This window comes from Apodemus sylvaticus, chromosome 3, assembly GCF_947179515.1.
Source record: "Apodemus sylvaticus chromosome 3, mApoSyl1.1, whole genome shotgun sequence".
NCBI lineage: Eukaryota > Metazoa > Chordata > Mammalia > Rodentia > Muridae > Apodemus > Apodemus sylvaticus.
This window is the reverse complement of record NC_067474.1, coordinates 105,908,385-106,052,563: the sequence shown is the minus strand read 5'-3', so window position 1 is coordinate 106,052,563 and position 144,179 is coordinate 105,908,385.

Here is a 144,179-nt window from a genome sequence, read left to right as displayed (position 1 = left end):
CAGAAGGAAACACGCACGTGCTTGCTTTTCAACAAATGCCAAGAGTCTTAAAATGTATCATGCTTCAACAATGTTCTGGGACTTCCTCCTAACACCTTACACTTGAAAAATGCAAAATGTTTTGTTTAAAAAGACTCCATCACAGTACTTCCTATTAAAAACTTAAGTAAATGCATGTTGTAGTACATTCTGTAGTCGTGAAATACTTATGCAGACAATAATGTGAACAAAATAATTGTAATAGTGATAAATGTAAGACAGGATACTAAATTTTATATACACAAAGAACCCAATACCACCTTCAAGTGCATATTTAGCAAAGAGCAGAAGGGAAGCAAAGCACACTATTTAGTTTATCTTTAATTTATATAATTTTCCCTCATTTGTTCATACCTATATTTACAATTTTCTCTAGGAAGGATAAATTGCATATTAAAAGCAAAGAGCTAAGAAACAAGAAGAATAAAGAGCTTAGGAAAGATCAGGAGTCGATGGTAGCTGCCGTACAGGCCACACCAATGCTACTTTTCCACCTGAGTTAAAACAATGTGTATTCATGTGGCTGATAGCCAACACTGGATGGCGGACATCCACCTCTAAGTATAAAATCCACCTTGGCACCACTAAGATGGAAACCTTTCAGATGGGCCACGAAACGATGAATTAAAAGAAATAAAAATGTAAGCTTGAATATGTGCTGATGGGAACCGCATGCCTCCTAAACTCACGTGAATCTCGAATGCATTCAACGTCTTCAGGATAGTGTTAGGCTCAGTGAGTAGAAGTCTCATAGACACTGCTACTTGCTTTTTGAATTGCTAAGTTATAACTGCAAAATGGCCTACATCTTCTTTTTTCTTTTTGAAACTTTTTGTTTTATTCAGTTTTAAGTTTTATTTTTGTTATCTTATTTTGCCTGTATGTCTGTTTTCCCTACATTTATGTACAGGCACCATGTGCCCAAGAAGATCAGAAGAAGGTGGATCCCTAAGAAAACTGGAGTTACAAATTGTTGTAAATGACCATTTAGGTGCTGGGGCTATCAAACCTCGGTTCCCTGAAAAATAATTGGGTGCTCTTAACCACTGAGGCATCTCTCAATGTCCCCTCCTTTTTTCTTTTTAAAATTCCTCCGAAAACTGGGCACCTCACTTCCAGAAGATCCTGCTATACCACTCCTGGGCATATACCCAGAAGACTCCCCACCATGTAATAAGGATACATGTTCTACTATGTTCATAGCAGCCCTATTTATAATTGCCAGATGCTGGAAAGAACCCAGGTATCCCTCAACAGAAGAGTGGATGCAAAAAATGTGGTATATATACACAATGGAGTACTATTCAGCCATTAGAAACAATGAATTCATGAAATTCTTAGGCAAATGGATGGAGCTAGAGAATATCATACTAAGTGAGGTAACCCAGACTCAAAAGGTGAATCATGGTATGCACTCACTAATAAGTGGATATTAACCTAGAAAACTGGAATACCCAAAACATAATCCACACATCAAATGAGGTACAAGAAGAAAGGAGGAGTGGCCCCTGGTTCTGGAAAGACTCAGTGAAACAGTATTCAGCAAAACCAGAACGGGGAAGTGGGAAGGGGTGGGTGGGAGGACAGGGGAAGAGAAGGGGGCTTGCGGGACTTTCGGGGAGTGGGGGGGCTAGAAAAGGGGAAATCATTTGAAATGTAAATAAATTATATCGAATAAAAAAAAGAAAAGAAAAAAGAGGAAAAATAAATAAATAAATAAATAAATAATTATTTATTTTTATTTTAAAATTAATTTAATAAAATACATTTTTAAGTTATTATTATTATTATTATTATTTAGTGGTGGTGATGGTAGTGTGTGTGTGCCTGATGTGTATGTATAAAAATAGATAAATATGCTCTGTTGTATGTGTGGAAACTAACAACTGTCAGAAGTTAGTTTTCTCCTTCCACTGTGGATCAGGGATTGAATGCAGGACACCAGGTTTTTGCAGTTAGTGATTTTACCCACTGAGCCATCACACTGACCCACATTATATTCTTTTGATAGATAAAAATGTGTGGACTGAGATAGACTGAAAAATATGTCCAAACTTACAATAACTTTATAGGCTAGTGAAGTCCTCATTGTGTGTGCCACCAAAGCCAGAAGGTGCTTTGAGGGAGCCCAGCCCTCAGGTTCTGTGTAGCTGGCTGCTTTTAGGCAAATTTTCAACAAGAGTTGTGAGCAAAATCTCAGAGCAGAAAGACTTGTAGTATAATATTTTTATCTCAATATATTTGTGATAATTCTTTAAAAATCACATACAGACATAGATATCTTTTCAGCTTTCAGTTTGCTCTGGAACATAGAGTGAAGGCGATGCTGAGGAATATGGGACAACTGAATCAACTTAGATCATTAAAATGAAGCCAAGTCGCTGACATCAAGACAATTTAAAAAACATGCTTTAAGGGTATCTCAGGATTGGACACACCCCACCCTTCTCGGGCTGAAAGACACCAGCTTTTCACTCATGTAAAAGATTTTTTGAGAAGAAATCTTTTAGGTTCCTTCTCACACAAGCCACGGAGAAAGATGGTTCCTTGTCAGGTTCACATAGCCCCCTGCCATCCCCGGAAGCCATGGTCCAGAGAGGGGGAGGGACAGCTGCTACTCAAGCAGTAGACCTGGCAATTGACGCTTTACTTAAAATTAGCAGGCCTACAGAAAGTTGAGCCACAGATTTGCAGAGGCTTCAACTAGATATCTAAAGAAGGCCGGACACGTATTTGAGGATGCTCTACAAGCAACCAATGAAGGCTATGCATGATGTGGTAAAAATGAAGCCAGACTGACAGTGAAGACCTAAGGAATTTGCAGGTATATGGAGAACGTGTGAAGGACAGCTAAAAGCAGAGATGAGAGCCAGTTCAATAAAGGGCCACAACTAGTAAAGGTTATGGATGAGGATGAATGACCCTAAGTACTTGTGATGTCTCATCGTGCCACCACATCCCAAGATATGGGGCTTACACTTCCCATGCTGGTTTTGGATTTTGCTTTGGTCTTACCCCTATTCTCCCTCCCTATGTCTCCCTTTCTCCTTCTCAGAACTGGGAAGTTTCCTCTGTACCATAGTATAGTAGAAGTGTGACTTCTTTTGTTGACAGGTGTTTGCAGCAAAGAATTCCCTGGAGTTTCAGAGAGTACCTTGTATTTGGACTTTGGTTTAATACTGAAGCTGTTAAGACTACAGGTGATCTTAGAGATTGAGTATTCTGCATTGCATTGGGAGGCAAACAAATCTTTGGAGCCAGCTTTAAGGGGTATTTCAAAACAAGTTGACAGAAGGTAGAATTGTGTTAAACAATCCTGGTTGTCGACTCAATCAGTTTGAGAAGCACCCAGGATATTGGGAAATTTACTTCTGTGTGTATTCATGAAAGAAACAAACAAAAAAGGAAGTGAAAAATTGTATTAAGTTCAGTAGTAGGGCTGAGGAGATAGCTCTGTTGGTGTTTGAAGACTAGAATTCAGTCTCTAGAATCTACATAGAAAAGAACAAAAAGCGAAGTATAGTGATACATGCTCATAGCCCCAGTGTTGGGGAGATAGAGGCAGATAGATCCCAGCCAGTCTAATCTACTTGTCAACTTCTAGGTCAGCAAGAGACCCTATTTCCCCACGATAAAAAATAAACTAGTCACACAGAGACAGGAAATGAGGAAGACCATCTGAAGATAGAAATGCAGATGCAGGTAGTCACTACAAAATACAAATTACTTAATTTTGTTAATTCCATATTTGAATTCAAAGTTATCATATTTGCATTTTAAACTGGAAACATGTTATATAAAGATCAGTGATAATAGGAATGCTAATAATCTCCACATTTTAATGTTTTTATTCTTTCTTGGAGGACATTAAACAGTGACAAGTTGGCAGAGAGAAAGGGTACATGGAAAGCAATTTATACCTTTTACTTCTTAGTGGCTTTTTTGCTTGTTTGTTGTTTTGTAGTGGGGATTTTTTATACTATAAACTAAGGGTTTTGACATTTTTTAACAATTAATAACAAAAATATGCAGTTGATTTTGCCTTTCACTAGTACAGTAGGATTTTGAAATTTGGAGATAAAGCCACATGTTGAGAAAGAAAAACCATTTTGGAATGAACCCATATGAAGTGGGTGTTTATGGTTAAAACAAAACTACCCAGTACTGACTGATGCTCTGTGCTTTAGCAAAGAGAGCACCTAGATTCACAGTATCAAGAGTGTTTGTGTTCACAGTAGTCCACACGTTCGTGTTCTCAGTCATGCCTGCAGGGATCCACAATGCGCAAATAGCCTTGCAGACTTTGAATTCCAAAGCAAGTGCTTTATCATGGGAAAGGCCATTGAAATTCATACCCCGTCCTACCATGTGCAATCTAAGCCTGCAGTCCAATGTCTTTCCTGAGTTTAATTAATGAGTCTGCCTTCCTCTTCCATTAGCTTGGCCACTGATGAAGATATTAAGTAGATTCGTTATTGGACTGAACTCATGAAGATGAGTACCACTGATGTCATCTCAAGCTAATTTAGCCTAGAAGTCCTTTTAGACACAACACTCTGATAATCCAGGCAATTACTTAGCTAGGGTGTCTCTCCATTTGTTAAGCAGCATGTCATGCAAAAAGAAAAATCTTACCAAGTCAGGATAAATTATAACTGATGTCCCCCACAGTTACCACCCTTACTCTGCCTCTTAAGCCCAGCTGCCTTGTCTCAGAAGGAAATTACATCTGTTTGCTTGAGATCCAAGAGGAAACAAATGAATCTCAGTGGTCTGATTTGTTTGGGCCTTGATTATAATTAGAAAAATGAAGCTAGACAGAGGAGATAATTTACCTTTGGAGAAAAGATGGAGATTTGGAAAGAGAAGTCATCACTTCACTGCTGCCATTCCCTCGTTCTGTTCTGTCTCCATCCGGATTCTCCCCAGTCCATCTGATCTTACTATTTTTTTTTCATTTGTCCTTACTACAAATTCAAGCCTTTGCAACAGCACCCGAGATATGGGGACACTACTATCAGGATGGCTTGGATATTACCACCTTTCATGTGTATGAAAAATGTTCATTTTCTCAGCATCATGATACCATACACTTATAAAGAGATATAATGCATTCAACTCCATTTATGATAGTCACTATGATGTATTTTTATGGAAAAATATATTTCCACAAACTCAACTTACTAAAGCCTAATTCTTAAGTTCTCCCCTTGTGGTATAAGGAGCACAGGATGCAGCTTAGAGAGAAAATAGCAACAAAAATTAGTACGAACATCTGAAACCAAAAGTTTTCTTGAGGTTAAACCAGAACATCCAAATTTTTATAGTTCTAATAAACATTAGTAGATGGCTAGAGACATGGCTTGGCAGTTAATAGGTATTGGTGCTCTTCCAGTGGACCGTTGTTTAGTTCCCATCATTCAGTTTGGTGGCTCACAACCACTTGTAACTACAATTCCAAATAATCCAATGCCTACCTTTGGCCACCACCAGCATCAGCAGATACATAGTACACATGTACCTAGACACACAAAAATAAATAAAAAAAAACACAACCAGATTGACATATCAGGACTCTGATGGATTCTCTATATTAAAATTTCAGATAAGCTGGGTGTGGTGGCACAGGCACGTGAGGCAGAGGCAGGTAGATCTCTGTAAGTTCCAGGCTAGCCAAAGAACTACATAGTCAGCTACCTTCCAAAATTAAATAAATCAAATGCACAGTGTGCCTGAGCCATCTGTTGGCACACGGATGACAAGTGCAACAGTCCATCTTTACACGGCAGAGTTCTTCTACTCGTGAGCCTATAGCTTTGATGACTAATACTACCTCAATATCACCCTTTCATTCTAAAAATCTTTTGTTTCCTAGAGTCTTCTCTTCCCTCCAAACATTCTAAACAAACCTTACTGATACTGGAAGACTTGTCTGGGTGAAGGAGCAACTCTTAGTTACAAAACTGGCATCAAAAATAATCTGGACTCAGAGCTTGATAAAACTTCCTAGAATGTTTTATGTTTCCTTATCAGTCATAGATGATCTTGGGATTTGTAATAACAATTCTAGTAATTTTAGACCTGACAAACTCCTGAACAAGAATTTACAAAAGAATTGTTTCTATCCACCAAAGCTTTTACCATAATCATAGAGATAACATCTTCTCTGTAACCATTATGAATAAGCTAAGAATATAGAAGATTACAAAAAGAGAATTTACGAATACTTTTGGTTGTGGCTGAAGATGCAATTAAACATGTCAGCTCACCCATTTCCTATTCTCTAAAATTCTGAAACCTCAGCAGAACAGCATGGAGAACAGTACTTAAGCAGATCAATTGCTAGATGTGTGAAGCTTCTCTCCTTTCTAATATGCTGAGGCACTGGGGAATTTCCCATCAGGGAGACAGAGAAGTGTTTGTGTGACCTCATCTTCTAAATAAGGTTAAACATTTTATATTCATGCAAACGATTATAATTAATCATTAGAAACAGAAGATGGAGAGCTGGTGAGATGCCCCAGGGGTTAAGAGTGAGTACTGCTCTTCCAAGTTAAGTTCCTAACATCCTCGTTGGGTGGCTCATAGTGCCCTGTGCATACTGCGTTCATATGTGCATTCCTACATGCAAACACGCACATACAAATGATTAAGAATGAAATAAATCTGAAGAAGAGGAGGAGGAGGAAGAAGAGGAAGGAGAGGAGGAGGAAGTGGTGCTCGGAACAGCTTTGAAGGAGAGGAGGAACAGAAAGTAGCAGCAAGGGGCTGGAGAGAGAGCTCAGTTTGTAAAGTGTTGTCATGCAAGCATGAATACCTGAGTTCAATCCCCTGAACACACACTAAATAAAATTTGGTTGTTGTGAAATACACATTATACATGTGTTACACACAGAGGAACTGTGAGAGGTACTGGAGAGGTCCTAGAACCCTATGATAAATAATGTTCTTTCTACAGGCTAAATTGAAGGTGCAATAAACACTCCTAAGTTATTAATCATTAACCTTTGAAAAGAAAAAAGAAATCTAGGCTTTTTTTAACATTTGAAATATGTAAAATCTTCTAATGCCCTAACTTGGTATAATATAAAACAGATGTCTAAATATAGTAGCCAATGAAACATTATAAGGCTCACGTGTTCCATAAGCTTCCAACTTTAATGTCTTTGTGATTTATCTTTATTATTTTTCCTTAAGAGTCACCAATACTCCTAAATTATTTTAGAAGGCAGTATAGTTTTATACCAAAGACTGCTAAAATAAGGATGCAATGTGATTTAGACTAAAAATGTCCAGCAGAACATTTGAGATAATGGAAATGGTTTCCTAAAATAGTATGACTGTTGCCCTTCCTGCTTCTTACCAGTACACATAGGATGTGAATTTCATATTTTATCATTAGGTCAAATTGGGAACTCATCATGGGTCCAATGGTCAGAATAGATGCAGACCAAATCAGCCTTCATCATATCATGTTACCACTACTCTGCCATGTGCTGCCTAAGTTTTTTATTTACTAAGATTATCAAAAATCACAGTTTTGACTCAAATGTATCATGAACGTGTGTGTGTATGTGTGTGTATGTATGTGTGTGTGTGTGTGTGTGTGTGTGTGTGTGCATGTGCGTGAGAGCCTGCATGAGTAAGGGTGTGTATGGGTGTGTGGATGTGTGTTAAAAATTTCTATTTGCCCTGGTTTGCATTTTCACATATTGAGTGCTCTAGATGAATACCCATATGTTTATCCCTTGCCAAACAACCAAACACAAACCTATAACACATCATGAAACAATGTGTAATGTTGAACATATGTGCATAATTGCTAATCATCTAAAAAGAGGAAAATTTGGGAGACTTTCTCTCACTGATTCTAGGTAATATGTCCTAAAGAGGGACATAGTTATTTTGTGTGACAGTCTTCCAAAAGAACAGTGTCTCTAGGCATTTAACATTTTTCAGGGTCCTAATTCAGAGGCTTCAAGTGAAAGTATTACAATCTTATTGAAAAGAAACAAGTAAGATCTTTATTAATGAAATGCCTTGGCCCCTAAGTGCCAAGGAAAAGCTTGTGGATGATGAATCTGTTGTGTTTTAGTCTGTGCTGTTCTAGATGGCTCTTTGCCCCTTGGCTTTTCGTTTTCTTTCTTGCTTCTCCCTTCTCCTTATTTTTCATAGATAGCCCTTTAAATACTGTCTTTTCCCCACTAAAAATTACTTGCTTTGCTACAGTAGACATAGCCGAGCAGGAACGTAATTCTTGGTTGAATTTGTCATTGAGACATAACATTTTGGTCATTAGAAAGTAGCCTGAAACAATGAATTCCCTTCACATAAGCCATTGAACCACCATGGAAAGATAATGACTTCCTGTCACTTCTAACCTCTGTCTCACACAAACCCCCAACCTGGAGGCAGAGAGGGTTGAAGCTCATTAGCCATTCGCCCAGAGCCACCAGCACTGAGTTTCTCATCTCTTGGTGCCTAACATAAAGGATTGTGTGCCTCTCAGCCCTGGTGGTATTTTATTGGCAAACATGATAGAGTGCTAACCTAAGGGGCTTAAATTTTAAGAAACTGTACATTCTTGGTGTGATTAAAATGATCGTGTTGATAGGATTTTAAAAACTTTAATGTAATTGCATTTTTATTGAAACTGTTTCATCAACTTTTAGTGAGTACAATATCCAATTCAGTAAATCAAAAACAGACCTTTTCTTTTCTTCCTTCCTTTTTTTTTTCTCTTTTAATGTATTACTCTATCCTTAACCAGAAACTATGTTGAGGTAAGGAGATATTTTTTAAATGCCAGGCACAAAAATGTTTTCCTAATGTAACTAAAAGAACTATTCTTTTTTTGGTTTTCCATTTTCTAAGCTTGCTGAAAACTTTACGTTGTATTTCAAAGAGAATGTGAAAAAAAAAGTCTCTCAACCTGGCTTTACTGTCATTGCATTAGCTAGAGGCAGTCTTCTGTACATACACTTTCATGGGATTTGGTTAAGTTCTTAAGTTCATCATCATCATCATCTCCGATTGCTGTTCAGGATTCTATGGTTTCATTGTTTCATTTTAAGTGACTTTTTGTTTTTGTTTTTTTTTAATATGCAAGCTAGAAATAAAACTAAGCAAAGCAGCAAGGCAATATTTACAATAACTGCTTTTTCAATTTTGTGTCAAGCCAAGACATCATCATTGTTACTAGCTTCTGCTTCTTCTTTTTTGTTGTTGTTGAATTTGTTTGTTTATTTATTTATTTATTTATTTATTATTCATTCATTCACTTTACATGCATCCTACAGTCATCATCCCTCCTCTGCTCCCAGTCCCACACTTATAAATCGTTCCCCTCTGCCCCTACTACCTTTACCCTTCTACTCAGAGAAGGGGACACCCCCACCCCTGTGGGTACCACCCTACCCTGGGACATCAAGTTGCCATTGGCTAAACACATCCTTTCTCACTGAAATCCAACTAAGTATTCCAGTTACAGGAATGGGATCCAATGGCAGGCAACTGCATCAAAGACAGCCTTCACAATCGCTCAGGAACCCACCTGAAGACAAAGCTGCACATAAGGTACAAATACATAGAGGGCCCAGGCACAGCTCATTCGTGCTGTTTGGTTGGTGGTTCAGTTTCTGGGAGCCTCATGGGACCAGGTTAGTTGACTCTGTAGGTCTTCTTGTGGTGTCCTTGACCCTTCTAGCATGCTCAGTTCTATTCCCCCATTCATCCACAAGACCTCCCTAACACCACCTGATGTTTGGCTGTGGGTCTCTACACCTGTTTCCATCGGGGGCTGGAAGAGACCTCTCAGGAGGCAGTTTTGGAAGGCTCCTGTCTGCAGGTTTAGCAGTATCATTAGTAGTATGCAGAAATGGCTATCTTACATGGGATGTGTTTCAAGTGGGGCCTGTCATTGTCTAGTCATTCTCTCCATCTCTGCCTCATCTTTATCCCTGAGCATATTATAGGCAGAACAAATGTGGACTTGAAAGTTCTGTGGGTAGGTTGATGTTCCCAACCTTCCACTAGAAGTCCAAAGTGGTTACAGGAAGTGACCATATCGCCTACTGGCAGGAGTCTCATCTAGGGTCATCCCCTTAGATTCCCCAAAACCTCCCATATCCCAGGTCTCCAGTTACTCCCAAAGATAACTCCAATCAATTGCCATTCCCTCTCCCACACCCCCTCTCTTAACACCTGATTCCCATTCCCCTCCTGACAACATCTACCACCCAGTTCCCCCCCTCTATCCACCTCTGATGACTATTTGTTTTCCCTTCTGAGTGAGATTCACACATCCTCCCTTGGATTTCTTTGGATCTGTGAATTGTAGTATAGTTATCTTGTACTTTACAGCTAATATCCACTTAGAAGTGAATACACAGCATGTGTGTCCTTCTGGTTTGAATTGCTTCACTCAATATGATATTTTTTAGTTCCATCTATTTGTCTAGAAACTTCATGCTGTCTTTGTATTTAATAGTCAATTAGTATCACATTGTGTAAATGAGCCACATTTTCTTTATCCATTATTTGATTTAGGGACATCTAAGTTGCCTCCAGTTTCTGGCTATTATAAATAAAGCTGCTATGAACATAGTTGAACAACTGTCCTTGTGGTATATTGGGTCATCTTTTGGGCATATGCCCAGAAGTAATATGTCTGAGTCTTGGGGTAGGACTGTTTTCAATTTTCTGAGAGCCTGATAAACTGATTTCCATAGTGGTTGTACCAATTTGCATTTGTTCCCCTTACTCCACATCCTTACCAGAATATACTGTCACTTAAGATTTTGGTCTTAGCCATTCTGATGGGTGTAAAATGGAATCTCATAGCTACTTTAATCTGCATTTCCTTGATAACTAAGAACATTGAACATTTAAGTGTTTCTCAGCCATTAAATATTCCTCTGTTGAGATTTTCTGCTTAGCTCTGTACACATTTAAAAAATAGGTTATTTGGTTTGCTAGTGACTAATTTCTTGAGTTCTTTACATATTTTGGATATTAGTTCTTTGTTCAATGTAGGTTAGTGAAGAATCTTTTCCTATTGTGTAAGCTAACATATCCTATTGATGGTGTCCTTATCCTTGGAAAAGCTTTTCAGTTTCAAGAGGTCACATTTATTAATTATTGTAAAATATCAAGTGTCCATAGGTATTTTTGTATTTCTAGTTTTTCAATTAGATTCCATTATTCACCCTGTCTGTTTCTATACCAATACTATGTGTTTTTATCACTATTTGCTCTGTAGTATAATCTGAGATCATAGATGATACATCCAGAAATTTTTTATTGTACAAGATTGTTTTAGCTATCCTAGGGTTTTTTCCCATATAAAGTTGAGAATTGCTCCTTCAAGGTCTGTAAAGAATTGTGTTGGAATTTTGATGGGAATTGCATTGAATCTGTAGATTGCTTTTAGCAAGACAGTCATTTTTACTGTTAATCCTACTAATTCATGAACTTGAGAGATCTTTCCAACTTCTGATTTCTTTCTTCAGGACTTGAAGTTCTTATCATGCTGGTCTTTCACTTGCTTGGTTAGAATTACTACAACATATTTTATATTATTTGTGCCTATTGTAAAGAGCATTGTTTCCCTAACTTCTTTCTCAGCCCATTTATCATTTGTATACAGGAGGGCTACTGATTTCGTTGAGTTGATTTTGTAGCCAGCCATTTTGCCAAGGGGCTTTCTGTAGTGGGATACCTTTGCTCTGAGGATGCCATATTGCCCTACATCTTGTTTGTTCTTACACTGACCTTTAATCATCTTATTGTCCCTAGCTATTCCTGGTGTAGCAGTTATCAGGAATGTGAATCTAATCTAGATATTCTCCGGTAAAACAGGTCTCAAATGAGAAGACTTGGAGTGGATGTCCTTGGTAGAGCAGACCTGGGTATTCCTCAGGAGGTTGGCCTGGTTGAGGACAGTGGAGCAGTAGCCAGACATTGGAACTTGAGGAATGGAAAGCAGCTATCTCAGGGCAGCTGAGCATAGCCTGGGGGCCAGGCAATGGATGGGGTGGAAAGGATCTGGCTGGTAGAGTGGTGACCAGATACACTTCTAAAATATGTATTTCTTTGTAAAATATTTTTCTTAAAGGAGGGCAGATGAATTATTTACTAAATAGAATGATATATTTAGCCAAAAGGGTAAATATATATTTTGGAATCATTAACTAATTTATCTAAAGTAAGAATTTATCGATGATCCCCATAGAGTGCTCTATCTTAAGTATTGATTTATTTATGTATTGAAAATATTTTACCAGAAAAATAATTTCAATGACAAAATGTGATTATATGCAGATAATCTCTTAACCTCTCAGCTCGTTTTCCCACAAACATTGGTTGTTTCTAGGCTCTATATGTTTGAAATCACTCAATTTCAATTGAGTAAATGACAGAATATGATCAAAGTACCCTAATATAAATGTCTGTTTAATAGTCAAGAAGTAACTAATATTAGACTGCACCTGGGACTGAAATATAAAATTCCTCCTAAGTACTGGAGAGAAACATTTCTGCAAGTGGCAGACAATCTTCAGTTATCACATCTCCATCAACGTGAGCACTTGGGGAGTTGATGTTCTTTATACTAACTGACCGAAGTCAATATACACTCCAATTACAGCAGGATGAACCTGACAGTTCATATCATCTTCCTGAAGGCTGTCTGCCTCCTTGAGTATTAGGTACAGACAAGCTGCCAGAAGTTTATTCAAGCCTGGGTTGCTTTCTTGTTGTTCAGAGGAAACTGTGTTTCTCTGATAGCTAAGCAAAGATGCTGTGGACTTTCTTAAGTAGACTAATTTTCTTTTGAGTTCTATTTCCTGGCTGCTAGAAATCTGAAAATCAAGTCAGTAGCCTAATAATTTGATTGTGGTTTATTTAACCATTTTATTCTGGGTCATAATCCCTAACACAGTATACTGTACTAACACCACCACTTTAATTCCAAAATGCTTTCAGATATTTTTAGCTGTAAAAAGGACTTCAAGTTAAATTGGAGAATATTCTTATAATCCTATAACTAATAAAACATGTAGAGACTATGTTCAGAACTTAATGATTTGCTACCAGGTAAGCACCTGGCAATTTGTGGATTTTTTTCTTGGTGATATCTTAAGCATAAAACACACATGGAATTATTTGTAAAATAAAACCAGGCTATCTTCAGGTAGCAACAATGACTCATTTTGCACATGGTGTGATCTAAGTGTCTTCACATCCTCATGAAGATCCATACTGGCTAGAATTAGTGAAAGAAGGCTTCCTACGCTTTCCCTTTCTAAGTGTTTAACACTTACACATATCAATATAAAATGACATACTGCTCTTCACTGCTGAGGGTTGCTTTTGCATGTATTTGACTTAGGTTGTTTGGCAAGAAATAAATACATACTTACTTTTCTTAAAACCATTACATGATACACAAATCTGACCAATTAGAAAGCTTTCAATATTAGATAGACATGCATGTAAATGCAGAATTGAGAAAGAGAGAAAGAAAGAAAGAAAAAGAGAAAGAGACAGAGAAAGAGAAAGAGAGAGAGAGAGAGAGAGAGAGAGAGAGAGAGAGAGAGAGAGAGAGAGAGAGAATACCTGGTCCATAGATATTTCAGGTTAAACAAGTTTTGTTTTATTTAGAATTATTTACCAACATACAAAATGAAAGAACAGCTAGTAATGATCATATGGAAGACAAAGGTTTAGAAAAGTGTGGTAATCACTTCAGCAATCAGAAAGCTGACTCATTTAGGTCTGAAAAGACATTTCCTAAAGAGACATGAGTCTACTTTTATTTAAACTCATATTAATGAAAACTAAATTAAATTAGAACTTCAGATCCAGTGTCACATTGACATCCTTCTTTCTCTTTGTGTGTATAGGGCTGAATGTGGGTATGGAGCCCATGTATTTATGCGTAAACATAGAGGAAATATGAAAATATTGGGTATCTTCCTGTATCACATCATCTTTGTTTTTTTTTTTTTTGATATATTCTTTCTTTACATTTCAAGTGATTTGCCCTTTCCTGGATCCCCCTCCCCGAACGTCCCATAAGCCCTCTTCCCTCCCCCTGTTCCCCAATCTACCCTATTCCCACTTTCCTGTCCTGGTATTCCCAGACACTGCTGCACTGAGCTTTTCCAGGACTGGGGGCCACTCCTTCCTTCTTCTTGGACATCATTTGATATGTGCATTGTGTCTTCGGTATTCCAAGCTTCTAGGCTAATATCCATTGATCAGTGAGTGCATACCATGAGTGTTCTTTTGAGACTGGGTTAGGTTCTACAGTTCCATCCATTTATTTAAAATTTTCATGAATTCATTGTTTCTAATGGCTGAATAGTACTCCATTGTATATATATACCACATTTTCTGTATCCATTCCTCCATTGAGGGACATCTGGGTTCTTTCCAGCTTCTGGCTATTATAAATAGGGCTGCTATGAACATAGTGGAGCATGTATCTTTATTACATGCTGGGGAATTCTCTGGGTATATGCCTAGGAGTGGTATAGCAGGGTCCTCTGGAAATATCATTCCCAGTTTTTTGACGAACCGCCAGACTAACTTCCAGAGTGGTTGTACCAGCTTGCAACCCCACCAGCAGTGGAAGAGTGTTCCTCTTTCTCCACATCCTCGCTAGCACCTGTTTTCTCCTGAGTTTCTGATCTTGGCCATTCTGACTGGTGTGAGGTGAAATCTCAGGGTTGTTTTGATTTGTATTTCCCTGATGACTAAGGATGTTGAACATTTCATTAGGTGCTTCTCAGCCATTCGATATTCCTCGGGTGAAAATTCCTTGTTTAGCTCTGTACCCCATTACACTGAAACTAATAGAAAAGAAACTGGGGAAGACCCTTGAGGACATGAGCACAGAGGAAATTTTCTTCAGCAGAACACCAATAACTTATGCTCTAAGATCAAGAATTGACAAATGGGACATCATAAAACTACAAAGATTCTGTAAGGCAAAAGACATTGTCAAATGGTCAAAACAGCAACCAACAAATTGGGAAAAGATCTTTACCAATGCTACATCTGACAGAGGGCTTATATCCAAGATATACAAAGAACTCAAGAAGGTAGACTCCAGAGACCCATCTTTGTTTTAAGACAAGTTCTCTCACTGAGCCTGAAGTTTGTTATTTGGTCTAGGATATCTATCCAGAGAATTCATGAAATAAATGCAACACTGATGTTGCAAGCATGTGCAGCCATGCTTGGATCTTGTGATTTTGCTTTGGATTTGGTAACTGAGGATTTGAATCCAGGTTATCTTGCCTTCATAGCAAACCCTTTTACCAATGAGTAATCCACCCAGGCCTAAAGGAGCATATTTTAATTTTCAACCAACAAATGAGGACAGTGTCCATCTATATTGTAAAGACAACATTCATCATCTCAGAATGTTCTATTTGACAGCCCTGATATAGATCATGTTTCCACCATAAAGAAAATATCCATTTAAAAATGGAATATCACTTTAAGATACATTCGGATGCATGTCATGGACCTTATGCAAACTCACATAAATAATAGCACGTGTTTCCTTTTAAATATAAATCATGGAATGGATGGCACAACTCAGGACAGCCAGATCCAGCATGCCAGTTCCTTTTCTCAAGGACTCTTTGCTGTTCCCAATTCCGAGCTGGCTTCATGCTCAATATGGCTACTTTCACAAAAACAAACGAGCAGGCCAGAAATGGTGGTCCACACTGTGGTTTCAGTAATTATCAGGCAGAGGTAAGAGGACCATAGTGGATTTGAGGGCAACCTCATAAGTTCCAGGTCTGCCTGCGACACAGAATGAGATCCCATATAGGAGACAAAGAAATAACACATTAGTAAAAAGTATCTTTATTATTTCCCAGTTTCCTAGTCATGCACCCTAAATGCTAAGAGAAAAGAAGGACATCGTTCTGATCACTTCTGGGTCAATAAATTACATGCCTGAAAACTCCATGCATTCCTGCCCTGGCATCTCATTGACACAAGTAGAGACCCAGTGTCCTTTTTTGGAAGGATAGGCTTAGGCAGATAGTAGTCTCAATCAAGTTCTGTGCAAAGTGGTCAGACCAGCAAGCTTGAGGCCAACAGGAACCCAGCACTTCTGAACTTCCTAGACACGGAAGAAGCAGCTGACTAAAAACCAAATGTATCTATGAAAAATCAAAAGATAATTGGTGAAAAATAGGCAAGGATATAATAATAATGTGCAGTGTAGTGAGGTGAAATGTCTTAATTTATCCTACAATTTTTGTACATTTACTAGGATATCCTTTGAAATGTGACAATTTAGAAGTCTCCACTCCTACCCACCTGCTCCCAAAACAAGCAAGCATAAAAATAAACACCAGATACATCTCTATTTTTAAGTTATGTGTGGATCTGACATTTGAGTAGGTAGTAAAAAGTCAAGCAAGTGACAAGGGTTGTGCTACCACAGAAGATAATTAAAATATAATATTAAAAGACCTTCTATCTGGGTGGAGTGCAAAGAAAGAAATCAAATTAGCATATCTGACAAAACCTATCCCAAGACAGATCTGTTTTGCTTTGTTTTCTTCTGTTTTTGTTTTCTCTGTGTATAATCATTGTACACAATACTGTGTTGCCCAAAGCTATTTTCTAACAAGTACACATTGTACAGTGAACATGTTCCCTTCCTTTGTCTTCTCCCTACTGTTTCTTCCCCTTCCTCATCCAACCATCCCCTTGGTTTCTCTAGACAATTTCACTTCTATTTTCATATCGTATGTACAGATATGATTTTATGTGTCTATATAAAATTGAAAAACCACAAATGAGAAGAAGCATATTATATCTTCCTTTCTAATATTGTCATACTCTACTTAATACAACCATCTCCAGTTGCATCCATTTTCCTGCAAAGGACATAGCTTTATTCTTCTGGCTGAAAAAAATAACTCCAACATATACATACATTTTCTTTATCTAGTACTGTGATGCCTAGGTTGGCCCCATAAATCAGATACTGTGACTAGCACTGTAATAAACACAGATGTGTAAATATCTCTGCAATATATTGTTTTAAATATCCAAAAGTGATATAGCTGGACCATATAGCAGATCTTTTATTTTTGGGGAACATCTAAATTAGTTTTTATACTGGCTAGACCACTGTACCTTCCTACAACAGTATATAAAGATCCTATTTTATCCATATCCTTACTTTCCAGAATTTTTTCTTGTTTGCTTTCATGATGACTGATGTTGCAGGATATTTGAGAACATTGTAAACCCAGAGATTATATTGTCTACTGAAAAAAAGAAAACCTGGTTTAAATTGTGGTGTGGCTCAGCACTTAACACATATCTTTAATCCATCTGGCAGAAATACAAGTACATCCTTAGTACACACCTTTAATCAAAAACTGAAGGTACAGTTTGTTTGTAACACCCATGTTTGAAAGTGATGTCTAAGTGATAGAAAAGAGTAATGAGGCGGCGGCGGCGGCGGCGGTAGCAGTGGCTGCTCCAGCTGAAGGGCCATCAGCAGTGGAACCAAGGCGACACAGGGTCCAGTTAGGCCCTGCGCCCACGACCACTGACCTTCGCTGACCAGCCGGGTGGCAAGCAACTGCGGTTCTGCGGAGCCTTTCGCTGCACGGAAGCCACTTCAGAACTCGGCTGCCCGCCAGTCAGGAGAGACTCACCGCCATCTTGATCCCGGGCTCCAGAGATCGGTCAGACTGAGGTACACAAACATAATCCTAGGCCCAACACTGCAGGGGTCTGAGCCAGACGGGCGTTGGCCTGCACCCAGGCCCTGGGCTGTTCGAGTGGCCATCGGGGCGCCAACCCAGCCAGGAGTTTTTTTTTTTTGCCCCGGCCGGTGCACGCGCCGCCATTTTGCCTACAGGAGCCAGAGTGCTCGGGAGGGCAGAGACTGCTAACAAGCGTAGCCTGAGGCTAACAAAACGGGGGTCTAGGCCCCAAAAGGCACAGGACTGACCCCAAGAACTGGGCGGCTTGGTGGGCCATCTGTGTGTCAACCAGCCCAGGAGGTTATTAGCACAACAGACTCTCCCGGTGCTTTCGTGGAGCACGGACGCGCACGCCCGCCATCCGGGTCACCTGGCGGACCCAAATAACAGACATAGCCCTAGGGGAACTTTGCTCGGACCTTGGCCTCCCAGGCGTTTGCCTGGACTCAGGGCCCAGGCGACAAGGCTAACCTAGTGTGCGCCAGCCCGGTTGGGGAAATCGGCTGCCCAGCGGAGTGAGCGGAGCACAGGGGAGGTCACAGCAACATTCACCTTCGGAGCTCCCTGGGGGTGCACACGGGTTCCACCTGGTCCACAGACACAATCTGGGGCAAGGCCTCAGGCAGAAGCCCCCAGCTCAAATCTCTCCGCTTCAGATCAGCCTGGGTGGCCGCCACATCTCCAGGTCCCTCAAGAGGCTAGTGGGGGCTTCCGGGCGGCCAGCTGGGAAAAGTCGGTGTGCTCCGATAAATCCTGCGGGCCCCAGCGGGAGCCTTCAGGTGCCTGCTTTGGGATCTGAACAGCCTGGAAAACAGCACCCTGTCTATAGGCAGTGCAGAGTGTAAGCTGTGCACCAGAGGCCAACGGGGAAGGGGCAGCTTGCACTGGTGAGTCCAGCACTGACAAGACCAAGTAACACCAGTGAGAGCTAGATGGCAAAAGGCAAACGCAGAAACGTCACTAACAGAAATCAAGGCAATATGGCAACATCTGAACCAAATTCTCCTCTACCAGCAAGTCCTGGATACCCCATCACACCAGTAAAACAAGATTTGGATTTAAAATCACTGGTCATGATGCTGGTACAGGAACACATGAAGGTCATTGAGGAGAAAATGGATCAAAAGTTAGAAGCCCTTGCAAGGGAAACACAAAAATCATTGAAAGAAATCCAGGAGAATACAAAAGCCAACAAGGAGGAAATGCAAAAAACACTTAAAGAAATACAGGAGAACTTTGCTCAACAGGCTGAGGTCATGAAAGACGAAACACAAAAATCTCTTAAAGAAATACAGGAGAACTTTGGTCAACAGGCTGAGCTCATGAAAGAGGAAACACAAAAATCTCTTAAAGAATTACAGGAAAACACAAACATGCAAGTGAAGGAGCTAAGCAAAACCATCCAGGATCTAAAATCAGAAGTAGAAACAACTAAGAAAACTCAAAGGGAGACAACTTTGGAGATAGAAAGCCTTGGGAAGAAATCAGGGGACAGAGATGCAAATATCAACAACAGAATACAAGAGATAGAAGAAAGAATCTCAGATGCTGAAGATTCCATAGAAACCATGGACTCAACAGTTAAAGAAAATGCAAAGTGCAAAAAGCTTGTAACCCAAAATATCCAGGAAATCCAGGACACAATGAGAAGACCAAACCTAAGGATTATAGGCATAGATGAGAGTGAAGATTTACAACTTAAAGGGCCAGCAAATATCTTCAATAAAATTATGGAAGAAAACTTCCCTAACCTAAAGAGAGAGATGCCCATGAATATACAAGAAGCCTACAGAACTCCAAACAGACTGGACCAGAACAGAAATACTTCCCGTCACATAATAATCAAAACACCAAATGTTCTAAACAAAGAAAGAATACTAAAGGCAGTAAGAGAAAAAGGCCAAGTAACATATAAAGGAAGACCTATCAGAATCACAGCAGACTTTTCACCTGAGACTATGAAGGCTAGAAGGTCCTGGGCAGATCTCATGCAGACTCTAAGAGAACACAAATGCCAACCAAAACTACTATATCCAGCAAAACTCTCAATCACCATAGATGGAGAAACTAAGATATTTCACGACAAAACCAAGTTCACCCAATATCTATCCACAAACCCAGCCCTAAAAAGGATAATAGGAGGACAACACCAATACAAGGAGGGAAACTCCACCCTGAAAAAAGCAAGATAGTAACCTTTCATCAAACCCAAATAAGTTAAGCAATCAAATTTAAAAAATAACGTCAAAAATGATAGGAAGTAACAATCACTATTCCTTAATATCTCTTAACATCAATGGACTCAATGCCCCAATAAAAAGACACAGACTAACTGACTGGATACGTAAACAGGACCCTACATTTTGCTGCTTACAGGAAACACACCTAAGGGTCAAAGACAAACACTACCTTAGAGTAAAAGGCTGGAAGACAATTTTACAAGCAAATGGTCTCAGGAAACAAGCTGGAGTAGCCATTTTAATATCAGATAAAATTGACTTTCAACCCAAAGTCATCAAAAGAGACTCTGAGGGACACTTCTTGCTGGTCAAAGGAAAAATACAACAAGAAGAACTCTCAATCCTGAACATCTATGCTCCAAATGCAAGGGCACCCTCTTTCATAAAAGAAACTTTATTAAAACTCAAAGCACACATTGCACCTAACACAATAATTGTTGGTGACTTCAACACTGCACTTTCCTCAATGGACCGATCAGGAAAACAGAAACTAAACAAGGACACAATGAAACTAATTGAAGCTTTGGACCAATTAGATTTAACTGATATATATAGAACATTCTATCCTAAAACAAAAGAATATACCTTTTTTTCAGCACCTCATGGTACCTTCTCCAAAATCGACCATATAATTGGTCACAAGACAGACCTCAACAAATATAAAAAGATAGAACTAATCCCATGCCTCCTATCTGATCACTATGGAATAAAAGTGGTCTTCAATAGCAACAGAAACAACAGAAAACCCACAAACACGTGGAGATTGAACAATACTCTACTCAATGACACCTTGGTCAAGGAAGAAATAAAGAAAGAAATTAAAGACTTTTTAGAACACAATGAAAATGAAAACACAACATACCCAAATCTATGGGACACAATGAAAGCAGTGCTAAGAGGAAAACTCATAGCCCTGAGTGCCTCCAAAAAGAAAATGGAGAGAGCATACATTACCAACTTAATGACACACCTGAAAGCCCTAGAACAAAAAGAAGCTATTTCACCCAGGAGGAGTAGAAGGCAGGAAATCATCAAACTCAGGGCCGAAATCAATCAAGTAGAAACAAAGAGAACCATACAAAAAATCAACAAAACTAGGAGCTGGTTCTTTGAGAAAATCAACAAGATAGATAAACCCTTAGCCAGACTGACCAAAGGGCACAGAGAAAGTATCCAAATTAACAAACTTAGAAATGAAAAGGGAGACATAACAACGGAAACTGAGGAAATCCAAAAAATCATCAGATCCTACTACAAGAGCCTGTACTCAACACAACTGGAGAATCTGGAGGAAATGGACAATTTCCTTGACAGATACCAAATACCAAAATTAAATCAGGACCAACTAGACCATCTAAACAGTCCCATAAAGCCTAAAGAAATAGAAGGAGTCATAGAAAGTCTTCCAACCAAAAAAAGCACAGGACCAGATGGTTTCAGTGCAGAATTCTACCAGACCTTCAAAGAAGAGTTAACACCAATACTCTTCAAACTATTCCACAAAATAGAAACAGAAGGAACACTACCCAATTCCTTCTACGAAGCCACAATTACGCTGATACCAAAGCCACACAAAGATCCAACAAAGAAAGAGAACTTCAGACCAATTTCCCTTATGAACATCGATGCAAAAATACTCAACAAAATTCTTGCCAACCGAATCCAAGAACACATCAAAACGATCATCCACCATGATCAAGTAGGCTTTATCCCGGGAATGCAGGGTTGGTTCAATATACGGAAATCCATCAATACAATCCACTACATAAACAAACTCAAAGAACAAAATCATATGGTCATTTCATTGGATGCTGAAAAAGCATTTGACAAAATTCAGCATCCTTTCATGCTTAAAGTCTTGGAGAGAACAGGAATTCAAGGCCCATACCTAAACATAGTAAAAGCAATATACAGCAAACCGGTAGCCAGCATCAAACTAAACGGAGAGAAACTTGAAGCAATCCCACTGAAATCAGGGACCAGACAAGGCTGCCCCCTTTCTCCTTATCTTTTCAATATTGTACTTGAGGTACTAGCTCGGGCAATTCGACAACATAAGGAGGTCAAAGGGATACAAATTGGAAAGGAGGAAGTCAAACTATCATTATTTGCAGACGACATGATCGTCTACCTAAGTGACCCAAAGAACTCCACTAGAGAGCTCCTACAGCTGATAAACAACTTCAGCAAAGTGGCAGGTTACAAAATCAACTCAAGCAAATCAGTGGCCTTCCTATACTCAAAGGATAAGCAGGCTGAGAAAGAAATTAGGGAAATGACCCCCTTCACAATAGCCACAAACAGTATAAAGTATCTTGGGGTGACTCTTACCAAACATGCGAAAGATCTGTATGGCAAGAACTTCAAGACTCTGAAGAAGGAAATGGAAGAAGACCTCAAAAAATGGGAAAACCTCCCATGCTCATGGATCGGTAGAATCAATATAGTTAAAATGGCCATTTTGCCTAAAGCACTATACAGATTCAATGCAATACCCATCAAAATCCCAACTCAATTCTTCACAGAGTTAGAAAGAGCAATTATCAAATTCATCTGGAACAACAAAAAACCCAGGATAGCTAAAACTATTCTCAGCAACAAAAGAAAATCTGGGGGAATCAGTATCCCTGACCTCAAGCAATACTACAGAGCAATAGTGTTAAAAACTGCATGGTATTGGTACAGTGACAGGCAGGAGGATCAATGGAACAGGATTGAAGATCCAGAAATGAACCCACACACCTATGGCCACTTGATCCTCGACAAAGAGGCTGAAAACATCCAATGGAAAAAAGATAGCCTTTTCAACAAATGGTGCTGGTTCAACTGGAGGTCAGCATGCAGAAGAATGCGAATTGATCCATCCTTGTCTCCTTGTACTAAGCTCAAATCCAAATGGATCAAGGACCTCCACATAAAGCCAGACACTCTGAAGCTAATAGAAAAGAAACTGGGGAAGACCCTTGAGGACATCGGTACAGGGAGAAAGTTTCTGAACAGAACACCAATAGCGTATGCTCTAAGAGCAAGAATTGACAAATGGGACCTCATAAGGTTACAGAGTTTCTGTAAGGCAAAGGACACCGTCAAGAGGACAGATCGGCAACCAACAAATTGGGAAAAGATCTTCACCAATCCTACATCAGATAGAGGGCTAATATCCAATATATATAAAGAACTCAAGAAGTTAGACTCCAGAAAACCGAACAACCCTATTAAAAAATGGGGTACAGAGTTAAACAAAGAATTCTCACCTGAAGAACTTCGGATGGCGGAGAAGCATCTTAAAAAATGCTCCACTTCATTAGTCATTAGGGAAATGCAAATCAAAACAACCCTAAGATTTCATCTTACACCAGTCAGAATGGCTAAGATTAAAAATTCAGGAGACAGCAGGTGTTGGAGAGGGTGCGGAGAAAGAGGAACACTCCTCCACTGCTGGTGGGGTTGCAAATTGGTACAACCACTCTGGAAAGCAGTCTGGCGGTTCCTCCGAAAACTGGGCACCTCACTTCCAGAAGATCCTGCTATACCACTCCTGGGCATATACCCAGAGGATTCCCCACCATGTAATAAGGATACATGCTCTACTATGTTCATAGCAGCCCTATTTATAATTGCCAGATGCTGGAAAGAACCCAGGTATCCCTCAACAGAAGAGTGGATACAAAAAATGTGGTATATCTACACAATGGAGTACTATTCAGCCATTAGAAACAATGAATTCATGAAATTCTTAGGCAAATGGATGGAGCTAGAGAACATCATACTAAGTGAGGTAACCCAGACTCAAAAGGTGAATCATGGTATGCACTCACTAATAAGTGGTTATTAACCTAGAAAACTGGAATACCCAAAACATAATCCACACATCAAATGAGATACAAGAAGAAAGCAGGAGTGGTCCCTGGTTCTGGAAAGACTCAGTGAAACAGTATTTGGCAAAACCAGAACGGGGAACTGGGAAGGGGTGGGAGGGAGGACAGGGGAAGAGAAGGGGGCTTACGGGACTTTCGGGGAGTGGCGGGGGGGCAAGAAAAGGGGAAATCATTTGAAATGTAAATAAATTATATCAAATAAAAAAAAAGACAAAAAAAAAAAAAAAAAAAAGAATAAAAAAAAAAAAAAAAAAAAAAAAAGAAAAGAGTAATGAATCAGAAAAAGATTTGACAGAAAAGGATATACCCAACTCTCTTAAGAAGAAAAAGGAAACAGAAGCTATTAGAGAGCAGCACAGAGAAAGAGAGAAAAAGAAAATAAGCAGTTTTACCAAGAAGTTTTACAGAGACATGTTTAAGAGAGAAAGGGTTAGACATAGGTAAAGACAGAATGAGCCAAAGAATGAGAAGGAACCTAGAAGATTAGAACATATTGCCAAGTTAGTACTAGGCCAAGCAGAACAATTCAGTAAGAAACTGAGAGAAGCCAGATTGAATCAGTCAGCTTGGAGAGGAGATTGAACCAGAACAACTGGTTAAATTAGCCAGTCAGAGCTGAGAAAGAACTACAAAAGGTGAGCTTATTCAGCAGTAAGTTGCAGAGGCTGGAAACATTGTAGACCTAAAGAAAATTGTAGGGAGGCTAGAAACTTCCAGTAGTAGGCCCAGGTTAGCAATCTGAGGCTGTAATTATTTCAAGTGAATAAAACATATTTTTAAAGACTGACATTCTGACTAAGATGAGAGGGAGTCTTAATGCAGTTTTAATTTCCATTCCTCTGACAGTGAGATAAATATTTTCATATTTATTTGTATTTCATCTTTTGAGACTGAAATTCTATTTTGTTAATTAGCTAGCAAATTTTATTTCCCATTCTATAGTCTATTATCTTGACTAAGCTGCTTCCTTTGATATGCAAGTTTTTAATCCCTTATGATGACAATTGTTAATGGTTGGCCTTATTTACTCACTAAATGAAGTCCTATTCAAAAGGACTTGACAACACCTGTATCTTTGTCTAAAGTCAAATAGCTATATCTGTGTTGGTTCATATTTGGAGACTCTCTTCTGTTCCACTAATCTATGATCTGTTTTTATTACTATGCCCTTGCAGTGTAACTTGAAATCAGATATGACCATCCTTCTAGCATTGATCTTTTTGCTCAGGATTGATTTAGCTGTCCATGATATCATATACTTCAATAAATATTTTAAGATTCTGTTGCAAAGAGGATTTTTAATTTTGTGTTGAATTTGATTATCTATATGTTTTGTATGAATATGGAAGATGCACATGTGACAAGACATTCATGTGGAAACCAAAGATTATCTTGCAACAGTCAGTTCTCTCTTTCCACCTTAGCGTTCCAAAGACTGAGCTCAAGTGGTCATTTTTAGCAGCGATTATCTTCACCCATTGAGCTATCTTTTTTTTTGACAGATTAACTTTACTAATAATGAAGCCTCATCCTATAAGGTCCACTGCACCATCTTGCCGACTCCTGGTCTTTAATAATAATTCTTGTCTCTAAAGTTTAATTTGAAACTTCTAGTAATATGATATATGTATACATATATCATATGTGTGGGATTGTTAAAGTCAGTGACAGAACTAAAATTCAAACAGGCAGAATCCTAAAGTTCTCTTAGATCTCATCACCCAAATCAGTCCCTCAGAAACAAAACTTATTTGCTATTCAATTTCGAGTATGTATGAATGAACAAGACAACATGACTAGGGCATAGTACTAATGCTGATTGGAATAAACCATACAAACTTAAACTTTGTGGATGGATGGATGCATAAACTAAGAACTTAATCAGTCATTTAAATAGGGAGTTCCATGAACGAGAAGAGATGGGCAAGACAGAGAAGACAGGAGAACAGATTCAAAGTAAAATGGAAAAGGGGGATAACATTATATGTCTTTTTTTTTTATATATTTTTTATTTACATTTCAAATGATTTTCCCTTTTCTGGCTCCCCACTCCTCGAAAGTAACATAAGCCCCCTTCCCTCCTCCTATTCTCCCACCCACCCCTTCCCACTTCCCTGTTCTGGTTTTGCCTTATACTGCTACACTGAGTCTTTCCAGAACCAGGGGCCACTCCTCCGTTCTTCTTGTACCTCATTTGATGTGTGGATTATGTTTTGGGTATTCCAGTTTTCCAGGCTAATATCCACTTATTAGTGAGTGCATACCATGATTGATCTTTTGAGACTGGGTTACCTCACTTAGTATGATGTTCTCTAGCTCCATCCATTTGCCTAAGAATTTAATGAATTCATTGTTTCTAATGGCTGAATAGTACTCCATTGTGTATATATACCACATTTTTTGCATCCATTCTTCTGTTGAGGGATACCTGGATTCTTTCCAGCTTCTGGCTACTATAAATAGGGCTGATATGAACATAGTGGAGCATATATCCTTATTACATGCAGAATCCTCTGGGTATATGCCCAAGAGTTCTATAGCAGGATCTTTTGGAAGTGACATGCCCAGTTTTCTGAGGAACCGCCAGACTGATTTCCAGAGTGGTAGAACCAATTTGCAACCCCACCAGCAGTGGAGGAGTGTTCCTCTTTCTCCACATCCTCGCCAACACCTGTTGTCTCCTGAGTTTTTAATCTTAGCCATTCTAACTGGTGTAAGGTGAAATCTCAGGGTTGTTTTGATTTGCATTTCCCTGATGACTAATGAAGTTGAGCGTTTTTAAAGATGTTTCTCCACCATCCAAAGTTCTTCAGGTGAGAATTCTTTGTTTAACTCTGTACCCCATTTTTAATAGGGTTATTTGGTTTTCTGGGGCCTAACTTCTTGAGTTCTTTGTATATATGGGATATTAGCCCTCTATCTGATGTAGGGTTGGTGAAGCTCTTTTTCCAATTTTTTGATTGCTGATTTGTCCTTTTGATGGTGTCCTTTGCTTGACAGAAACTTAGTAATTTTATGAGGTCCCATTTGTCAATTCTTGATCTTAGAGTGTCTGGTTTAATGTGGAGGTCCTTGATCCATTTGGAGTTGAGCTTAGTACAAGGAGACAAGGATGGATCAATTCCCATTCTTCTGCATGCTGACCTCCAGTTGAACCAGCACCATTTGTTGAAAAGGCTATATTTTTTCCATTGGATGTTTTCAGCCCCTTTTTCAAGGATCAAGTGGCCATAGGTGTGTGGGTTCATTTCTGGATCTTCAATCCTGTTCCACTGATCTGCCTGCCTGTCACTGTACCAATACCAAGCAGTTTTTAACACTATTGCTCGGTAGTATTGCTTGAGGTCAGGGATATTGATTCCCCCAGAATTTCTTTTGTTGTTGAGAATAGTTTTAGCTATCCTGGGTTTTTTGTTAGTCCAGATGAATTTGAGAATTGCTCTTACTAACTCTATGAAGAATTGAGTTGGGAATTTGATGGATATTGCTTTGAATCTGTATATTGCATTTGGCAAAATGGCCATTTTAACTATATTAATCCTGCCGATACATGAGCATGGGAGGTTTTTTCATTTTTTGAGGTCTTCTATTTCCTTCTTCAGAGTCTTAAAGTTCTTGTTATAGAACATTTCACCCTAAAACAAAAGAATATATCTTTTTCTCAGCACCTCATGGTACCTTCTCCAAAATCGACCATATAATTGGTCACAAGACAGACCTCAACAAATATAAAAAGATCGAACTAATCCCATGCCTTCTATTGGATCACTTTGGAGTAAGAGTGGTCCTCAATAGCAACAAAAACAAGAGAAAGCCCACATACACATGGAGGCTGAACAATACTCTTCTCAATGACACCTTGGCCAAAGAAGAAATAAAGAAAGAAATCAGAGACTTTTTATAATTTAATGAAAATGAAGACATTAGAGGTCTTAGTGGGTGTCATGTATGATGGAAGCTTTAAACATTTATATATGAGGAGGATCTTAATTTTTCTCATATAAAAATAATTTAATTTGTTGTTGTACATGTATGAGTGTAGGCATAAATTTTTTTGTGATCTACTTTTAATAAGGGTTCAACCCCACCTCTAGCCCACCACCCAGCAGAGAGGAAAAAAAAGTTATTAGGATGTATGGTAAGTGTATTTATTCAGCGATAGTTTTTGGGGGGGCAAGCTCAATCATCTTTCATTCCCTTAGCAAACACCAAATATGACTCAGCAGCCATAGACCTGTCCTCTAGGCAGGCAGATACCACACAGCAGTTATAGTTCAGTCCTGAAGAAACCACTAGGCTTGCCAACCATCCTGAGGTGAGACCAAGGAAGTGGGAAGCTGCCACAGGAACCTCATGAGCAGTTCTTGAGCTATTTTCTCTCAATGGCTGCATTATCACAAGTTGAGCTTAACAACACTATGTAAGCTGAACCAATACATGAATGTCTTTAGTGAAAAATAGCAAGGCCTAGCAAACCAAACCAATGTTTAGTGCTTGTCTCCCATTGCCTGAGGGGTCATATTTATACTCATCCATCAAACATCCTTTCACATGTTTGCTATATCCAAATATCCTGTCATCTGTGTCTGTTTCAGGAAAACATCCTTTCCCATGTCTGTTTTAGCAAGACATCCTTTCACCTGTGTGCCCCAGCAAAACATCATTTGATATGACTTTCCAAAGAAACTAGAAATTTCCACGTCATATAGGACTTGTGCCTGTAAGTATATCTATTCACCATATTGTGTCTGTTGCCTGGAGAGGGCAAAAGAGGAAGTTAGACCTGCTGGAACTGGTTATATGCTGGTTAGAGGGAATTCCCTAGTCTTCAAGTAGATCCCTCAGTGCTTATAATTAATTAAACATCTCTCTGGCCGCAAAAGTAATTTAGTTTTAAAAATACATTCACATATACAAATTCTGATAACAGCTACCATACTCAATGACAGATGATCCACAGATACTATCCTAATTAGCTTGAATCATTACCTGTTCTTTGCAGAAGAATAAACTAGGCTCAAATGGGTCAGAGTTGAGCACAGTCACACACATCACAGCAATGAAGAGAGAAAACAAAAAGACAGATGTGTCCGTGCTCTGAACATGCCAAAGCTATGCTATCATGTAACACTATATGAGCCTTCATTATCTTACTGTAACTTCAAATTCATATTTAAAGGTAAACAATATAAGCACTCAGATTGGATTGAGAACTACACAGTTGTACTTTGAAACAGAAAATAAAATATAAATATACAATTAATACAATTAATAAATATTGAACATTTATGTTAAGGAAATGAATAAATTCCATATTTTATTTTTATAAATTAAAAAGCACTAACAGTGGCAGATATCACATGTTTGGTGATGTGGATTCCATTGATTCCTATATGGAATCTATGCCTGAAATTTTTTTCTCACTAGTAATCAAGAATATTTACATGGCTTCAGGTACATAAAATGGGTATATAAATCAAACAGATCCTTGGAATAAATCATAAAGAGGCACAAATGGAAGTGGCTGTGTACCATGCTCAATGTCCTGAGGATTTTTTGGTTTTGTTTTTATTTTTTTGTGTGTGTGTGCCCTCCACCTACAGATGGTAAAGCAGTCTCTGCTGTGCTTTTTTTCCTAAATTCTTTGTTTACATTCCAAATGCTTTCCCTTTTCCCACTTCCCCCAACCACATATGTCCCATAAGCCTTGTCTACACCCATTCTCCAATCACCTCCCTCCTTTTTCTTTGTCCTGGTACTCCCCTACAATGCTGGATCAAGCCTTTCCAAGATCAGGGCCCTCTCCTTATTTCTTCATGGGAGTCATTTGATATGCTACTTGTGTCTTGGGTATTCATATTTTCTGGGCTAGTTAATATCCACTTATCAGTGATTGCAATCCATGTATATTCTTTTGTGATTGGGTTACCTCACTTAAGATGATATTTGCCAGTTCCAACCATTTGCCTAAGAATTTCATGAATTCATTGTTTTTAATTGCTGAATAGTATTGCATTGTGTAAATATACTACATTTTCTATATCCATTCCTCCATTGAGAGATATCTGGGTTCTTTCCAGCTTCTGGATATTATAAATAAGGCTGCTCAGAGACAAGACCAACTAATGCCAGAAATAACAAGATGGCAAAGGGCAAACACAGGAACGCTACTAACAGAAATCTAGGCAATATGGCAGCGTCTGAACCAAACTCTCCAACATCAACAAGTCCTAGTTACACAAGCACACCAGAAAAACAAGATTTGGATTTAAAATCACTGTTCATGATGTTGCTAGAAGAACACAAAAAGAACATAAATTAATCTCTTAAAGAAATACAGGGGACCATGAATAAGCTAGAAACCTGTATAATGGAAATACAAAAATGACTTAAAGAAATTCAGGAGAATAAGGCTCAAGAGGTAGAAGCCAATAAAGAAGAAACACAAAAAAAAAAAAAAACTTAAAGAAATGCAGGAGAAAGTGAGTCAAACAGCAGAAGTCATGGAAGAGGAAACACAAAAATCTCTTAAAGAATTACGGGAAACCACAAACAAGAAAGTGAAGGAGCTAAGCAAAACCATCCAGGATCTAAAATCAGAAGTAGAAACAACTAAGAAATCACAAAGGGAGACAACTTTGGAGATAGAAAACCTTGAGAAGAAATCAGGGGCCATAGATACAAATATTAACAACAGAATACAAGAGATGAAAGAAAGAATCTAAGATGCCAAAGATACCATAGAAACCATTGACTCAACGGTCAAAGAAAATGCAAAGTGCAAAAAGCTTGTATCCCAGAACATCCAGGAAATCCAGGACACAATGAGAAGACCAAACCTAAGGATTATAGGTATAGATGAGAATGAAGATTTAGAGCTGAAAGGGCCAGCAAATATCTTCAACAAAATTATGTAAGAAAACTTTCCCAACTTAAAGAGAGAGATGCCCATGAATATACAAGAAGCCTACAGAACTCCAAACAGACTGGACCTGAGCAGAAATACCTCTCATCACATAATAATCAAAACCCCAAATGTACTAAACAAAGAAAGAATATTAAAGGCAGCAAGAGAAAAAGGCCAAGTAATATATAAAGGAAGACCTAGCAGAATCACACCAGACTTCTCACCAGAGACCATGAAAGCTAGAAGATCCAAGGCAGATCTCATACAGACTCTAAGAGAACACAAATGTCAGCCAAGACTACTATACCCAGCAAAACTCTCAATCACAATAGATGGAGAATCCAAGACATTCCATGACAAAACCAAATTTACACAATATCTTTCTACAAACCCAACTCTACAAAGAATAATAGGAGGAAAATTCCAATACAAGGAGGGCAATGACACCCTGGAAAAAGCAAGATACATACCTTCTTTCATCAAACCAAAAAGAAGATAAGCACTCAGATATAAAAATAACATCAAAAAGGACAAGAAGTAATAATCACTATTCCTTAATAGCTCTTAACGTCAGTAGACTCAACTCCCCAATAAAAAGACATAGACTAACAGACAGGATAAAGAAACAGGGTCCTACATTTTGCTGCATACATGAAACACACCTCAATGTCAAAGACAAAAACTACCTTAGAGTAAAAGGCTGGAAGACAATGTTGCAAGCCAATGGTCTCAGGAAACGATCCGGAGTAGCCATTCTAATATCAGATAAAATTGACTTTCAACCTAAAGTCATCAAAAGAGATACAGAAGGACACTTCTTGCTGGTCAAAGGAAAAATCCACCAAGAAGAACTTTCAATTCTGAACATCTATGCGCCAAATGCAAGGGCACCCTCATTCATAAAAAAAACTTTACTAAAGCTCAAAGCACAAATTACACCTAACACAATAATTGTGGGTGACATCAACATTCTACTCTCAATGGACCAATCAGAAAAACAGAAACTAAACAGGGACACAATAAAACCAATTGCAGATTTGGACCAATTGGACTTGACTAATATTTATAGAATATTTCACCCTAAAACAAAAGGATATACCCTTTTCTCAGCACCTCATGGTACATTCTCCAAAATCGACCATATAATTGGTCACAAGACATACCTCAACAAATATAAGAAGATCGAACTAATCCCATGCCTCCTATCAGATCACTATGGAGTAAGAGTGCTTTTCAATAGCAACAAAAACAACAGAAAGCCCACATACACATGGAGGCTGAACAATACTCTACTCCATGATACCTTGGCCAAAGAAAAAAGAAAGAAAGAAATCAGAGACTTTTTAGAATTTAATGAAAATGAAGGCACAACATACCCGAATCTTTGGGACACAATGAAAGCAGTGCTAAGAGGAAATCTCATAGCCCTGAGTGCCTCCAAAAAGAATATGGAGAGAGCATACACTAGCAGCTTAACGACACACCTGAAAGCCCTGGAACAAAAAGAAGCCAATTCACCCAGGAGGAGTAGAAGACAGGAAATCATCAAACTCAGGGCTGAAATCAATCAAGTGGAAACAAAGAGAACCATACAAAGAATCAATGAATCCAGGAGCTGGTTCTTTGAGAAAATCAACAAGATAGATAAACCCTTAGCCAGACTGACCAAAGGGCACAGAGAAAGTATCCAAATTAACAAAGTTAGAAACTGAGGAAATCCAAAAAATCATCAGATCCTACTACAAAAGCCTATACTCAACACAACTGGAGAATCTCAAGGAAATGGACAATTTCCTAGACAGACACCAAATACCAAAATTAAATCAGGACCAAATAGATCATCTAAACAGTCCCATAACCCCTAAAGAAATAGAAGGGGTCATAAAAAGTCTTCCAACCAAAAAAAGCACAGGACCACATGGTTTCAGTGTAGAATTCTATCAGACCTTCAAAGAAGACCTACCACCAATACTCTTCAAACTATTCCACAAAATAGAAACAGAAGGAACACTACCCAATTACTTCTATGAAGCCACAATTTCTCTGATATCAAAACCACACAAAAATCCAACAAAGAAAGAGAACTTCAGACCAATTTCCCTTATGAACATCGATGCAACATTACTCAATAAAATTCTTGCCAACTGAATTCAAGAACACATAAAAACGATCATCCACCATGATCAAGTAGGCTTTATCCCAGGGATGCAGGGTTGGTTCAATATAAGGAAATCCATCAATGCAATCCACTATATAAACAAACTCAAAGAAAAAAATCACATGGTCATTTCATTGGATGCTGAAAAATCATTTGACAAAATTCAGCATCCTTTCATGCTTAAAGTCGTGGAGAGAACAGGAATTCAAGGCCCATACCTAAACATAGTAATAAGCAATATACAGCAAACCGGTAGCCAGCATCAAACTAAATGGAGAGAAACTTGAAGCAATCCCACTAAAATCAGGGACTAGACAGGGCTGCCCCCTTTCTCCTTATCTTTTCAATATTGTACTTGAGGTACTAGCTTGGGCAATTAAGCAACATAAGGAGGTCAAAGGGATACAAATTGTAAAGGAAAAAGTCAAACTATCATTATTTGCAGATGATATGATAGTCTACCTAAGTGACCCAAAAAACTCCACTAGAGAACTCCTACAGCTGATAAACAACTTCAGCACAGTGGCAGGTTATAAAATCAACTCAAGCAAATCAGTAGCCTTCCTATACTCAAAGGGTAAGTAGGCTGAGAAAGAAATTAGGGAAATGACACCCTGTCTCCTCCCCCCCCCCCCCCCAACTAAGCTGGCTGGCAAGCTCCCAAACTCTTCCTATGGCTACCTCCGGCCTTTGTTCCTGTGAACAATAGGCTCCTCACCTTGACTATGGACTATCTACACTGCCCCCAAGCCGGTGTTTACCTGACTCGCCAGTCTGAAGGCAGGCGACCCGCTGAGACCTGGAGCCAGAGAATTCACAGGAACGCCTTTGAAGCGACTGACTTCTGGGGGGGGGGGTGGTCGATCCCCCAAAATACTATATAACTTGCCTTAAAAATTATTAAAATCGACCGGAGGCAGCAGCAGCAGCAGCAGCAGCGGCTGGTCCAGAGGAAGGGCCATCAGCAGTAGAACCAAGCGGACAGGGTCCAGGCAGACCCGGCGCCCACAACCACTGGCCATCGCTGGCCAGCCAGGCTGCAAGCAGCGGCGGATTTACGGTGCCTTTCACCACACAGAAGCCACATCAGAACTCTGCCTCCCGCCAGCCAGTTACCAGGGCTCCATATTGGTTCTCAGTCGCCAGAGAAATCAGACTGAGGTACGCAAATATAACCCGAGACCAACATCGCGGGGGTCTAAGCCCGACGGGCGTTGGCCTGCACCCAGGCCCTGGGCTGATCGGAGGTCCACCGGGGTGCAAACCCGGCCAGGAGGTTTTTTTCCTCCCGGGCCTGCGCGCGCACCACCACCATTTTGCCTAAGGGAAGCCAGGGAGACCTAGCAGGCAAAACCAAACCGGCTAACAGGCATAGCTCGAGGTGGACATAGCAGGGGTCTCAGACGATCAGGCCCCGGACTGCCCCCCAGGTCCTGGGCTGCTCGGCGGGCCATCTGTGTGCCAACCCAGCCAGGAGCTTGTTTGCCTGGGCCGGCGCGCACCGCCACCATTTGCCTACGGGAAGCCAGAGAGACCTAGCAGGCAAAACCAAACCAGCTAACAGGCATAGCCCAAGGCGGACATAGCAGGGGTCTCAGACGGTCAGACCCTGGACTGCCCCCAGGCCCAGGACTGCTAGGTGGGCCATCTGTGTGCCGACCCATCCAGGAGGTTGTTTATCGGGGCCGTTTGCGTACCACCGCCATTTTGCCTACGGGAAGCCAGAGAAACCTAGCAGGCAAAACCAAACCAGCTAACAGGCATAGCCCAAAGCGGACATAGCAGGGGTCTCAGACGGTCAGGCCCTGGACTGCCCCCAGGCCCTGGGCTGCTCGTTGGGCCATCTGTGTGCTGACCCAGCAAGGAGGTTGTTAGCCCAGCAGACTCTCCCAGCACTCTCAGGGAACTCGCGCATCCCACCATCCTAGCCACCTGACACACCCAATTAACACCCACAGCTGAGGGGAGCTTTGCACCAACATTGGCCTGCCAGGCTTTTGCCTAGACTCAGGGCCTGAGCAGCTAGGCTAGCCTTGTGTGCACCAACCCGGTTGGGAGTTCTGCTGCCCAGATCAGCCTGGGCGGCAGCACCACATATCCAAGTCCTGCAAGTGGCTAGCTGGGTTTCCGGGCGGCCAGCTGGGAGAAGTCAGTGTGCTCCAGTGAATCCAGCGGGCCCCAGCGGGAGCCTTCGGGTGCCTGCTTTGGGATCTGAACAGCCTGGGCAGCAGCACCCTGTCTACAAGCAGCGCAGGAGGTAAGCTGTGCACCAGAGGCCAACTGAGAAGGGGCAGCTTGCACTGGTGAGTCCAGCACTGACAAGAAAAACTAACACCAGTGAGAACTAGATGGCAAATGGCAAACGCAAGAACGTCACTAACAGAAATCAAGGCAATATGGCAACATCTGAACCCAATTCTCCTCTACCAACATGTCCTGGATACCCCATCACACCAGTAAAACAAGATTTGGATTTAAAATCACTGGTCATGATGCTGGTACAGGAACACATGAAGGACACACTTAAAGAAATTCAGGAGAAAATGGATCAAAAGTTAGAAGCCCTTGCAAGGGAAACACAAAAATCATTGAAAGAAATCCAGGAGAATACAAAAGCCAACAAGGAGGAAATGGAAAAAACACTTAAAGAAATACAGGAGAACTTTGATCAACAGGCTGAGGTCATGAAAGACGAAACACAAAAATCTCTTAAAGAAATACAGGAGAACTTTGGTCAACAGGCTGAGCTCATGAAAGAGGAAACACAAAAATCTCTTAAAGAATTACAGGAAAACACAAACATGCAAGTGAAGGAGCTAAGCAAAACCATCCAGGATCTAAAATCAGAAGTAGAAACAACTAAGAAAACTCAAAGGGAGACAACTTTGGAGATAGAAAGCCTTGGGAAGAAATCAGGGGACAGAGATACAAATATCAACAACAGAATACAAGAGATAGAAGAAAGAATCTCAGATGCTGAAGATTCCATAGAAACCATGGACTCAACAGTTAAAGAAAATGCAAAATGCAAAAAGCTTGTAACCCAAAATATCCAGGAAATCCAGGACACAATGAGAAGACCAAACCTAAGGATTATAGGCATAGATGAGAGTGAAGATTTACAACTTAAAGGGCCAGCAAATATCTTCAATAAAATTATGGATGAAAACTTCCCTAACCTAAAGAGAGAGATGCCCATGAATATACAAGAAGCCTACAGAACTCCAAACAGACTGGACCAGAACAGAAATACTTCCCGTCACATAATAATCAAAACACCAAATGTTCTAAACAAAGAAAGAATACTAAAGGCAGTAAGAGAAAAAGGCCAAGTAACATATAAAGGAAGACCTATCAGAATCACAGCAGACTTTTCACCTGAGACTATGAAGGCTAGAAGGTCCTGGGCAGATCTCATGCAGACTCTAAGAGAACACAAATGCCAACCAAAACTACTATATCCAGCAAAACTCTCAATCACCATAGATGGAGAAACTAAGATATTTCATGACAAAACCAAGTTTACCCAATATCTATCCACAAACCCGGCCCTAAAAAGGATAATAGGAGGACAACACCAATACAAGGAGGGAAACTTCACCCTGGAAAAAGCAAGATAGTAACCTTTCATCAAACCCAAAAGAAGTTAAGCATTCAAATTTAAAAAATAACGTCAAAAATGACAGGAAGTAACAATCACTATTCCTTAATATCTCTTAACATCAATGGACTTAATGCCCCAATAAAAAGACACAGACTAACTGAATGGATACGTAAACAGGACCCTACATTTTGCTGCTTACAGGAAACACACCTCAGGGTCAAAGACAAACACTACCTTAGAGTAAAAGGCTGGAAGACAATTTTACAAGCAAATGGTCTCAGGAAACAAGCTGGAGTAGCCATTTTAATATCAGATAAAATTGACTTTCAACCCAAAGTCATCAAAAGAGACCCTGAGGGACACTTCTTGCTGGTCAAAGGAAAAATACAAAAAGAAGAACTGTCAATCCTGAACATCTATGCCCCAAATGCAAGGGCACCCTCTTTCGTAAAAGAAACTTTATTAAAACTAAAAGCACACATTGCACCTAACACAATAATTGTGGGTGACTTCAACACTGCACTTTCCTCAATGGACCGATCAGGAAAACAGAAACTAAACAGGGACACAATGAAACTAATTGAAGCTTTGGACCAATTAGATTTAACAGATATATATAGTACATTCTATCCTAAAACAAAAGAATATACCTTTTTCTCAGCACCTCATGGTACCTTCTCCAAAATCGACCATATAATTGGTCACAAGACAGACCTCAACAAATATAAGAAGATCGAACTAATCCCATGCCTCCTATCTGATCACTATGGAGTAAAAGTGGTCTTCAATAGCAACAGAAACAACAGAAAACCCACATACACGTGGAAACTTAACAATACTCTACTCAATGATACCTTGGTCAAGGAAGAAATAAAGAAAGAAATTAAAGACTTTTTAGAACACAATGAAAATGAAAACACAACATACCCAAATCTATGGGACACAATGAAAGCAGTGCTAAGAGGAAAACTCATAGCCCTGAGTGCCTCCAAAAAGAAAATGGAGAGAGCATACATTACCAGCTTAATGACACACCTGAAAGCCCTAGAACAAAAAGAAGCTACTTCGCCCAGGAGGAGTAGAAGGCAGGAAATCATCAAACTCAGGGCCGAAATCAATCAAGTAGAAACAAAGAGAACCATAAAAAAAATCAACAAAACCAGGAGCTGGTTCTTTGAGAAAATCAACAAGATAGATAAACCCTTAGCCAGACTGACCAAAGGGCACAGAGAAAGTATCCAAATTAACAAACTTAGAAATGAAAAGGGAGATATAACAACGGAAACTGAGGAAATCCAAAAATTCATCAGATCCCACTACAAGAGCCTGTACTCAACACAACTTGAGAATCTGGAGGAAATGGACAATTTCCTTGACAGATACCAGATACCAAAATTAAATCAGGACCAACTAGACCATCTAAACAGTCCCATAATGCCTAAAGAAATAGAAGGAGTCATAGAAAGTCTTCCAACCAAAAAAAGCACAGGACCAGATGGCTTCAGTGCAGAATTCTCCCAGACCTTCAAAGAAGAGTTAACACCAATACTCTTCAAACTATTCCACAAAATAGAAACAGAAGGAACACTACCCAATTCCTTCTATGAAGCCACAATTACGCTGATACCAAAGCCACACAAAGATTCAACAAAGAAAGAGAACTTCAGACCAATTTCCCTTATGAACATCGATGCAAAAATACTCAATAAAATTCTTGCCAACCGAATCCAAGAACACATCAAAACGATCATCCACCATGATCAAGTAGGCTTTATCCCGGGAATGCAGGGTTGGTTCAATATACGGAAATCCATCAATACAATCCACTACATAAACAAACTCAAAGAACAAAACCACATGGTCATTTCATTGGATGCTGAAAAAGCATTTGACAAAATTCAGCATCCCTTCATGCTTAAAGTCTTGGAGAGAACAGGAATTCAAGGCCCATACCTAAACATAGTAAAAGCAATATAGAGCAAACCTGTAGCCAGCATCAAACTAAATGGAGAGAAACTTGAAGCAATCCCACTGAAATCAGGGACCAGACAAGGCTGCCCCCTTTCTCCTTATCTTTTCAATATTGTACTTGAGGTACTAGCTCGGGCAATTCGACAACATAAGGAGGTCAAAGGGATACAAATTGGAAAGGAAGAAGTCAAACTATCATTATTTGCAGACGACATGATCGTCTACCTAAGTGACCCAAAGAACTCCACTAGAGAGCTCCTACAGCTGATAAACAACTTCAGCAAAGTGGCAGGTTATAAAATCAACTCAAGCAAATCAGTGGCCTTCCTATACTCAAAGGATAAGCAGGCTGAGAAAGAAATTAGGGAAATGACCCCCTTCACAATAGCCTCAAACAGTATAAAGTATCTAGGGGTGACTCTTACCAAACATGTGAAAGATCTGTATGACAAGAACTTCAAGACTCTGAAGAAGGAAATGGAAGAAGACCTCAAAAAATGGGAAAACCTCCCATGCTCATGGATCGGTAGAATCAATATAGTTAAAATGGCCATTTTGCCTAAAGCACTATACAGATTCAATGCAATACCCATCAAAATCCCAACTCAATTCTTCACAGAGTTAGAAAGAGCAATTATCAAATTCATCTGGAACAACAAAAAACCCAGGATAGCTAAAACTATTCTCAGCAACAAAAGAAAATCTGGGGGAATCAGTATCCCTGACCTCAAGCAATACTACAGAGCAATAGTGTTAAAAACTGCATGGTATTGGTACAGTGACAGGCAGGAGGATCAATGGAACAGGATTGAAGATCCAGAAATGAACCCACACACCTATGGCCACTTGATCCTCGACAAAGAGGCTGAAAACATCCAATGGAAAAAAGATAGCCTTTTCAACAAGTGGTGCTCGTTCAACTGGAGGTCAGCATGCAGAAGAATGCGAATTGATCCATCCTTGTCTCCTTGTACTAAGCTCAAATCCAAATGGATCAAGGACCTCCACATAAAGCCAGACACTCTGAAGCTAATAGAAAAGAAACTGGGGAAGACCCTTGAGGACATCGGTACAGGGAGAAAGTTTCTGAACAGAACACCAATAGCGTATGCTCTAAGAGCAAGAATTGACAAATGGGACCTCATAAAATTACAAAGTTTCTGTAAGGCAAAGGACACCATCAAGAGGACAAATCGGCAACCAACAAATTGCGAAAAGATCTTCACCAATCCTACATCAGATAGAGGGCTAATATCCAATATATATAAAGAACTCAAGAAGTTAGACTCCAGAAAACCAAACAACCCTATTAAAAAATGGGGTACAGAGTTAAACAAAGAATTTTCACCTGAAGAACTTCGGATGGCGGAGAAGCATCTTAAAAAATGCTCAACTTCATTAGTCATTAGGGAAATGCAAATCAAAACAACCCTAAGATTTCATCTTACACCAGTCAGAATGGCTAAGATTAAAAATTCAGGAGACAGCAGGTGTTGGAGAGGGTGTGGAGAAAGAGGAACACTCCTCCACTGCTGGTGGGGTTGCAAATTGGTACAACCACTCTGGAAATCAGCCTGGCGGTTCCTCCGAAAACTGGACACCTCACTTCCAGAAGATCCTGCTATACCACTCCTGGGCATATACCCAGAAGACTCCCCACCATGTAATAAGGATACATGTTCTACTATGTTCATAGCAGCCCTATTTATAATTGCCAGATGTTGGAAAGAACCCAGGTATCCCTCAACAGAAGAGTGGATGCAAAAAATGTGGTATATCTACACAATGGAGTACTATTCAGCCATTAGAAACAACGAATTCATGAAATTCTTAGGCAAATGGATGGAGCTAGAGAATATCATACTCAGTGAGGTAACCCAGACTCAAAAGGTGAATCATGGTATGCACTCACTAATAAGTGGATATTAACCTAGAAAACTGGAATACCCAAAACATAATCCACACATCAAATGAGGTACAAGAAGAAAGGAGGAGTGGCCCCTGGTTCTGGAAAGACTCAGTGAAACAGTATTCAGCAAAACCAGAACGGGGAAGTGGGAAGGGGTGGGTGGGAGGACAGGGGAAGTGAAGGGGGCTTACGGGACTTTCGGGGAGTGGGGGGGCTAGAAAAGGGGAAATCATTTGAAATGTAAATAAATTATATCAAATAAAAAAATTTAAAAAAAAATATTAAAATCAGTCTTGACCGGAATTCCCGCCTTGACTCACATCTCTCTCCGCCTCCCTGTCCCTGTAACCTCAAAATTCTCTTAACAGGTAACCCGGTTCACATGTAGCTGCTGGCAGACTACAACACCCTTCACAATATCCACAAACAATATAAAGTACCTTGCGGTGACTCTTACCAAGCATGTGAAAGATCTGTATGACAAGAACTTCAAGGCTCTGAAGAAGGAAATAGAAGAAGACCTCAAAAAATGGAAAAACCTCCCATGCTCATGGATCAGCAGGATTAATATAGTTAAAATGGCCATTTTGCCAAATGCAATATACAGATTCAAAGCAATACCCATCAAATTCCCAACTCAATTCTTCATAGAGTTAGTAAGAGCAATTCTCAAATTCATCTGGACTAACAAAAAACCCAGGATAGCTAAAACTATTCTCAACAACAAAAGAAATTCTGGGGGAATCAGTATCCCTGACCTCAAGCAATACTACAGAGCAACAGTGTTAAAAACTGCTTGGTATTGGTACAGTGACAGGCAGGCAGATCAGTGGAACAGGATTGAAGATCCAGAAATCAACCCACACACCTATGGCCACTTGATCCTCAACAAAGGGGCTGAAAACATCCAATGGAAAAAATATAGCCTTTTCAACAAGTGGTGCTGGTTCAACTGGAGGTCAGCATGCAGAAGAATGGGAATTGATCCATCCTTGTCTCCTTGTACTAAGCTCAACTCCAAATGGATCAAGGACCTCCACATTAAGCCAGACACTCTGAAGCTAATAGATAAGAAACTGGGGAAGACCCTTGAGGACATCGGTACAGGGGGAAAGTTCCTGAACAGAACACCAATATCTTATGCTCTAAGATCAAGAATTGACAAATGGGACCTCATAAAATTACAAAGTTTCTGTAAAGCAAAGGACACCATCAAGAGGACAAATAGGCAACCAGCAAATTGGGAAAAGATCTTCACCAACCCTACATCAGATAGAGGGCTAATATCCAATATATACAAAGAACTCAAGAAGTTAGACCCCAGAAAACCAAACAACCCTATTAAAAAATGGGGTACAGAGTTAAACAAAGAATTCTCACCTGAAGAACTTTGGATGGGGAGAAACATCTTAAAAAATGCTCAACTTCATTAGTCATTAGGGACATGCAAATCAAAACAACCCTGAGATTTAAACTTACATCAGTCAGAATGGCTAAGATTAAAAACTCAGGAGACAGCAGGTGTTGGCAAGGATGTAGAGAAAGAGGAACACTCCTCCACTGATGGTGGGGTTGCAAATTGGTACAACCACTCTGGAAATCAGTCTGGCGGTTCCTCAGAAAACTGGGCATGTCACTTCCAAAAGATCCTGCAATACCACTCCTGGGCATATACCCAGAGGATTCTGCATGGAATAAGGATATATGCTCATCTATGTTCATAGCAGCCCTATTTATAATATCCAGAAGCTGGAAAGAACCCAGGTATCCCTCAGCAGAAGAATGGATGCAAAAAATGTAGTATATATACACAATGGAGTACTATTCAGCCATTAGAAACAATGAATTCATTAAATTCTTAGGCAAATGGATGGAGCTAGAGAACATCATACTAAGTGAGGTAACCCAGACTCAAAAGGTGAATCATGGTATGCACTCACTAATAAGTGGTTATTAACCTAGAAAACTGGAATACCCAAAACATAATCCACACATCAAATGAGGTACAAGAAAAACGGAGGAGTGGCCCCTGGTTCTGGAGAGACTCAGTGTAGCAGTATAAGGCAAAAACAGAACATGGAAGTGGGAAGGGGTGGGTGGGAGAATAGGAGGAGGGAAGGGGGCTTCTGTGACTTTCGGGGAGTGGGGGGCCAGAAAAGGCGAAATCATTTGAAATGTAAATAAAAATATATCGAATTAAAAAATAATAAAAATAAATAAATTAAATAAATAAATAAATAAATAAGGCTGCTATGAACATAGTGGCGCATGTTTCCTTATTGCAGCCCAGGGAGTCCTCTGGGTATATGCCAGGAGTGGTATAGCAGGGTCCTCCAGCAGTGTCAAGTTCAGTTTTCTGAGGAACTGCCAGACTGATTTCCATAGTGGTTGTACCATCTTGCAATCCTACCAGCAGTGGAGGAGTGTTCCTCTTTCTTCACATCCTCACCAACACCTGTTGTCTCCTGAGTTTTTAACCTTAGCCATTCTGACTGGTGTGAGGTAAAATTTCAGGGTTGTTTTGATTTGCATTTCCCTAATGACTAATGATGTTGAGCATTTCTTAAGGTGTTTCTCAGCCATTTCTTCAGGTGAAAATTCTTTGTGTAGATCTGTACCCCATTTTTAATAGGGTTATTTGGTTCCCTGGGGTCTATCTTCTTGAGTTCTTTGTATATATTGAATATTAGCCCTCTATCAGATGTAGGATTTCCAAGTTCGTTAGTTGCCATTTTGTCCTTTTGATGGTGTCCTTTGCCTTACAGAAACTTTGTAATTTTATGATGTCCCATTTGTCAATCCTTGATCTTAAAGCATAAACTATTAGTGTTCTGTTCAGGAACTTTTCCCCTGTGCCCATGTCCTCAAGGGTTTTCACCAGTTTCTTTATTATTAGTTTCAGTGTGTCTTGTTTTTCGTGGAGGTCCTTGATCCACTTGGAGTTGAGCTTAGTACAAGGAGATAAGAATTGATCAATCCGCAATGTTCTGCATGCTGACCTCCAGTTGAACCATCACCATTTGTTGAAAAGGCTATCTTTTTTCCACTGGATGTTTTCTACTTCTTTGTTGAAGATCAAGTGACCATAGGTGTGTGGATTCATTTCTGGGTCTTCAATTCTTTTCCATTGGTCCACTTCTCTGTTGCTGTGCCAATACCATGCAGGTTTTAACACTATTACATTTTTTTTAATTATTCTTTTATCATTTATTCACAGTCCAGTCATAATTCCCCTCCCAGTCTGTGCTCTAACTGTTCCTCATTCCATACTTCCTCCCCCATCTCCAAGAGGATGTCCACACTCGCTACCCCTCAGACCTCCTCACTCGGTGGAGTCTCAAGTCTCTCAAGGGTTAAGTGCATCTTCTCTCACTGAGGCCAGACCAGGCAGTCCTCTGCTGTCTATGTGTCAGGGGGTTCATATCATCTGGTGTATGCTGCCTTGTTGGTGGCTCAGTGTATGAGAGATGTGGGGGTCCAGACTGAGACAATTCATCTTCTTATGGGGTTGTTCTCTCACTCAGCTTCTTCCAGCTTTTCCCCCAAATTGAACCACAGTAGTTCTCAGCTTCTGTCCACTGGTTGGGTGTTTTTTCAGCTGCTTTCTGGGCCTCTCAGAGGGCAGCCATGCTAGGCTCCTGTCTGTACGCATCAATAATAGTGTCAGGCCTTGGAGCCTCTCCTTGAGCTGAATCTCTTTTTGTTTCTATCACTGGAATATCTTTCCCTCAGGCTTTTCTCCATTTTTGTCCTGTAGTTCTTTTATACAGAAACAATTCTGGGTCAGAGTTTTTCACTGTGGGATGGCAATCCCATCCCTCCACTTGATGTTCTGTTTTTCTCCTGGAGATGGACTCTATAAGTTCCCTCTCCCCAGTGTAGGGCAAATCATCTAAGGCCCCTCCCTTTGAGTCCTGAGAGTCTCTTACCTCCCAGGTCTCTGGTTCATTCTACAAGATTTCCTCACCTCGGCCTACCTCCCAAGGTTGCCTGCTTCCATTCTTTCTGCTGGACCTAAGAGTTTCATTCCTGCCCCTCCCCCAATACCTGATCATGGTCCCCTCTTTCCCTCCCTTTCTCCTCTCCAGTGTGAGTTTTATCCCCAGAACTGCATGAAACTCACTTTAGTGGTACACATGTTATAATATCAGCATCTCAGGAGGTGAAAATGAGAATGTCAGAAGTTGAAGGTCATCCCAGGTACATAATGAATTGCAGCTTATCCTCAGCTGCATAACACCCTGTCTTACAAAATAATAATAATAACAATTTAATTTAAAATGAAAAGAAATGCATTTCAAAATAATTCTTTGGATTTTTCCATTTATTAAAGATGAATGTAAATTTGCATACTGATGAAACATATGTTCTTTTATATTTTTACATAAATAATTAGGACTGGAGAGATGGCTCAGCTGTTGAAGGCTAGGCTCACAATCAAATATAAATAATTAAATCTTGGCTGAATATTTAATACCCAGGATCTAGAGCATCTTCAACATTTTTCAAGCTTGATTGATATTTTAATTCAGCAATGCTGACAATGCTGAGAACCTGAAAACACTTACACATAGATGTGCTGTGACAAAGTGACCAGAGAATGTAAAAAGTCATTTCAGAAATTATTGCAAATTCTGTCTTAATTCCAAGCCAGAATTTATTTAATGACTTACTATGCAGGCCAAGTTTTCAACTTAATAGCCCAACTTATCAGCTTAAGCAACAAGTTTCAAACTCAAAGTTTCTAACCTAATACAATCCAAACATGTGCTGATTTGGATCCTGATTGATGACAGGAAAGCAGATATTAAGTCTTCATTGTCTGTAATTAAACCTGTATGTTCTTTAAGAGTGTAACATTTTGTATATACAGTAAAAGGTGCAGCTCATAAGATAAAATACTCTCAGATATGAGCCAAGGTGATTCCGGCAAAATCTACTGGTAGTATATGCAGGACAGCATGAGCAGCGCAGTGAGTGTGTGTATTTAGAAGCTGCAGTACAGCTGAATGATGCTCAAAGGACACACATTACACATTTGACTTTTAATTATCTTTTCCTCATTGTCCATCCAGAAAACTTTCATAGTTGTTAAAAGTGTTATAACTCCCAACATATGTTCATCCAAGCAGTAGCATGGGTGATCACAATACATGGTTCAAGAAGTTGCACTTAGCAAGAATGGGTCAAGGGCCCATGAAGTTCTACTTATAGCTGAGGAAGCATGAGCATCTGATAGCTATTGGGGGATGGAAAGTTGGTTTTCTTTAGAGATACTGACCCTAAAAACTTGTCCATGTTACAGTCAATGGCCCACACCAATGTTTGTGTTAGTATGTAGTGTACAGACTAAATGAACTTGATGAATTAAAAAAGAAGTACAAGACTTGAAATTGGAAAGAAGTGAAAGAATATGAAAAGGGTCAATGAGATTTGATCAATATATATTGTATTCATATATCAATGTTTTAACAATGAAAAATAAAAACTAGGATGTTTAAGAATTCTACAATCCCTTCAAGAAAAAAAATGAAAGACATGAAAGTTTATATTTGTGATAAATTATCTATAGTGGGTCCTTTTCTACACAATCTGAGTTTCATCCAAATGTCTATAATAATTATAAAAATATTATAGAGGAATCAATTTGGGATTGGTGTTATTAGAATTCCTGAGGTAAAATATTGGGCCAGAAAAGATAAGAGAATGGCAAATTAAGGAATAGTCAGAGAAGTAAGCATATACTTAAGTCATATAAGCCAGTCTTCCCAATGAACAAATGTTTGTAGAAAGAGACTTGTAGACTGGGATATGGTGGAATTCTGAATCTGCCCCACATTACAGTCTACATCTGTGTACACATGTCCTACAGTATCCCATTTCTAAGAAAACAATTGAAATGAAGGAATGATACTAAGGCAAACCCCACTAGAATGGCATTCTATTGTATTTACTTCTGAACTGATAGTGCCCTGTAGATCTAAAACTATCACACAATATACATGTTTCCAAGGAATCTGAAAATAGAAAATGGAAAGGAAATCAGTTCAACCTAACATCAATTCTTCAGAAATCAAAAAATACAAAGTGCCCACAAGTGAATACCCCAGTGAAAAACCTAGCAGAGTAGTCTAAGTCTGATTTTAATTGCTTTTATTATTTCTTTGATTAAATAATTTTGTTTGCAAAAATACTTAAAAGATACTTACTAATATTTTATCACACATAATTCCAAAATGACTGGAATATGTTCATATTTGTAAATGGAACAGTATTGAGAAAACGTTAGTCAGCTGCTCTCTTATACTATACCAGATGGTGATTGCTCTTCCTTGCTTGCATTTGCTGTGGATGGTCAGGTATAGCTTGGTATGATATGATTGGGTGTATATTTCAGACTTTAAAGAACTATTTTAGGTGATTTCATATATGAGTGCAGTGTATTTACATCATATCCACCCCCATTTCCTACCTTCTTTCAGGCTCTTCCCTTACAATTTCCTCCCAACTTCATGTTTTCTTTTCTTTCCCTCATTTTTAGACAGTCTTACTATGTAGTCCAGGTTGCCCTCTAAATTCAAGTTGAGCTCTGAATCTTATTATATTAATCCTGTGAGTGCTGAGCATTTTCATATTAATTGTTACAGTTTTATATAACTGGCAATGGTGGAAGAAAATGGCTACCCTTCTTATATAAAAATTTGGAGTCAATTCAATAAGCGATCATTGTCAAAATTAAATGTTCCACTGTCATAGGCATTAAAAAAATACAAGCAGGGTATTTAGACAATCTAAAGAAAGGAACTAATGACATGGAGGTCAGAAATGTAAGGTTAGTTAGAAAAGAGGACATGATGAAATGTCTTTATGATTCTATTGACAACTAAACTCTTCAATTTTTGCCACTAATCTTATTTAAAACTCTTAATTCCCTTAGCCTCTTCAAGATCATAGTTTAATTTTCAAGGTATTTATTCAAGAGCATTCCCAAAATCAACTTTCTGTTAAGAGGAAATATGGCGTTAGAATCGTGAGATGCTGAGGTCAGTCTGAGCTCCTGTCCGAGACTTCCATGCATCAACTCCCTGCTTGGCAACATTCACCTAAGTGCTGCCTGATGATACCTCTCCAAGAGCTGAATTGAAATTTTATTAAAAGCTAAGTAAGCACAAATTTTTCTACTGTACCTTCATATATCTGAGATTTTTAAACACATGTATGTTCTTAATACTCAAAAATGAGAAAAGTTAAACTCAAGAATGTTAAGTGTGCCACATGGATGCACAAGGCATGGTATAAGTCTCACTCAACTTCCTTAAGAGTCAGTTTTACTCATAGATGCTGTGTATGTAAAAACAACTAAGCATAAATCATCCTTACTACCGGCAAGAATTTTGGTTTTGTTGTTTAAAGTTTATTGTATTTTAAAAACTAAAATTTACAAGTCAAATAAAACAAAGTAAAAAGAAATACAACTTCAAAGAAACATGGTAATCATTGGTTCTTTGGAGCTACTTCCCCAGAACCCTGAAACTAAGAAGTTGGTGTTCTACAACTGAGGTTTTTGTTATGGTTTTTGTTCAAAGCTTCAATAACCAGTGTGACACTCTTTAGGGAAGTGTCTTGCACTGGACAGATAATCAGTATGAACTGAGGCGATTTCACTGAATCTACCATTAGATATAACCGTAAATCTTGGAATGTTTAATTTGGCATATTAGATAACACATCACAAGATAAAAAAAAAAAGGGAGAAGAAAAACTGGGGAAAATGTTCTGTTAAATGACTTGGGAGTGTATTTTTGGGATAGGGTCTCACTATGTAGCTCAGGCTGTCATGGAACTCTATGCACACCAGGCTGTCCTCAAACTCATTGAGATCCTCCAGCCTCTGCCTCCCAAATGCTGGGATTAAATTCATGAGCCACCATGCCAAGCTTAAATAACTTCCTACCACAACTCAATTCTCTGTGGTACACTGAGTTCTCTTGTAAAGAGGCATTAGTATGAATTGATTTCTCAGTTCCTTGAAGAGTAAAAGCCAAATGTCTTAGCCTGTCATGCATTCTATACAGAATCCCAATACATCCAGAGCATCCACTTTATTACCCAGTTTTATGCCAAATTACACACACAGAGGAAAGGAAAGGGAAAGAGGAAGGGAGTGAGGGAGAGAGAGAAAGAGAGAGAGAGAGAGAGAGAGAGAGAGAGAGAGAGAGAGAGAGAGAGAGAGAGAGAAGATAGAGAGAGAGTTTTCTATCCACCTCTACAGTCTGTCTATTCTCTCTAACTTGAATCCCCCTTCCTGTGCCACCATCATTACATTGGGTATAATAATCCTTACAGTCTCCTCACCACCACCACCACCACCACCACCACCACCACCACCACCACCATCACCACCCCCGAGAAAGGCCACACTGATCTAGAGCCTGAAAATTCACACTTTTTTCTAATCAAATAAATACAGAATATGTCTTCCAGTGAAATTACTGTCTGTTTTACATATAAATCCTACTTTTCCTACTATAAACTCTTTGAGGGAAGACTATACATACATATATATGTATATATATACATATATATGTAAATATTATGGATGAACATTCTAAAGCACTTTGAAAAACCAGAACTCTCATTAATTTAACTCATTATACTTCTATACTTAAACGTATTTAACCCATGCGTAATCAGAAATACAGCAAGGCAGCCCATGCATCGATTTCCATGATCTCCCTTAACAACTGTTTCATTTAGTGGAGAAAGCAAGAAGGGAGGTCAGTGCCCTTTAATAAAATCTGCAAAGATTATATCTGCTCCAAGCCTGTACTGCTGGGCACGCACTGCCAACTTCCTTTTGGATTCTGTCAGCAAGCTTTCAACCATTTTAATTTAAATGAATCATCCAAAAAATCTATGGCATTTAATACACCCACTTCTCAGGGATATGAAATTCAGTTTTTCTTTATGTAATTTAGTTGATGGTGCCAGATAATGTCAGAAATGTTCTGGTTAATAGCTGTTTCAAGTTTCATGGAAATAACCAAACAAAAGTTGGATAAATTTATTTTTTACAGAACTGCCTGGTGGAAGTGCAGAACTGGACTCACAGGTAGCAGCTGAGGCCTTCTCCGTACTATCCCAGCTCACCAAAGACTATAGAGAACACCCTGAAGTGGCTTGTGTGATCACCACTATGGGAAAATATATATATTTGCAATTTTCCTGTTTACGCACAGCATAAAAATGTGCTTATTCTTGTTTCAAAAATGTTGAAGACTCTAGGTACACAAGATAAAATCAAAATAGAAACCACATCATCACATCAAAATGTAGAGATTAGCAACAGAAAAATCTGATTCAATGACATGAAAACTGAAAACCAATCAAATGCCGAAAAATCTCTTTCTGTTATTTAATGAAACATTATTTCTTGTATCTATTGGTGTAGGTAAAACAAATGGACGTGAATGTTCATGGTTTCGATGGCTTTTAAAAGTCTTTATGAAGCCCTTGAAAAGTCGAAGTACAAGAAACGTTAATTGTGTATCTTTTTTTTGTGGGTAAGGATATTTTTTTTATTTTATTTTATTTTTTTATTTACATTGCAAATGATTTCCCCTTTTCTGGGTCCCCACTCCCCACAAGTCCCATAAGCCCTCTTCCATCCCCCTATTCTTCCATCCACCCCTTCCTACTTCCCTGTTCTGGAATTCCCCTATACTCTTGCTCTGAGTCTTTCCAGAACCAGGGACCACTCCTCCATTCTTTTTGGACATCATTTAATTTGTGGATTATGTCCTGGGTATTCAAAGTTTCTAGGCTAATATCCACTTATCAGTGAGTACATACCATGATTGATCTTTTGAGACTGGGTTACCTCACTTAGTATGATGTTCTCCAGCTCCATCCATTTGTCTAAGAATTTCATGAATTCATTGTTTCTAATGGCTGAATAGTACTCCATTGTGTAAATATGCCACATTTTTTGTATCCATTCCTCCGTTGAAGGACATCTAGGTTCTTTCCAGCTTCTGGCTACTACAAATAGGGCTGCTATGAACATAGTGGAGCATGTGTCCTTATTGCATGCTGAAGAATCCTCTGGATATATGCCCAGTAGTGGTATAACAGGGTCCTCAGAAAGTGACATTCCCAGTTTTCTGAGGAACCGCCAGACTGATTTCCAGAGTGGTTGCACCATCTTGCAATCCCACCAGCAGTGGAGGAGTGTTCCTTTTTCTCCACATCCTCGCCAACACCTGCTGTCTCCTGAGTTTTTGACCTTAGCCATTCTGACTGGTGTGAGGTGAAATCTCAGGGTTGTTTTGATTTGCTTTTCCCTAATGATTAATGATGTTGAACATTTCTTAAGGTGTTTCTCAGCTCTCCGAAGTTCTTCATGTGAAAATTCTTTGTTTAGCTCCGTACCCCACTTTTTAATGGGGTTATTTGGATCTCTGGGTTCTACTTTCTTGAGTTCTTTGACTTTCAACCTAATGTCATCAAAAGAGACATGGAAGGTCACTACTTGCTGGTCAAAGGAAAAATCCAACAAGAAGAACTCTCAATCCTGAACATCTATGCCCCAAATACAAGGGCACCCCCATTCATAAAAGAAACTTTACTAAAGCTCAAAGTACACATTGCACCTAACACAATAATTGTGGGTGACTTCAACACTCTACTTTCACCAATGGACCAATCAGGAAAACAGAAACTAAACAGGGAGACAATGAAACTAATTGAAGCTTTGAACCAATTGGAGTTAACAGATATATATATATATATATATATATATATATATATATATATAACTTTTTATCCCAAAGCAAAGGAATATACCTTTTTCTCAGCACCTCATGGTACCTTCTCCAAAATAGATCATATAGTTGGTCACAAGACAGACCTCAACAAATATAAGAAGATTGAAATAATCCCATGCCTCCTATCAGATCACTATGGAGTAAAAGTGGTCTTTAGTAATAGTAAAAACAACAGAAAGCCCACATACACATGGAAACTGAATAATACTCTACTCAATGACACCTTGGTCAAGGAAGAAATAAAGAAAGAAATCAAAGATTTCTTAGAATTTAATGAAAATGAAGGCACAACATATACAAATCTATGGGACACATTGAAAGCAGTGCTAAGAGGAAAACTCATAGCTTTGAGTGCCTTTGCATTTCCCTAATGATTAATGATGTTGAACATTTCTTAAGGTGCTTCTCAACTCTCTGAAGTTCTTCATGTGAAAATTCTTTGTTTAGCTCTGTACCCCACTTTTTAATGGGGTTATTTGGATCTCTGGGTTCTACTTTCTTGAGTTCTATGTATATATTAGATATTAGCCCTCTGTCGGATTTAGGGTTGGTGAAGATTCTTTCCCAGGCTGTTGGTTGACGTTTTGTCCTTTTGACGGTATCCTTTGCCTTACAGAAACTTTGTAGTTTTATGAGGTCCCATTTGTCAATTCTTGATCTTAGAGCATAAGCTATTGGTGTTCTATTCAGGAACTTTTCCCCTGTGCCCATGTCCTCCAGGGTCTTCCCCAGTTTTTTTTTTTTCAATTAGTTTCAGTGTGTCAGGTTTTAAGTGGAGGTCCTTGATCCATTTGGAGTTGAGCTTGGTACAAGGAGATAAGAATGGATCGATGCGCATTCTTCTGCATGCTGACCTCCAATTGAACCAGCACCATTTGTTGAAAAGACCAACTAACACCAGTGAGAACTAGATGCCAAAAGGCAAATGCCGGAACATCACTAACAGAAATCAAGGCAATATGGCAACATCTGAACCCAATTCTCCTTTACCAGCATGTCCTGGATACCCCATCACACCAGTAAAACAAGATTTGGATTTAAAATCACTAGTCATGATGCTGGTACAGGAACACATGAAGGACATACTTAAAGAAATTCAGGAGAAAATGGATCAAAAGTTAGAAGCCCTTGCAAGGGAAACACAAAAATCATTGAAAGAAATCCAGAATACAAAAGCCAATAATGAGGAAAAGAAAATACAGGAGAACTTTGGTCAACAGGCTGAGGTCATGAAAGAGGAAACAAAAATCTCTTAAAGAATTACAGGAAAGCACAAACAATCAAGTGAAGGAGCTAAGCAAAACCATCCAGGATCTAAAATCAGAAGTAGAAACAACTAAGAAAACAAAGATTTCTTAGAATTAAATGAAAATGAAGGCACAACATACACAAATCTATGAGACACAATGAAAGCAGGGCTAAGAGGAAAACTCATAGCTTTGAGTGCCTTCAAAAAGAAATTCGAGAGAGCTTACACTAGAAGATTAACAGAACAACTGAAAACCCTGGAACAAGAAGAAGCTAATTCACCCAGGAGGAGGAGAAGACAGGAAATCATCAAACTCAGGGATGAAATCAATCAAGTAGAAACCAAGAGAACCATACAAAGAATCAACAAGACCAAAAGCTGGTTCTTTGAAAAAATCAACAAGATAGATAAACCCTTAGCCAGACTAACCAAAGGGCACAGAGAAAGTATCCAAATTAACAAAATTAGAAATGAAAACGGAGATATCAAAACAGAAACGGAGGAAATTCAAAAATCATCAGATCCTACTACAAAAACCTGTACTCAACACAACTGGAGAATCTGGAGGAAATGGACATTTTCTTCAAACTCTTCCACCAAATAGAAACAGAAGGAACACTACCCAACAATATAAAGTATCTTGTTGTGTATCTTTTTTAACTTCAAGAATCTTTTTATTTCAAGGAATTCTCTTGCTTTTTTTTCTTTTTTTTCATTTTTTTTAATTTTCTATATTCTTCGTTTACATTCCAAATGCTTTCCCCTTTCCTGCTTCCCTCCTCCCATAAGCCCTCTTCTCTCCACCCATTCTCCAATCGCCCCCCTCCCTTTTCCCTGTCCTGGTACTCCCCTACAATGCTGGATCAAGCCTTTCCAGGATCAGGGCACTCTCCTTCCTTATTCATGGGAATTATTTGATATGCTAATTGTATCTTCAGTATTCAGAGCTTCTGGGCTAATTAATATCTACTTATCAGTGATTGCATTCCATGTGTATTCTTTTGTGATTGGGTTACCTCACTTAGGATGATATTTTCCAGTTCTAATCATTTGCCTACAAATTTCATGAATTCATTGTTTTTAATTGCTGAGTAGTATTCCATTGTGTGAATATACCACATTTTTGGTATCCATTCCTCAACTGAGGGACATCTGTGTTCTTTCCAGCTTCTGGTTATAATAAATAAGGCTGCTACGAACATAGCGGAGCATGTGTCTTTATTGCATGCCTGGGAATCCACTGGGTATATGCCCAGGAGTGGTATAGCCGGGTCCTCCAGAAGTGTCATGCCCAGTTTTTTGAGGAATTGCCAGACTGATTTCCAGAGTGGTTGTACCATCTTGCAATCCCACCAGGAGTGCAGGAGTGTTCCTCTTTCTCAATATCCTCCCCAACACCTGCTGTTTCCTGAGTTTGTTTTTTTTTTTATTCGATATAATTTATTTACATTTCAAATGACTTCCCCTTTTCAAGCCCCCCCACTCCCCGAAAGTCCCGCAAGCCCCCTTCTCTTCCCCTGTCCTCCCACCCACCCCTTCCCACTTCCCCGTTCTGGTTTTGCTGAGTACTGTTTCACTGAGTCCTTCCAGAACCAGGGGCCACTCCTCCTTTCTTCTTGTACCTCATTTGATGTGTGGATTATGTTTTGGGTATTCCAGTTTTCTAGGTTAATATCCACTTAATAGTGAGTGCATACCATGATTCACCTTTTGAGTCTGGGTTACCTCACTTAGTATGATATTCTCTAGCTCCATCCATTTGCCTAAGAATTTCATGAATTCATTGTTTCTAATGGCTGAATAGTACTCCATTGTGTAGATATACCACATTTTTTTGCATCCACTCTTCTGTTGATGGATACCTGGGTTCTTTCCAGCATCTGGCAATTATAAATAGGGCTGCTATGAACATAGTAGAACATGTATCCTTATTACATGGTGGGGAGTCTTCTGGGTATATGCCCAGGAGTGGTATAGCAGGATCTTCTGGAAGTGAGGTGCCCAGTTTTCAGAGGAACCGCCAGACTGATTTCCAGAGTGGTTGTACCAATTTGCAACCCCACCAGCAGTGGAGGAGTGTTCCTCTACACCTATGGCCACTTGATCCTTGACAAAGAGGCTGAAAACATCCAATGGAAAAAAGATAGCCTTTTCAACAAATGGTGCTGGTTCAACTGGAGGTCAGCATGCAGAAGAATGCGAATTGATCCATCCTTGTCTCCTTGTACTAAGCTCAAATCCAAATGGATCAAGGACCTCCACATAAAGGCAGACACTCTGAAGCTAATAGAAAAGAAACTGGGGAAGACCCTTGAGGACATCGGTACAGGGAGAAAGTTTCTGAACAGAACACCAATAGCGTATGCTCTAAGAGCAAGAATTGACAAATGGGACCTCATAAAATTACAAAGTTTCTGTAAGGCAAAGGACACCATCAAGAGGACAAATCGGCAACCAACAAATTGCGAAAAGATCTTCACCAATCCTACATCAGATAGAGGGCTAATATCCAATATATATAAAGAACTCAAGAAGTTAGACTCCAGAAAACCAAACAACCCTATTAAAAAATGGGGTACAGAGTTAAACAAAGAATTCTCACCTGAAGAACTTCGGATGGCGGAGAAGCATCTTAAAAAATGCTCAACTTCATTAGTCATTAGGGAAATGCAAATCAAAACAACCCTAAGATTTCATCTTACACCAGTCAGAATGGCTAAGATTAAAAATTCAGGAGACAGCAGGTGTTGGAGAGGATGTGGAGAAAGAGGAACACTCCTCCACTGCTGGTGGGGTTGCAAATTGGTACAACCACTCTGGAAAGCAGTCTGGCGGTTCCTCCGAAAACTGGGCACCTCACTTCCAGAAGATCCTGCTATACCACTCCTGGGCATATACCCAGAGGATTCCCCACCATGTAATAAGGATACATGCTCTACTATGTTCATAGCAGCCCTATTTATAATTGCCAGATGCTGGAAAGAATCCAGGTATCCCTCAACAGAAGAGTGGATGCAAAAAATGTGGTATATCTACACAATGGAGTACTATTCAGCCGTTAGAAACAATGAATTCATGAAATTCTTAGGCAAATGGATGGAGCTAGAGAACATCATACTAAGTGAGGTAACCCAGACTCAAAAGGTGAATCATGGTATGCACTCACTAATAAGTGGATATTAACCTAGAAAACTGGAATACCCAAAACATAATCCACACATCAAATGAGATACAAGAAGAAAGGAGGAGTGGCCCCTGGTTCTGAAAAGACTCAGTGAAACAGTATTCGGCAAAACCAGAACGGGGAAGTGGGAAGGGGTGGGAGGGAGGACAGGGGAAGAGAAGGGGGCTTGCGGGACTTTCGGGGAGTGGGGGGGCTAGAAAAGGGGAAATCATTTGAAATGTAAATAAATTATATCGAATAAAAAAAAAAAAAAAGAATGGCTGCTCCTGGCTTGTTTCCTGAGATGATTTGCTTGTAAAATTGTCTTCCATCCTTTTACTCTAAGGTAGTGTTTATCTTTAACACTTAGGTGTGTTTCCTGTATGCAGCAAAATGTGGACTCCTATTTACATATCCAGTCTGTTAGTCTATGATTCTTATTGGGGAATTGAGTCCATTGATATTAAGAGATATTAAGGAATAGTGATTATTACTTCCTTTCATTTTTGATGTTATTTTTTATATTTGATTGGTTATCTTCTTTTGTGTATGATAAAAGAAGGTTACTATCTTGCTTTTGCCAGGGTGTAGTTTCCTTCCTTGTATTGGTGTTTTTCCTCTATTATCCTTTGTAGGGCTAGGTTTGTGGAAATATATTGTGTAAATTTGGTTTTGTCATGGAATATCTTGGTTTCTCCATCTATGGTGATTGAGAGTTTTGCTGGGTATAGTAGTTTTGGCTGACATTTGTGTTCTCTTAGAGTCTGCATGAGATCTGCCCAGGATCTTCTAGCTTTCATGGTCTCTGGTGAGAAGTCTGATGTAATTCTGAAAGGTCTGCCTTTATATGTTACTTGGCCTTTTTCTATTACTGCCTTTAATATTGTTTCTTTTTTTAGTACATTTGGGGTTTTGATTATTATGTGACAGGATGTATTTCTGTTCTGGTCCAATCTGTTTGGACTTCTGTAGGCTTCTTGTATATTCATGGGCATCTCTCTCTTTATGTTAGGGAAGTTTTCTTCCATAATGTTTTTGAAGATATTTGCTGGCCCTTTAAGTTGTAAATCTTCACTCTCATCTATGCCTATAATCCTTAGGTTTGGTCTTCTCATTGTGTGCTGGATTTCCTGGATGTTTTGGGTTGTGAGCTTTTTGCATTTTGCATTTTCTTTGACTGTTGAGTCAATGGTTTCTATGGAATCTTCAGCATCTGAGATTCTTTCTTCCATCTCTTGTATTCTGTTGTTTATATTTGCATCTATGGCCCCTGAATTCTTCCCAAGGTTTTCTATCTCCAAAGTTTTCTCCCTTTGAGATTTCTTAGTTGTTTCTACTTCTGTTTTTAGAACCTGGATGGTTTTGCTCAGCTCCTTCACTTTCTTGTTTGTGTTTTCCTGTAATTCTTTAAGAGATTTTTGTGCTTCCTCTTTCATGACCACTGCCTGTTGACCAAAGTTCTCCTGTATTTCTTTAAGTGATTTTTGCATTTCCTCCTTATTGGCTATCTTTTAACCCATATTCTCCTGAATTTCTTTAAATGATTTTTGTGTTTCCCTTGTAAGGGCTTCTAACTTTTGATCTGTTTTCTCCTGAATTTCTTTAAGATATTTATTTATGTCCTTCATGTGTTCCTCTAAGAGCATCTGCTCTGTCAGGGAGTGAAGATGGCAGCGGGGATCCCACAGGCACACTGCAGGGCATGCCGCAAGGCACAGTACCCATACCTGGCTGGCACACAGATGAACTGCCTATCTGCCCAGGTCCTGGGCCCAGGCGGCAGCCCGCAGCTCGGCCGTCTGCGTCCCCAAATATCTTAGACTCGGGATATCTCAGTGCCTAGGGTCACCCATCCTATCTTGCTTTTTTTTTTTTCTATAGGAAACAGTGTGAAGGCTTTTTTTGACATTTGAAGTCTGATAGGCCTGGATTAAGTTCTACCCAATTGTGCCTTTCAATATATCATGTGAACTTGGGCCAGTCATTTTGTGTCATCTGTGGCTAGCTCTCACTCAGAAAGTTTAAAACATTTGAGAAACACACATAAATAGTCTGCTGATGTTTGATCAACAGCAGACACCTTGGGAGACTTTTTCATAAAATGTGATCCTCACTTGCATAAAAAGTGCTTATTCTTAGAACTTCAAAGTTACCCTGCCCTTTGGAGAACTCAACACTGCTTGCTGAGGCACAGGGAGGCTAAATGATAACTAACTGCTCTTGACCAAGAATATGGCCCTCTTAAATACTATTTGAAAGCTCAGAAATATTCTATTTCTTGAAGCACAGAGAGTTTACATAAAATATAAGAGCATTTGTCTTATGCCATAAAAGAAAAAAACCACAAAGGCTGTGGATAGATAAATACTTTAATATTTGTGAAAATGCTTAGGTACCAAAATATTCTCGTCATGATTGATACAAATGTATGTTATTAGCCACAAAACATCCAGGAAAACAATAAAAGACAATTTACAAAGTACCAGATCAAGAAAATGAAAAAAATAAATGATTATGTTTAAATAAAACTTGAAATTAAAATGCAAGAATGGAGCTGGCTTAGTGGTCCCTGTGTTGCAAGCACTCAGGCAGTAAAGACCTAAGGATTGTGAGTTCACTACAAGGAACCCAGGACAACAGAAAAAAGGCTCCAGGAGCTGAAGGATGAGGGAGAGTAAGCAAAATGATGTCTTCTGGATGTACCGTAGCTAGTATGATCATAGGCATGCAGTCATATGACCACCTGTCTAAGTCATGAAGGCAGAGGAGCTAGTAGGAGAGAAAAGAGGGCCAGTGAGTGTTAAAAGGGAATTACAGGAAAGTCACAGGAATAAGAGGAGTGTAGCCACAGCTGAAATCCAAAAGGAGTACTCTTTAAGTATTCTTAGGGGACTTGTTTTATAGTTTAAAATAAGTCTCCCAGGACCCAACAGGGATGACATTAGCTGAAATACTCCACAAAGGGAGGGAGAACCTGTTGAGACCATATCCAGAGGTTAGTCATGGCACCCCAGTTGATGGATGGTGCCACCCACCCATCTCCAAAATTTCAACCCAGAATTGTTCCTGTCTAAAGGAAATATAGGGATAAAAGTGGATTTGAGACTGAGGGAAAGGCCATCCAGAGACTGCCTTACCTAGGGATCCATCCCACATGCTTACAGCAAACCCAGGCACTATTACAAATGCCAAGAAGTGCTTGCTGACAGGGCCTGACACAGCTGTCTCCTGAAAGGTTCTGCCAGATACTGACCTATACAGAAGTGGATGCCAAACATCAGATTGAGCACAGGTACCCCAATGAAGGAGTTAGGGGAAGGACTGAAGGAGCTGAAGGGGCCTTATCTAGCATCAATGGGAGGGGAGGCCCTTGGTGCTGTGAAGGCTTGATGCCCCAGTGTAGAGGAATGCTAGGGCAGTGAGGTAGGAATGGGTAGGTTGGTGGGAAAGCATCCTCATAGAAGCAGGGTAATGGGGGTGGTATAGGAAGCTTATGGAAGGGAAACTAGGAAAGGGGATAACATTGTAAATGTAAATAAATAAAATATCCAATTAAAAAAATTTTAAAAATTAAGCCTCCTTGTCTCCATCCCAAAAATGTAGTTGCAGTTCCTTCTGAATCTGGATAAATTGAATTGGAAGCCTAACCTGACTAATATAGATACTTCCAGAGCACTATTTTACAACTCAATGGTTTTCAACCTGAGAGTCATGACCACTCTGGAGGTTGGATGACTCTTTTATAGGATCATCTAAAACCATCTACATATCAGATATTTACATGATGGCTCATAATAGAAGCAAAATTACAATTACAAATTAGCAACAAAAATAATTTTATGGTTGGGGGTCAACAACATGAGGAACTCTTAAGGGGTTGCAGCACGAGGAAGGGTGAGAATCACTGGTAGCTGAAAGTGCTTGGTCTTTTTATCTTAGATTTAAGCAAAAATTGGATTTTATTGTTGTAGTTGAGTATGAATTTTTAATTTCCTGATTCTTCATTAGAAAGTATCATTTTGAAGGACCCTTATCTCCATCCATAGTTTTCCCTCGTTTTGAGATTTCTAAACTACTTCATCCTGCTATATCATCATTCATCAACAGACATCAGTATTTCTATTACACAAGAGTCAGTAAGATTTTTAGAAAAAGAAATCCGACCAGCTTATTTTTCTTCTCCAGTAAAAAGCTATTCAAAAGTATAAGTAAGCTTAGATACTTAGAACTTCAAATTCTAAATAAGCTGAATTAGTCTGAAACATGTTCAATATCAAAGTGCACTGTTGACATCTTCAGAAACAGAATACTTGCCTGTAATCAAGGGGTAGGCTGCCAAACTCTCTTTCTCTCTCTTTTTTTAGCACAGGCTTATGGAGTTATAATTATATACAACACAACTCACTCTTTGAAAGGTACAATGTTTTGACAAATTTGTGCACACACATATATATAAACACCTCCAAAATCAAGAATGAGAATATTTGTGTCAACCTGGGAAGACTCATTTCTTTCCATTCATCATCATCCCTCACTGGCCCACTCTCACACTACGAAAACAAATGCTTTTTGCTTTATTGCCTCTGTAAGTTTTCTTTTTCTAGAATGCAACAAAGTAGAATCACATAATATGTGTTACCCTGAATCTGAGTTTCTTCCCATGATGTCATGTTGCCTGAAGTAGCTGTTATACATTCCCCTTTATTTCTACAAATTTTCATTGTATGGGTATAAGATAATGGGTCTTTGTACTCATTGCTCCATGGCTATTAAGATTGTTTCTAAAATTGGAAAGGAAGAAGTCAGACTATCATTATTTGCAGATGATATGATAGTCTACCTAAGTGACCCAAAAAACTCCACTAGAGAACTCCTACAGCTGATAAACAACTTCAGCAAAGTGGCAGGTTATAAAATCAACTCAGGCAAATCAGTAGCCTTCCTATACTCAAAGGATGAGCAGGCTGAGAAAGAAATTAGGGAAATGACATCCTTCACAATAGCCACAAACAGTATAAAGTACCTTGGGGTGACTCTTACCAAACATGTGAAAGATCTGTATGACAAGAACTTCAAGACTCTGAAAAAGAAAATAGAAGAAAACCTCAAAAAATGGAAAAAACCTCCCATGCTCATGGATCGGCAGGATTAATATTGTTAAAATGGCCATTTTGCCAAAAGCAACATACAGATTCAAGGCAATACCCATCAAAATCCCAACTTAATTCTTCATAGAGTTAGAAAGAGCAATTCTCAAATTCATCTGGAATAACAAAAAACCCAGGATAGCTAAAACTATTCTCAACAACAAAAGAAATTCTGGGGGAATCAGTATCCCTGACCTCAAGCAATACTACCGAGCAATAGTCTTAAAAACTGCATGGCCTGAGGACCCGGTTATACCACTCCTGGGCATATATCCAGAGGATTGTTCAGCATGCAATAAGGACACATGCTCCACTATGTTCATAGCAGCCCTCTTTGTAGTAGCCAGAAGCTGGAAAGAACCCAGGTGTCCTTCAACGGAGGAATGGATACAAAAAATGTGGTATATTTACACAATGGAGTACTATTCAGTCATTAGAAACAATGAATTCATGAAATGCTTAGACAAATGGATGGAGCTGGAGAACATCATACTAAGTGAGGTAACCGAGTCTCAAAAGATTAATCATGGTATGCACTCACTAATAAGTGGATATTAGCCTAGAAACTTTGAATACCCAAGACATAATCCACATATTAAATGATGTCCAAAAAGAACGGAGAAGTGGCCCCTGGTTCTGGAAAGACTCAGTGTAGCAGTATAAGGCAAAACCAGAACAGGGAAGTGGGAAGGAGTGGGTGGGAGAATAGGGGGAGGGAAGGGGGCTTATGTGACTTTCAAGGAGTGGGGGGCCAGAAAAGGGGAAATCATTTGAAATGTAAATAAAAAATATATCGAATTAAAAAAAAACAATAAAAAAAGATTTTTTCCATTTTGGAATATTGTGACAAAACTTTCCATAAAAATTTGAGAACAGGCTGTTGTATGGACAAATTTGTGTTTATTTTAAAACTAAAAACCTAGAAATAAAGGTGGATCACATGATATGGGTGTTTCTCTTTCCTTAAAATTGCCATAGGATATATTCTTCCTTTTTAAAGTAACACTATCACCTTGCATTCTTTCCAACAACACAGGAAATGTCCAGTTTTACCAAAAACTTAACATCAACTATCATTATCAGCTACTTGTGTTCCATTCCACCAGATGTAGAGTATTATCTAAATATGGTTTTAATTTGTGTGTTCCTAATTAATATGTCAAGTATCTTTTTCTATGCTTGTTTATACTGGAGTAGCTTCTTCAATTAAATGCCAAATTGAAGGTTTGGTGTGTTTTAAGTTAAGATATATTACTATCACCATTTTTATTATTACACATTATAAATTCTTTATTCCAATATTTTACCAGATTTGGGTTGTGATTTTGTTGAATATTAAAAGGTACATCCCATTAATACTCACAAAATAGTTACATGGATCAAATTAGACAAAAATCATGTTCAGAGTTAAATTCTATAATAACTTTATCAGTCAAAGGTCAGTTTCTATAATGATTCCACCACCAGTTATTTTCTTTCCAAAACAGTATGCCACTCAGAAGTTAACTCTGATAGAATTCCTACATCTAAGTCAGTTCCACAAACAGCATGCCATTGTAGATTGGGTATGGAAGACCTCAAATGTACTCTACTCCAAAAGGAAGCACTTACTATGTGTTTGGGATAAAAGTAATCCAATTCTGTCATTCTCATGAGGTTATAACTTACAAGTTATATTTTATACATTGGTGCAAGCATCACTGCTTAGAATGAACACTTAGAACAACTTTTTTAAGCTTTTAAGTTCAGACTAATAAAATCATATTTGTAAGGTCAGTAGACATATCTAACTCGGTTTCTTTTTTCCAAGTTCACATTCATTTTTGGACCAATTTTTCTTTCTTAATTGGTACTTATTTTATTACATGTGTTTGAAAAATATTTTTTGCTTGCTAGTAGTATCTCCCCTAAATCAAGAATCACTAAGTATTCTGTCTCAAATATAGAAAACAACACATACCACAATCTTTACCTGTCATTCAGGGTTTCACTCAAAGTACATAGATGGAAGCAATTTATCAATGTATAAAAGTTGGAAAAATCAACAAGCTAGAATTGCAATTATACAACTACAAATTAAAAGGGAAAGTAAAAGATGCTTGAATCTAAACAAAGTAAGTAACTAAAAGAGCAGTTGGCTGTTAGGAATTTCAAGTTATGCTATGGACAGACAGACATGCAGGCAGGCAGACAGACAAATACATACTGACAAACACATATTAATCTTATTTTAATTAATTCATTTATTTTTACACTCCAAATTTTATTCCTCACCCCCCATGCCAGCACTCTACCCTCTTACTGTTCCATATCCCATACCTTCTCCCCACCCCATCTCCAAAAGGATGCCTCCACTCCCCACCCCCCACCCCACCCGACTCTAAACTCCCTGGGGCCTCCAGTCTCTTGAGCGTTAGGAGCATCATCTCTGATTGAACACGTATCAGACTGTCCTCTGCTGTATATGTGTTGGGGGCCTCATATCAGCTCTTTTATGCTGTCCATTTGGTGGTACAGTGTTTGAGAGATCTCAAGGGTCCAGATTAATTGAGACAAATGGTCTTCCTACAGCATCACCCTCCTCCTCAGCTTCTTTCAGCCTTTCCCTAATTCAACCACAGAGGTCAGCAGCTTCTGTCCATTGACTGGATGCAAATATCTGCATCTGACTCCTTCAGCTGTGGAAGTTGGGGTGGGAAGATGGGAACCTGATATGGTATTGGATAAGAGAAAAGGACTGAAGTCCTGAGGACCAGCAGAAAGAATGGCAACAGACAACCTCAGAAAGTGAGAGGTTGGGGGATCCTCTAGAATGCACCAGAGACCTGAGAGGTCAGAGACTCTCAGAACTCGAAGGGAAGGACCTTAGATGAAATGCCTAACAGTAGGAAAAGGGAATTTATAGAGCCCATCTCCATCAGGAAGACAGGGCATCAAATAAGGAAGGGGGTTGCCATTCCACAGTCAAAACTCTCACCCATAATTGTTGATGTCTGAAAGAACTACAGGGATGGAAATGGAGAGAAGCCTGAGGAGAATAAGGTCCAGCGACAAGCTCAAAGTGGAATCCAGATCAAAGGGAGGTCCCAAGGACTGACACTATTACTGAGGTTATGGAGTGCTCACAAAAAGGGCCTTAGCATGACCATACTCCGTAAGACACATAATAATTTTAATCCTTTCACACTTTCCATTTCCTGATGGTCAATGTCATGGGGAAAATCAGAAAAGAAGACCTAGTTGGAAAGACCAGATGTATTGATGCATTTTATATGACTGATACACCCAAGGACTTAGAACAAGAGGAAAAGGGCATGATCAGTAGCTGCACAAGACCACAAATCATCAAACATAAAGAGATTATAAATATACACTATGCATTGAAGGGTCATAACAGGAGATATTTAATTCTGATCATAAAATGATAACCATAAATACTCAGTTGTATAGTCAATGAATGACTTACATTTGGAGTCATGGTCACTCAATACAAAGAAATAAGACATATGTTCAAGTCTTCTTGTTTTATACCCAGCTAAAACATTATATCAAAATTTTTAAATTTAGAGACAAAAAGGAAGAAGGATGAAGAAAGATCAATTGCCTTGTTTTTACTTTGACATATCACTATGAAGTCCAGATGCTGTTTCCAATTTAAGCTACCTACTAAATGCTACACATTGCTGTCTTCTGAGGAACTTACATGCCATTTTCCACAGCGGCTGCACTAACTTATATTCTCAGAGCAAAGTATTCCTACCCAATCACCACCATCTCATCATAATCAGCATTTGTTGTCTTTATTTTCTTGATGATAGCCACTCTGGCTGGAATGTAATAAGCTCTCAATGCATTTTTAGTATGCATTTGCTTGATAGCTAAATGTGTTTTAAAATGATTCAGATATTTTGTATCCTTTGTATTTATGAAAGAGTAAGGTTTAGTGTCATTCTTCAATACAGAGAGATCTAGGATCCTCTCTTAGTTGGGGTTTCATTGGTTAAGAGACACCATAACCAAGGCAACTCAACTCTTATAAAGGCATACATTCCACTGAGGCTGGTTAACAGTTTCATAGGTTTAATGCATTATCATTATGGCAGGAAACATGGCAGAATGCAGGCATGGTGCTTCAGGAGGAGCTGAGAGTTGTACATCTTGACTCAAAGGCAGCAGGAAGAGGACTGTCTGCTGCAGGCAGTCAGGAAAAGACCATCTTCAGCACTGGTTGAGCCTAAGCATAGGAATACTCAAAGCCCACCTCCAAAGTAATATATGTCCTCTACCAAAGCCACACCTCCTCCAGTAAGGCCACACCTCCTAACAGTGCTACTCCCTATGACCAAGCATTCAAACACATAAATCTATGGAGGCCAAACCTATTCAAAACTCCACATATCCTAAGCAAAATTGTCTGAGGAAACTGCCTTTTGTCTAACAAAAGTCTTGGCACCTTTGCTATGACTACAGTTGCACAGGCTTATTTCTGTTTATGTGACTATTTTGCTATTATGACTCCATAGCATAGTTTGAAATTTGATATAGTAACAACTTCAATATTGCTTTTTTTTTCTTTTTGTTTATAATTATTCTCACTTTTAGCATTGTTTTCTTCTACCATATAAATATTAGAATTTTTAGCTAGCTACTAGTGGTTTGAAATTATGTGATAGTTGTGATGAATTTGTACATATCTTTTAATGATCTCAAGTTGTACACATTTTCCAGAAAAATTATATAATTTCATTCTTCAGGGCTAGAAAAACAAACTTCATTGTGTATACATACCACATTTTTATTACACAGCCATCTGTTGACAGAGATCTAGGGTAATGCTACAACTTGGCTATTATGAATAGCACCATAATAAATGTATGTGTAAGTATCACTATAGTATGTTCCCTCATGTAACTACAGGGACATATGAAGCTCTAATGCACCTATGTTCTCTGAAAGTTCTTTTTTTAGATTTTTGATAAACTGTATTGAATTCCTCAGTAGCTGGATTAACTTATGTTTCCCATTAACAGTATATTAGGGTTTTCATTCCCCAATATTTTCACCAGAGTTTGTTGTTATCTATTCTCTTTATAGTATGTATTCTGACTAAGATGGAATAGAATCTTAGTTTGGCTTTAATTTGCATTCCCCCGTAGCTAAGTATAGTGAATATTTTTTCATAGATTTCTTGGTCCTTTGTATTTAATCTTTTGAGAACAATTTATTCATTTTGTTGGCTGATTTATTATTCACATTGTTTGGTTTGGAGTATTTCATTTTATGGGTGTTTTATATGTAACAGATATTGGAGAGCAAATGTCAGACATATTGCTAGAAATGAATTTCTCCTGTACTGTGGGTTGTCTCTGTATTCAGTTAAATGTTTCTTTTGTAGTATGGAATTTTTATAAAAATTCATACAATTCCATGTGTCACTTCTTAGCATTATTTCCTGAGTTAACAGGGTCATTCTCCAAAAGCTATTTCATGTTTCTTGAAGCAGTTTGCCTGATTTTTTCTACAAGTTTCAGAGTTCCAGACCTTTTATTAAAGTCCATTTTTAATTAAACATTGTTTAAAATAAGATATATCTACCTGTATTCATTCTTCTACATGTAGATATGATTTTTTGTAGCATCATGGGGGTTTTTTTTGTATCCTCACCCAGTCAGCGTATTAGAGCAATAATTGTTTCACAAAATGACTCTAGCAGCAATTCTTCCCTTTCTATTTTGCAGAAGAGTTTGAAGAACATTGGTTTTAGATCCTCTCCATAGGGCTGAGAGTTTTAGTAGAATATTTGTCACTGCTATTAGATCATTGTACATTGATTATTCTTGGTTTAATTTCTTCTAGATTTTCTACTTTCTTAAAATATAGGTTATCAAGAATTTACTAATGATGCTGAAAAATTCTCTGATGTCTGTTACATTGTATTATCCTTTTCCATTCCTAATTTTCTTCATGGCCTTTATTATTCTTTTATTTGCATACACACACACCTGTTGCAGGAAATACTAAAAATGAACTGGCACATTCCCACACTTGAGCTGACAATTTTGCCCCAGCAGCCTGGCTGGCCATGCATTGGCAGGCAATGACTGACTCTCTGACTCAGAACTCCAAAATCTCTCCACCCAGCTCATTAAGTTCCCACTGGAAGGTCACTGCCATGCCAACCCTGTGCTTCAAATCCCCCATGGTCTTTGTGGTTCATCTCAGTCAAACCCATGCTTTGCAGCCGTACCTTTGTCTCTTGAACCTGGGCAAGCTGTGATGTGAAGGAAAACACAACACAAACTTAGTTCAGAAACAATGCTAACTCAACCGCTGGGTACAACAACTAAAATCCTAATGTGGTAAGCCTTATTAAATATAAATCCTCCGGTGGCTAATTCTGATGGATCCATCATTGAAACTGGGAGACTCTCTAGCTACATCTTGTCCTCTTGCTATCCCTGTCCAAAAGAACCTAATTCTCTCCTGCTTTCTCTCTTTCCCTCTTCAATCCAGAGGCCTACCTACTGGCCCAGTGATTGGCTCCTTTATACATTAGGGGATGGGTTCACAAGAAGTCACCTGATTATGATTCATTCCTTGTCCACAGTCCCTCCCAGGAGAGCAGAATTAACATCAATATACAAACAGCACCAGGCCCATTCACAACACACACCTTTATAAATACAACCTGCTAAGTCCATCTACTGTTTCTTATTTGTGTCCAGTGCTGACTTTACAATTGAACAGACTATCAGGGGACTTATTTCTAGAGAAGGTTAATTTCACTTTTCTGTATTTTTAAATCTAGGATGGAGTCTTGAGAAATTTTGGCCATGTTTGCAGGTCAACTGTTGATGTCATTATTTAGAACTTAATTAGAAACCATGTCATTGAAATTTCATGGGTACAACTTCTCTATCACAGATGGAAGACATTATGTCACAATAGGTGCTCTAGTCCTCTGGTTTTTAAATCCTACTGTTCCTTCTTCTACAATGTTCTCTGACGTTAGGTTTAAGAGCTTTTTTGCACATATATTAAGTGGGGCTAAGCATCCCATGATCAGTTGTTCTTTATATATCAATGAGTTATGACTTCCTGTAATGGTGTGTCTCCTACAGAAAGAAGTTTCTTCAAGTAGTAAGAGGATTGTGGCTGGAAATACACAGAGAATCTAATGTTTAAAATTGGGTTACTCTCCTGCTTTCCTAGAGGCCATACCACCACCAGAAGCCCCAGGTAAAACCTTTCTCCCTGTCTTCCAACTCCCCTAAAAACACACCCAACAGCCATAAACCTCACTCCATCCACTGGATTCCATATTCTGGCCCACAACTTCAGCAGAAGACTTCAGTTCTCTCTTAGGTCATGCCAGTTTGAGACACCAAGAGGCAATGTTGGCACCCAAAACCATAGATGCCATTCAGGAAAAAAAAATTAAAACAGCACAGAAACCCTACCAGACCTGAAGACTAGTTGGTCACCAGAACCCTATTACACTCAGGTCAGAAGACCAAAGAAGAAACAGAAACCAAGAGGTGAAAAATTAAAAAAATAAATCTCACCCATCTACAAAAGATAAACTTAGAAATCAGCAACTATGCCAATAATAACCTAATCCCAGATGACTAGAGGCCAGCATAATCATTCTAATATCTAACAAGATAGACTTTCAGCCATAATTAATTAAAATTAAAAAATTAAAATTAATCAAAAGAGATGAGGAAGGGCACTCCATACCCATCAAAGGAAAACTCCACCAAGAAGGCATCTCAATTCTGAACACCTATGCCCCAAATGCAAGAGCACCCATATTTATAAAAGAAACATTGCTAAAGCTTATATAACACATTGAACCCCTCACATTAACAGTGAGAGACTTCAACACCCAACTCTCACCAATGAATTGTGTATCCAAACAGAAGCTAAACAGAGATATAATGGAACTAGCAGACATTATGACTCAAATGGACCTCACAGATATCTAATACAGAACAATTCAACTAAACACAAAAAAACAAGCTTTCCTCTCAGCATCTCACTGAACCTTCTTCAAAGCAAGTCTCAACAGATACAAGAAAGCTGAAATATCCCCTGTATCTTATCAAACCACCACAGATTAAACCTGGACATCAACAACAACAAAAACAGTAGAAACCAGACAAACTCATGGAAACTGAACAACTCCATACTCAATGTGTCAAGGAAGAAATAGAAAGAAATTAAAGACTTCAGAGAATTCAATGAAAATGAATGCATCCCATACCCAAACTTATAAGGCACTCTGAAGCAGTGCTAAGAGGAAAGTTCATAGCATGAAAGGCCTTCATAAAGAATTTAGTGAGATCTCATAGTAGAAACTTAACAGTACACCTGAAAGCCTGAGAATAAAAAGAAACAAACATACCCAAGAGGAGTGGATTGCAGGAAATAATCAAACTCTGGGCTAAAATCAATATAATAGAAACAAGGAGAACAATACAAAGAATCAACAAACAAAGAGCTGATTCTTTGAAAAAATCAACAAGATACACAAACTCTTAGCCAGACTAACTAAAAGGCAGAGAGAGAGAATATACAAATAAACAAAATTAGAAGTAAAAAGTAGACATAACAAACGACACCAGGGAAATTCAAAGAAACATTACATTTTACTTCAAAAAACGTGTACTCCTAAACATTGAAAATCTAAATGAAATGGACAGCTTTCTCAATAGATACCACTTACCAAAGTTTAATTAAGATTAGGTAAAGAATTAAAACACCTAAGCAAATGGAAATAGTCATTAAACTTCTTTCATTCAAAAAAGTCCAGGGCCAGATGGTTCTAGCACAAAATTAAAGTCCAGGGCCAGATGGTTCTAGCACAAAATTCTACCAGATTTTCAAAGAACTGATGCCAATACTCTTCAAATTATACCACAAAATAGAAACAGAAGGAATACTGACAGTTTTCTTTATGAGATCACCATCACCCTGATACCTAGGGCACACAAAGACTCAACAAAGAAAGAATTTCAGATTAATTACCGTGCTGAATATTGCCATAAAAATATTCAATAAAGTACTCACAAACTGAATCCGAGAACACATCAAAAAGATCATCTACCATGATCAAATGAGCTTAATCCCAGAGATGCAGGGATGGTTCAACATATAAAAATAAGTCAATATAACCCACCATATAAACACACTGAAGGGGAAAAAAAGAACACGTGTTCATCCCATCAGATGATGAAAAAGTCTTTGTCAAAATTTTACACCACTTCTTTTTAAAAGTCTTGGAGAGATAAGGGGTGCAAAGGCCCATACCTAAACACGATAAAGCAATATACAGCAAGTCTATAGTCAACATCAAATTAAATTGTTAGAAACTTAAAAGTAATTCCATTAAAATCAGGCAAAAGACAAATGTGCCCATTCTCTCCATATCTACTCAATGTAGTACTTGAAGTTTTAGTAGAGCCATAAGACAACTAAAGTAAATCAAGAGGATATGAAGTGGAAAGCAAAAAGTCAAGGTATTGCTATGTATAGATGATATGATAATATACTTAAGTGAACCTAAAAATTCTACCAGGGAACTCCTAGAGCTGATAAATACCTTCAGCTAAGCAGCTGAATACAAAATAAACTAAAAAAAAAAAATCAGTAATCCTCCTATATACAAATGATAAATGAACTGAGAAAGAAATTAGGGAAACAACACTCTTCCCAATAGCCACAAATAATATAAAATATCTTGCGATAACCCTAAGCAAACTGAAGATCTGTATGACAAGAACTTCAATTCTCTGAAGAAAAAATGAAAAAGATATCAGGAGATGGAATGGTCTCCCATGCTTGTGAATCAGTAGGATTAACAGAGTAACAATGGCCATCTTATGAAAGCAATCAACAGATTCAATACAATTCCCATCAAAATTCCAATACAATTTTGTACAGCCCTTGAAAGAAAAATGGTCAACTTCATATTGAAAAAAAGAAAATTCCCAGGATAGCTAAAACATTCCTGTACAATAAAAAATCATCTGGAGGTATCACCATCCCTGATCTCAAGCTGTACTACAGAGCAATAATAATTTTAATCAGATCTTTGACCCAGAAGTAAATCCACACATTTATGGACACTTGATTTTTGACCGAGAAGCAAAAACACTACAGTGGGGGAAAAAAAAAAAAGAAAGCATCTTCAATAAATGGTACTGGTCTAACTGGATATCTGCATGTAGAAGAATGCAAATAGACTCATATTAGTCATCTGCAAAAATCTGAACTCCAAGTGGATCAAAGACTTCAGCATAAAACCAGAAACACTAAACCTGATAAAAAGAAATAGCAATAGCACAGGCACTCAGATCAATAATTAATAAATGAGACCTCATGAAACCAAAAAGCTTCTATAAGGCAAAGAATACTGTCAAAAGAACAAAATAGTAGCCTACAAAATAGAAAAATATCTTCACCAACCCCACATCCAACAAAGGAATAGATAAATCTTCCTGAAGACCCAGTTATACCACTTCTAGGCATATGTCCAAATGACACTCCATCCTACCTAAACAACACTTGTCCTACTATATGTTCATAGCAGCTTTATTTATAATAGCCTGAAACTAAAAACAACCTATATGTCTTGCAACCAATGAATTAATAAAGAAAATGTGGTACATTTACACAATGAAGTATTACTCAGCTATTAAAAACAATGACATCATGAAATTTGCAGGCAAATGGATGAAACTAGAAAACAACATCCTGAATGAGGTAATCCCAGAGTCAGAAAGACAAACATGATATGTGCTCACTTACAAGTGGATATTAGTCATAAAGTATAAGATAACCATGCTAAAAACCACAAACCCAAAGAAGATAAGTAACAAGGAGGGCTCAAGGGAGGATGCATGAATCTCACTGAGAAAGGGAAATAAAATATGCATCCTGGGTAGAAGGGGACATGGAGGAGACTGAACAGAGTGGGGTTGGGGAATGAGAAAAGGAGTGATTAGGTCAGGGAAAGACAAAGAAGAATGTACTGTGAGAAACTGAAATTGGGGAGAGGGGTTGTTTCTGGGACAAGTTAGAAACCAAGGTCAATGGAAACTGCCAGGAATTTATAAGGGTGATCCTAGCTAAGACTTCTAGCAATTGAAGGTGTGGAGCATCTCCTCTAACCAGGTGAGACTTCCAGCAGAGGGGTTGGAATACCATCCCAGCTACAAGACCTTCGACCTACAATTTGCCCTCCCTACAAGATGTATGCAGTGGAAAAATGAGCAGAAATTGAAGGAGTAGCTAACCAATGACTGATCCAGCTTCAAACCCATATCATGAGGAGGTTCTCATCCCTGACACTGCCCAGAGGGCCAGGAACTAGAAGCTGGTTAGCCCAGAGACCCAAAATAGAACCAAACCTGAATAGAAAAAAGTCAAGTCAATAAAATGATTCCTAATGATATTCTGCTATACTTCCAGAGAGGAGCCTAGTATAACAGTCATCAGAAAGGCTTCTGATGGAAACAGATACAGAGACCCATAGCCAAACATTTGGTAGAGCTTGGGGAATCCTATGGAAGAGATGGGGGAAGAATTATAGGAGCCAGAAGGATAAAAGACACCACACAAAAACCTACAGAATCAACCAATCTGAGCCCACAGGAGTTCATAGAGACTGAACCATCAACCAGGGAACCTAGGTATGGGGCTGACTTAGACCCTCTACATATATATTACATTTGTATAACTTGGTCTTCAAGTGGAATGCCTAGCATTGAGAGCAGGGGCTGTCTCTGACTCTGATGACTGCTTTGGGAGCCTTTCCTCCTACTGGGCTGCCTCATCTATCTTCAGTAGGAAAGGATGCATCTATTCTTACTTCAAGTTGATATGCTAGGGATGGTTGATATTCGTGGGAGTTCCCTCTTCAGAAAAGGAGAATATTGTTCTCTTTTCTGAAGAGAAATGGAAGGGGAGTGGATAAGAGAATGAGGGGGGAAGAGTGGGATGAGAGGAAGTTGGGGAAACTGAAGTCAGGATATAAGTTAACTAATTAACTAATAACACTGAGTTACTTGTTGGCCTGCAGATAGAAGTAATTATGTGTCTAGAAGACTAGAGTCATCTTTCCACAGTCCCAGGAGACAACAGTTAGAGCAGTAGGGCTGGATGCTGAAAAACCTAAAACTCTAGTCTATGGAAGGCTGAGCTCAGACAATTAAGCATCCAAGAGGAGGTGGTTCATTCAGAACTACTTTCAGAAGTTGACCTGTCTTCTGAGAATCACTTGGGAGATGGTAGTCCTGAGACTAAGGTTTGCGGGCATATCAAATTCTGCTTCTGTGCAGTATAGTGGTATAGAAACAGAACTTTGACCTCTGACCCTCCAGTAAAGTACTTGATATTCACAACTACATCTCTGTAGAAGCTTGAAGAATAACTAGTGAAATTGAATACAAATGTGTAGGTCTGCTTTTCTATATCTCAGTATTGTATCCTAGCCTTCAATTATTCCCAATGAGTTTAAAAAATAAACATCTAGAATGAGAGGTGAACAAACTGTAGTATCTTTGTATAGTATGAGAACCTTTCTAACCCAGAAACTGCAAGATTTAATGTGGCCAGCAGGGGCCTCTGGTATGCAAAGAAATCAGATTAAAATGACAGTGCAATTTATCAGGACCCATGGGAAACAGAAAAGGTAGTTCTTAAAAAGAAGGTGAGGCTTACCTTCTTTATCTCTTATAAATCAGAGACATTAAGAAAATAACTTAATAATGACTCTCAAAGTTCTTCAAGAGCAAGGATAAGCAATAGACAGAAGGAAATAATGACCAAGTCAAAAATCAGTGAAACAAACAAAAAGAATAATACAAAGAACAATTAAAATACAAAGAACAGATCTTTGAAAATTAAACAAAACTTGTAAAACTTCAGTAAAACTGATAAAAGAGAGAGAAGACCCAAACTCATGAAAAGGGTGAAAATGAAAGTTATAATATATAACAACAAAAGACAGAAGACCAGAAAGTAATGCTGTGAAAACTTACATACCATACTACTGGAAAATCTAGATGGAATTATAAGTTCCTGAATATGCATTATCAACCAAAATTATATCAAGTCTATTGACAAATTAAACTGATCCACAATAAACAATGATGAGAAGACAAAAATAGTTTCCCAAGAAAGAAATACTCAAGACCACATGGACTCAGTGCAAAAATCTCAGTGAAAATCTTCATCTCAAATATTCATAAAGTTGGTAGAGAATTGGAGGAACACAATCAGACTCCCTGTATGAAACTAGCTTTAAACTAACACCAAAATCTTTTAAAGAAAAAAAGACTATAAAGTGTTTTCCCTGATAAATGTAGTACAAATTTCCTCCATAAAATATTTGCAAATCAAATTCAAGAACACCTTAGGAAGATCACACACTGTGACTAAATTGGTTTCATTCCAGAGATGCTGGGAAGGCTCAACATAGGCAAACCAATGAGTGCAATACAGCAACATATAAATAGGACCAAGAGCAAAAATCGCATGCTCATCTCACCTGAACAGAAAAGATCTTTAACGAAGTTTAACAGCCCTCTAAGATAAAAGCCCTGTAGCAATAATGCTTTGAAGGAGCATACCCTCCTCTGTCTCTGAAGGCACATACCCAGCTCTGTCATCTGAAGCACATGCAACTTGTCTCTTCAGCTTAGGTCAGCTACACTCCACACTTGTTGCTGTTCTTCATGGTCATCTCAGGATACTGGCATCTCTAGAACACAGGGGTCTCTGTTGCAACTAGGCTGTACCTTCACTAACAGCCTCTCCTGGGCTCGTTTTAATCCTGCCACATGGTCCAAGCCTCAGCATCTCTCTATAACCCTGATACAGAGGCTACACCTTCACTGGTGGTCTTCCTTAGCTTCTAATAGTGCCAAGCCTAAGCTGCTCCTCTTCGTGCCCTCAAACAGACTTGGAGAGACTGATGCCAGGCAGTTCATTGCCAGCATACAATACAATTTGGAAAAAAGATTCCTGGTCTAATACAATCCCTGATCCACAAGAAGGTATAATAAGGTCAAATCTCAACTCATGGTACATGTCATTTCATCAAAGAAAATTTCATTCTAGAGATGGGCTACCTTTATTAGCTTAAGGGCCTAGGAAGTATTTTGGTCATACAGTATGGAGGTCATTTGGGCTACTAGCCATTTCTGGTCCTAGTTGTAGGAGCTCTGGATGTAAGAATCAATTAGATTACTAGCTACCTCTGGTCCTGGCTGTTGGGCCTAGCCCAACAGATAACATAGATCACCAAGTTGTTAATCATCTCTAATCCCCAGCTTTTTGTATGGAAGAACAGGTTTTTCATCTTTCTCATTGGATAGACAATCCTATGTGCTTAACATTCCTGGTTTCCCTGGATGTCTGTGGGTGCATGGACCTTTGTGCTCTCAAGGACAGATGTTTCCCACAACCTGGTACCAATTTCTGTCATTGTGAGGGGTTCTATTGCTCTAATAAAATACCTTGACCAAAAGCAACTTGGAGAAGAAGGACTTTATTTAACATTTAGCTTGTAGCATCAGCCAGGGAAGTCAAAACAGGAACTTTAGGACAAGAACAAATACAGAGGCCATAGAAAGTGCTGGTTACTTACTAGCCCACAGACTAATCTGGTGGGGGACATTTTTTTTCAAGTGAGGTTTTCTCCTCCCTAATGACTTATGTCAAGTTGGCATAAAAATAACCAGCACAAATTGGTTGTTTATTCTATTTTTGTTGGTAATAATAAGTCATGAGAAATGTCATCTCATATAATTGTGTAATTATATATCCTTGAGTTATTAAAGGAATCAGGTGAGATGAGTAGAGGAAAGTTCAATAAGATACAGAGCCCTATTTTTCAAAGAAAAGAGATGTCCAGAACATGAGCATAGTCTATCAACAGCACTATTCCCTCTTCTGAGTTTGTGAGAAACAGTAAACTAAGAAAAGAGAAATAAAGGACATGACATTATCTTCCTGTTGTGACTCTTACTGACAAGATGTCAGACAAAGTTTCTACTATAACAGAATATTTCAAGGAGGAAGGAAGCAGAAAATAAGAAGTCAAGAATGAATACTGGTGAGTGTGGGGGAAATGGAGAGAAAAGGAAAAGATTGTGGCCGGAACAGAATGAACTGGTTTGGGGCAGGTGGCTTAGAGTGCTCTCGTGGAATATCTCTTTCCAGAACTGATTTCAGAGTCTGAGCCATAACGCAATGGCAGAGTAGAAGTTGGTGTTAAAGCATCCTTAGTAAAGGAGAAAAACTGGAAGAAGCATGGATAGCCAAGATGTGGTTTGGGAAGGATGTCATAGGAGAGCTAAGCATAGACAGGAATGTGGGTTTTCTTCTAAGTACAATTTTGTGATTTTAGTCCTTTGCTCAGGCGTGATATGGTTGAATTTATTGCTTACAGTGACCTCCTGTCCTCTGAGTGAAAAGCTTAAGGAGTCAAAAGACAGAAAGGATTAAAGGGCAGAAAAGCACACTTCCCAAGTTCCATACTGTGGAGGTAGGAGCTGAGGGTGGCTTGCTCTGCTGTGCCTATAAATACAAAACCTAGCCATCTGAGGAGGGCTAAGGCAATTTATCCATAGTGTGATAGAGCATCAGCATCTCTTTGTATCTTGGCAAAGGAGTGGGGAAACCTTACCAGTAGAAAACAGGAACAGCTTTAGGTATGGGACTAACTTGGGGCTTCGGCCATGGAGAAATTGAAGGTGTGCAGATTAGGAAGAAGATAGCCTATGTGATGGGTTATGGGTATACATTAGCTTTCTCTAGATAGACATATATGAAAGAATAAAAATCACAGATCCTGAATCAAGTTCTGATTGCACAAAGCCAATTATTATAGAAGCCATGATTCAGCTTCCTGACTTGTTACTGGAGACAATCACCTGGTTTCTTTCCAGTCTAACATGGCAGGGAGGCTTCCTGTCTTATCTATTTATAAACAGTGTGACAGGCTTCTTGAGCAGGTTATTCCAGATCATGATCAGGGATCCAGCCATGTCTATTTGCAGATCCAGCCTCTCAGACAGGGTAGTTTATGAGGGAAAACATTGGATTCACACAGTTTGGCTGGATCTGTGAAGAGTCTGTACAGCACTTGTAAACAAATTGGATACAGATAGGTTAGTGGGTGAAAAAATAACCCAGAATGACCCTTTGTCTGGAGCCCAAACACCTGACCATGATGTAAATTAGTTCTAAAACCAAAGAAAATAGACACAGAGTGGGCACTTGCATCCAGAGCACAGATCAATAATTGGTTTTCTGAGAATAGGAAGCTAGTAAGCCTTTAACTGTCAGGCCACATGATTTGTTAAAACTCTTCAAACTTGCTGTTGAAACTTGAGGCTGTTCTGGACAAAGTATATATGACTACATTCTAGAAATCTTTATTCGTGGACTGTGAAGTTTCAATTTCGTATAGCATGCATTTGATTATATTAACCAAGCTTAAGACATAAAAGCCAAGCTTATTTAAACAGCAGAAGGGATTTGTCCTAAAATCTGTTGTATGCCTACCTGTGATGTAAATTGAGTCAGAGCTTGCAATTCCATAAGTCCAACATTATACAGTGCACACTACTCAGTTAAGTCTCCAAACATGAAGTATCCAAGTCTTATCTTACCCAGTGGGCTAGCCATATGACTTAAGCTTCAGAAACTGAGGTACACACATGCTTTCTTGTTGGCCAACTGGTGACATTTTTACTGAACTAACTATATTTGACTCTCATACAACACAGTACCTACCTCTATTTACCGGGCAAGTGACCAAATGACTTTTTCCTCAGGATCAAAAGTTGTATATATATATATATATATATGGTACTGGAGAAGGGCTCAGTGCTTAAGAGCAATGTCTGCCACTCACAACCAACCACTGGACTGAGCCGGGGACCCCAGTGGAAGAGTTAGGGGAGTACTGAAGGAACTGAAAGGCTTTGCAACCCCATAGGAAGATTAACAATATTAACCAACCACCTCCTGCCCCTGAGCTCCCAAAACACCAACCAAAGAGTACGCATGGAGGGACTCATGGCTCCTGCTACATAAGTAGCAGAGGATTGCTTTATCTGGCATCAATGGGAAGGATGCCCTTGGTCCTATAAAGGCTTGATACCCCGGTGAAGGGGGATGCTAGAGGTGTGAGGCAGAAGTGGATGGGTAGGTGCAAGAGAACATTTTTAGAGACAAATAGGAGGGAGATTGGGATGGGGGGTTTGCTGAGGAAAAACCGGGAAGGACAACATGTTAAGTAAATAAAATAATCACTAAAACAAAACAAACAAACAAAAGAAAAAAAACTCTACTCTTCCAGAGGTCCTGAGTTCAATTACCAGCAACTACATGGTGGCTCAGAGTTATCTGTACTGGAATCTGATACCCCCTCCCCTTCTAGCACACTGGTGTACATGCAGATAGAGCACTCATATATATAATAAATACATGATAAGTGGATGGATACACATACATACATACATACATACATACATACATACATAGAACTGTGTGTGTATATATGTAGTTGCTGTAGATCTTGAGTGAAATTACATATTGGCAAAGCATTGTATAAATTGTAATGTTCTCATCTCTACTCCTCACTGAGAGAACTACAGAGCTTGCTCTTTCTTTAAATTAGGCCACAGTTAAATGTTGTTCCTGATCATCCCATCTAAGGTAACCCTAGCAAGTCCTGTCAGCTGCCTAAGACATCTACTGTGTAGACTTTCCCTCACAATTTTCACATTTTGTCAAGATATAGATTTTATTATTACTATGCTAATAATAATGGACATTATTATTACTATTAATAATGGACATTATTATTCCTACTCCCATGTGAAAAAACAATATCATCATTAAGTCCACCATATCCACCATACCACAAAAACTTTTCTTTTATTTTTTTTTTTGTTTTATTTCTAAAAGAACATATTCAGAGAGTTTGCAAACACCAACAAAAACTAATTTGCACGAAAATCAAAAAGCCATAGAAAGACCTTCATCATCAAGGGAATGTCAGGCAGGGCTGTAGTAAGTGCCCTTGTGTGAAAGGTCCCTCACAAAGCACTTGTGGGAATCTTAATCGATGAGCATTGATGTTAAGAGACAGACCCCTTTGTTTAGTGAATTTGGGGTTTTGATTATTATATGCCAGGAGGACTTTCTGTTCTGGTCCAGTCTGTTTGGAGTTCTGAAGACTTCTTGTGTGTTCATGGGCATCTCTTTATCTAGATTACGGAAGTTTACTTCTACAATTTTGTTGAAGATATTTACTGGGCCCTTAAGATGTTAATCCTTGCTCTTGTCTATACCTATAATCCTTAGGTTTTATCTTCTCATTGTGTCCTGGAGTTCCTGGGTTACCAGCTTTATGCATTTTGCATTTTTTTTTTACTGTTGAGTCAATGTTTTCTATGATATCTTCAGCACCTGAGGTTCTTCCTTCTATCTCTTGTATTCTGTTGTTGATGCTTGCATCTATGACTCCTGAATTCTTTCCAAGGTTTTCTATCTTCAGAGATGTCTCCCTTTGTTATTTCTTTATTGTTTCTACTTCCACTTTTAGATGCTGGATGGTTTTCTTCAGTTCCTTCACTTGATTGTTTGTGTTTTCCTATAATTCTTTAAGGGATTTTTAAGTTTCTTCTTTAAGGGCTTCTGCCTGTTGACACATGATCTCCTGTATTATTTCTTCAAGGGATTTTTGTGTTTCCTCTTTAAAGGCTTTTACCTGCTGACCAGTGTTCTCCTGTATTTCTTTAAGGGAGTTATTTAAGTCTTTCTTGAAACCCTCTATCAGCATCATGAGATATGATTTTAAATCCAACTCTTGCTTTTCCGGTGTGTTGGGGTATCCAGGACTTGCTGTAGTGGGAGAATTGGGTTCTGATGTTGCCATGTGGCCTTGGTTTCCGTTGGTAGGGTTCTTGTGCTTGGCTTTTTGCCATCTGGTACTTTGGTATTGTTGTCTCTGACTGGAGTTTATTCCTCCTGTGGGCCTGTAAGCCTGTGACCTTACTCCTCTGAGCTCAAAAGTGAAAGTACTGCTGGGAAATCTCTCTCTCTCTCTCTCTCTCTCTCTCTCTCTCTCTCTCTCTCTCTCTCTCTCTCTCTCTCCTCTCAAGCTATGCACAGAAAGCTGTGGAGTCTCCTGGCTCCCTGGTGAAAATTCCACAAAAACTTTTACTTCATGATGTTCATAGAAGCCTTATTTGTAATAGCCAGAAGCTGGAAACAACCCAGATGTCCCTCAAATGAAGAATGAATACAGATAATGCATTTCATTTACACAATGGAATACTATTCAGCTATTAAAACTGAGGATGTCATGAATTTTGCAGTAAAATGGATGGAACTAGAAATATCTTCCTCAGTGAGGTAACCCAGACCAAAAAGGACATGCATGGTATAGACTTACTGATAAGTGGATATTAGATTAAAAGTATAGGATACCTAAAATACAACCCAGAGACCATAAGAAATAGAAAGGCCCAAGTGTGGATGCTTCAATCCCATTAGAAGGGGAAGAAAATAATCATGGGAGGCAGACAGAGGGAGGGACCTGGGTAGGAGATGGGAGGGGGAACATGGAAAGGGGAACAGGATTAGGTATGGGGGGGGGTAGGAGAGCAGCAAAGAGGGCCTGGAGAATGAATGGAAATATGCAGCCTGGGGAGGGGACTCTAGAAAGTAGTTAAGAACCAGGAGGTGAGAGACTTTCAGGATTCAGTAGGGAAGATCTTAGCCAAAATCCCCAAAATTGGGGAGAGGGAACTTACAGAGTCCATCTCCAGTAGATAGTCAGGGCCTCAAGAGAGGGGAGAGGGTTACTAAACCAGAGTCAGAATTTCTGACCCAGAATTGTTCCTGTCTAAAAGAACTATATAGACAAAAACGGAGAAGAGACATTGAAGGAAAGATGGTCCAATGATGAACCCCACTTGGGATTCATCGCATGGGGGAAGGGGGACACCAAGGCCTGACACTATTATTAATGTTCTGATGTGCTTACAGACAGGTGCCTAACATGGCTGTCCTCTGAGAGGCCCTACCAGCAGTTGACTGAGACAGACACAGGTACTTACACCCAACCACTGGAGTTGAATTAGGGGAAGGATCGAAGAAACTGAATGGGAGGGTAACCCCATAGAAGACCAGTAATCTCAACTAACCTGGACTCAGGGAGCTCCCAGAGACTAAGCCACCAACCAGGCCATACACAAGGTCTGGTATGAGACCCCAGCACATGTGTTGCAGAAGATTGCCTGGTCTGGCCTCAGAGGGAGAGGAGGCCCATAGTCAATCATTGAGAGACTTGAAGCCCCAAGGAAGGGAGAGGCCTGGTGGGTTGGGAGCAACCTCTTGGAGGCAAGGTAGAGGAGGAACTGTAGGAGGGGGGTATGGGAGAGCAATGGCTGGAATGTAAATATAATAATAATAGTAATAATAAAAGAAAATGGATTCTTTTCCAATACAATACATTCTGATCAGAGTTTTCCCTCCTTCTTAGTTCTCCAAGCAACCATTGACCTCCTCTCTCTGCTAGATCCAATTCCCCTTCATTTTCCTTCAGAGAGCAGGCATAAAAAATGTGAATATTCCTACCTATCAATGATATTCTGCTATACTTGCAGATAGGTACCTAGCATAATTGTCACCTGAGTGACTTCACCAGGCAGCTGATAGATATCAATGCAAAAATCCACAGCCAAACATTAGGAGAAACTTGGAGAATCCTATGGAAAAGGGAAAGAAAGAATTAAAGGAGCCAAACAGGTCAAGGACACTACAAGAACCAACTAACCTGTGCCCATAGGGACTCATAGAGACTGAACCATCAGAGAGCATGCGTGGGATAGATCTAAGTCCTCAGCATATGTAACAGCTGTGCAGCTGGGTTTTCATATAGGACTCCTGAAAACGGGAGATAGGGCTGTGTGTGACTCTGTAGGCACCTTTGGATCCCTTGCCCATAACTGGGCTGCTTTGTCTAGCCATGACAGGAGAAAATGCACTTAGTCCTACTGTAGCTTGATATGCCAAAGAGGGTTGATATCTATGAGAAGCCTCCCTTTTTCTGAGAAGAAAGGGAGGATAGGGAATGGGGGGGGGGTGAAAGGGAAGAACATGGAGGAGAGGAGGGAGGAAAAAAGAAATCAGGATGTAAAGTAAAATTTTAAAAAGTATCAATTTGAAAAACAATTCTGCATATCGAACATTCCCCATCTTTCTTTCTTTCTTTCTTTCTTTCTTTCTTTCTTTCTTTCTTTCTTTCTTTCTTTCTTTATTTATTTATTTATTGGGTTTTTTGAGACAGGTTTTCTCTGTGAAGCCCTGGCTATCCTGGAACTCACTCTGTAGACCAGGCTGGCCTCAAACTCAGAAATCCACCTGCCCCTGCCTCCCAAGTGCCGGGATTAAAGGCATGCGCCACCACCGTCCGGCCCTATCTTTATTAAAACTCTACACGTTAAGCTACCTTAATTATCAAACACAAAATGCGATAGTACCAGTGGTTATTTTGTTCCAGCTACTTCTATCTTAAATTTCTATGTGACATTTTAGTGTCTTCTGTGTTTTCTGATGCCTGCATGCTCCTGAGCTGGCTGGGGCAATTTGTGTTTTGAATGAGATGTATGTGATGCTCATGGGAGTTGCTCCTTTGGGTCTTACTATGTTTTATTCTTCCTACTGAGCATCAGGTTTATCCTGCATACATATGGGAACATAAGAGAGCTTAGTCCATTTGTATGACTTACTGGCTTTGCCAGTTTGGTTTCTTCTCACCTAGAAAAAGTATATGTTGTTTCTGGCAGCCCCATGGTGCAATCACATGTGTTAGAGAGTTTTGACATCACCCTTTGAACTGGAGGGAATTAGTGCCTCTAAGTTACGTATCCTCATGACCAAACACTCACACAATCTTATATTAAAAAACAGAAGGTTATAAATGAGCAGGAGAATAATACACATGGTTTAGAATGATTTATCCAAGGAGTGGCAGGAGGTCAAAGCTGGAGTGCTGATGATCAAATACTTGAGAAATAAACAAATGCTTGGAAGCAGATAGGATACCCAACAAAAGATCAGAATATACTAATGGCTTATTGACCAAACTAGGGCCCAGAAATAACACACCAACATCTACTCAATGAAGCTATGGGTACCATGGGGCACAAGAGGTCCATAACACTGAAATGGGGCACCAAAATTCTTGATGCAAAACACAGCTATCACTTGAAAGCAATTAGGAGAGCTTACTTTGACCCAAATATGTATGATCATGATCTAGGAACAAGTTGTACCAAATAACATATTCCAATGTGGAAGTTGTTACAAAATGAAATCCTCTACTGAAACATCTCTCAAATAAACTGGAGGGGATATCCAACAGGAAGGTAAAAAACAAAATAGGAAAAACTCTGTTACAGTTTCCAGATGCCACATGATGACATTCTTAACTTTTGGATTGGCAGAAGGTATTGGTTTGCTCGGAACACATTCCAGATTTTAATAACACATTAAAAAATAACACATTCCAATAGATCAGATACAATACAGAAGTAGGACAATGGATGTGTTTTAAGCAGACTAAAGGCAGCCCAATAAAACACACACACACAATGATTTTGTTTTTTTTAGACAGGGTTTTCTGTGTATCCCTGGCTAAACTAGACCTCACTCTGTTGATCATGCTAGCTTAACAGTCAGCAATCCTCCTGTTTCTGCCTCCTGAGTGCTGGGATTAAAGGTGTGACCACATGGCCTAGCTGGATCAAGATAATTTGTCTCTGGATCGTAATATTCCAGTTCTCCAGTCACAAATGCTTATCAATTAGCCTTGTAGTGTCTTTAGCAGATGTATAGATATATTATTTTGTTGTTTATGGAGGAAATGTTGTAAGGAAGAAAGGTTTTCTCCTTAGCTAGGCAGACTTCATAAGTATTAATTGCGAAACTTAGTTGACTTGGGGGTATTGTACTTGGAGATTCCTCCCGTAATCTCTGCTTCTATATGCTTACTCGTAATTCATCAAGCAATGAGCTCTGACCAGTAGCAGCCAAATTACAATGCTGTACCACGCTTCTAAGAATTATAAAGAAAACACTGCAACTTTTTAATTATTAATGAGCAAATTAATATTCATAATCCTGATACAAGAAACTAAAACATTGTTAGATTCTTTTGAAGTTATTTTCTCCTAAAATGATCTAATTAGATTACTCAAAAGTAGTCTTTTACAAGGCCTAAGTTTATCTTGATAGTGTCCTTAATACAGATTTGTGATACACACTAAAACTCAACAAAATGTTAGATATTTACCGTACAAAAATTTTAATGCATGTTTTCAGTGCGAGGTTCCACTTCTACAGAGTCTAATGAATAAATAAATTCTGTATTGACTTTGGCTCAAATGGCAAGGCTATGTGACCTGGGGAATAACCAAACGTTGGCAGAACAAAAGTGAAAAATCAATAGCGATTGATTATTTAAACTTGGAATTTCAGGGCACTCAGAGAGGATTTATTCTAAGCCAAGCCCCAGTAGGAACACTCTTTGAATCTATCTGATTTGTAAACTGTCTCCAATACTTCATCCTACACAGTTAATTTGCAATGAGACTTGCTGTTTCAACTGAGGGTACCTAATTTGATGAATTTTATATAGTTCATGGGATTTATTTTCATTGGTATGTACATCAGTGTCTACTCTGCTTCCACTAGTTTTATCTTTTGAGATCTAGTACTTTTCTTCTGATCTTTCACCATTGTACTTTTTTATCTTTTTTTTTTTTTAATTAGGAGCAGCTGGACTCCAGCAACTCTGTGGTGTTCTCATATTAGATGTGTGGGAAGGCGATTGTGCAGCTGATTTCAGCCATCTACTAAATTGGAAAGCAGTGAACTCAGCATTTTGTGTCTTGTACCTGATTTTGGAAAGGACATATAAAAAAATCACAACAATGCCAGAAACAGAATAGTTGGCAGACATTGGGGTGATTAAAGGGGTGATGGCACACTGGCACATTCTCTCCATGAAAGGATGCCTCTGTTTATAAGACCACACTTAGAACTTGGCAGGCTTTGGAAATCTGGTTAGACAGCCAAAGCTGGTAGGACTTTTGTTACCGAGGAGTGTCTTTTGCCAAGACATTGAGAATAATTAATAAGCTATCAAGTTTTTCAACATGTTATATACTGAATTTTTTAATAAATCAGAGAGACACCAAGAAAATTACCTTTATAAGAAGTCATTGTTGCCATAAACACCCAGAGGAACATCCACTCCCAGGCACTCCAACACACCCAGGATCATAGGATCAGAGGTGAGGAGGACTTAACATCTGTCCCAACACCAATGGGAGTAACTGGGACCAGCAGGACCCAGAGACTCAAGAACCCTGCCAGACCAGTGGCACAGGTACCTTTCAGTCTGGGCTGGTTTACCTTGGGCCTTAACTCTGCAGCCAGCCCCAGAGCATTCAGAGGAAGCTCCACTCCCAGGCACTCTAACATGCCTGGGATCACAGACTCACAGGAGCCCAGGAGCTTGGTCACACCAAGTTCCCAGGGCTCCAGGGGCAGCTTGACTCCCAGGAGCTCTGACACACCCAGGATCTCAGGATCACAGGATCTGGAATCACAACAGAGATAGCTGAACTCTGAGGAGTTCTGACACAACCAGGATCACAAAAAGGACAGTCTACAGTTACTTATAGGCAGGTCACATTAGAGATAATCAGATGGAGGGAGGCAAACAATAGAAACCAAGGTAACAAGGCATCATCAAAAACCAATTCTCCCACCATAGCAAATCCTGGATACACCATTACACCAGAAAAACAAGATTCAGATGCAAAATCACTTCTGATGATGATGATTGAAGATTTTAAGAAAGACATAAATAACTCCCTTAAAGAAATACAGAAAAACACAGGTAAACAGGTAGAAGCCCTTAAAGAAGAAATACAAAAGTCCCTTAAAGAATTATAAGAAGACACAATCAAACAAGTGAAGGAAATGAATAAAACCATCAAAGATAAAAATGGAACTAGAAACAATTTTAAAAAATCACAAAGGGAGACAACCCTGGAGTTGGAAAACCTAGGAAAAGTATCAGGAGCCATAGGTGCAAGCATCACTAACAGAAATCAACAGATAGAAGAGAAAATCTCAGGTGCTGAAGATGACACAGAAAACATTGACTCAACAGGCAAAGAAAAGGCAAAATGCAAAAAGCTCCTAACCCAAAACATCCAGGAAATCAGAGACACATTGAGAATACCAAGCCTAAGGATTATAAGTATTGAAGAGAGCAAAGGTTCCCAACTTAAAGGACCATAAATATCTTCAACAAAATTATAGAAGAAAATTTCCCTAACCTAAAAAAAGGAATGCCTGTGAACATATAAGAAGCCTACAGAACTCCAAATAGACTGGACCAGAACAGAAATTCCTCCTGTCACATAATAATCAAAATACCAAAAGTACTAAACAAAGAAAGAATATTAAAAGCAGTAAGGGGAAAGGGTCAAGTAACTTATAAAGGCAGACCTATAAGAATTACACCAGACTTCTCGCCAGAGAATATGAAAGCCAGAAGATCCTGAGCAGATGTCATACAGACCCTAAGAGAACATAAATATCAGCCCAGGCTACTATACCCAGCAAAACTCACAATTAACATAGATGGAGAAAATAACATATATATCATAACAAAACCAAATTTATACAATATCTTTCTACAAACCCAGCTCTACAGTGCATATTAGATGGAAAATACCAACACAAGCAATGAAACTACAGCCTAGATAAAGCAAGAAGGTAATCTTTCAACAAACCCAAGACAGACACACAAACATATTTCCACCACTAACAACAAAAATAACAAGAAATTCCTTAATATCTCTTAACATCAATGAACTCAATTCCCCAATAAAAAAGGCATATAAACTAACAGATTGGATACATAAACAGGATCCAACATTTTGCTGCATGCATGAAACGCACTTCAGTGACAAAGACAGACAATACCTCAGAGTAAAAGGTTGTAAATCAATTTTTCAAGCAATGGTCCCAAGAAACAAGCTGTAGTAGCCATTCTAATAACAAATAAAATTGATGTTCAACCAAAAGTTGTCTAAAAAGACAAGGAAGGGGATGTCATACTGGTAAAAGGAAAAATCTATCAAGATGATCTTTGAATTCTGAACATCTATGCTCCAAATGTAAGGGCACCTGCATTCATAAAAGAAATTTTGCTAAAGCTCAAGGCACACATCGCACCCCACGTAATAATAGTGGGAGACTTCAACACCCTCTCTCATCAATGGACATATCATGGAAACAGAAATTAATCAGAGACACAGTGAAACTAACAGAAGGAATTAACCCAAATGGATCTAACAGATATTTATAGAACACTTCATTCTAAAGCAAAAGAATATAACTTCTCAGCACCCCATGGTACCTTCTCCAAAATTAACATATAATTGGTCACAAAACAAGTCTCAACAGACACAAGAAGACTGAAATAATCCCATGCATCCTATCAAATCACCATGGTCTAAGGTTGGTCTTAAATTCCAACAAAACAACAGAAAATATACATACACAGGAAGCTGAACAACACTCTATTCAATGATAACTTGGTCAAGGAAGAAATGAAGAAATTAAAGACTTTTTAGAATTTAATGAAAATGAAGACACATCATACCAAAACTTATGGGACACAATGAAAGCAGTGCTAAGAGGAAAACTCACAGCACTAAATGCCTCCAAAAAGAAACATCCAGTGAAAAAAAGACAGCATGTAGAAAAATGCAAATTGATCCATTCTTATCTCCTTGTACAAAGCTCAAGTCCAAGTTGATCAAAGAGTTCCACATAAAACCAGATACACTGAAACTTATAGAGGAGAAAGTGGGGAAGAGCCTCAAACACATGGGTGCAGGGGGAAATTTCCTGGACAGAACACCAATGACTTATGCTCTAAGATCAAGAATAGACAAATGGAACCTCATAAAATTGCAAGGCTTCTATAAGGCAAAGGACACTGTCAATAGGACAAAACAGCAACCAACCAATTGGGAAACAATCTTTACCAATCCTACATCTGATAGAGGGCTACTATCCAATATATACAAAGCTCAAGAAATTAAACTCCAGAGAACCAAATAACCCTATCTAAAATGGGGCACAGAGCTAAAAAAAAAAAAAAAAAAAAAAAAAAAAAAAAAAAAAAGAATTCTCAACTGAGGAAAACCAGATAGCTGAGAAACATCTAAGAAGATATTCAACATCCTTAATCATCAGGGAAACACAAATCAAAACAACCTTAAGATTCCACCTCACACCAGTCAGAATGGCCAAGATCAAAAACTCAGAGGTCAGCAAATGCTGGAGAGGATGTGGAGAAAGAGGAACACTCCTCCATTGCTGGTGGGATTGCAAGCTGGTAAAACCACTCTGGAAATCAGTTTGGCGGTTCCTCAGAAAACTGGACATAGTACTAATTGAGGACTCAGCTATACCACTTCTGGGCATATGCCCAGAAGATGTTCCAACATGTAATAAGGACACAAGTTCCACTATGTTCATAGCAATCTTATTTATAATAGCCAGAAGCTGGGAAGAACCCAGATGTCCTTAAACAGAGGAATGGATGGAGAAAATGAAGTATATTTACACAATGAAGTATTATCCAGCTATTAAAAATGATGAATTCATGAAATTGTTAGGCAAATGGATGGAACTAGAAAATATCATGCTGTGTGGGGTAACCCAATCACAAAAGAACACATGTGGTATATACTCACTGATAAGTGGATATTAGCCCAAAAGCTCTGAATACCCAAGATACAATTCATAAACCACATGAAATTCAAGAAGAAGGAAGACCAATGTGTGGGTGCTTTGGTTTGTCTGAGAAGGGGAACAAAATACTCACAGGAGCAAATATGTAGATAAAGTGTAGAGCAGAGACTGATGGAAAGGCCATCCAGAGACTTCCCACCTGGGGATTCATCCCATATACAGTCACCAAACCCTGACACTATTGTGGATGCCAAGAAATGCTTGCTGAAAGGAGCTTGATTTGGCTGTCTCCTGAGAGGCCCTGCCAGAGCCTTACAGATACAGAGGCAGATGCTTGCAGCCAGCCACTGGACTGAGCGTGGGGTCCCCAATGGAGGAGTAAGACAAAGGACTGAAGGAGCTGAAAGGGTTTGCAATCTCATAGGAAGAACAACAATATCAACCAACCAGACCACCCAGTGTTCCCAGGGACTAAGACAGCAACCAAAGAGTACACATGGCTCTAGATGCATATGTAGCAGAGGATGGCCTTGTCAGGCATCAATGGGAGGAGAGGTCCTTGGTCTTATGAAGGCTCGATAGATGCCCCAGCATAGGGGAATCGAGGGTGGGGAGGTGGGAGTGGGGTGGGTAGAGGAACATTCTCATAGAAGCAGGGGGAGGGAGGATGGGATGGGGCTTTCCTGGAGGGGAAGAAACTGAGAAAGGGGATAACATTTGAAATGTAAATAAAGAATATATCCAATAAAAATAGATGCACAAAAAAACAAGCCATTGTCATCATGTCGTCATCATCACCACCACCACCACCACAATCTTGTGTTGGAGGGTGTAACAAGTGAGTGAAGGCACACATATGGCACTGTTTGTGTGTTGAGGTCAAAGGACAGCTTAATGCAGTTGGCTCAATTTCATGTGGGTTCTGGAGACTGAACTCAGGTCCTCAGGATTGTACTGCAAGTGCCCTTACACAGCAATCTCACCATCCCTTCAGACATCAATTCTAGAGACGTTTAGTTTATGATACCATTATGATACCCACAGTTGTAAATATTTTACCTTTAGCATAGATACTAAATGTTATATATAAAAAATTTAAAATTGAAAGTTCTCCCAATAAATTAGCTTTTTATAATTGTGTTTATGCTTTTATCTCAGAGAGAATCTGCTTAGGAATATTATTATGTGAATAACATGCAATTGTAAAGAAAGCAATCATTTTTATGGAATTTATTTAGTATATCTATTAAAAATGTTTTAACTAACTTATCCATAAGATATTTTGTTGGCTCAGTAGAGCCTAACAACCCAAATTAGATCAGCCTCATTTTAATTCCAAATATCCATGGTGAGGAAAGAGAGAACTAACTGGTAAATGGATATTAGCCCAAAGGTTCTGACATCTGTGTGTCCCCTTGAGATCACACATGCACCAAGACATGTAGTATGCACTGACACAAAAGCACTAAATAAGTGTTTTAAAATACAGTTTGTCAAGATAAATGGTAACTAAGGTGTGTACTGACTCTCTAAAAATATCTTATAAAAGAAAATAGCTCACAAACTAAAGAACAATTTATTCATAGATGATACTAGACATACAATTACTGTAAGGACGATAGGTCTATAGGGTCTTAGCGCTCTTCTTTATATGACCTTGTAAATTAATTATAAAAGTAAATTACAAACTGATTAATCACTTTAAAATAGCTTACTGAGGCAGGAAGATTATATTATTCTGTATATATAATTAACATTTAATAAATCTAGACTAATATTATAGGGAAAATAGATCTTAGAATGCAAACTTCTCTCCAGTACTTTTTGAGTATCTTACCCAGCATCCTTAATAAGGTAATTTACTTGCGTTTTCTCCAGTTATATTCTCTACTATCCCTTTCATAAGCTTTGTCTTTCTTGACCTCACTTTTCTGTAAGCCTGACTGTACTATTTCTTCTGTGTGAATTATTTCTGCCGCTTAAAAATTTCCAAAATGATGTTTCCAGTTTATGGCTATTGCAAATAAAGCTTTGTTCAACTTTATTCAAATTGAACAAGTGTCTTTGTGGGATGATGGAGCATCTTTTGGGTATATTCCCAGGATTAGTATAGCTGGGTACTGAGTTAGAAGTATTCCCAGGTTTTGGGGAAAAAAAAAACACCAAATTTACTTCCAAAGTGGTTGTACAAGTTTGCACTCCCACAAGCAATGAAGAAGTGTTCCCCTTGATCCACATCCTGGCCAGCATGGGCTGTCTCTTGAGTTTTTGATCTTAGCCATTCTGATGGGTGTAAGATGACACCCAGAGTTGTTTTGATTTGCATTTCCCTAATGACAAAGAATTTTGAACATTTTCTTAAGTGATTTGAGATTCTGCTATTGAAAATTCTCTGTTTAGTTCTGTATCCCATTTTTTAATTGGGTTATTTTGGGTTGTTGGTTTCTAACTTCTGGAGTTCTTTGTAAATTTTGGCTATCAGCTCTCTGATGTAGGGTTAATAAGATCCTTTCCCAATCTGCAAGCTGCCAATTTGTCCTATTGACAGTGCCCCTTGCCTCACAGAAGCGTTGCAGTTTCATGAGGTTCCATTTATCAATTGTTGATCTTAGAGCCTGAGCCACTGGAAAGCATCTCCTGTACCACCGTGTTCAATGGTATTTCCCACTTTCTGTTCTATCAGATTTAGTTTATCTGGTTTTATGTTGAGCTTTTTACTTAAAACAACAAATACTGATATAAATGTGCTATTACTGAAACAGCCATAATTCTCTACTTTATTAAAATAAAAAATATTGGATAATGCTAAGCCCAACTTACCAAATGAAAACAATTTTAAGACAAGTGTGAAGAAGTAAATTTTTGCTTTGCTGGGGAGCATTGATAGGAAAAGTAAAACAAACCTTAACCTGCTCACGTCTCCTGTGCATTACGCTGTTGGCATTTGTGTATTTTATCAAGCTCAGAGCCTTTAAGCAAGGAATAAATATGCTTAAAATAGTAAAACTCACAATTCTTGGAAAATATTCATTGTTTACCACTGTCTATGCATCTAGATAATTGCAATAAAGCCAAGTGATTTTTAAGATGTCCATAAATTATTCATCTTTTTAATATAACATTAAGTGGGCAAAGGCTAAATAAAACATTTGATTTTTTTCATTCATTAGGAATTTGTTAGGAGCCTGTTCATTCTATTGTTGTTGTTTGAAAGTAAATACACAGGGGCTGGAGAGCTGGCTCAGTGGTTAAGGGCACTTATTGCTTTTACAGAGGACCCAGGCTTGAGTCTCAGCACCCACATGACAGCTCACAATCATCCAGAACTCTGATTTCAAAGAATCCAAAGCCCTCTTCTGACCTCTGTGGACACGAGGCACAAACATGCTGCAAAGACATGCATGGAGACAAAACACCCAGGCACATAAAATAAAATAAATAAACCTTAAAAAGAAGTTTTAAAAAAAAAGAGAGAAAAGAAACCTAATTGCACGGACACACAGCGGGCTATGGAATGATTCTCATACTCATGGAGCTGAGAGTAAGACTGCTGAGACAGAGCAGGCCCGGGCTCACTGGCTTGTTCAGCCCTGTCTCGTACACATCCCTGGCAGCCTTTCTCTTTTCTAAGGGGCTGACCTGAGGAAGAGAGGAAGTTCAGGGAGAGACTGGGGGAGGGGAGGAAGGGGGAACTGTGGTCAGGAAATAATATAAGAAAGAAGAATTTTAAAAAGTTACTGATTTGAGCTGTATTTTTTTATTTGTCTTTTCTGAGTGGGTGGAGTCATTTTCACTTTTCATGAATTTCAGTTTTGAGCATCAAGCTTCTAATCAGTAATCTAACAGGGTTAGTGTTTTCCCAGAACCCAGTTCTTGGTGATTTTCACAGAATGAAGCTTCCTAACAAATGTTTGAAAATACAGTCTACTGAAGAGTTTCAAAAGGATAGTGATGCATTTACTGTTATTCATGTTGTCTGGTAGGCAGTGCCAAATTCTAGACGAAGTTTCCTTCAGAAATATTTAATCATGTATTTATGTATTCATTTGTATGTTTACATACAATCAAATAATAACTCTCTTTAGGTATTCTGAAACAGTACAAGATACTTATGTGTGGGCCTTGAATGCCCGATCTTGCCAAGACTTTTAACAGGAAGGGGTGTTGTATTTTGTCAAAGGCAGCTTCATCATCTAATAAGATAATTATTTGTTTTTTTCTTTGATTTATTTATGTAGTGGATTGCATTAATGGATTTCTGTATATTGAACCATCCCTGCATCCCTGGAATAAAGCCTAATTGATCATGGTGAATGATTGTTTTGATGTGTTCTTGGATTCAGATTGTGAGAAATTTATTGAGTATTTTTGCATCTATATTCATAAGGGAAATTGGTCTGAAGTTCTCTTTCTTTGTTGGGCCTTTGTGTACTTTAGGTATCAGTATAACTATGGCTTCATAGAACAAATTAGGTAGTGTTCCTTCTGTTTCTATTTTGTGGAACTGTTTGAAGATTATTGGTATTAGGTCTTCTTTGAAGATCTGATAGAATTATGCACTAAACCCATCTGGTCCTGGGATTTTTGGGGGAGAGGAGACTTTTAATGACTGCTTCTATTTCTTGAGGGGGTATAGGACTGTTTAGATGGTTTACCTGATCCTGATTTAACTTTGGTATTTGGTATCTGTCTAGAAAACTGTCCATTTCGTCCAGATTTTCCAGTTGTGTTGAATATAAGTTTTTGTAATAGGATCTGATGATTTTTTGATTCTCCTCAGTTTCTGTTGTTGTATCTCTCTTTTCATTTCTGATTTTGTTAATTTGGATACTATCTCTGTGCCCTCAGGTTTGGCTAAGGGTTTATATTGCTTATTTTCCCAAAGAACTAGCTCCTGGTTTTGTTAATTCTTTTGTAAATCTCTTTGTTTCTACTTGGTTGATTTCAGTCCTGAGTTTGACTATATTTCCTGCCATCTATTCTTCTTTGGTATATTTGCTTCTTTTTGTTCTAGAGCTTTCAGATGCTTAACTAGAGTTAAGCTGCTAGAGTATGCTCTCTCCAATTTCTTTTTGGAGGCACATGGAGCTATGAGTTTTTCTCTTAGCACTGCTTTCATTGTATCCCATAATTTGGAGTATGTTGTGCCTTCATTTTCATCAAATTCTAAAAAGTCTTTAATTTCTTTGTTCCTTCCCTGACTAAGTTATCATTGAGTAGAAAGTTGTTCAGCTTCCATGTGTATGTGGGCTTTCTGTTATTTTTCTTGTTACTGAAGACAAGCCTTAGTCCATGGTGATCTGATAGGATGCACTAGAAGTTTTCTTCCAAAACATTTAAGCATATATTTATGTATTCATTTGTATGTTTACATATAACCAAAGAATAACTCTCTTCAGGTATTCTGAAACAGTATGGGATACTTATGTGGCAACTCTGAATTCTAACTGAAAAGTGAATATAACTAAGAAAATGGCCTCAAGAATTTTGAAAAAAAAAATCTGATTTTGGAGAAGTGTATAAAATTTCCAAGAATATTTATAACTATAGTAATTAAAATTTGGAGTTTTCAGTTCTAAAAAATATAAAGATTAGCAAACAATAAGGACAAAATACAATAAAAAATATGCACAACTAAATAGGAAGTAAATGATGTACCTGATAAAAAGAAGTTTTGGGGACCTAGGCCTAGGACACATTAAGTGAAGACAGGAGAGTCACAAATGCAAAGCTTGCCTGGGATAGACAGAGTTCAAGGTCAGTTTGGGCCACTTAGCTAGACCATGTCTCAAAACAACAAACTGAAATGTCTGAGGGTATATGTCAGCACACATATACTCCTTTGTTTAATCTGTAGTATTTAAAAAATATTTTAGGAAACATTTTTTTAAAATCTTGCATACAGCCAATATACATAAGGTATATACATGAGTTATACTTGCTGAATCAAAATTTCAAACTCCATGAACGCATTTATTTCTAATAAAGATATTGATGTAGTATAACCTGAAGAATTTAAAAAAGAAAGTCAAGATGAAAGGAACTACAACCTAGAATTGGAGTATATTGTGTTGGACAGTTAATGGCATAAGATTTTTTTTTAATTCAACTCTATGAACAGCTTTAATACACAAGGTTTCTATTTATCTACTGGCTATTGTGTGTTGCTACAAGTTAATCTGACATAGTGCTATGGAATATAGAAGGATTTTCTTTTAAAATAAAGCTAATAAATAAATTTGAATAAATTCAAATTGTTCTTTTGAAGGACACATTATATATAAATTTTTAAAAATGTTTTAAAAATTGAAAATGGACTTATATCATTCTTTGGGGAAGCAGAAGGGTCTCACATTATTGTACTGATTTCTATAGTTACTTTGGTGCCTAGCCACTTCTTTAGAAAAATTATGCAGGAAGATGGATATTTTACTACAGCTTTGATAATAGGAAAGGCTGAAAAAAGAAAGGAAGAAAGGGAGGAAGGAAGCAATAAAGAGAGAGGAAGGAAGGAAGGAAGGAAGGAAGGAAGGAAGGAAGGAAGGAAGGAAGGAAGGAAGGAAGGAAGGAAGGAAGGAAAAAATAGAATCCAGATTAAACACTATATGGATAAGAGTGGTATACCTGGATCTTCAGGTAGATCTATTTCCAATTTTCTGAGGAACCACCAGATTGATTTCCAGAGTGGTTATACCAGTTTGCAATCTCACCAGCAATGGAGAAGTGTTCTTCTTTCTCCACATCCTCCCAGCCTGTGTTGTCACCTGAGATTTTGATCTTTGCCATTCTGACTAGTGTGAAGTGGAATCTCTTAAAAATTGCATTTCCTTGATGACTAAGGACTTTTTCTTTAGGTGCTTTTTGGCCACTCGAGATTCTTCTGTTGAGAATTCTCTGTTTAGCTCTGTACCCATTTTTTAATTGGGTTATTTGGGGTTTTTTGGTGGTTAGCTTCTCTTGGATATTAACCCTCTATTGAATGTAAGGTTAGTGAAGTTTTTTTCCCATTCAATAGATTGTCGATTTGTCCTATTGACAGTGTCCTTTGTCTTACAGAAGCTTTTCAGCTTCATAAGGTCTCATTAGTCAATTATTGATCTTAGAGCCTTAGCCATTGGTGTTCTGTTCAGGAAATTTCCCCCTGTGCCAATGAGTTTGAAGCTCTTTCCCACTTTCCCTTCTATTAGATTCAGTGTACCTGGTTTTACATGGAGGAACTTGGTCCACTTGGACTTGAGCTTTGTGCAAGGTGATAGATATGGATCTATTTTCATGAGAACAATCTATTTTCAATTTTTAAAAATTGAGGGAAAAAATCCAATCATTCCTAAAATTAAAACTAGCTACTCTACGTGCCGTTATAGCTATTAAATCAAACTATCCAAGAGAAAAAATATAAGCAATAATAAATTATTTCAAAAGCTCCAAATATTTCAAAGAATACAAATGACTGTAGACAATGGGAAATGATAGTCAGTCTGTTTGAAGAGGATTGACTTTTGTTAGTGGTGATGGTAGGTAAAGTGCTTCCCTTACCTGCTACTATTACTTCTTGAAGACATATTGTGTTATTGGTTGTCTTAACTTTAGTGGTAACACTCCTATTACATGTTACATGTAAATGGCTTATCAATGAAGTAGATAAAAAAAAGTAAAAAGCCGAACCTTGATATGATCACTAAGAGTGTTAATATGATCCAGAGGGTACTTTCCTCTTAGCTTTACTGACTACTTCACACTCCTGAAGACTGCTGTCCTGCCTAGCCAGCCACATCCTTATCAGATTCTAGTAACAGACTATCTAGAACTACAATACATAAACCATTTGTCCTCTCCAAGCACAAAATATGATAGCTTTCCAATAGGGGGAACTGTAAGCTGAAGTTCCCCCCCCCCCAAAAGCCACTCTTGGATGAATGTGACAAACTCACTGGCTCGTTAGAACTTGGAAAATTCAGAGGCTGAAGAGACAGCCTAGCAGGTAAGAGCACAGTCAAAACCAGGTCTCAGAAGACCTGGGTTTGAGTCCCAGCATCCACATGCCAGCTCACAACACTGTAATTCTCCATTTCCAGGGAATCTGATACCCTTTTCTGGCCTCCACGGGCATCATGCATACTAGTGGTGTACAAACATACATGCAGGCAAAACAATTAAAAATTTAAAGGTTCATTTTGAGGATAAAATATTCATTTTATACCCAAAAACCTTTCTGGGGTTGGACATTAGTAGTGCAAGCCTTAGAGACATCCCTACTTTTATGGGGATTTAGTATGGGATTCTGTCACATTTACTTCTGTAAACTTCTGATAGCTCCTATGTTTGAATCAAGTCATTTTTTAAAATTTACTTTGTATCCTGATTGCCTGTCTCCCCACCCCCGACCCTGTTCCTCCTCTCCTCCCAGTTCCACCCTTACAAACTCCTTCCCCCATTACCCCTTCCCCAAGAGGAAGCCCCCTTGGGTACGATCCCATCCTGGGACTTCCACTTGCTGTAAGCCTAAGGGTGTCCTCTCTGAAGCTCAACTAGGTAGGCCAGTTAGGGGAAAGGGATCCAATGGCAGGCAACTGAGTCAGAGACAGCCATTATTCTAATTGTTAGAGGACCTGCATGAAAAACAAGCTGCACATCTGCTACAAAATGTTGGGGACAGGGCTAGCTTCAGCCCCTGCATGTTCTTTAGTTGGTAATTCAGTTTAATGCAGACTTTGGAGACTCTTTTCAAAGTTTTAGAAATTTTCTTTTCTGTTTTCTATTCTAACCTTATGCTGGGCGTTTCTTAGGTTGTTATTGTTGAAGTAACAGAAGCCAAAAACAAGTAAATGAAGCTACCCAGTAAAAACACTAGTCAGAAAACTCAGATTAGTGCCCAGGCTGGGTGGTAAGTGACTTGTATAGCTTGCATATGGCCCTGGATTTGATTCCTGGCACGGCACTTTCCACACAAAAAGAGGAGAGCTCAGAACTCATTTGTCCTACTTGGATTACTCATGAAATATGAGTTTCCATATCAGCACATTCATTTCAAACACAGTAACGTATATTATAGGGCCACTGCACGCGATTTCTAAGAATTAAGTCAAGAGTATTAACTTATTAAACTAACATAAAATGCCAAATCATTAGAACATGATTTTCTGTCTCCAAAAACTGATATATTAATGTAAAATTAGACTTTGTAAAATCCACCATAGATCTTACGTTCAAGTGTTTGGAAAAACAGATAAAATAATTGCCTAGTGTTCCTTTTGATTGGCCATATGTGAGTTTTCCAAAGTCAAGCCCCCTTCATCCAAGGCACAGCCTTTTAAACAAGTTTAGATTATTGTGGAATTTGTTCCTTTTTTTACCAACTAATTTACTTCTATATTAAGACTGACATTATGAATCACAAGTTATTTTTATCAAATAAAAAATTAAATGATTGAATATCTCAACATTTCATGTTATAAATACAAAATGCATTTTTAAAGATAGATTCAACAGTGGTTTTTTTTTGTAGCTCTAAATGGCATTTTCTTTTTGATTTTTCAAAACAGGCAAAAAAAATTAAGTGGGGGTTTGTGTGGCACACAAGTGAACACAATTAAGGAGACCCTCATTGTTGTCTTCTGAATAGACTTGTCACATAGCGATTCACAGCTTTGTCTAGTGACAGTGGAATATCAAAAAGATACTGAATACTATAGCAAAAATCTATTGTGCCTCTGAGATCTAATCTTTGTCTGAATGTAATTGCCTTATTAAAAGATTTGCAAGCTTACTCTTTCTGTGATTCTAAAATAAGCCAAGACAAACCATGCTGCAAAATTACAACTGCAGTCTCGATGCTGTGACAGCGGCGTGTAAGTCAAACTGAAATGAAAACCCCACTGCACAGTTCCACAGCAATGCCATGGCTGCTTCTAGTCCTACAATTATCCATGGTGGTATTCTTCCCATGTACGTAGCTTAGCATGACTGAGGAACTGCTTATGTAAATATGAATATCTCATTTAGATTGTAATTTATGTTATGTGCCAGTGTTTGCTTCTTAGTACCTGTTCATTATAGGCAATAGATTCAGGATGAGTGCTTTGGTTGTCCCCACTCCCCTCACCCCCAAACACCTTGCTATTAGCCTTCCTAGTGTGGAAAACAGATTCATCATTCAGTAGGAGAAATCATATACATACTAATGCCAATATCTCTTACCGATTGTCAGCTTTGATAACTAGAGATGTTCTGCCACTACTGCTGTGTTTGCTCTCCACCAACACCTTTATTGAACATATTGCAATGTTTTACTCTTATAATTTTGTGAAAGGCAATGCTTTCCACTTCCCTTATTCCCTTGCTCATATGTAGCAGTAAGATATGGTGCCAGGAACTAATTCACTTCAGTTGGGAACTAAAGTTATTATTTCCAAGGGAGACACACCTAACACTCAATTTCATTTTCCCATAATTATCTTATCTAGGAAACAGTAACCAGTTCATTATAATTCCTCCAATGACAGTGCATTTGGGTAGAAGAAGACAATGGTTTGGGGTGATAAGTCCAGATGTGTTTTTTTTTTTCATTCTTTTTTTTTTATTCGATATAATTTATTTACATTTCAAATGATTTCCCCTTTTCTAGCCCCCCCCCACTCCCCGAAAGTCCCGTAAGCCCCCTTCTCTTCCCCTGTCCTCCCTCCCACCCCTTCCCAGTTCCCCGTTCTGGTTTTGCCAAATACTGTTTCACTGAGTCTTTCCAGAACCAGGGGCCACTCCTGCTTTCTTCTTGTATCTCATTTGATGTGTGGATTATGTTTTGGGTATTCCAGTTTTCTAGGTTAATAACCACTTATTAGTGAGTGCATACCATGATTCACCTTTTGAGTCTGGGTTACCTCACTTAGTATGATGTTCTCTAGCTCCATCCATTTGCCTAAGAATTTCATGAATTCATTGTTTCTAATGGCTGAATAGTACTCCATTGTGTAGATATACCACATTTTTTGTATCCACTCTTCTGTTGAGGGATACCTGGGTTCTTTCCAGCATCTGGCAATTATAAATAGGGCTGCTATGAACATAGTAGAGCATGTATCCTTATTACATGGTGGGGAATCCTCTGGGTATATGCCCAGGAGTGGTATAGCAGGATCTTCTGGAAGTGAGGTGCCCAGTTTTCGGAGGAACCGCCAGACTGCTTTCCAGAGTGGTTGTACTAATTTGCAACCCCACCAGCAGTGGAGGAGTGTTCCTCTTTCTCTGCACCCTCTCCAACAACTGCTGTCTCCTGAATTTTTAATCTTAGCCATTCTGACTGGTGTAAGATGAAATCTTAGGGTTGTTTTGATTTGCATTTCCCTAATGACTAATGAAGTTGAGCATTTTTTAAGATGCTTCTCCGCCATCCGAAGTTCTTCAGGTGAGAATTCTTTGTTTAACTCTGTACCCCATTTTTTAATAGGGTTGTTTGGTTTTCTGGAGTCTAACTTCTTGAGTTCTTTATATATATTGGATATTAGCCCTCTATCTGATGTAGGATTGGTGTGTTTTAACATGTGTAAGTTACATGATTTTTTTCTTCTTCCAAAACTGGTGAAACTGGACATCTATTAAGTATGTGTAAAATGTTGTGTATGCACATTAGACAAAGGTTTTCTTTAAGTACATTCTTTTCACTTCAGTAACATAGGAACACTCTGCTTGCATTATGTCCATTTGTCTATCAAAATGGAAGTGTAACTTTGGCCTATTCAGAAGCTATGACCTATTTCCATGACCACCATTAAACCTCAGCTTAATATCAAAAACTGTGTTTGAGAACACCATAAAAATACAAACATTTGATATGCCAATTGCATAAGATGGGGCTTGTTCAAACTGCTACCGAAATTCCAAGAATGAAAACTTGTTTCTAAACCGAAGCTTTTCCTCATAAAGCCCATTGTTGATTTTACTGTTACTCAACATTACAACTACATAATGGTCTTTAAAAGAACAATTTTACTCAAATTATAGGAGTTGGAATTAAGAAGACCATACACAGTTGCCAATAATTGGCTTGTCTGTGGCCTAACAGTTAGTATTTCTCCGAAGGCCATTTCCTGGTACTTTTTCCTTCTTTAGTCTATACTTTTTTTCCAAGTCTAGGATTTTTGTAGCTTACAGGGGAAGATAGGAGGTAACAAGAAACTAAATTGTATTAAGTTACATAGTGTATGTCTGTCCAGTTAGTGTCCTTGAACAACAATATAAATGCTGCCTCAAAATCCTGTTAGACCAAGACTATCAAGTGAAGACACAAAAGTTGAAGTGACACAAAAATTAATGAGATAAAATATTACAGCTCTAATTTTATACAATTCTAATGCAATCTTCTAACTTAGCAAGAAGAATGTAAGAAAAAGGAACATTCATTCTACCTTCCTCCATTTTCTCTACAGAGTGGTGCAGTCAAATGCATCGCTCAATGCTCTAAGGATTCAGATCAGGATGCACAGAGTTCTGATCATGAAAGAAGACAGTATTGATAATTACAGCAAGATGAAATGAGTGCTCAAGAAGTGTCTCATGAAAAACTACAATATATGGGTGATACATACCTTTCTCATAGTCTCCAGTATCTGTTTCCATGACAAAATATAATTGCTCAAGAAAGAGAAACTAGGGGAAGTGTGTAGTAGAGATAATGTAAACTACTTCACGTGACAGGTTGACTGTTCCTAGAGCCATCCCTTTGTAGTCAACAGATAACTGAAAATGCAAAATAATATTATTTCATCTTTACCTAATATTATATATATGTAAGTATATGTGTATATATTTTTGTATAAATATTTTCATAAATATTTATTTATATAATATAATGTTAAGTCTCACAACTTGATCTGACAATGTTTCCCACATGAGACATAGACTATCTAACAGAAACTCCAATACCAGTCACGAGAACCAGCCTTTAATGTTGTTGATGAAAATAGTCCAAGAAGCTTCCAAAATAGTACAGGCTGTTGCCATCACTCTTGGCTACAGCCCAAAGACTGGAGGTAAGTCTCTTGCTGAAGACTTAATACCCTGCAGACAAAGGACTTGAAAGATTCAAGCTGGATCTGACCTGAAAATAAGCTCCCTGAGATCTAGCTTTCATAATATTAGAAGATGATATGCAAGCTGCTAAGGGAAGGGAGAAATCAGTAATAGTCCTACTGAGCTCATTTTATGAACTATAACCATGGCCAGCATGGCAATATATCCCTAAAGGTGCCACAGTAGTGCCACTCACATCATGGCAGTAACCAACAGCTGTCTGATTGGATTTGAGGCCCAATAACAATGAGTGAAATCAGATCTGGTATTGAAACATAGCATGCTTCCTGAGTTGTGGAGGCCATATGTCTTAGAGGAAAACCAACTGCCAGCATTTGACTACCCCAGCATAATTCCTAAGTGCATTCTAATGCAGTAATGGACACAAGTTATGAAAGAATAGGTAAAGCTAATTGCTTTTGTTAGTTCTAATTCTGTCATACATTATCTTTGCTTTATCAGTGATTAAGTTCATAAAAATATATTCAATACTGAAAATATTATCTGAAGCCCCACAGACTCTGTTTCAAATTCCTGCTCTAACTGTATAGAAGTTTATTGGAAAAAAAAGTTGTATAGTTGTATAACCTTTGCAACAGGTTAACTATGTTACGTGCTGTTTTCATTTACTCAAAAGGTTTTTTTTTGTACTAAAGTTTTTTTTTTAATCAAAAAGAGTAAACACTAAACTTATCTTATGGTCACCTATAAATGTAGCTTTCACCCCTCATCACAAAAGCTTCTTGTTGCAACAAAGACCATTACAGAAAATCACAACTGGTTTAAGATCAACTAATTGTGGAGTGTTCAACCTCAATTGATACATCCACTACTATAGCTAATGATCAGGGGACATCACAGAAAAAAAGGTCAGAAAGTCTGTAAGATCCTGATAATCGGGAAGGCTGTCCTGTCTCCTAGAAGTGACAGGGAAAGTACATCCACACTACTTCGACAATATGGCTACATAACAAGACCTTGACAAGGACAACACCAATAGACATGCAATAGATGTGCCAAGAAGGAAGGGGGAAAACATCTCACAGGACCCTACCCATAAAGAATCCAGTACCAAATAATTAACCCTGACAAACACATCAGTAACAGTAAACAAACTCGGCAGCTTGTACTTACATATTTATGGATTTATATGTATGTGCAAATAATAACCAAAGAAAAAGAGGCCAAGGATTTAAAAGAGAGTTAGGGTTGGGGCATGAGAGAACTTAGAAGGAGGGGACATTAAGGTTTGAGGAAGGAAAAGAAATGGGGAAATTGTAGTTATTTTAAATTAATATATTTTTTAAAAAGAGAAAGCTGTAAAAATTTAAGCTTTGAAAATGCTAAATTTTCCATCTTGAGGATAAAGATGTTGAAATTGATCTTTTCTACAGTCTCTTCCATATTTAGAATTTCCTTTCGTAAACCTGGAGAATTGAAGTGTCAAGAACAGGGGAAAACAGCAAATGTTGCTTCTTAATCTTAAATGGTTAGTTATATTAAACATAAGATGGTTCCATGTCCTTTTCTCTTAAATGTGAAATATTTGAGGGCACTTTAGAGCTGGCACATAACGCTGGTTCTTAACTACTGAGAAGGAGAAAATCATTTCTTTTACTAAAGTATATGAGCCAAAATTAAAAAATACATTGTAAGTGATATAAATATTGTCATAAACCTATCAAGCTTTTAATATTTCAGAGGATGAGAACTGACAAGATAATTACACATGATTTTTATTTTAATCTCTTCAAAATGACACTGACATCTCTCCTTTTCTGGGCTCACTTCCTTTGGGCCTATTATACCTCCAGTGATTATTTTCTCCTCCCGTTTCTGAAATAAATTATTTTATCTTTAAGATTTTCAATATTTCTTCCTCGGCATGTTATATAGGTGCTATGCAAGCAAAATCAGCTCGGTGAAAGTTTTACTTGAAGGAAATTTTGGAAGAAGATAAGTGTGTCTTACAAATTACGTGAATAAAAGATCAGTGCAATCAATCCTAGACTCATTCTAAATTTTTCCATTTATTGACATTTCTCCTTTTTTCAGTATTAATCTTATGCAAAAAAGTTAGCCTAAATGTCCTTAGAATTTGTGTAGGAGACAATGTTGTGGAACGCTGTCCTGTGAGTGTTCTTATTCAAAGCACCTGTGACCACTCTCAAGGAACCCTAAATTCCAATAGTTTGACTTTCCCCCACAGAAAGGACAGGGAAGTTATTAAACCTTCATTTGAGATTCTGGCCACTTCTTCCCCTTTCCTGACACACATAATTCTGTTCCAGTGGCACACGGCCTCAGCCTCAAGGTCTAAGGGTTGGGATAGTCTTTGCAACATTTGCATTATTGTAAAAGCTGAGATGACTGTAGGTGCATTGTTGACAAATTCTAACTTACAGCTTATGTTAACACCCATCTAATAGTCAGTTGATTCATAACAAATGTACATTCTTTTAAAAATGGAAATATGTAAAACATTGCAATGCCTTTTTTAAAATGTGCTCCTCTTTGTAATCCTGGAGCATGCTTTTTTCATTGCTGCATGATGAGTCGAATTAACTTTGCCTTTGTTTTTCAGAAGAAAGACTGTTGAATTGAGTATTCACATGAGCTACAATACAAAGTAAGATACTTAGGGAAATGCTATCTCACTGTAAGCTTTTTCCAGATATCAAATATCCTCTGACAGACTTATAATGTATGTTGATGTTGCCATAAAAATCTAATAATTTTATGTTCTCAGAAATCAATTTGAATTAAATATGAACACCACTTACATGTTTCTTAATTAACCTGATGATACTTATAACAATATTTTTAATTTTATGGTATTTTAAATGAAAGCCAAATATATAGTGTACAGCTGAAATCACTTCTGCTATAGCTTTTCCTTTTAAATGTTTTATCATTTTCATTATAAAATTAACACATAATTATATCCCAAAATTGTAAGAAAGAGTAGTATAGAAATAAAATATACCCAGCATCCTTGCTTAAAAAAAAACAATCATAAATACCCTTTTGGCATTTTTCCTCCCAGTTTTTATTCCATAGATTTTTTAAAAATATATTACTTTAGAATTTTATGCATAAATATAGTGTTCTTTGATAAAGTCTACCACCTGCTTCCTCCCTCCATGTTCGCTCTGCCATTTCCCTTCCCAACTCTACACAGCTTTTTAACCCACCAAGTACACTCAGTACTGCCTGTATGAAGCAACTTGTCCTCAGATTTTTAAAAACTGCTTCTAACTATGTGCATAGCTATAAATCCTGACCTTAACACTCAGTGGCACACAAGGTTTTTCATTTCACTCTACACTATTCATAAATGTCAGTCTAAGGAAACATGAAAATTATGTGGACCTAGAAGAGTTAGACCATAATACCAAATAACTACATGTTAGCATGTGTCTACTAATATCTTTATCATTTTTTAATATACCCAATTATAAAAACTTTATCAACTTAGATGTGACTCTGATTATTAAAACGTATTTACCATCCTTGCTTTTTAGCCTTATAAATAAATAATGCTTCATTAAATAAATGTTAAATATTCAGTTTTTGGTGTATCTTGCTATATTATTAAGGGAAAGTTCCAGAATTGAACCAGTGAAATGTACATTGAGTAAGATTTAATATTTTTTTGAATTTTTACCAACTTATGCTTTTACTCAGAATATGTAGGAACATATTGATCAATATTCTATTTTTTTGGTTGTTTTGGTTTTGATTTTTCAGTTTTTTTTCTTCGGACAAAATTTCAATTTCAAGGTTCTTTTTTCAAGATTTTTTAAAAATTGTATGTGCGTTGGAGTGTTTTGCTTGCATGGATGTCTGTGTGAGGGTGTTGGGTTCCCTGGCACTGGAGTTATAGACAGTTGTGAGCTGCCTTGAGGGTGCTAGAAATTGAACCTAGGTCCTTTGGAACTGCAGAGAGTACTCCTAACTACTGAGCCATCTCTCCCATCCCCCAATCTCAATCTTTTCTTGGTACATTCTCACATTTTAATTATGTTCTCAGTATATCTATCGCTAATGCCATATTCTCTTTTTCACTTTTGAAGAATATATCTTTTGTAACTAACAGGGAAGAGAAAGAAACAATTCAAAGAACTCTCCAAAACTTATCAGATTTTCAGAATGTTAAAATGTAATTGCATTTATCTTATTTTCCTTTCGCTGTAGACACAGCCATAATTTTTCCCTGAAATGTTTGAGAGTAAGCTGCATAAATGATACTATTGTATTTCACAAAGTGAAAGACTATGCCTCATATTTCACACTGTTTGACAATTTGAAACCCCATTTATTCTGAAACTCTGCCAATTTAGTATATAAAAATAGCATCTTGTTTAAAAATCACATTTCTCTGTTAAAAAAATAAAGTATGCCTCTCCTTATATTAACTAATTATGTCTGATCTTTCTTACTCATGAATTGTGCTTGCCCATCATCAGCAGCCTTTACCTATGTATGTGCTCACTTTCCATGAAAGAGAAGCTAAAAAACACTTCTTAAAACAAGATCAAGCCCTTGCTCACTGTAACCTTATGACCAGCTCTAAGAGTAAAGATATAAGATAGTAGATAGATATGATTCATGTGTGCCTGTGTGTGTGTGTGTGTGTGTGTGTCTCACATACACTATAAAAAGTGTCCGTAAATAAAAGTTTATATATAAGATCTAATTAAAGAACAATGTGTAGACTCTTTTTTTTTTCTGAGTCAGGGTTTCTCTGTATAGCCCTGGCTGTCCTGGAACTCACTCTGTAGACCAGGCTGGCCTCGAACTCAGAAATCCACCTGCCTCTGCCTCCTGAGTGCTGGGATTAAAGTCATGCACCACCACTGTCCGGCTAATGTCTACACTCTTGGAGGGGGGACTGGGAAGGGGGACAACATTTGGAATGTAAATAAATAAAGCAACTAAAAGAAGAACAGAATCTCTGGCAAAAGACAGACAACTCAAAGGGCACTATTACCTCCTCCCCGTTTCTAGTCACCCTCCAGGTAAAAAGCTCTACAATTAAACCAGGTATATTAGTTACTTTTCTCATAACTCTGATCAAATACATGACAAAGAAAGCACGTTAGAAAGAAGGAGTTTCTTTTGGCTTACACTTTAAGCAGGGATAGAGTCTCTAAGAAAGTGGTGAAGGCTTGCTGGCAGAAGCATGAGGTGACCTGTCTTGCTTTCAGAGAAAATAAGAAGTAGATCTGGTCTATGAAAGCCTAGAGGACAGCGATGTTCCCCTCTTTAAAGTCACATAGCGGTCTAAACTAGCTCCATAGCACCACCCGCAAGGGACCAACTATTGAGACATTGCATATTCAAACCCAAACCCAAACACAGTGGCGCAAGCTTTCCACTGAAAGTGATTTGGAAAATATAAATAAAAGCTGGGCTTTCTTTATTATTTGTTTGAGTTTTGTGTTTTTCTGAGATCGATTATGTAGTCCTGACTGTACTGGAACATGCTCCTTAAACCAGACTGGTCTCCAACTCACAGAGATCCTCCTGCCTCTGCCTCTCAAGTCCTGGGATTGAAGATGTATGCCACCATGCCTGGCCTGGCTTGGCCTGGCCTACATGTTTTATAGTCAAGATAAAAAGTATGGTTCTCTTTACCAAAATAGAATCACTAAGATTTTTTTTTACAATATTTTCATTTTGCTCACAAATATTTCTAAAAATAAAGTTTGTGGTCAATGTTAACATTCCCAAGAGAGTCATTATGTAACATTCTGCTTAAGACTAGTCTCTTTTTTAATGTTCTTACATCATGAATACTAGTGGTGGCAACCATAATAGTCTCCTATGCACATAAATTTCTGCAGATAACTATTTTTTCATTTCTTCATCAAAATTGAAAGAAGATAAGTAAATATTATTGGCTGAAATACCTCAGCCCAATATTGATTCCCAAAAATGGCTGAAAACTAGATTCTACCTTCAATGGCCACATTTGTCTCTTTTGGGAGTTCTCTTCTAACAAAGCTAAGACATCCCCCAAATTAATTTCCACTGGATTCTGATATGCTAAAATCTCTCCATCATCTTCTTGCTTTATTTGGTTTCTACTCAGGTAGCACTTGAAATTCATCTTGTACACAAATCAATTTTAAGTTTTAGTTAAATATTTTTAAATTATCTTTTTTTTAATGGGTGTGTGTTCTAGTCTACATTGATATTGCTGTCGTAAGACACTGGCCAACACCATCTTTGGGATGACACAATTCATTTGGCTTACATCATCAAGTGAAATGAAGGCAGGAATGGAAACAGAGACCAAAGAGAATCATCCTTACTTTGCATCCGCTGGCTCATGCAATGACATTCCTTCTACAAGCCAGGACAACCTTCTAGGCATGGCACCAATAATATGGGTTGGACCTTCAGTATCAAGTAACAATTAAGAAATTTCCTACAGATATGGCCACAGGTCAACCCAATGGAGGCAATTTCTCAATTGAGGTCCCCTCTTCCCAAAAGTATCAAGTTGACAACTGTAGCTACTTATATAAAATATCTCTCCTTTGCATTTCCTAATACTATATATTTTTCATAGTTATATTGACCATTCGTTTACAATATTATATTATATTGTATTATATTGCATTATATTATTATTTTGTGAAGTTTTCTATATGCAGTTACAAGGAATTTTTTGTTTGTAGAGATGTTTATATGTTCTTTTTTATATACATTTAGTATATAATTGAAAAATGAAGTGGAAACATTTTCTTTTTTGATGTATTTTTATTTTATTTGATATATTTTCTAATATATCGAATATATTTTTAATATAAATTATCACATACACACATATATATAAAAGACCAACAAGGTGATTTTTTCTTTTTTTATTCGATATATTTTTTATTTACATTTCAAATGATTTCCCCTTTTATGGCCCCCCACTTCCCAAAAGTCACATAAGTCCCCTTCCCTCCCCCTGTTCTCCCACCCACTCCTTCCCACTTCGCTGTTCTGGTTTTGACTTATACTGCTACACTGAGTCTTTCCAGAACCAATGGCCACTTCTCGGTTCTTCTTGTACCTCATTTGATGTGTGGATTATGTTTTGGGTATTCCAGTTTTCCAGGCTAATATCCACTTATTAGTGAGTGCATACCATGATTGATCTTTGAAACTGGGTTACCTCACTTAGTATGATGTTCTCTAGCTCCATCCATTTGCCTAAGAATTTCATGAATTCATTTTTTCTAATGACTGAATAGTACTCCAATGTGTATATATACCACATTTTTTGCATCCATTCTTCTGTTGAGGGATACCTGGGTTCTTTCCAGTTTCTGGCTATTATAAATAGGGCTGCTATGAACATAGTGGTGCATATATCCTTATTACATGCTGGGGAATCCCCTGGGTATATGCCCAGGAGTGGTATAGCAGGATCTTCTGGAAGTGAGGTGCCCAGTTTTCGGAGGAACTGCCAGACTGATTTCCAGAGTGGTTGTACCAATTTGCAACCCCACCAGCAGTGGAGGAGTGTTCCTCTTTCTCCACACCCTCTCCAACACCTGCTGTCTCCTGAGTTTTTAATCTTAGCCATTCTGACTGGTGTAAGGTGAAATCTCAGGGTTGTTTTGATTTGCATTTCCCTAATGACTAATGAAGTTGAGCATTTTTTAAGATGTTTCTCAGCCATCCGAAGTTCTTCAAGTGAGAATTCTTTGTTTAACTCTGTACCCCATATAATAGGGTTATTTGGTTTTCTGGGGTCTAACTTCTTGAGTTCTTTGTATATATTGGATATTAGCCCTCTATCTGATGTAGGGCTGGTGAAGATCTTTTCCCAATTTGTTGGTTGCCGATTTGTCCTTTTGATGGTGTCCTTTGCTTTACGGAAACTTTGTAATTTTATGAGGCCCCATTTGTCAATTCTTGATCTTAGAGCATATGCTATTGGTGTTCTGTTCTGGAACTTTCCCCCTGTACCGATGTCCTCAAGGGTCTTCCCCAGTTTCTTTTCTATTACCTTCAGAGTGTCTGGCTTAATGTGGAAGTCCTTGATCCATTTGGAGTTGAGCTTAATACAAGGAGACAAGGATGGATCAATTCACATTCTTCTGCATGCTGACCTCCAGTTGAACCAGCACCATTCAACAAGGTGATTTTTATCTGAGACTTTTCATTTTAATTTTATGACTAATGATTTTTGCTGATTTATTCTTTTATGTTTATTTCTTTTATGTTTAGTAATGAAATAGTACTCAGCCATTAAAAAACAAGAACATCAATGAATTTTGCATGCAAATGGTTGGAACTAGAAAGTATCATCCTGAGTGAGGTAACTGTGGTGATTGAATAGGTTTGGCCCAAGGAGTGGAACTATTAGCAGATGTGGCTTTGTTAGAGAAAATGTGTCACTGTGGGCATGAACTTTAAGACCCTTGTCCTAGCTGTCTTGACGCCAATCTTCTCCTGCTTGTCTTCAGAACAAGATATAGAACTCTCAGTAACTCCAGCTCCATGCCTGCCTGGACACTGCCATGCCCCCACCTTGATGATAATGAACCTTTGAACCTGTAAGCCAGCCCCAATTAAATGTCCTTGTAAGACTTACCTTGGTCATAGTATCTGTTTGCAGCTGTAAAACCTTGAGACAGTATTCCAGACCCAAAAGAACTGCATGCTATGTATTCACTTATAAGTGGATATTAGCTGTAAAATATAGGATAATCATGCTATAATCAATTGATCCAAAGAAGCCAAATAACAAGAGAAGATGGTTGAATCTTTCTCAGAAGGGGAAATGAAATAGATATCAGGGGTCGGTGGAAGAAGGGAACAGGGTGGAAGAGTTGGTTTGAAGGGAAGGAGGTCAAAGGGGAGTGGGGCAATCCTATATGAAGAGATCAGGTGAGAGAGAAGGGAAATGGGGGGGAGAAGTGCCCAGAGTGTCTATGGGGGCAACTCTAGCTGAGAGACTCCTAGCAGGGGGAGATATGGATCCTACAGTAGCCAATTCCTGTAACCAGACAGGACTCTCAGTAGAGGGATAAGGACAACAACCCACACACAAACCTTTCAGCAAAAATGTGTCCTGCCTATAAGATCCAAAAGAACAAAAACAGAGCAGAGATTGAAGGAATGGCCAACCATTGACTGCCCCAAATTGAGACCGATCTCACTGCAAGAACCAATCCCTGACACTATTAATGATACTCTGTTATGCATTCAAACAGAAATCTAGCATAACTGTCCTCTGAGAAGATGCTCCCAGTAGTCAATAGAAGGAGATGCTGAGACTCACAGTCAAACATTAGATGAAGCTTAGTCTTAAGGAATAGTTGGGAGAAGGATTGAGAGACCCAAAGAGGACAGGGACTCCACAAGAAGACCAACAGTGTCAATTAACTAGAACCACTGGGGGATCCCAGAGATGGAATCACCAACCAAAGAGTGAGCACAGGCTGGACCTAGGTCCCTTGCACATATGTGAGCAGCTTGGTCTTCATGTGGATCCTCCAACAACTGGAGCAGGGGTTGTTCCTGAGCCTGTTGCCTGCCTCCATGTGGATCCATCGCTTTTAAATGAACTGCCTTGTCTAGCCTCAGATGGAGAAGATACACCTAGTCTTGCAGCCACTTGATGGGGGGGGGGCTGAGGGGGTGTTACTTGGGAGGGATGACACCTACAGGTAGAAGTTACTGGGCTACTGACTCTTTTGAGAAGAGGAAGGTGGAATCGTGGAGGACTTGCATGAAGTAGCACTGGGAGGAGAGGAAAAGCTGGTGTTGGGTTGTGAAGTGAATAAACAAATTTTTAAAAAAGAAAAATTGTATTTTAAAAAAAGAAAAAGATTCTCTTTCTCCCACATGGAGGACACCATGACACAATAAGAACAACCAGAAAAGCCTCCTTTCAGGTCAAAAGAAATGAAATGTCCACAGATGAAATTAAAGCATAACTCAAAAAAAAAAGATAGAGAAAGATGGAGGTAAGATGAGGTGAGTATCCTAACATATCTAGGATGTAGACTTAAGCAGAATGGAAGTCCCGCACTGCCTGGATCTTCATGTTCCACATCTCTGTCTCTGGGTCACGTGAGAATTCCATGTTGAGACTGAGCTATTAATTCCCAATTACACGTTTAGGAAAGAACTTCCAAAGCCACATTTGTACAGTTAGTCTGAAGTGCTGTCTAAATTAAATGTGTTTCTTGGATAAGGACACTGAAGTTATATTAGATGTCATCAGCAAGTAGCCTATTCACATTCTCATGATAGCTGGGCATGATGGCTCATGCCTGTAATCTCAGCACTTAGGAGAAGGGGGCTACCCTGGGTTGTGTAGTAAGTTCCAGGACAGGTCTTAGGGTAAGAACATGAGTCAAACAAACAAACGACAATAAAGAAAATTAAACATTTAACCTTTCAGTAATCACATGACTTGTGTCTGTCATGCCTACAAAGATGCCATGTCTCTGTTGTCCTTTTAGTTTCTCAATCAATAGGTTACACACAGTCAATTCTTCCATCTTTTTTATATGCATGACATACCACACATGGTCCAGTGCATTTACTTTATTTTAACAAGCTTCATAAGCCGAGTTGTTCTGTATTTAATTTCAGCTATCCATTGTATTTGTCCTTATGTTTTGATAGGGGGATTAGCATAGCCTGCCATCTGTTTTTGTAAATAAATCTTACTGTAGTGCAGCCACAGTCATTCATTTCCATGTTTATAGCTCTTTGAAATGCTGAGTCAAAGGAGAATCAGTAGAGACAGGCTACGTGGCAATCCAGAATTGTTTACTATATGGCACTTTAACAAAGTTTCCCTAACCCTTGTTCTGTAGAGAATTGAACGATGAGTAATCATTTGTTGCAAGTCAACTTCCCATCTATGGATCCATTCTTGGACTTTCTACTGTGTCTTATTCCTCTGAAAGTGTATCACTTTACTGGCATTATAGTGATATAATCACAGAAGCTTGAAAATAAGTTACTAAATCAAATGAGGTAATCTTGCCATGGTTTTCCTTTCTAATAAATCTTTTGTTAATTCCTGAAGAAATTCATATGATGTATTTTGAATGTATTTACTCCCCTTAGTATCTCCCAACCTTCTGATCCCTTCACACCAACTTTGACTTTCTTTCTTTCTCCTCCTCCTCCTCCTCCTGTTTCTCCTCCTCCTCCTCCCCCTCCTTCCCCTCCTCTTTCTCCTCTCCCTCCTCTTCCGTCTCCTTCTCCTCTACCTCTTCCTCCTTCCATCTTGTTTCCATTGTCAAGCTAGTTTTGACACCGGAGTTGGCTATAGTGTATGATCAGCCTGCCAGGGACCAACCCATTATTTAATGTGTGTGTGTGTGTGTGTGTGTGTGTACCAAATGCTAACAGCTCCTCAACTACTGTTTAGATTGTGAATTTAAATTTCCACCCTCCACTATGCTGGGAATTTGTCTGGATGGAAATTTTGCAGATCTTGTACAAGCTATCACAAACACTGTGAGTTTTCTGCCTTGTTGTGTCTGTAAAAGTTTCCTTGAAGTTATCCATTCTTCCTGTTACAATTTTCCATCCCTCTTCTACAAAGATCTCTGTGCTGTCCAGTGAGTCATGAAGGCCTGGTTTGAGCTAATGGGCTCTCTGGTATCATTTGTTCTCTGCACATTGAATGATTGGGGCTTGTCTTAATAACTTTGCTATGACTGAGAAATGCCAACATGACCAAGGCAACTCCTATAAAAGAAAGCTTCTGATGAGAGGCTGGCTTACAGTTTTAAAGGGTTAGTTCATAAGCATCATGACAGAAAGCAGACAGGCATGGTGCAGGAGCTCTAGGGGAGAGTTTTATATCCTGATCTGCAGGAAGCAGACAGATAAACACTGGACCTGGCATGGACATTGAAACCTCAGTGCTCATCCCCAATGACACACCTTATCCAACAAGGCCATACCTAACTTTTCCCAAACAGTTCCAATCTGATGGCTAACTATTCAAATATAAGGGCCTATGGAGGCAACTGTCATTTAAATCACCACATTAACTTATAAAGGAGAGAATTTAGTGAAAGCTTACAGTTTCAGAAGGTGAATTCACAAGCAACGTTATGTGGAGTATGGTAGCAGGCAGGTATATAATGCTGGGGCAGTATTTGAGAGATTACATCTGATCCACAAACAGGAGGCAGGAAGAACTGGAGTGACTGTGAACCCATAGTGGCCATTCTCTTCAAACTACCACAGAGGTCTTTCTGTTACTTTACCATGTACTGCAATGAGAAGTGTTTCTCTGATTAGGCTAAGGGATGGCCTGATCCCATCCATTGTTTTAGCCATTCTAAATATTTATCATTTTTATGTGAATTTTAGAATCAACTTGTCAGTGTCTCAAAACAGGTCTTAAGATTCTGACTGCTACAGTATTCAATCTCTGTTTAACTTATATAGAAGTGCCATTCAACACTAGCCCCTTAGTATATATTATTTATGACTTCTTTATTTCCTTCATTAATGATTCCTAAGTTGTCTGCATAGAAATCCTACACATATTTCACTAAATTGATTCTTAAGTATTCTGTGTTTTTGATACTTCCATAAATAGAATTGGCTTTCTTTTTTTTCTAAATCACTTACTTCAAATGCAGAAATGCAATTGACTTAGATGAGCATATACCTGCTCCCTTGTCCATTAATCCCACTGTTTCCTTTGTGGCTCATGTCCTCATTATCATTGTGTTGACATGTTCTCAGTTTCTGACAGTAGCACTGAAATCTTCATCTTTGGTTGTGGATTCATCCATTTTCCCCTTTGCTTCAATTTTGCCACATTTGACTATTATTAGATGTATACATATTTATGATTGCTGTGTCTTCTGGATTAACTCACCTTTTATCTTAAAATGTATGCTAATCACTGATAATTTAGTTTTACAATCTTCTTTCCTAATATTAATATAGCTATACCAGGATAACATAGTTATCGCATACTTTTTTTAAAGAAACTTAGATTTCTTCTTCTTCTTCTTCTTCTTCTTCTTCTTCTTCTTCTTCTTCTTCTTCTTCTTCTTCTTCTTCTCTTTGTCTGCCTGTCTGTCTATCTGTTTGTTTGTTTGTTTGTTTGTTTGTTTGTTTTCCAAGACAGGGTTTCTCTGTGTAGCCCTAGCTGTCCTGGAACTCACTCTATAGACCAGGCTGGCCTCAAACTCAGAAATCCGCCTGCCTCTGCCTCCCAAGTGCTGCAATTAAAGGCATCCACCACTACTGCCCTGCTATCAAATACTTTTATTTATGTAGTATATACTACCTTTTACTTTTATATAAGTAATATCCTTATAAAGAGTAACTGTTATTAATAGCATAAAATTAAATCTTATTTTTTATGCAATAATATCCATGCCTAATTTTTCTATCTTAGAATTAGTATCTATTTACCACTTTTCTTTCTAGGACTCTGTCACATTATCCAATTTTCCTCAGAAGTAAGACAAATTTACATTGTATGCTGCCCATGATGCATGATATATTACCAAAACCCTAAAATTTTTGATCTTCTTCAAAGAGTTTTCAGGTGTTTGCTTTGTCTTCATTCTGGCATAAAGTTAACGTAGTAAGCTGCAGACCCCAACATCTCCCTGTGAGAAGAGGAGGCAGCTTCACCATTCTCTCTCTCTCTCTCTCTCTCTCTCTCTCTCTCTCTCTCTCCCTCCCTCCCTCCCTCTCTCTGTGTGTGTGTGTGTGTGTGTGTTTCTGTTTGTCTATGTATGTGTCTGTGTGTCCCTCCCTCTCTGCCTTCCGATTTTTATATTGTCCTATTTAGAGTTCTCTTCATGCCTGTATCTAAGTCAGAAGCCAACTCAGAATGTGAAATCTTTGTGGCATTCTCGCTACTGTGGGCTCCTTTTTTAAAATTTCTCCTATGTCATTTAGCCCTTGCCATTTCTTTTCTTTTCTTCCTATTATTGAAAATAGATTCTTTTTCTCCCATAATATATCCTGAATACAGTTTCTCCACCCTCTACTCCTCCCAGTTTCTTCCCATCTCCCCTCTGGATCCACTCCCTTTCTGTATCTCATTTAAAAAGAACAGGCTTCTAAGAGATAATGCTAAGATATAATAAAACTATGGCATCAAAGTTGGACAGGACAAACCAACAGAAGTCTAAGAGCCTAAGAGAATCCCCAAAAGAACTACTCACTCACATACTCAGGAATCCCATAAAAACACTAGGTTTTGGAAGGCATAATATATACACTGAGGACTTAGTGCAGGCTTTGGCATAGTCTCTATGAGTTCCTATGAACTTTGCTTATATTGATTTAAAGGGTCTTGTTTCCTTGGTGTCCTCCACTAGTCCTTGCAGTTTCAAGCTACCATGATGGCCCCTTGTTCTCTGTCTGACACTCTAAAAAAATGGATCTATAGTTTTTACTTACATTATGGTTAATCGACACTACCCAGACTTGGCAGGCTTTAGCTAACAGGTCTGCATAGATGTAATTGTTAAAGAATCAAGTTTCTTTGGAGTTTTGTTGTCACTATTGTTTTTGTTTCCTCTTATAATTAAATTTCATATTCTTAAATATATGTGGATTTTTAATTTGATCTATAGTTTATAATATTACATGAAGTATGATTTTTCTAACACTGGATCCTTGGCACAAGAATTTAGTAATTGGTTAGAGCCCATTGAAATTTAAGGCACTATTTTCCAGAGTCTGTTTTGTAGGACACAGATAGTACTTTAAAGTAAATAATCCAGAGAACATATTGCCAAATATTTCCTACATGGTGCCGCCTAGATATTTGTAATTCCCTATATACAATGAAGGACATTCCAAATCCATAAGCAAATAAAACTATTAAACTTCAATACAGCATTTCATTGATTTAATAAATATTTGTTACATTGACATTTTAGTATTTTCCAAAAATACTTCAGTTCTCATTTTTGTTTTGTTTTTGACATTTTTGATCCTTCATAATCTAGTGTTTCATGCAACACTTGATGAAATGCTACATAAAAAATATGACCTACATATGGAATTTCATTTTTCTTTCTCTAGAACTTCACCTCAAAAAAAAAAAATCTCCGTTCCAGAAAACTGTGGTAGCACCGCTCTGAGAAGGTAAGTAAACACAGTGACAATCTTTGCAATTATCCTCTCATAACACCTAGCACTAATGTGAGATTGCTTCTATCTCTTCCTTCAACTGTACAGGTCATTCCCCAGAGTCTACCAAATCAGTAGGTCAGATCTTATAGGTTGAGAACTCACTGTCACAAATGATCCCCACTCTAAATACTAATCACAAGCCCTGGGTTGTTTTGCCTTCACTTTTTATCAACTAGTTCTGAATTATCATTCACAGGACCCCCCAACTTAGAATACCTTCATTTACTAGACTCTCTCACAGAACTGAGAGAAAAATTTTTATGTGTCACATTATTATGAAGGATACAGATGAGTATCTAGATAGAAAAGAAACATAGGACAAAGTATGGGAGGAGAGACAAAAACTGCTATGCCTTTTCCCAGTATACTACTCATTAAGAACTCCCTGTGTTCAAATACATGAAAGTCATCTATACCTTTCATTGGGGGGGGGGGGAAATGACTGATTATACTATTAGCTACTGGTGATTTATTTAACTTAAAATAAATTTTAAGTTATTAAAGCTTAACTTCTGTCTTACCTATGAACTAGAGCTGTATCCAATCATACAGTTGGTTTCCCCAGTAAACCAACTCATATCCAGAAGATATTTAAACTCCTGCCCCACCAAGAGTTGACTCACTAGAACAAAAGTATTCTTAGCACCCCTGTCTCTTAAGAAATAACAGGAAATTTATGACCCCTGAGCTGGGCCAGAAATTGGGGACAGAGATTAGTATATGTAATAGTTATTATTCCAAAGACCATAAATACATCTTATTTGTTTTCTACCTCCATGATTTAGTATAGAATGATTATATCAATCAATATAAGTCATCTCTAACCAGTAAATTTATATTTACTACTAACTTTACCATAAAAACCAATCCTTTTCATTGTTAACACTTAAACCACCATCATACAAAGCTCTAAGAAAGCCCATAAAAATGTTTTCCCACAAGTAAAGTACATATTGAGAGAGTATGCAGAATAGCAATGAGACCAGAACTACATGTAAAATGAGCAGTACTTCGTTTGTCTCTCTATGACTTTGAAATACCCTCTTAAAACATTTGTGCCTAAGTCAGTATCATTTCATCATATGCCACAACTTTGTGTCTAATCTCACAATTTGTGAGTAAAAATTTCAAGCAGAATTTGGCTGAACACTTGCTCTCCACATAACTCCAGTAAATGTTACTCAGGGGTAGTCAAAAAACGTGAATCCGCCTGTCATTTCAGAGCTTCTCTGCAAGAAGGCACTAGCCAGAGGCAAATTTTTCTTCATGGTATGTGAGAGGACCAAGAGTGAACTGCTACTTCTTTTAGAACCAAAGCCCAGAACCTTCCAGTACTCCTTTGGCCCTGTCCTATCATAGTTACTATCCAAGATGACAGACAAGGGGATATAAACTTCACATACCACAGAAAAAGTTCAGGTTCACCTGTAATCTACCACAGCATTCTCAGGTAGAGACCCAGTAGACATTTTGCAGAAAATGCCATGAAAGAAAGGGACTTCTGATCTGTGCCATAACGCAAAAAATAGGGATATAGAACTCATAGATGCTGTTATTAAGAAAATTAATGATTAGAGGTCATGAAGGTACCAAACATATATAAACACACTATAGTCAACTTGATGCTGAAATACTTGACAATTTAGATGAAATTAGAAGATAATTCAAACCAAACTTTATAAAATTGAATCAGTAAAAAAATGAAATTACTATATATATTTTTTTAAAGTCTGTTCAACTGTTTTTACAAAAAAATATCTGGCCACATAGAAATGTCTAGACACAAATGACTTAGTGAATAGGACAGGCAAGCAAACATTTTGGGATAAACCATTGTGATCATATGCCCAAGCCTTCCAAAGAATAGTAATAAAAGAAATAGTCCCAACTTTCAGGTCAGGATTGATGGAGGTGAGGATCAGTCCCTTGAAAAGATTGCATACCAGGTGATTTCTGTAAAAATATTTTCTGCATATGACAAGAAAAGGTTAGAATTTTGTTTCCATAAACCCAGGGTCTGTAATACACTGGTCCAGATCTCTGCAGACTAAGCCCCCAGTCCTGGAAACATAAATACATACGGTTTTCCCTTTTGTTGGGTGTTGCTATTAAAAATAATTTTTGTCATTGAGTACTTATGTACTTGGATTTTTTTTCTTCACATTTTCTGGTGAGAACTCCCACTTTGCTGGAACTATTCCTTTGTAATGCAAAAGTGTGTAAAGGGGAGGACTAAAAGAGGTATGCAAGAGGGAGGCCCTAACTACAATAGTCACGTCTATTTACATAACAAAGAACTGTGGAAGACAAGAATGAAGGAGTTGGGCTTCTGGGAAAGCTTGAGGACTTAAGTAGCTCCTTCAGAGAGATCACAGGGTTACTAAAGGCTGTAGGATAGTTTTCAAATTTATATTTGATTCTCCTATTTGATTCTCCTATTTGATTCATAGAAGAAATGCTTGAAATTACTTTCTAGTGATTATTGTAGTAATAACTGCTACTATAGTGTTAGTCTTCAGTGATTTTTGTCACACCACAGAAAATTAGAAATATCAAAGCACCATAACTATCATAATCTACCATTTTACAATAAGAAAATATTACTTATTAGTCAGAATATAAGATGAATGGGCTCATCCTTGTGAACTGAGAAAATCTAGCTTAATCTGAGTTTCAAAATGATAAGACTATCAAAAATGAAAACTAATCATTGAGGGTCATGCATTCTCAAGGACCCCCCCCCCCCCCCCCCCCCGACAACCTTGGCTTGATCACTGCTGCTGCATGTATACAATACAATGTCCATGATATATAACCAGAACCTGGATATAAAACTCAAGGAAATCATAGTAGAGGAATCTTAATCCAACAACATGGCTGCTGTGGCAAGGGATCACATCCAAAGATCTTCTAGGGCTGTGTGATTCAGTTGGAAGACACACCTTTAATTCCCCCTGACTGGAATGCAGATATGCCTGTAGTACAAACCTTTAATCCCAAACCATGAAGGTAAAGTTAGTTTGTAGAAGGAAGCAGCCATGTTTGAAAGAGACATCTAATTGAGAGGCAGACAAAGTGATGAATCAGAAAGATTGACAGAATTAGTCAAAGATAGGATACACTCAAACTTAAGAGAACAGACAGAAAAGAGAGGCTACTTAAGAGCAGTGCAGAGTCAGGGTGGACAGCAGTTAATTGAGTGCAGTTGAGTTCATACAATGCAATGGATATCAGGATAATTTAGTGGACTTCAGTTGAATGCCATAGAGTTCAGTTAAATTCATGCAGTTCCATTCAGTTCATGCACTCAGTGTAGTACAGTTGAGTTCAGTTCAGTGCAGTGCAGTTTAGTTCATGGAATTCAGAGGCAACCTTCCAACCAGAGCAATTCAGTGAGGCGGTGGGAGAAGCCAGTTTGAATTAGTGAGTTTGGAAAGGAGTTTTGAGACAGAACAACTGAGTTGAATAATCCAATCAGGGTTCAGAAAGAACTAGAAAGGGTGAGCTTATTCAGCAGTAAGCCTTCAAGATGACAATTACATCTGGAGAATAAAGGTTACTTTTATAGAACATGTAAATTAGCATCAAGCAGTCACGAGTTTAGGGGACTCTATTGACTTTGGGAAGGATTTGGGAAACAGTCTTATATCTTCTCAGACTACTACCAAAGGAAATTTGATTCTGGATTATGTTTAAATGCCTTTCTGCCAGTCTTCTACTATAATACTGTTCCCCATCCCTCTAGAAGCACCTGCCTACTTCTATCTTCGACTTGGGCAGAGGAACTTTTCCTCTTCTGATGACAAAAATATGAATAGCTATATTTTATATTTCAGACACTTTGCCATTTTATGGGCATCACCATGGCAGTCAGTCAACCACACTTGAGTCATTAACAATGAGCATTATCATCCTATCTTTAAATGAACAAATAAAAGGTCTAATAATTTTCCCACAATCACACAGCTAAGGATAATTCAGCTGTCATTTGAATTAATGCAGCATAATTGTAGGACCTAACTGTGGAATCACCGTGGTCTCCTGCTTTCCACTGTAATTCCTATACCCTTAACCAAATACAATATATTCCAAATTAATTTTACCCCAAATCTTTTCCACCATGGACAGAATTCTAACTCCAGTTATTAAGATGATTAAAAAAAAACTCTTCTCATGTCATTACATTTGTTTTTTAGGCTGAAATTAAAAAGAAAAAAACTTGGCGTAAAACAAAGTGAGAAAAATATTACTTGATTGTCTGTTTATTCCAATAATTCAAGTTATCACTCAAATCAAGATTGTCTGCCTAAAAAAACAGGGGAAGACATATGGAAAAAGAAGAAGAGCAGAAAGGATCTAAAATTGTCACCAGAGAGGTGACAGAGCACAGATCTAAACTGTGGCTTAAATAGCCAGTGGCTTAAATAGTTCCCCTAAGATTTTAGGAATCACAACTCAGGGCTCATTGGTTTGAGTGGAAAGATTTTCATGATTATCCAGGTTATGAAGTAGAGTTAAATTTTTAAAGTTTTACATTTTATCTATTGTACATTAATATTTTGTTGTACTTTGGAGGCAAGGGTTTATTCTAGTTTATACTTCTGTCACAGTCTACCACTGAGAGAGCTCAAGAACTCAAGGCAGAAACCTGAAGGAACATGGAGGAGCATCTATCTTTTTTATACAGTTTAAGCTACCATTCTAGGGATAGAACAACTCAGTGTGCTAGGCCATCCCAATCAGTCAACAGTCAAGACAATTCCTCAGAGACAAGACTCCAGGCCAATATAATCTAGGTGATTCAATTGAGATTAACTCTTTTCAGGTGACTATAGATTTTATCAAGATGATAATAAAACTAGTCTGCACAATTTGTGTGTGGTTTTAATAATGATAGGCTAAAAATTATAAAATAGGGGCTGGAGAGATGGCTCAGTAGTTAAGAGCACTGACTGCTCTCCCGAAGGTCCTGAGTTCAAATCCCAGCAACCACATGGTGGCTCACAACCATCCGTAATGAGATTTGATGATGTCCTCTTCTGTTATTTCAAGATAGCAACAGTGTACTTATATACATAAAAAAAGAATAAATAAATCTTTTAAAAAATTATAAAATATAGATGGCAGGGGTACATGTCAGAGGGCACAAACAATTATAATTAAGCCAGATTGTTGAAAGGTACATATGTGCATATGCATAATCAAATGTACATAAAAACATGCCTATACAAATATATGTGCAAATGCACATATACATAATCTAAGGTTTTTTCCTTCCATTGAAACTAGATTTTTTCTCTCACATAATATGTCCCGAATATGGTTTTTCCCTCCCTCTACTCTTCCCAGTTTCTCCAACCTCCCCTTTCTTCTAGATCCACATTTTTTCTGTCTCTCATTAGAAGGCAAACAGGCTTCTTAAGGAATTAAAATAAAATAAAACGAAAGCTAATGCATCAGAATTGGACAAAACAAACAACCAGGAGGAAAACAGCCCAAGAGAACACATAAGAAACAGAAACCCACTTTATTCACACAGTTATGGATCCTATAAAAATACTAAACTGGAAGCCATAGTGTATACATAGAGGACATGTACAGACCAATGTATACTGCCTCTGCCTTTGTGAGTTCTTATGAGCTTTGAGCATATTGATTTAGAGTTCTGATTTTTTGGTGTCTTCCATCCCCATATCACTTTACATTCTTTCTACCTCCTTTTCTGCAGGGTTCCCTGAACCCTGAGGGGAAGTTTTGATGGACTCTCGTTCTTTGTATAATGTCTAGCTGTGAGACTCTGTATTTGTCCCCATCTGCTGCTGAAGGAAGCTTCTCTGGTGTTGACTAAACAAGGCACTGATCTCTGAGTATAGCAGAATGTCACTAGGAGTCTTTTTTTATTGTTACTTTTATTTCTTTTTCAGAACAACAATATTTAATTTTATCCTAGGTCCCTGGGCTATTTAGTCTCAGGTTCTCGGTCACCCAAGTAGTATTGAGTATGGTCCCCATGCCATGGAGTGAGCCTTAAGTTGAATCAGGGATTGATTGGTTACTCCCACAAGCTTTGTGCCACCATTGCCCTAGCATATCTTGCAGGCAGTTCACCAATCTTAGGTAAAAGGGTTTGTTGCTGGATTGGTGCTTACCTTTGGTAGCATATATCGGTTAAGGCTCTATGTAGGAACTCAATTTCTCTGTGTTCAGTGGGTTATGTAGATGTTATCTTTAACACTGGAGTATTGCTGTCAGTTTGTGGAGAGCTACCTATAGTCTTGAAAATAGCCTGCATTGTTTGGAGATTCTAATGGTACCTCTTTGTCCAACTACTCAATTAATGTAATCCAATCTAGGTCCTGGAAGCTTCATTTGATAACAAGAGATGGCCAGTTAAGATTGACTCCCCCATTATGAGTGATATTGTTAGGATCATCTTCATATATGAACATATTTAGGAAGCTTTAACTATATTAGTTTTCTACAGTGCCCCTGAAATGATCCTTGATATTAACTGCCCCACCCTATATTCCCTTCCTCATCCCCCCCTCCCCTCTCCCTCTTAGCTGGACATTCCTGTTTCACTCTCCTCTGTCCATCCATAACTATCTAATCTATTTTATCCTAAGGAGATCTACACCCACCCTAGTTCTTTATTCTATACCAAAATTCTGTGGTTTTATGAATTATAGCTTGGTTATCAGTGATTTAACGGCTAATCTTGACAAATAAATGAATATATTTATTGATACTGTTGGTATCAGGATCAGCTCCAAGCCCAGTGACATCACATCTAGGATACAGTGACGTGCACATCTGTTGCCAAGGCAACTGCCACCATATTCCCAGAATCCACTTGCCTCACTTCCTACCTTTACCTGAGAATGACTACATCACTATCCAAATAAAAGGAAGACCCCTCTGATCTCTCTCTCTCTCTCTCTCTCTCTCTCTCTCTCTCTCTCTCTCTCTCTTCCCCCTTCTTCTTTGTCACCACCTTTGCCTTTCTCTTCTACAATAAACCTCACGTGGAACTGTTTGACCTTGTGTGGTCTGTCACAAGTCACCAGCCGTGCTTCTAACACAACATATACTACATTCATCTTTCTGGATCTAGAATATCTCACTAGGATATTTTTTTTCTAGTTCTTTTCAATCACCTAAGAATTTCATGATTTCATTTTTTTTAGCAGTATATGACTGCTGAGGCGTATACTCCACTGTATAAATGTGACTTGGCGAAGTACAAGAATGTGAAAGTATATACTGAATAAACCCTTTCCTCTCCAACTTGCTTTTTGGCCATGGTGTTTTGTTGTAGCAATAGAAATGCTAACTAACAGACCTGGTGTCTATGCATCTAGGTTTGGGAAGGTTGCAATGCTAGGTGCTAATATCTGGCCTTGCCTTTGTTTGGTGCATGTTTTGTTCCTTGTTTGCCCTCTCTGGTTCATAGGAAAGTAAGGTGGCTGTGTGTTGCAGGAAATTTTTCTGGGATCTTGACTGGTGTGGCCACTGAGATTTCCAGGTAAAATGTGTTTCTACATATTTGGAGCTGACACTTAGGTATCTTAGTCAGGGTTTCTACTCCTGCGCAAACATCATGACCAAGAAGCAAGTTGGGGAGGAAAGGGTTTATTCAGCTTACACTTCCACACTGCTGCTCATCACCATAGAAAGTCAGGGCTGGAACTCAAGCAGGTCAGGAAGCAGGAGCTGATGCAGAAGCTATGGAGGGATGCTACCTACTGGCTTGCTTCCCCTGGCTTGCTCAGCTTGCTTTCTGATAGAACCCAAGACTGCCAGCCCAGGGATGGCACCACCCACAGTGGGCCCTCCTTCTCTTGATCACTAATTGAGAAAATGCCTTACAGCTGGATCTGATGGAGGCATTTCCTCAACTGAAGCTCCTTTCTCTGTGATAACTCCAGCTTGTGTAAAGTTGATACACAAAACCAGCCAGTATAAATGGGAATGGACTGTGGGTGGGCTGTGGGGATCCATAGGAGGAAGAAAAGCAGGGTGGTCCACCAGGATCTGCTTAGTGCCTTGCAATGGAGGCAGAAAATGAAGAGCTACAGAGCTGAGGATGAGACTATGGGATTGAACTTGAGGAGCAGAGAGAGAGATAAAGATCTGCACTTAGCCCAAATGAACTGAAGGTTCCTAGAGAATGCCTGCTGTGGTAGAAGCTGAAATAAAGCAATAATTAGCAGGGGGGAGAAGTTTGGAGAGGAAGATCTATGTGAACATTGTTGATGTGGGCAAAGATGAAGGGAGATAACTGTAGGTGGTATGCTACAGAGCTGGGGGTGACGTTGAAGCATTGGGCTTGGAGGAGCTGAGGGAGAGGTCAAGACTTGCAGTTAGCCTCCCAGTTTTTCTGACTGGAGTAGGGTGTTTGAGTATTTTATCTGCATGTGTGCACCACATGCATGCCTAATATGTTCAGGGGTTAGAAAAGGGCATCAAATCTATTGGAACTTCAGTTATGGATGGTTATGAGCCACCATATGGGTGCTGGGAACTGAACCCAGGGCCTCTCCAAGAGCAACAAGTGCTCTTATCTGCTGAGCCATCTCTCTAGCCCCAGGATTGTTGTTAAAGATGTTTGAAAATAGGCATAAGTATGAGGGTTAAGGGAGAGAAACTCTGAAGAAAGTGAGATGCTGTGGAGTGAGTGCTTTCCAAGGGAGAATAGGAGAAAACATGACATACTAGAGTGTGAATACAGGCTCCTCCAGGGAGAGAAATGAAGTAATTAGCTTAGCATTAGCCATTGTGCCATTTAGACTGCTCTCAGGTTACATCTCAGCCACCAAATGATCTCACTAACCAACTGAGCCAAGAAGCAAGCATCAGCTCAAAATGTTGCCAGAAAACCTCCCCACCCCCTCCCTGTCTCTCTGTATTGCTCTGTCTCCCTATGTGTATATTGATCTATCTTTCTATCTCTTTCTCCATCTGTCTCTGACTCTTTCTCTTTCTCTATCTCTGTCTCTATTATGTGAGGTGACTCTGTACATGCCTTGGCTGGAGTTATAATCTGATAAAAATTAAACTAGAAGCCATTAGGATTACACCGGGAGTTTAGAGCATGTCCTTTCCCTGTAAATGGGTTTTCTGGTAAGACTCCCAGAAAATGACCAATTTGCAGTTGTGCAGGGAGAAAGACGTTAAGCCTTGTTAATTGTGCTGGAATTCTTGCTTCCCTTCTAGCAAGAATCTCTGGCTGGATTCCAGGGGACTGGGCTTCTTTCCCTTTTCTTACATCCCCAAGATCATCCCTGTCTTTCTATCCTGCCTCAAAGTGATATGTACAACCTAAAGCACAGGAAATTTGCTGTGGTTCCAAGTGGGGAACCATGGAAATAATGTTGAAAGATATTCTATCTGAATACCTTTGATATGCTCAACCTGATCAGTGGATATCAAAACCAAGAAGAAACACAGAAGCATCTATAATTTGAGATAAGAGTGATATGGCAGAATAGTAGGAATCCACTGATTTATGTAAGGGCAACTGAGGAGCAGCATCTAGTAATATAAGATTCAAGGCAGAAGTTCATTCCCTTGAAGACATACATCCAAGGCAAGGAACTGCAAAAGGCCTATGTAAGCTGAAAATGAGAATCACATGGGCATCCAAGGGCACTCTGACAGTCACGTTTTAGGGTAAGGGATTGAGAATGACTAATTAGGAAATGTCCTTACTGCATAGTAGACACTAACAAGTTTGAAAATTGAAATCTGTCCAACAGGTTGTCCAGCTGGAAATGCAAACTTGACAACACAGAAAAAGTTCAGACTATGGTTTTTAAATGCTGGATTAAGTTAAATCATCTAGGAAATAAGTTTCAGATGCAGATTACTGCTTTGTTCATTCTCTGTATTTGTTTAAAAAATCTGCGTCTGAACCATCAATCCAGGTGTGGCTGATGTTCATGCACAGTGAACAATGACACCTGGGGAGAAACTAAGTGACAGCTGCTTAGCGCCTGACTGAAGAGAAAGGACGCATTCCTAAACATAACAAGCTTCCCTCCCTTAAGTGACAGAGTGACCAACTAAACCTGAATCATGTCGCCCAGCAGAATGAAGACAAGCATCATAAAACAAAGAGAAATGATAGACTAGATCTGCCAAGCAAATTTAATTTGAGAATAGCTATCTCCGAGCATACAAATGGAATCAGAACAAATGACCACTGAAAGCCAATTCAGGATATGGCCTGGACCCACTTCCTCTCCCTGCATTTTCTTTCATTTGTTTCTGTTAATAAAATTGAAGTGTATCACAGACACACAGAACAAAGTAACTGCAAGGCTAAGTGAACAGTGTGTACTCTGAACCCACTTTTCCAAAGTGCTGTTGTGGGCAGTGGGTGGGGCAGGAAGGGGGATTGCATTCTTTTCTCTTTAGCAAATGATAGGCCCATCAGTTGGAATGCCTTGTATGGAGTATAGTGTCAGAATGCAAGCATGCAAGACACAGAGCTTCTAACAGAAGAGAGAAGCTTGGAGCAAAGTTTTAGTGGAATTACTGTTGATAGAGAAGAGAGCCAAACTTTCATCTTACAAAACAAACCAAAGGATGGCTGTGTCTTTGCAACAGCTCATTTAGCTACACAAGCAGGAAAATCAAGACCTCTCCTCCTTGAAATGTCACCTATTTCATCGCTGCCTTCCTGGGACCTCCACCCAGTTTCCTATCATTTAGAATCATGGATCTTTAGAATCTTCTCTTCATAGATGACTTTGATATCAAATCCACTTACTCTATAATTGAAGCAATCCTGGCCAAATATCTGCTAACCTGTACATTACAAGTGTGAACAATGACAAACAGTGACCCTAAGACACTTGGCAACATTTATTTGAAAGTCTCTCATTTGATGGGTCCTGTGTTTTTCCTTCTAATTTGCCAACATAATCTTCACCTCCACACCATCTTACCACTTATCACCCCACTAACAGACATAGTCATCTACACACACAAAAGAACACATTTTTATTAGGTTTAGAATAACATTGTATTTACCATATAGAAGGAATTAACCTCTCAATGGTTAGTCATTTCAATCTTTAACAAGAAGAGACTGGATCGCTAGGTACAGGGGCTCATAGCTCTAATTCCAGCAACAGGAAGGAGGAAGAAGAGAGACAAAAGGTAGAAGCCAGCCTGGGCTACACAGTAATACTTTGTCTCAAAAAATCCAAAAACACAGAAAGAAAAGAAAGAAGGAGAAGGAATAAGAAGAGGATAGGAAGAAGGGGAAGAGAGGAAGGGAGAAATAGAGCTGAAATTGCATATAGAGTATGTTTTCAAGTATTATGAATTATCCCCTCAAAAAGGAAATACAGAGATGGCTCAGCAGCTGAGAGCATCAACTGCTCTTGCAGAAGATGAGTGTTCACTTCCCAGCATCCCCTCCAGCTCACGGCTGCCAGTTACTCCGGATCTGGGAAGATAACCCGCCTTTGGCCTCCTAACTCACGAGAGCTCACGTGTACATACTCGCACAAGGACCTCCACTTTTACTCATAATTTAAAATGGAGTATTTTTAAAAATATGTTTGCTTTGTTCTCAGTGCAAGGAGGAAGGACTGGGTAAAGGAGCCAGGGAAAGGCAGGCATGACAACACACATCTATAAAGATAAGGCTCCTGCCATCTTGATGAACAGCAGAGACAAGGGGATGCCCGGACATTCACAAACCAGCTAGACGATCGCATGCTGCTGTGAACCACAAACAGATCTGTCCGAAACAAGTCAAAAGGCAAGGATGGGCACCCTAAATTACCCTCTGACCTTCACACACACACACACACACTCACACACACACTGTACAATTATTTTCATTTACCGTCTACATTGAAGGCATCTAAGAACATGGGAAGGAGAAAATGCAATTTGTCATTAAAATGATATGGATGTGTGTAGTGGATCACAGCCCAGTTTCATAGCTCCTCATTGCAGTCAGAAATATTTTATAATAGAGCATACAAATACCCCAAAATATCACAGTAGATGAGCAAAGTTAAGTGAAGTTTAACATAATTTTAAAAGGTTTACATCTCTATACTTTCAGGCCATTCACTTATATATGGTTCCTAGAAATATATAAGATTTTTAAGTAACACAAAAATTTCCCCAAGTTTAGGGCTATTCACTATTATTACAAACTGTTTATTTGTTTGTTGTTTACGTTTTGAGATAGGGTTTCTCTGTTTAGCCCTGGAACTAGCTAGCTCTGTAGACCAGGCTGGCCTCGATCTCAGAGCTTCACCTGCCTCTGCCTCTGAGTGCTGGGATTAAAAGCTCCACCACTCAGCTATTTTTTCAGCAACTTTAATATGTTTCTAGTGTTACTGCCCATGAGGCTTTTACTAAAGCATTATTCAATAACACCTTTAAAGTTTTACTGAAAGTTAATGTAACCACAACATAGAGCTTATGATCTCATTTTCATAGACTCCGTAATAATGTAAAGAAAATTTCCTTTGTATAAAAGAAATCTCAGCACAGTCAAAAGAAATGTGACTTGGCGTCTTACCGCCACTAGTGACATTCTTTGTGAGGATGAAGAATTCGCTTCTCTGAATCTCTCTCTCTCTCTTTTTTTTTTTGGAAACAAATCACTGATTGCATTAATTCTCTTATTCTATTGTTATAAACAGAAATTGTATAGCTCACATAATAAGTATGATTGGCACACATTAGGCTCAGTAAGTCATAATATTGTCATCTTTACTTTAGGAGGGGTTTTTTGTAAAAATAAATAAAATTTTTTCAGAAAAAAAAGCACAAATATTATCTAGGCTAGCAGTGTAGCTCATTGACAGAGCACCCACGTGGCATGTGCAAGAACCTGAAGTTCACATCAGAAAGAAGAAACAGTGGCATGGAGGAAGAAGGGAGGTAGCAAGAGATTATTGGTTTTTATACAATTCTTTTAATTATACAACTTATAAGTATAGGGGGTATCACAGATTTAATTTAATATAAAATTCTTAAAATTATGATAAGTCTCAAAAAATTATGACAATTACACATTTGTCTGTCCTATGGCCTGTGTGTCAGAGTACAACTTTCTAAAGTCACTTTCCTTCCATGTAGATTCTGATTGGTGTCTGTATCCTTGGCCCATGTTACCAGGAGAGGTTATGTGAACATCCCTGGTTTGGGCTGCTGCCCAGGGACATTGATTTCTGAGCCTGCTCAGTGCAGGAGAATGCTGGCCCTGGTACCATGAGCTCATGGGGTAGGGGGGCTGTGGGGGTGCTCCTGCCACTTCTCAGCTTCTGCAGCTGGGCAAAGTGGGGAGAGCTGGTGGGATGACCCACTCAGCTACCACCCAGGCCCAGAGCCAGGGCTTTGAGTTGTCCCAGTCAAACATCGACTCTTATCTGAGAGGAGTCCTGGTCAGGATCTACTAGTGATTGTGTAGCAGAAGCCAGAGACCTCAAACCAGAGAAATGACTCATCATAATGAACATTTTTAAAATAGTGTCTCACTATGTGTCCCTGGATGTCCTGGAACCCACAATGTAGACCAGGCTGGCCTAAACTCCCAGAGATCCACTAGACTATACTTCCCAAGTGCAGGGATTAAAGGTATGTTCCACCACACTCTGCACATACAACTTTAGTGTGAAATTAAACTGATGATCTTACAGATGACCAGGCTAACGCACATGTAAGCACATTGAATTCACATGTTTTCTCATTCACATGTCTTTAGAAAGCAAGCCAATTGCTGACGCTGTGTCAAAGATGCTGTTATATTTTTTGGTCCAATAAGAGAAATAAATTTAAGGAATAAATAAGGAAGAAGCCGTTACTTTGGCTCACAGTTTCTGAAGATTCAGTCCTGGGACAGTTTGAATCTGTGGTTTGAGGTCTGAGGTGAGTCGGAACATAATGGCAACAGGAATTTGTGCCTTGTGATGGCCAGGAAACAGAGTGAGAAAATACACGCTTCAATCTGCAAGCTTCCTCCTTCCTCTTTTGGTTCTAGAATGGCTTCCTGCCCTTTAGATGAGGCTACCCACATCCACAGTGAGTCTCCCCTCCCCCTTAATTAATCCTCTCTGGACAAAACACCACAGGCTCACCCAGAAGTGTATTAGACTAATCCCTTCAGCATCACTCAATCCAATCAAGTCAATGATCATGATCAACTGTCACAGATGTCCCTGACCCCTGGATAAATTGCTGTCTTTGTGATTCTAATGCATAGTATGTACATTCTGCCAAATGGCTCTGAAAGGTCTGGATAGAAAAGGGCGAAAGGGGAATCTCATCCCGCTGTCCATCTACAACTGCCAGCACACGAAGTTTTAAATGTAGAAGCAAAGCTGGACGAGCTATCATCAGGATATTAATTTGGGAGGTTAAAAAATTAGCCTGCAGTGTTTCATGATGTTACCATGAAATCTCAAAAGTTTGCCAAGAAGAAACTCCTGGATACGCAGATCAGACTCGCTGTCTCCTGGATGTGCAGGGCAGACTAGGCTGTTTATGCCCACTCTGAAGAGTTCACATTCTAGATGCTATGAGTTAAGTTTATGAGCTTTAAAAGGTATTGCCATGACACACAAAGAAAGAAATGAGTTTCCCTGCTCTTTGTTTTACTTCTATGAATGTGCTTTTCTTGTTACATATAATCAGAAAACATGATTTCTGAGGCAAGGCTGAAAGTTAACGGCCCTGAACACTAATTTCTTTTTTTCTTCTTCTTCATCTTGAAAACATTTGGTACATTGTTCCTACTTCTTGTGCTGAACTTGAAAACTAACAATTTATAGCAACCAGTTCCAACCAAAGTCAGTTTCTTCTCAAACAAACTAGCTCTGCTTGTTGCTTTTTTTAAATGTTAAAGCTCAAAGGGATTTTACACCTAGTCACCAGTATTTGAATTATAGTTAATAAACCATTACTCTCTGTGAACATTATGATTTCTCTATTATATATTCCTTAAATTAAAAATTTTTTAAATCCCACTCCATTCGGTGCAAGTAAAATAGGCTTAACAGTGAGTAATTGCTGATCATTTTTGCCAGATATTTTTATTAGAATTACATGGTAACCATGAAAATGGGTTTGCATGTGCTTCAGGAACCTTAATTTTCGGATTAAATAAAATACATGGTCTTATTTTAAATCAGGCTCGTATTGTACAATAGACCAATTTTTTAAATGAGCTACCCTACACTTAATGTCATTAGTAAACAATACATTTAGTCACAGAGGAATACCAGGCTCATACATTTAAAACACTTCAGCATCTCGTTATACCAGCTGAACCCTTACAAAGTGATGTAACCTAACAATAGCTATTTACGTATCCAAATGGATACAGAAGCAAGATTTCCTAGCACAGATGCTGCCTCTTGTCAAAGAAAAGTCAAAATAGCAATTATTATTTTATATGTGAAGTCCCCTTAGCATCCTTCAGGGGAGTCAGAGATTGTTATCCTTTGTTTCCCCAGAAGTGGGCATGTGTCTCTGGGAGGGGAAGGATGGGGGGGATGTGTGTGCTTGGACCTGGGATAAACTGAAATGTAGGAGTTGAAAATGAATATGACCAAGATACGCTGTAGGAAATTCTCAAAGAATCAATAAAATGTTTAAACGAACAGTAAACAAAAATTAGCAGTACTGAAAATTGTGGTTAAATTCAACTTCTTAACTACTACTGATTATCTAGAAGTAGCTTATACTTTAGAAATTATATAGAATAAAATAATTATACATACATTTACAATATCTGAATCAGAGACACATTATAGGGTGAAAATCTACAAGAATCATTTGGTCCCTCTCTGCTTCAGTAGCCCACCTCAGACCCTCTCTCTCTCTCTCTCTCTCTCTCTCTCTCTCTCTCTCTCTGTGTGTGTGTGTGTGTGTGTGTGTGTGTGTGTGTGTGTGTGTGTGTGTCTCATCACATGCTCTGTAACCTCAGCAGGGTTGCTATAAGTGGACTATATGGACTTTACTTGGTTAACTACACGTTGTCTCAGATATATTTTATAACAAAATATCAGGGCCTACTTGGTTTCCAAAGAGACTTGGCTACAGTTTTTGCTGCTGGAATATTCAAACAGCATGCACAGTGCCTTCTAAGTTAGTGAGAGTCCCATAGCTGTAAAGCATGACACAGAAGCAGCGTGTGCAGGGGCAAACACATGCGACATCCTCTCTATAACAAGCATTACTCCATTAACATAACTCAAGCTCTCATGACCTAGCTGCCTGCTTCCAGGCCTCACCTCTGAAAGGCACAATATCACCACGCTGGGGCCAAGCACAGGACACACGGTCTCCTAGGGAACAAAGCACATCCAAGACACTAAGTATTCAACAAAAAAGAGAAAAGATCCACCTCCTTGTATGGAAGCAGTTCTTACTGCCTAAATTCCTCAAAAACTGGTATTAACCACACAGTCTCACTAAATTAGGTACTTAAAACTCAAAACAAAAATTGGTCAGAATAACAATTATATCAATAAACATGGTATATTCTCTTTCTTTCCTTTAATCCTTATGATTTTTGTTATATTTCTTCTACTCTTCAACTCTGTCTTTGGTGCAGTTTTTGGAAGGAATATGGACACAGACAAAATATATCCATATTTTCAATGGATATATTTAAGTGGGAGCTTTTCAAAATATTTCACATTTATAGCTGTTGCAAGAAGTGTCTCTTGTGATTTATTCATTCTCTAGAGGTTTAACTAAAATCTGCGCAGTATGTAAGTATTTCTCATTAAATACCTCACAACCAGTTTCGCTATAAAATGCTCAATTTTACATAAACCATATTTGCATATAAGCATAGATTCACATGCAAAATTATAGGACAGTTTGCTACAGATGCAGATTTATCTTGTTTTATGAAAACAAGTAAAAGGAACACTAACCCTTTGTCCAGAACTTTTAAATAATAACAAAACTGCATATATGTTTAACAGAACATGATTTACTTTGTAGATTCATTATGTGATACAATGATAAATTAATTAATGGCATTTTGCTTGTGTTGTCATATCAAAACACATGAGGTAAACGCAGTGATATCTAAGATTTTCTTCAAAAGCAACTTTGTTATATATAAATATATATAAATGATTTATGTATAATAGATATAAAATAGATGTATGTTTGAATCTGCATCTATTTATTAACTTATTTGTGTGTGTGTATGTGCATGTGTGTGTGTGTGTGTAAGAAAGAAAGAGAGTTAACAGGGGAGACATTAATATGCCATAAAATGAGTGTGGGGGTGGGGTCAAAGGAAAACTTGTGGCTGTTGGTTCTCGCCTGCCCTGTGGGTCCTAGAGTTCAATGTCAGGTCACCAGACTTGCCACGAAGTGGCTTTATCTACTGAGTAATCTTGCAGCCTCTCGTCTCAAAAATCTATATTACAATAAGAGATTACTTTCTTGTGTGCTTCTGAGAATTCTTCAGATATGAAGATGGTGAACAACTTTGTGAAATATACTTCACACTTACGCAGCAGAACTTAAATGCTGCTACAGAGGTAAAGGGTCCTTTGATGATAAGGCACAACTGATTTTCTGGTCTCTGCGCATTTTAAACATCGGAAGACGTTCATTGCACAGTAGGTAAATGAAGAATACATTCCATTAAATTATTTCAAAACCAGGAAGAATCATAAATACCAGCAGTTCTATCCACATGTAATTCCACATGTAATTCCACATGTTTTTCATTTTAAAACAAAAATGTACAATGTCAGAAGAACAAATAAATAGCTTAAATAAGATATTTGTTGTAGAAAATATATTAATATTTAAATTTTAATAACACTTTTAGTTATTCTTGATTATACAAAACAGAAATATTAAAACCTCACAAAATTTAAGCTGGACTTAGAGAGGTAATTGGAGAGGAGACAGGTTGTTTCTAGCATTGACATGATGACCCCAGCTCCAGAGGATCTGACACCCTCTTCTGACTCTTATATGTCATATACAGACATACATGTAGACAAAAAACTCATACACATAAAATATATAAATCTTAAAAATAGTTGATCAAAATAAAAACTTAAAAAATGAGACTTTCTGAAGTTAATGTTTTAAATAGTAGCAAAACTATAATATTTTGAAGCATTTGATTTGCTTAAATTTTGATAAAAATAATGTATAAAATAGTTCATCAATGAATAATCCAAGTTATAAGAAACTCTAAATATAATTCACATTATGTACATAAAATACGGCTATTTCCTATTTTTTTTAATCCTCCTATAACATTAAACATAAAAACATTTCAATTAAATGTTTTCAGTGAGTACACTTAGAACTCTGAAGAATGGCGCTACCCAATGCTAATTCAAATCTCTCAAATATAAAGGCACAGAAATACCATTGCAAATCAAAATATTTTCATAAACATTTAACAGATAAAAGATTCCCTGATAAACAACTTAATGTCATAATCAGACAAAATTGAGTATGTTCACAGTGGTATGGCCATACACCTAATGCTATAATCAAGAAAGAGAAGGAGTAGAAACTAAAAGTTTTGCCCTAGGAATAAAACAGAATAGATCAGAGGTAATATGGCAGACAGCAAAACAGAAGAAAAATCAACAATAGCTTCTTGAAAAGATAAAACTAACAACTAAAAATACCCTTAGCAAGATCATTAAGAAAAAGAGAGAAAATATATATGAAATTGATCCATCCTTGTCTCCTTGTACTAAACTCAAATCCAAATGGATCAAGGACCTCCACATAAATCCAGACACTCTGAAGCTAATAGAAAAGAAACTGGGGAAGACCCTTGAGGACATCGGTACAGGGAGAAAGTTTCTGAACAGAATACTAATAACGTATGCTCTAAGATCAAGAATTGACAAATGGGACCTCATAAAATTACAAAGTTTCTGTAAGGCAAAGGACACCATCAAGAGGACAAATCGGCAACCAACAAATTGGGAAAAGATCTTCACTAACCCTACATCAGATAGAGGGCTAATATCCAATATCTATAAAGAACTCAAGAAGTTAGACTCCAGAAAACCAAACAACCCTATTAAAAAATGGGGTACAGTGTTAAACAAAGAATTCTCAACTGAAGAACTTCGGATGGCAGAGAAGCAGCTTAAAAAATGCTCAACTTCATTAGTCATTAGGGAAATGCAAATCAAAACAACCCTGAGATTTCACCTTACACCAGTCAGAATGGCTAAGATTAAAAATTCAGGAGACAGCAGGTGTTGGAGAGGGTGTGGAGAAAGAGGAACACTCCTCCACTGCTGGTGGGGTTGCAAATTGGTACAACCACTCTGGAAATCAGTCTGGCGGTTCCTCCGAAAACTGGGCACCTCACTTCCAGAAGATCCTGCTATACCACTCCTTGGCTTATACCCAGAGGATTCCCCACCATGTAATAAGGATACATGCTCTACTATGTTCATAGCAGCCCTATTTATAATTGCCAGATGCTGGAAAGAACCCAGGTATCCCTCAACAGAAGAGTGGATGCAAAAACTGTGGTATATATACACAATGGAGTACTATTCAGCCATTAGAAACAATGAATTCATGAAATTCTTAGGCAAATGGATGGAGCTAGAGAACATCATACTAAGTGAGGTAACCCTGACTCAAAAGGTGAATCATTGTATGCACTCACTAATAAGTGGATATTAACCTAGAAAACTGGAATACCCAAAACATAATCCACACATCAAATGAGGTACAAGAAGAAAGGAAGAGTGGCCCCCTGTTCTGGAAAGACTTAGTGAAGCAGTAATTGGCAAAACCAGAATGGGGAAGTGGGAAGGGTTGGGTGGGAGGACAGGGGGAGAGAAGGGGGCTTACGGGACTTTCGGGGAGTGGGGGGGGTTAGAAAGGGGAAATCATTTGAAATGTAAATAAAAAATATATCGAATAAAAAAAAAGAAAGAAAAAGAGAGAAAATATATATGAAATGTAAATTAAATGTATTATAATAGATTGTTCAAGAAAGAAAGAAAGAAAGAAAGAAAGAAAGAAAGAAAGAAAGAAAGAAAGAAAGAAAGAAAGAAAAGAAAGAAAGAAAGAAAGAAAGAAAGAAAGAAAGAAAGAAAGAAAGAAAGAAAGAAAGAAAGAAAGAAAGAAACTAAGGGACCATTTGAGTAATTACATGGCAACAAACTAAAGGATAAACTAGAAGAAATGGATAAATTCACAAACACAGACACACACAGATACACACACACACACACACACACACACACACACACACTCACTCACTCGCCTATCAAAACTGAATCCAAAGGCAATAAAAATGTAGTTGTTGAGGCAATATCCTGCAATCCTAGTACATAGGTGAATCAAGAGCTCCTATGGAGCATACAGTGAGACTCTGTCTGGATAAAAAGCAGCAAGAGGGAGAAAGAGTATAGAGAGAGAGAAAGAAGAGAAGAAATGAGGGGAGAAAGGAAGTTAAATCAATAATTTAAAATGTCACAATTAAGAATTGTCAAATGGGACCTCATAAAATTACAAAGTTTCTGTAAGGCAAAGGACACTGTTAAAAGAACAAAACGGCAACCAACAAATTGGGAAAGGATATTCACCAACCCTACATCTGATAGAGGGCCAATATCCAATATATACAAAGAACTCAAGAAGTTAGACCCCAGGGAACCAAATAACCCTATTAAAAAATGGGGTACAGATCTAAACAAAGAATTTTCACCTGAAGAAATTCGGATGGCCGAGAGGCACCAAAGGAGGAATGGATACAGAAAATGTGGTATATTTACACAATGGAATACTACTCAGCAATTAGAAACAATGAATTCACAAAATTTTTAGGCAAATGGTTTGATCTGGAAAATATCATCCTAAGTGAGGTAACCCAATCACAAAAGAATATACATGGAATGCAATCTCTGATAAGTGGATATTAATTAGTCCAGAAGCTCTGAATATCCAAGGCAAAATAGCATAACAAATGACTCCCATGAAGAAGTATGGAGAGGGTCCTGACCCTGGAAAGGATTGATCAAGTGTTGGAGGGAAATATAAGGACAGAGGAAAAGGAGGGAGGTGATCGGAGAATGGGTGGAGAGAAAAAGGTTTATGGGATTTATGGGGAGTGGGGATCCGGGAAAGGGGAAAGCATTTGGAATGTAAACAAAAAATATAGAAAATAAAAATATTAAAAAAAAATGTCACAATTATAGAAGCCCATGACTTGACTTCAAAGCAGAATTTTCACCAACGCATTTTAACCTTTTTCCAAAAAGTATAAAAGGGCTGGAGAGATGGCTCAGTGGTTAAGAGCACAGGCTGCTCTACCAAAGGTCATGGGTTCAGTTCCCAGCACACATGCAGCAGCTCACAACTGTCTGTCACTCCAGTTCCAGGGGATCTGACATCCTCACACAGACAGATATGTAGACAAAACACCAATGCACAAAAAATAATAATAATAATAAATAAAACAAAAAGTATAACAAGAAATACTTCTATACTTGTTTATGAAACTAAGCATGTCCTAGATATCAAAGCCAGACAAAGAGTTTACAAAAAAAAGGAAGCTAAAATATCATATATGTAATGAACACAGACCTGAAAGTCTCAGTTAAATACTAGCAAACTGAATTCAGCCACATTTTCAAAGTATTATTCAATATAAACCAGTGAGGTCTGCTATGGGGATGCAAGGACGGGTCATCGCAACACGCGGATCTACTATGATCAATAGAGCGGCTCCATGCTTCAGAGGATTTAGGTGTTATCATGGAAGAGAGACGCCAGCTCAGTCCCTGGCATGAAGAGTTCATGGCAGAGGTCGCTCACACGGTGTCACTAAGTCACAGAGAAAGTAGCCAGAACGAAAAGCAGTTAGTGTCCGTACATGCCGCCCACGCCCTGTCTTTTAAAGGCTTTGAATCCTTCAAAATAGTGCCACAAACTAGAGATTAAGTATTCAAAACAGAAGCTAGCGAGTGACAGTGTAGATTCAAACACAACATACACATCATAAAAATATAAAACCCATATGATTATTTCAAAAAGAATATTTACAATATTCAACATCCGTCTTATGATAACTCTATGACACAAGGCTAGAGGAAAACTTCCACAATTCAATTAACATCATACATACTTAATTTTCAATTAAGTGAAAATAGAATAACTAACTAATAGACTAATAATAAAATAAAATAGCCAATAAAATAACTAATAATGAGTGACTATGATCAAAATACATTGTATGAAATCTCACAGAATTAATAAGAATATTATTTTTTTAAATTAAATGTAGCTGGGCAGTAGTAGCATACACCTGTAATCCCAGCACTTAGGAGGCAGTGATAGGCAAATAACTATGAGTTCAAGGCCAGCAAGTTTCAGGACAGCAAGGCAACACAGAGAAACCCTTTTTACAAACAAACAAACAGAAGTAAATGTAATAACAATAATAAAATGTAGATAAAAATTATCTAAGCAGAAAGGCTGAAAGATTTTCCTTTGAGATAAAGTCCAACAGCTCACTCTTAGCCCCCTCTGACCTTTTTGCTGGAAGCCTGCATGTGTCTGGTCCAGGTTCTTGTGTGTATGTTGTGGCTATTAGCTTGATGTTTTCCTGAAAATCCCAAAAATAAGTATAAGCCTGTCTCTGACACTTCTGCCTGTTCTTGAGGCTCCTTTCCTATGACCTATTTGCCTTGTTCAGCCTTGATATGAAGGCTTTGCCCTGTCTAATTTTATCTGAGAGGCCTGCTCTCCCTGAAGGGAAATGGAGGGCGATTGGATCTAGGGGAGAAAGGAAGTGGGGGAACTGGAAGAAATGGAAAGTGGGGGAGGGGGAACTGTGGTTAAGATGTTCTGTGTGACAGAAGAATCTAATTTCAATTTTTAAAAAGATGTTGTACAATACAAACATGTCTCTTCTGTTATCTCTTCTCACCATAACAGTGTAAGTCTTAGCAGGAAAAAAATTAAGTAATAAAGCACCAGGAAGGTAAATTCATCTCTGAGGAGAGCAAAATAATATCGGCAGAAAATTGGGGAGCTTAAACTACAATAAAATATTAGGACTAATCCATGAGTTTACAAAGGGCTCAGCATATACAACTATGGTACACAAAAAAAGTAGCATTTCTATGGGTAACAGTGAAATATCAGGAAAAAATTGACAAATCTTTGTTATAATAGCAAAATACAAAACACACAGAGATAAATTGGAGCAAGAGACAAAGTACTTGGACACTGAAAATTGTCAAGCACTGAAGACAAAAAATAACAGAAGATATGAGTAGCTTGGAGAGATAGCTTTTGCTCATGCACTGGAAGAATTAATATTGTTAGAACGTACAGAGTGTCCAAAATGTTCTACAGACTAAACGCAATCCCTATCAAATTTCCAATAACATTTTTTCAGAGATAAGAAGACAATCTTAGCATTCATATAAAAACACAAAGGGGCAAAGGACAAGTAGTTTCAGATATGCAAGATGAATGAGTCCTGGATATCAGATCTGCAGCACAGTGGCTGCAGTTAATATTGTTTTCTACACATAGAAATTTGGTATGCGGGTAGATAATAAATGTCTCAAAATAAAAATTGGGAAGTGGAAAGCCCTGATTGCATATGTACTGTGGAATGCACCCAAATACTTTAGACCTATGTACTTGGAATACTAAAGCCCTGTCCTGGACCAGGTACAGATGATAACAGTGGTGTGTGCAGAAAATACCACCCTAGATGACTGAGAAAAGAGACTGATCCCTTCCTCCTAAATGCCTGAGATAGGAGACTGACTCCTAAGGAAAGTCCCCTACAGAGATTAGCTAACCCACCTGCTTGTTCAGCTGAATACAATATACACATGTATATAATAACCATATTGAGTTTCCGGTCTGCAAGTGCATCTCCACTTCTGAACATGACTAGAAGTTCAGACATTACTTCATTACTGATATTAACCCATAGCAGCTGCAGTTATCTACATATGATCAAGCCAGCCAAAAATTCCTGCTTGCAAAGGGTAGGGGCTGGGGTCCTAAGGCCCCATCCCTATTGGAGGATTTATTGGCAGTTGCTAGTGAGAGAGAGAGAGAGAGAGAGAGAGAGAGAGAGAGAGAGAGAGAGAGGAGGGAGGGAGAGAGAGACTCTCTCCTTTCAGAATGTAGCCACTAGTAAGTTGCTCATCTCCTATTGGCTAGCCACACTCCAGTGTATGTATAAGCAGCACTAATTGGACTGGGATGGGAGGAGGGGCATGGCATTAATAGCAGAAAGATGAAAAATATAAAAAGAAGACCTGAATTGGGAAGAGAGGATAAATCAGTAGAGGGAGTTGGGGGGGGGGGTAGTAGTGTATAGATAAGATCAATATGCATTGTATAATTATATGGTATTTTCAAAGGATAAAAATATTATTTAAAAATATATAAATAAAAAATACAAACTAAAATGAGTTTCATGGCAACTAATACTATTATCTTGATTTTACCGAGGCAAAAAAAAAGCCCTAACATTCAGAAAGTTTAACTAACAACTACTAACTAGCTTTTTGACTTGTGAGTCACTAGCTTATTTCTAGAATCTGTGTCTCAATTGCAAGGCTAGACTCCTTTGTCTACTCAAAACCAGTCTGAGGATAAATGGATGTCTCATCTGGATCAAGGCTGTAGAAACAGCTGAGTACTGGGAAAGATGCGGAATTTTGAGAAACTGTTTCCTTGGAGAGACGTGTTTCACTGGTGTAAAAGGGGCTTGAAGGATGGACCTCCTCTGACCTCAAGAAGAAGCAGACAGTGATGAAATGTAATATGGCCATATTTGATGGCTAGGAATATCGTTTTTGTGTACATTCATGTGGGCATATTTGGGTAGATATATTCACTTTTTATTGAGCATATCAATGGAAATTTTAATTATTGGATGCCTATGCAGGCCTGGGGGATAGGAAGGGGGATGGAGAAGTATTTGCCTATATGGGGGATTTTCTGAGATTTATTTATCTCTATTTTACATACATGAATGAGTGTTTTACACACTTATACCATGGGATGTATGTCTGCATGTATGTCTGTGCACTGTATGCATGCAATGTAATATCCATGAAAGCAGGAGAGGAGCTCATACTGTTGTGAACTGCCATGTGATTGCTGGTGACCAAACCTGGGCCCTTTGGAAGAGCAGCAAGTACTCTTAACCACTGAGCCGTCTCTCCTCCCCTGCTAATACATTGTTTAATGGGCTTATTAAAGTGTTCTAAACTTCTGACTGTTGAGCCAGGAAGATGGCTCAAAGGTATGCATGCTTTCAGATGAGCTGGTCTAGGTTTGATTAGCTGGGTTTGATCCTCTTAGAAACCAAATACTGGAAGAAAAACAGAATCCTGCAGGTTGTTATCTGACCTACACACACATACCATGGGATACTTGTGCCTACAAGTAAATAAATACATTTAGAAATTTAAAGGGAAAAGAAAGAGAAACGTTGAGGGCTAGTAGGATAGCTCTGCTAGTGAATAAAGTGGATAGTGGATAAAAACCTAAGTTCCATCCTTGGGATCAGCATGGTGAAAGGAGAGAACTGACTTCACTGAGTTGTCCTCTGACCTTTACATACATGTTGCAGCATGCTTAAACAAACACATGATACAAGATAGACAAATAAATAAATAATATACAAGTAGATAATGATAAGAGGTAAATAAACCATCAGACAGACAGACAGAGAAACATACAGACAGAAAGGCAGGCAGGCAGACAGGCAGACAGGCAGGCAGATAGATAGATAGACAGACAGACACAGTAATAAGATTTTGATAGTTAAAATTCTCAAACCCTACTACTAAAAGTCAATGGTATACTTTTAATAGTTGAGTTTTATGATGTCTGAATTATATCTCAGTAAAGCAGTAAATTGTAAAAATGTAAGGAGGTACCCCAAACATATTAATCAAGATAAATAATAGTTTAGTGCAAGAATTATAAAGATCAAGAATACTGTAAAAATAAATTACCTTGAACAAAATAGCAAAAGTTTAAATAAAAAACAGTCTAGCTTACATTTAAATTTTACCTAACTTGCTGCACAATAAAAGAATCATGTCCATACAATCCTGTTTTCAGGGCAATGCTCAATATTTTGTCACTGTGCCAAAACACCTGATAAAAACAGAATAAGAGGAAAAAATTGTTTAGCTTGTGCTTTCAGACTGTTTGGTCAATCCTGGCAGATGGAGTTTAAGCAAGTTTCTTGTCTCATGACAGTCAGAGAGCAACAGAGAGGAATAAGAATCTGGGGACAATACAAGAATTTCAGAGTCATACCTCAGTGGCCCAGTTTCTACAAACAGTTACTGCCTCTGTTTATCACCACTGCCCAATAATGCCACCAACTTATGGACAAAATTTTCTGTGCTAAGAGAGGCCAGAATTCTGTAGACTCCAGGGTGAAAGATTTGAATCCATGGAACAGTACAAACTGAATAGAAAGACCCAAGTGCTTCTCTCAACTGGTCTAAGATGCCTGAGACCCATCAATGAATCCAAGCATTGGTGTATTTCGAGCCCCCAGACTACAATCACTTTCCCTAAACCTCATCAACTGGCAGCCAAGCTCTCAGTGCAGGAGTCTTAGACAAACTGAATTTATAAAGCATGGTGGATATGTGTCTTTCCTCCAGTACATAATTATGTAGATTGACAAAATCATGTGAAGAGATTGACCATGTGCCTTTGTGTATAGTCATTTTTTGAGATATTTTGACACTTATTGGTATAGTTCAAAATATGAGAAACTGATTTTTGTTTTGTTTTGGGTTGGTTTTTGTACCTGTATATGGGTATGCACATTTTCCTTCTCCCTGTTAACATTGCTCATCAGGGCACTAAGAAGGAGTTTTTTCACTGGGAACCCTAAGAGAGTTTGAACTATTCTCTGCAGAACAACTATGTTCTGGATGATACTAAGTTTGTGGGGGCTGGGTGGGTGTGGAGAGAAAAGGAATAAGTGTATGGATAGTAAAACTTAAAAAAATTCTTCTGCGCTGAGAGAGGTCAGCATTCTGTAGATTGTAGGGCAAAAGAATTGAATCCATGGATCCCTGCAAACTGAATAGAGAGACCCAAATACTTCTCTCCATTGTTCTAGAGGCTTAAGAGCAACTGGCAAGAGATGAAAGGACTCACCAAGTCTCTTCCTAGACTCCATGTCTGGGAGAAGTAAGGT